The 104,354-nt window shown below is 53.9% G+C and overlaps 3 protein-coding genes and 1 long non-coding RNA gene across 10 annotated transcripts; 2 read left to right on the top strand and 2 right to left on the bottom strand.

Moving 5' to 3' along the window:
• The first annotated feature begins 6,623 nt into the window (after window positions 1-6,623).
• On the top strand, window positions 6,624-44,465 carry ZBED4 (zinc finger BED-type containing 4). Its single transcript, NM_001261128.1, is given in 2 exon segments — window positions 6,624-6,761; window positions 37,726-44,465. A coding segment is annotated over 1 exon segment (3,516 nt). The 5' UTR covers window positions 6,624-6,761; window positions 37,726-38,054; the 3' UTR covers window positions 41,571-44,465.
• Window positions 44,466-59,903: 15,438 nt separating this feature from the next.
• On the bottom strand, window positions 59,904-76,942 carry ALG12 (ALG12 alpha-1,6-mannosyltransferase). 4 transcript variants are annotated; one of them, XM_077949282.1, is made up of 11 exons: window positions 76,781-76,942; window positions 74,079-74,125; window positions 71,809-72,047; window positions 71,590-71,722; window positions 68,638-68,811; window positions 68,078-68,272; window positions 67,432-67,535; window positions 65,611-65,834; window positions 61,026-61,195; window positions 60,869-60,944; window positions 59,904-60,751 (listed from the first exon to the last, which is right to left on the bottom strand). In XM_077949282.1, exons 3-11 carry the CDS (start codon window positions 71,968-71,970, stop codon window positions 60,523-60,525), a joined length of 1,467 nt encoding a protein of 488 aa, XP_077805408.1. In that variant the 5' UTR covers window positions 71,971-72,047; window positions 74,079-74,125; window positions 76,781-76,942; the 3' UTR covers window positions 59,904-60,522. The 4 variants fall into 4 exon arrangements, with proteins under 4 accessions (XP_077805408.1, XP_077805407.1, XP_015006087.2 ...); XM_077949281.1 differs by having other exon boundaries at window positions 74,079-74,122; XM_015150601.3 differs by lacking the exon at window positions 74,079-74,125.
• A 201-nt stretch (window positions 76,943-77,143) lies between these two features.
• On the top strand, window positions 77,144-88,599 carry CRELD2 (cysteine rich with EGF like domains 2). 2 transcript variants are annotated; one of them, XM_077949283.1, is made up of 10 exons: window positions 77,144-77,408; window positions 77,810-77,892; window positions 78,305-78,415; window positions 78,731-78,822; window positions 80,138-80,314; window positions 81,117-81,212; window positions 82,984-83,067; window positions 83,993-84,088; window positions 85,355-85,495; window positions 88,327-88,599. In XM_077949283.1, the coding sequence occupies exons 1-10, from the start codon at window positions 77,280-77,282 to the stop codon at window positions 88,374-88,376; spliced, it is 1,059 nt and encodes a 352-aa protein (XP_077805409.1). In that variant the 5' UTR covers window positions 77,144-77,279; the 3' UTR covers window positions 88,377-88,599. The 2 variants fall into 2 exon arrangements, with proteins under 2 accessions (XP_077805409.1, XP_015006089.1); XM_015150603.3 differs by having other exon boundaries at window positions 88,324-88,599.
• On the bottom strand, window positions 79,811-82,627 carry LOC144331598 (uncharacterized). 3 transcript variants are annotated; one of them, XR_013398875.1, is made up of 4 exons: window positions 81,583-82,627; window positions 81,075-81,204; window positions 80,543-80,661; window positions 79,811-80,384 (listed from the first exon to the last, which is right to left on the bottom strand). It is a non-coding gene; the product is annotated as an uncharacterized LOC144331598 (long non-coding RNA). The 3 variants fall into 3 exon arrangements; XR_013398876.1 differs by having other exon boundaries at window positions 80,543-80,716; window positions 81,094-81,204; window positions 81,583-82,623; XR_013398877.1 differs by having other exon boundaries at window positions 80,543-80,650; window positions 81,094-81,204; window positions 81,583-82,623.
• Window positions 88,600-104,354: the final 15,755 nt, after the last annotated feature.

The raw sequence follows: 104,354 nt of genomic DNA, 5'->3' as shown, positions 1-104,354 counted from the left end.
TACAGGTTTGAGCCACCGCGCCCAGCCTTTTTTTTTTTTTTAGACAGAGATTCGCTTTCATCATCCAGCCTGGATGGCTCAATCTTGACTCACTGCAACCTCCGCCTCCCGGGTTCAAGCGATTCTCCTGCCTCAGCCTCCCGAGTAGCTGGGATTACAGGCGCTCACCACCACACCCCGCTAATTCTGTATTTTTAGTAGAGACGGGGGTTTCACCGTGCTGGTTAGGCTGGTCTGGAACTCCCGACCTCAAGTGATCCGCCCACCTCGGCCTCCCAAAGTGTTGGAATTACAGGCGTGAGCCACCGCGCCCGTCCCGTCCCATGCAATTTTGTATTTTTATCCACGAAATCTGGCAGTCCCAGCTATGATTACAAGCTCCAAATCCCTTTCCACCTGTGGGCGCCCAGACAGAACCAAGGCCACCGCAGCCCGGAGCCGCTGCCGCCCCACCCCTCCCAGCGCGTTCCCTTAGCCCCCTCGCGTTCCGGCTCCCCCGGCTCCAGAACCTTAAGGCCTGACCTGAGCACCGGCGGGCTCCTGGAGCTCACTGTCCAGCACCCGACGCACCTGGCCCCGCCGCGCAGCCCCTTCCCCCCGGTCTGAGTTTCCCTCCCGGCGCGCACTGCCCTTGTGACCCTTTCCCTCCCCGGCCACAGATGCAGATCTCGGCCAGAAGCTCCACTTCCCCGAGGCCGTCGCCCCTGCCAGGCAACTCCCCTGCGGCGTCGCCCACCCTGAGTTCTCCTCTTAGACGCTCCCTCGGTGTCCCCCAGCAGCCCCGCCGGTCTTCTCCCCACCTTCAGCCCCCTCCCCGACCCCGCAGGAAGGGGCCAGACTCCAGCCCAGCGCTTCCTGGTCCTTCCCTTCTGGGCGCCCTCCAGACCGTCCCCTTTAGGGAAGTTGGCCCGCGGCGCGCTCCCACCCCCGGGCCTCCGCCTGGACGGAGGGGCGAAATCCGGAGGGCGCACGCTCCGGCCGGGAGAAGGGGGTGCCGCCGGCGTTCCGATTTCTCAGGAATGGGGAAACAGAGGCACGGTGGGGGCTAGGCCTGGGGCTGGGCGCTGACCTAGGACCCTGCCCCGCCCCGCCTTGCGCCGCGCCCCTCCCGGGCCGGGCTTGCCCGAGCGGCTCCACGCGGGCCCGGGGCTAGTCCACCCGACAGGAGCTGGGGGCTGCAGCCCACGAGCCCACGAGCCCGCAGCGACGCATCCGGAGTGTAACCGCGCAGAGTCACGGAAACACTTTCCCGGTGTGGGCGCCTCGCTGCGCTTCTTCCCCGCGGACTGCGGCCCCCCAGGGCAGGACAGAGCCGAGATGCCCGGTCGGGAGCGATGCCTATGTCGGGGCGATGCAGCGGGGGAGATGCCTGGGGGGAGGGTGAGAGGGTGAAACCTGGTGGGGAACATGGGGGTGGGTAGGCGATTCCTGGGGGAGGTGCCCGGTGGGGGGTGTTTCTGGTTCGCCCGGGGTCAGTGCGCGTCCCCCAGCCCACTGCGCCCGCCCTGCCCGTCCCACCGAGGTCCCCCGGGAGCGTCTGGGTCCACGGCTTCAGGGGGTTTCTCCGAGCCCTGGGCGTTGTTCTGGGGGAGCCGGGGCCCGGACCACCAAGGTTCGTGCGGGCCATGAGGTGTCCCGCGCCCGGGCTCGGGGATCCCAGCTCCCCGCTTCCCTCATGGGCAGCGTGTCCGGGACTGCAGGTGGAGACGGGGACGGGCGCCGCGGGGTCGCGGACAGCTGCAGGGCGGGACAGGGCGGGAGGCGGTGGGGCGGGACAGGGCGGGAGGCGGCGGGGCACAGAGTCCTCGGGCCGCAGGCGCGATCCGGGCAGCTTCCTGGAGGCGGCGGGGGGGCGGTCGCGGCGCCTCCGGGGTGGGGTCCAGGTTGGAGGCTCCGGGGCGCACCGCCCTAGCCCCACCCCGGCCGGGTCCCCGCGCTGCCTCTGTAGAGAGGGTGGAAGGAAGGAAGGAAGGAAGAAAGGAAGGAAGGAAGGAAGGAAGGAAGGAAGGAAGGAAGGAAGGAAGGAAGGAAGGAAGGGAGGGGACGGTCGGCAGGCGTGGGGTCCGCGGCATCCTCAGGGCTCCTTCCTTGCGTCCGCTCCATCCCGCAACCTGTAGCCCGAGCGGGGTCTAGCTGCCCCCTCCCCGATCACAGCCGCCCCTGCGCCCGGCTCCTTTCCTCCCTCCCCAACCCGGAGCGCCTCCCCACCCTAATGCGGGAGTCCACGGAGCTCGGGAAGCCTCTTCCCCTCCCCACCGAGGTTGCCCAACGCCCCTTCCACCCTCCGAACCCCCGCAACCATCCCTCAAATGCCCCAGCGGCCAGCAGGGCTGGGGTGGGCGCAGGAGAGCCAGGGGTCCTGCCGGCATGCAGGGGTTTGGGGTCGGTGTGGCCCAATGAACGCGCGGGTTCAGATGAGCCTCCTGACCCAGCCCCAGAGGACAGTCTGAGAGGCCGGTGGCCGCGGATCCTGGATGCGCCTCCCTCCTGCCTGTGGTTTCCCTTTATTCCCGCAGCGCTGTGAGTCCACCTTTCACTTACCGGAGCCACATCCAGAACCTTCTCCTGGGACCACAGCGTGGGCTTCCGAGACCTGTGTGACCTCAGCTCTGCCCCTTCCAGGCTGCGTGGTGAAGCCCTCAGGACACTCCGCCCGGGTTGGTCGGGTGAGATGGATGAGGGACAACGTGGTGAGGTCCCCATCATGGTGGAGAGTGACCAGTAGGTGCCCAGGACCCGACCCTTGTCTGCACCCAAGAGCAGCCATCCCCTCTGCAGCAGCCCCCGCCTGGTCGCTCTGGAGTCCTCCCCACCTCCCTCCCCAGTGGGGCACACAGCATTCTTGCTGCCCTGAAAGGCAGGCGGGAGGCACAGGAAGGCAGAGGGGTGCCAGGTCTGAGATTCCAGACAGAAGGGACCATGGGGCTCCACTCCACCACCACTGTAGGCAGGGGACTGGCAGGTGTACACCCTCACTCCTGCGGGGCCCAGGGACACAGCTACCCTCCTTTGAGGTCCTGGCCCTCAGGACCCTGCCACAACGAGGTCTGTGCCTCCCCAGTGACCAATGGTCACCGGGCTCGGGGTCACCCAGCTGCTTCCACATGCGACACCATCAGCTCCATGCCTTACCCCCAAGCTGGGCTCATAACCTTAATTCACAGCTAAGAAACTCAACCAAGGTCACATCACATGAGGGCGAACCCCCCAGGGCCACAGTGCTCCAAGTACGGAGGGCTCCCTGCCTTCAGAAGATGCTGTGGGTCCACCTGCAGCCTTAGTGGACAGAGGACCAGGGCACCAGCTGCTCTTCTGTCTCAGTGCTGAGCACCCCTGACTCGCACTGCCCTGTACAGGTAGGGCTCAGAGTCTGTGCACGGAACTCAGATAAAACACCTGGTCCTGGGATGTCACACTTTGGTTCAGATGAATGAAAAAGTAAGATACTGACACTCTGGATGACTGAGAATCGACTTATGTCTTTCCCATAATGGGAAACTGTCCCATGAAAAGCCACTTACATGTTTGGATGGTCCTGTAGAAAATATTTTTTTTCTCCTTATCTCTCTATAAGATGCATAAGAATGCAATTTAAGACAAACAGCAAATAAATACCATCTGTGCATGTACCAAGCACTTGCAGACTTAAAAAAAAAAAAAAGAAAAGAAAAAATAAGATACTGTATCTTGGGCACACAGAAAGTGCCCATCAAAGATTAAATGAATGGACTGCAGCTGGTGGGGGTGTGGGGTCCTGGCTTGCTGGAACAGTCCCAGTTGATGCTGGGTCCTGGTCCCATGACGTGTAGTGTGCCCTTCCGTGCTCCAGGGTGTCCCATGTGGGCACTTAGTCCAAGGACCACCCAACACACAAAACAGTATCTTCCTGTGAGGGGCCAGAGAATAGGCCACACCAGCTGCCCTGCACAAGTTGGAAGGCACTAGGAGGGACCTGTCAACCTGCACTCAGTCACTCACTGGCGGGTCCCTCTGGGAAGAGCTGTTGCTCTTTGGCCCCAGGAATCTTCTAATTCTGCACCTGAGTGCCAGGCAATTGTGGGGCCCCATTAACCTACTCCACAAAGCGTAGGAGGGCTTGCTCTCCGCACTGGCCAGACTCCCTCAGCACATACAACAAAGAAGTCCCCCTTCCCTCTGATTCTAGCAGGAGGCTGTCAGGGGCAGTCATGACACAGGCATATATAGTGTGTCAGAGCCCGGAGAGGGGATGAGGACAGCAAAGTGTTACTTCATAGAGCATGGCCCCGGAGAGCCTCCCACTATGCTGACATATGGGCAGCCGTCTGGGAGTTTGACACTGGCAGACGGGAAGAGCATTCCAGGCAGACAAGACTCAGTGCAAATACCCCAAAGCAAGCACCAAGGAGGCCGGGGGCTGCTGCAGAGCTGATGAGGGGATGGCAGGGGCAGAGCAGGCCTGAGAACACTGGCCTCCACTCTGAATGAAACAGGGATGATCCCCGGGCCAGGCACAGTGGCTCACGCCTGTAATCCCAGCGCTTTGGGGGAGGCCGAGGCAAGCGGATCACGAGGTCAGGAGATGGAGACCATCCTGGCCAACATGGTGAAGCTCCATCTCTACTAAAAATACACAAATTAGTTGGGCGTGGTGGTGCACGCCTGTAGTCCCAGCTACTCGGGAGGCTGAGGCAGGACAATCGCTTGAACCCGGGAGGCGGAGGTTGCAGTGAGCCAAGATTGCCCCATTGCACTCCAACCTGGGGACAGAGCAAGACTCCGTCTCAGAAAAAAAAAAAAAAAGAAAGAAAAAGTAAAAAAAAAAAAAACAAAAAGAAGGCCGGGCGCGGTGGCTCAAGCCTGTAATCCCAGCACTTTGGGAGGCCGAGACGGGCGGATCACGAGGTCAGGAGATCGAGACCATCCTGGCTAACACGGTGAAACCCCGTCTCTACTAAAAATACAAAAAACTAGCCGGGCGAGGTGGCGGGCGCCTGTAGTCCCAGCTACTCGGGAGACTGAGGCAGGAGAATGGCATAAACCTGGGAGGCGGAGCTTGCAGTGAGCTGAGATCCGGCCACTGTACTCCAACCTGGGCGGCAGAGCAAGACTCCGTCTCAAAAAAACAAAAACAAAAACAAAAACAAAAAGAAACAGGGAGCCCCTTTTGGGTGTCAGTGCCCTGTCTCAGTTCCTCAGCTATGGTGGAAGGTAAAAGCAGTTTACCTTTTAACTATATGAACAGGCATGGCGGTGTTCCAATTGAACTCCTTAGGAAGCTGACATTTTATTTTATTTTATTTTTTTGAGACGGAGTCTGGCTGTCACCCAGACTGGAGTGCAATGGCGCAATCTCGGCTCACTGCAACCTCTGCCTCCTGGGTTCAAGTAATTCTTCTGCCTCAGCCTCCCGAGTATCTGCGATTACAGGCGCCCACCACCACGTCTGGCTAATTATTATTATTTTTTTAATTTTCAGTAGAGACAGGGTTTCTCCATGTTGGCCAGGCTGGTCTCGAACTCCTGATCTCAGGTGATACACCCGCATCGGCCTCCCAAAGTGCTGGGATGACAGGCGTAAGCCACTGTGCCCGGCCGATATTTGAATTTCATATACTTTTCATATATCCTGAAATACTGTTTTAATTCTCCCCCAACTTCTTAAAAACGAGAAAAGCATTCTTAGCTCAGGCACCATACAGAACCCGGCTGCAGGCTGGACATGGACTTTGGAACAGTCGGCGTGTGGGTGAAGGGGGACATCCCGGGCAGGGGCAGGCTCCGGGCAGAGGCGGCCGGGCTAACTCCACGCTCCCGCTCTAGCCGGTGACCGCCACGCGGGCTCGTCTCACTCTCACACTCAGGCCGAGAAAACGCCGAAAGCCGTGTCACCAACGGAGGACCTCGGGGCCACATTCAGCCTGCAGAGTTTATTTGGTCGGCTCAGACATTTGTGTTAGGAAATAACACATTAAAAGTACACATTTTCTTCAGACCCTGAGAGCGGACGAGTCCCGCGCGCTCCGCACCGCCAGTCCCGGTCCCGCGCCCGCCCAGAGGGCCGCCCTCCTCCCGCCGACCCGGCTCGGGGCTTAGGCGTTAATCCCGCCCCCGGGGGGCCGCGCCGGGAGCCCGATCGCCTTAGGCTCAAGGGCTTAGGTCTCAGCCCACGGGGCCCAACCGCACCGCACTGAGCGGCCTCCGCGCCAGGTAAGGGGATTCGGGGCGGGACCGGGACCCGCGTTGCCGGCCATCCCGGAAACCCGCGGTGGGCCGTTGAGTGCGCGCCGAGCCGCCGCCAACGGCCAAGCCACGGGAACAAACCGCGGCGGCCGCACCCCGCCCCGCCAAGGCGCCTGGGCCCTGCCCGTCGCCCCCCCGCGCCAGAGCTCGCACTGCGCCTGCGTAGTTTGCCCACCCAGACCCCGAGGCGGAGCCGCAGCGCGCACTGTGTCTGCGTCTTCCGCCCGGCCCCGCCCCAGCGGCAGTGCCCCCAGCCGCTTCGTCCTCCCACCCGGCCAGGGACGAGGCGGGGCGGGTACGCGGACATTGCGCCTGCGCGCGTAGACCCCGCCCCCAAGTCGGCCCCGCCCCCGGCCAGCCCCGCCCCGCGCCGCGCGGGGCCCTGGGAGGGGCGCAGCGTCCGGCGGCGTCGCGGGCGGCGGGCGGCGGGGCCGCGGGAGGGGCGCGGGGGCAGACAAAGCCGCGGTAATGAATGGAGCGTCCGCCCGCGCCGCCGTCGTCCGCAGCCGGCCGGGAGCCGCCCCAGAGGCCGGGCCGAGGTGAGTGCGCGGGCGCCGCCGCCCCGCCGCCCGCCGCGAGCCCCGTCCCCCGCGGACCGCGCCGGGGCCGGGCCGGGCCGCGCCATTGTCTGCGCCGCGCCGGGCCGGGGCCGGGGCCAGGCGGGCGGGGGCGCGGCTCCGTGGCCTCGGGGTCCCCGCCTGGCGCCGCCCCGGACCCGCCCCCGCGCGGACCCCGGCCCTGACAGCTGGCGCGGGGGCGGCGCCGACTGAGCGGCCGAGTGCCCGGGGTCGGCGCCCGGCCTGGCCCACGTGCCCGCGCCGCTGCTTCCGGGCGGACGGGGCGGACGGGACGGGGCTCGGGGCGCCGCCCGGGTCCGCCGGGAGCGCGCTGTGCCGGCCACGTCGAGTTGCCCCGCGAGCCCGGTCCCTGGGACTTCTCTGGATGTGTCATTCCCGTTCCACCTCCAGGAAGGGCCACCCGGGCCCTGCTTCATGTCTCAGCCCAGATGGGTCCTTGCGACGCGCCCCGAGGCAGGTTATTGTACGTGGTTCTGGGGATGACCGTTCACATTGAATGAATAAAAACATAACTTGCCTTGCGAACCATAATTTCAAATGTTTTTCGACTGCAGTGGTTTTCCTACACCCAAATGAGCTCGCAGTCAGTTTTGTTTCTTCTTTTGTCCCGTTGTGTGACCCACACGGTCTTCATTGCTAAGAGAATCGCAGCCCCTCGGGCTCCCTTCTGCGCCTTCGTATTCCGGGTGGCCCTGGCAGACCCGGGCACCGCTGTGGAAACGTCCCGGCCAAGCTGAGCCGTCAGAAGCTTCTGTTGTTCTGGTGTTGGTCAAAAGGGAAGTTATTTGTTTTGAAGTTAGCCCTGATCAGATTATGTGCATAGTTTTTAGAAATCCATTCAGACCTTATAATGAGGCCAGTTTGGTAAAGCAAGGGCACCCTGCGACTTTTTACATAGAAATATTTTTTATTTTTTTCTGTGTATGTCATGGTGACAAAATTGAGACTAGGAAGGATTTGGTTGGGATTTTTTTTTAACTGCCATGAATAAGCCACATTTTGATTATCAATTAATTTCAGTTACTAAACAAAGTTATCTTGGCCGGGTGCGGTGGCTCACGCCTGTAATCCCAGCACTTTGGGAGGCTGAGGCGGGCGGATCACGAGGTCAGGAGATCGAGACCATCCTGGCTAACACGGTGAAACCCCCGTCTCTCCTAAAAATACAAAAAATTAGCCAGGCGTGGTGTCGGGCGCCTGTAGTCCCAGCTACTTGGGAGGCTGAGGCAGGAGAATGGCGTGACCCGGAAGGAGGAGCTTGCAGTGAGCCAAGATCGCGCCACCGCACTCCAGCCTGGGGGACAGAGCGAGACTCCATCTCAAAAACAACAAAAAACAAAACCAAAGTTATCTTGCAAGAGGAAAGTTTACAGGAGTTCGATTCCATAGGGTTTCCAATGGGACGTCCATACAAGGATGCACACTTCCCGTAGTCCTTAAACGGATTATATCTGCTTGTCATGACTGGCTTTTTTTCAAGAAAAGATCTAGCACAGGTTAAGAGAGATTCTGTGAATCTTGACAAAGCTTCACGGGGCCCAGTTTTTGAGGTGAGGACACAGTTAATCTATATGGAAAGAAACCTAAGACTTTTGGTCCACTTGACAGGTGGTTACAGTCTCCCCCAACACACCCTCATCCAGTTAATTCCTGAATAAGGTGGTCGATGTTTCGGGTGTAAAACTGCTGCTCTTTAAGGTCGCCTCCTCCCCCCTCCCCCCCACACAGTGAGTGACTCAGCTGTGCAAAGTATGCCCATAACACCTTGGAGAAAGACTAAGAAAATGACTAGGGGAGCGGACTGACTTCTGTGTGTGCAAAGGAGCTGAGAAGCAGCTTTTTTAGTGAAAGGTGTGTGTGTGTCTCAGATTCCTGGTGAGGATCCCTGGGGAGTGGAACGCTGGGGGCATGACGGGCAGTAAGTGACCATGGTCAGTGCCGCCCTTCGCTTTGTTTTGCATTTTTTTTTTGCCTGGCTTTAGCTTCTGGTCTGGTTCTCTTTGGTGTGGTGGTTGTCTTTTGAGAGGAGGGAGCAGGTGAAACTGCTGGGTGTGGCTCTGCCCAGCCCTGGGGTAGAGGCCAAGCTGACCCTTCCTTACCAACGTTGTTTCCTTCACTGTTTAAAACTCAGGACCTGAGAATGTACCTGTAGGAATCCCTCTTATTTACATTTGGCTGTGTAAGAAAGTCAGTGTGGGTTTAGCTCGTGACACCCCTTAGCGTTTTGGTTTTGTCTTTCCGTTTCAGTGTCTGTGGATACCAGCTGCTCTGTGGCTTCAGCCCCTTTTGGGGGTTCGGCCCTCTCTGTATCCCAGCCTTCCAGGCCCTTCTCCTGCTCCCCACTTTTCAGCATCTAGGTTTGTCCTCCTTCTGCAGTACCTCAGATCGCTTCCTTGCTAATCATTGGATATGTGCTTTTGGTAGTTCAAATTCTGGGAGGTATCGTTGGGAATAAAATAAGCTCTTTGCCGTTTCTGAGGCGGAGGGGAGCAGGAGAGACAGAGGTGCTTGCCTCTCTGCCTGCTGGGGCCATGTGGTTTTAAAAGAAGGCCCTGGCCTCAGGGAACATGGTGGTGGTGAGGAGCAGCATAAACCAGAGAAAAAGGCTCAGTAGGTGCTTCAAGGAGAAACACCGGCAGGTGAGAGCAGGGGTAATCCTGGTTTCTCGGGAAAGTGTGCTCCGGAGACCTCATGGGGAGAGGAGGTTAGAGTCCAGCCCTGAAGGGTCTGGGGGCGATGGCAGAAGCCCCAGGAAAGCATCATCCATGAGGTGCAGAGGCAGCCTTGCAGCATCCCAGTGCGCGCCTCCTGCCTGGCCCACGGGCCTGCTGCTGAAGCCACCTCCCAGCTCCCCCAGGTTGTTTGGGGATTCAGGGGACATGCAGTCTAAATGACCCGCGCTGGAATCCCGGCCAGCTTCCCATCCCTCATTCGAGGTGAAGGCCGCGCTGGAATCCCGGCCAGCTTCCCATCCCTCATTCGAGGTGAAGGCCGCGCTGGAATCCCGGCCAGCTTCCCATCCCTCATTCTGTGAAGGCTGCGCTGGAATGCCGGCCAGCTTCCCATTCCTCATTCTGTGAAGGCCGCGCTGGAATCCCGGCCAGCTTCCCATTCCTCATTCTGTGAGGGCCGCGCTGGAATCCCGGCCAGCTTCCCTCCTCTCATTCTAGGTGAAGGCGGCGCTGGAATCCCGACCAGCTTCCCATCCCTCATTCTAGGTGAAGGCCGCGCTGGAATCCCGACCAGCTTCCCATCCCTCATTCTAGGTGAAGGCCGCGCTGGAATCCCGGCCAGCTTCCCACCTCTCATGAAGCCTTTTCAGCAGCCATGGCCCAGGTCTTTCCCAGCAAAGTCTGTGTGCAATAGAAACAGCTGATGCTGGCCTGGCCCTGGGGGTGGGGCTGTGACTGATGCAGCCCCCTCCCTGATAAGGGTCAGGAGGACCTGGCCCCCAGCCCTTCCTGCCTCACCACCCACCTCGCCACCTCCACAGACAAACCCTGAGGGGCTGAGTTCCTCCAAAGCTGCCCGTCATCGAGGCCCACCTGGTGGTGTCTGCTCTACGTGTTTGCTGCAGAGAGCAGGGTCGGGAGCATGTGCATTTGGGAGAGCTCTGGTTACTCCGTCACAGAAGCCACGCTCCACATCCTGTAAGTGAGAGGCTCCCAAGCAGTGTTCAGCCACAGTTGCGATGTCAGGCCTGTCACTAGTGGGACTGCCCGGACCCCCATGGTACGGGTACACGGCGAGGGTGCTGGTGTTAAATACAGGGGACCCACAAAACTACCAGCAGAACAATCCACATGACCCTGTCGTGTGACCCAGAGCATTTCAGGGACAGAACTCAGACCGGCTGACCTTAGTGTGTTGCTGGCTTGCTTTGGAAGGTGCCCTGTTTCCAAGACGGCCTCGCCTGGGTTCCTGAGCACGTCTGACAGAGCAGCTCTGACTCCGGACTTCTGGAGTCAGACCGCTTGCCACTGTCTTTGACCTTTAGCTTTGGGTTCCCCTTCTCTGTTTGTTTGTTTATTTCTTCTCACTCTGTCGCCCAGGCTGGAGTGCAGTGGTGCAGTCTCGGCTCACTGCAGCCTCTGCCTCCTGGGTTCAAGTGATTCTCCTGCCTCAGCCCCCCGAGTAGCTGGAATTACAGGCGCCAGCCACCGCACACACTCAGCTGATTTTTGTTTGTTTGTGTTTTGAGATGGAATCTTGCTCTGTCACCCAGGCTGGAGTGCAATGGCGCAATCTCAGCTCCCTGCAACCTCTGCCTCCTAGGTTAAAGCAGTTCTGCCTCAGTCTCCTGGGATTACAGGCATGTGCCACCATGCCTGGTTAATTTTTTTTTTTTTTTGTATTTTTAGTAGAGACGGGGTTTTACCATGTTGGCCTGCCCACCTCGGCCTCTCAAAGTGCCAGGACTACAGGCGTGAGCCACCGCGCTCAGCCAGTGTTTGGATTTTTAGTAGTGTCACCATGTTGGCCAGGCTGGTCTCAAACTCCTGACCTTAGGTGACCCACCCGCCTTGGCCTCTCAGAGTGCTGGGATTACAGGCATGAGCCACTGCACCTAGCCCCCTTCTCAGTTTAGCCCAGACCTGGATGTTGGCTTCTGTGTGAGCAGCTGTTGTGAGCCCGTGGCTCCTGCTGGAATCTGTGGCAGTGATGCTGCTGTGCACCCTCAGAATAGGTGAAGGCTACTCTCAGGTGTAGCCCGGATGGTAATTTATGTCCTCAGGAGGAGGAACTGCCATATGCCCGTCTGAACCAGGCCCGGAGTCTGATACGTAGCTCTTTGACTCCCTCGGTGTACTCGACAGCCTGTTGAGAGCGCGTGTGCTCTGAGCTGAAAACGAATATACTTCCGTTGTTTGAAGGTTATTGTAAAGTTTCTAACTTACGGAATTGGCACTCCTGTGTCCCTTGCCCCCAGCTGGAGCTACTGTGACTGCCACCCACTGCCACCTGGCACTTGCTGGACTGTCTGGAAGGAAATTGGAGATATCAGGACACTTCTCTAAGTGTTCTTTCTCCTGAGAAAGGGAAAAGGACATTCTCCTGTCTAACGACAGTCGCGATCGATGGCATCTACGAAACTGTGTCCCTTGGCATCATCCAGTAGCCAGTCCATGGTCCGACTTCCCCAGTTGTCCCCCAGCGTCCTTACTAGCTGTTTTTCGCAACCAGAATCGAGTGCAGGGCCACACGTCACAGTGACTGTGATGTCTGTCTTCGTGTGGAGCCCCCGGAGCACCCCCTGTGATCTGGCAATGGGAGACTTGATTTGATGCAGGGGGCATGTTTGGGGCGCAGGTAATGCTGTGTGCTGCACTGTGGGCGGAGGCTGTCCCATGAGGACGGATGCATCTTTGCTCGCTGGCCCTTTAAATTGTGTGCCCGCCCCCCGCAGTTGGCAAGTTAGATGAGGGGGTATCTCAGGGTGTGTGGACGCCCTCCCCCCATCAGACTTCCACATACTGTTTGCTGGTCTCCCCAGAACCCGTGGGCAGCAACACCTTGACTTTCGTATGCTGTTGTTCCTTTTTTTCTTTATCTTTATCTATGTTTTCCTTCTTTGCTGCCTCTTAGAAAATGCTGAGTTCTTTCCCTTTATTACCAATGTTTAGCGGAAGGTGGTCTAGTAGACACCTCCGTGGGGGCAAATGTTTTTACTTTTCCTTTGTCGTCTTTGAGTATCAAGGTGGACTAGTGGACTTTTATTTATTTATTCACATGTCATAATCTAGTAAAGCCTTTTGTTTTGTGATGCTCAAATGGCTATAAATGTGACCAGTTGGGAGCGCCTTCCAGGCTGGCCCCTGTGTCCTTTTCACTCAGCACATGGTCCTGGGAGTGCATCCTTTCTGGCCCAGCGTCCCAGGCCCACGGTGACGGCTTTCCCTGGCCTGCGTCAGCTGCTTCTCCGGAGTGTCTGGGCTTCTTTTCGTGCAGAAAGGCATCTGGACATCAACGTCCGGGCCGTAGACGTGGTCACTGTGTTTGTTATTGCTTAATGCCCTCTTCATGGACACAGCTAGAAAATACATATTTAAAATGTTGTGAGTTCATTCTGGTATTCTCAATATGAATTACAATTACAATTAATTTTCATTAAAATTGTGTAGTTTTGCTGGGTGTGGTGGCTCACACCTGTAATCCCAGCACTTTGGGAGGTAGTTTTGCTGGGTGTGGTGGCTCACACCTGTAATTCCAGCACTTCAGGAGACTGAAGTGGGGAGACCACTTGAGCTCAGGAGTTCCAGACCAGTCTGGGCAACATGGCAAAACCCCATCTTCACAAAAACATACAGAAATCAGCTGGGCAAGATGACAATGTGCCTGTAGTTCCAGCTGCTCAGGAGGCTGAGGTGGGAGAATCACTTGAGCCTGGGAGGTTGAGGCTGTGTGAAGCCGCAATCATGTCACTGCACTGCAGCCGGGGTGACAGAGTGACACCCTGTCTCAAAAAAAAAAAAAAAATATATATATATATATATATATATATATAGTTTTACATAATTTCTTTGAATCTTAAATTATATATTCTGAAAAATCTTAATACCATTTGTATAATTACTTGTTTTTTGCTAAAATGTACATAAAATAGGTTGTGGAATTACAATACTACTACTACGAAGAAAACTGCTTCGTTAAGTTTGTAGGTTTTTTGTTGAGTTCTTTTTGTCCTTAGTTATCTTCCACTTTGGATGAATAAAGTGCTGTGTTTTAAAGTTCCTTGACAAATACTCTTGTTCTATTTTTTATTTTATTTATTTTTCCCAAGAAAGAAATAAGACAAATATTCTTTTCTCTGGTTATGTTGCCCATTTGTTTCAGATCATTTTTAGATTTAAGATTGTTAAAAAATTTTATGTACAAAATAATTACCTGTTACAAAGGTCAGAGCTGCATAAAAGCTACCTTTCCTATCCCCACCACTCTTGTAAGCAACTTTTTTTTTTTTTTTTTTTTTTTTGAGACGGAGTCTCGCTGTGTCTCCCAGGCTGGAGTGCAGTGGCGTGATCTCGGCTCACTGCAAGCTCCGCCTCCCGGGTTCACGCCATTCTCCCGCCTCAGCCTCCCAAGTAGCTGAGACTACAGGTGCCCGCCACCTCGCCCGGCTAGTTTTTTGTATTTTTAGTAGAGACGGGGTTTCACCATGTTAGCCAGGATAGTCTCGATCTCCTGACCTCGTGATCCACCCGCCTCGGCCTCCCAAAGTGCTGGGATTACAGGCTTGAGCCACCGCGCCCGGCCTTTTTTTGTTTTTAGAGACAAAGTCTTGCTGTGTTGCCCAGGCTGGAGTGCAGTGGCTCAGTCTCGGCTCACTGCAACCTTGGCCTTCCGGGTTCAAACAATTCTCCTGCCTCAGCCTCCCGAGTAGCTGGCACTACAGGCACACACCACCACGCCCAGCTAATTTTTTGTACTTTAGTAGAGATGGGGTTTCACCGTTCGCCCAGGCTGGTCTCGAACTCGAGCTCAGACGTTCCACCTGCCTCGGCCTCCCAAAGTGCTGGGATAACAGGCATGAGCCACCGTGCCCGGCCTAGGCAACCCTTTTTACTTCTGCTACGTCCTGTAAAAATAAGCAAAACGCACCCACAACTCATTTCCCCACCTGTCTTTCACAAAAGTTACCATGGGCTGTTGACACTGTGTGTGTCTGGTTTTTCTTGTTTGTTTTGAGATGGAGTCTCGCACTGGATTCAAGCGATTCTCCTGCCTCAGCCTCCTGAGTAGCTGGGACTACAGGCACCCGCCGCCACGCCTGGCTGATGTTTATATTTTTAGTAGAGATGGGGTTTCACCATGTTGGCCAGGCTGGCGTCGAGCTCTTGGCCGCAAATGATCTGCCAGCCTCAGCCTCCCAAAGTGCTGGGATTACAGGTGTGAGCCACTTGCACCTAACCTGTTTGTTTTGAGACACCGTCTGGCTCTGTTGCCCAGGCTGGCGTGCAGTGGCCTGATCTTGGCTCCCCACAGCCTTGACCTCCGGCCTCAAGTGATTTTCCCACCGCACCCTCCCGAGTAGCTGGGACTACAGGCACATGCCACCATGCTGGCTGATTTTTTCAAATTTTTTGTAGAGATGGGGTCTCACTATGTTGCCCAGGCTGGTCTTGAACTCTTGAGCTCAAAAGATTTACCTGCCTTGGCCTCCCAAAGTGCTGGGATTACAGGCGTGAGCCGCCGTGGCTGGCCCCTGCGTGTCTGGTTTTTCTGCTGAGCACATGTATGAATGTGTGGGTCCTGTTGACGGACTCTGATCCTTTGCCGTCGGATGCTGCTGTGACAGACGTTGCCGTGTGTTGCATTGTGTCTGGTGAGGGCTGTCTTCAGGTCTGTTCCTAGCGTGCGGTTGCTGGGTAGGAGGATACGTGTAATTTTGGTGAGTGCTGCCAGATTCTCCCGCACAGCACTGGGGGAGACGCCAGATTCCCCCGCACAGGCCTGCGCCCCGTCAGCACTGGGGGAGACGGCCTGACCCACAGAGGGCGCTACTAAGCATTTGGATTTTTGCCAGGATGATAGGGTGAGAAGGGGTATCTTGAACTGGTTTTCATTTAATTTGCTTCAATCTGAATGTGAAAAATGAAGAAAATGTGCTTTACTAAATTGGATGTAGCATGGAGCGCTTGAGATCATTGAATGCACGTGGCTCATTTTGTTAGTAAGTCCCTGAGGGCGGTTGGCCCTGTGCGTGGGACCTGTATGCAGCGGCCCGGATGTTTCTGCTGCAAAGTCACTTGGAAGGTGGTTTCTCTTCTTTATTTTTTGTACAGCGGAGGCCTTGCTTTTTTGCTGGGACTGGACTTGAGCTCCTGTGCTCAAGCGATCCTCTCACCGTGGCCTCCAGGTAGCTGGGACTACGGGCGTGAGTCACTGCACCCAGCCTGGTATAGCTTTATAAGTGTGTTTTTAAACCTTTTTTATTTTAAAGTGTGGCACAGATACAGAAACAGAAATGGAATAAAATCAACGTCCAGCGTAATATGATGAGATGAACACAGTTGTAACTGATGCTTGGGTCAAGAGGTGCTTGCCAGCTTCCAGAGCCCCTGTGCGTATCGCCCCAGCCCCTCCCTCCCAGCAGAGGCTGCCTCGATCTTACTGTTACAGCAGCTACTTCCTTATTCTTTGTTGTTTTGACTGAATTGAGTACCTCTAAATATTAGTTAAGTTTTTCCTTTTTTTTTTAGACTGAGTCTCACTCTGTTGCCCAGTCTGGAGTGCAGTGTTGCAATCTTGGCTCAGTGGAACCCCTGCCTCTCGGGGTCAAGCAGTTCTCCTGCCTCAGTCTCCTGCGTAGCTGGGATTACAGGTGCCACCACCATACCTGGCTAATTTTTGTGGTTTTAGTAGAGATGGGGTTTCACCTGCTGCCAGGCTGGTCTCGAACTCCTGACCTCAGGTAATCCACCCGCCTTGACCTCCCAAAATGCTGGGATTACAGGTGTCCACGCCCAGCTGACCTTTCAGTCTGAATCTACAGGTTACATTATCCACCCCACCTCCTGTGGAAGTATTTTCGGAGGTAACTTGGTGGTTGGACTAGATTTTGCTGCATTCTTCTGGAGAAGCCCAGTGTGTTCCTCTATCCTTTGGTTTCCTGTAGATTGTGGTTGGTTTTGAGTCAGGGTCTCGCTTCGTGGCCCAGAATTCGGTGCAGTGGCACTCCAGGGCTCAGGTGGTTTTCCCACCTCAGCCTCCCTGATAACTGGGACCGCAGGCGCACATCACCATCCCCAGCTAAGTTTTAAACAATTTTTTGTAGGCCGGGTGTGGTGGCTTATGCCTGTAATCCCAACACTTTGGGAGGCTGAGGCGGGCAGATCACGAGGTCAAGAGATTGAGACCATCCTGGCCAACATGGTGAAACCACGCCTCTACTAAAAACACAAAAATTAGCTGGGCGTGGTGGTGGGTGCCTGTAATCCCAGCTACTTGGGAGTCTGAGGCAGGAGAATCGCTTGAACCCGGGAGGCGGAGGTTGCAGTAAGCTGAGATCGCGCCACTGCACTCCAGTCTGGGGACAGACCAAGACTCCGTCTCAAAAGAAAAAAAAAAAAAGTGTGATGTTCTGGCTGAGTTATTGCTTCTTTATGTAGTAGATGAACTACTAAAGAGAAACCTTTTCTTATCCATACTCCCTGGTGTTATAGTTCATGGAGAAAACTGAAGATAAATGCCTGATTCTTTTTTTAAATTCATCAGTTTTCACAATGATTAATCATTTTCCTATCAGCCTCCAGAGGTGACCAGTTAGGGATTTGATGTTGATATTGATGAACTAATGAATTTAAACATATTTGGGGTGTTAAATTCTGTCCTCTGGACACTGGGAGCCTTTACAAGCTGGCTCCTGGATCCTTTTGACATCATCCCTGAACTCTGAGGTTTCTGGCTGTCTGGTGTGTTCTACGCTTGTCTTGTAGTTTTCCTGCTCCAGACCCAAAATAAGCCATTTCTTCAGCTTTGGTTTCTTTTAATGGCTTGGAAGTGATGTTTCAAAACCACGGTCTGCATGTGACAGTGTGACAGGTGCTTACTGCTGTTGGATTGGCCGCTGGTTCTAGGCCTCTGCTGGAGTGTGTGGGCTGCTTTCTGACAGCAGGGCGTTCGCTTGGCCGTGCTTTAGTCTTATGTCTCCATCCTCTTTTTCCACTGAGAGTCTTGGTCTCAAGGACAGTGGAGATGAGAGAATTGGAATATTGCATCATGTCTCATCTGTCTTATCTCTTGCTACAAACATCACAGTCTCAACAATGGCAGTACAACTACCACCTATATCCTTACCGAAAACAGTGAAGATGGTTTTTGCCTCAGTCTTCCCATTCTTTTTTTATTTTTTTGAGATGGAGTCTTGCTCTGTCACCCAGGCTGGAGTGCAGTGGCGCAACCTCGGCTCACTGCAAGCTCCGCCCCCTTGGGTTCACGCCGTTCTCCTGCCCCAGCCTCCAGAGTAGCTGGGACTACAGGCACCCGCCTCCGCGCCTGGCTAATTTTTTGTATTTTTAGTAGAGACGGGGTTTCACTGTGGTCTTGATCTCCTGACCGTGTGATCCGCCCGCCTCGGCCTCCCAAAGTGCTGGGATTACAGGCTTGAGCCACCGCACCCGGCCAGTCTTCCCATTCGGTGTAGTTATGCACTGTCTCAGCTGCAGAGCGTGCAGCCATTACGTGCTACGATGCCCCGCAGCTCAGGACACGGCCACGTCTGATAAACCCATCAAAGTCGAAAATGCACTTAATACCTGACTGGAGCCTGGGCATGGTGGCTCACGCCTATAGTCCCAGCACTTTGGGAGGTTGAGGTGGGAGGATCACATGAGCCTGGGAGTTTGAGACCAGCCTCGGCAACAGAGTGAGACCCCCTGTCTACAAAAAATGTTTAAAAATATTAGCCAGGCGTGGTGACACTCAGGTATAGTTCCAACTATTCAGGAGACTGAGGCAGGAGGATCGCTTGGGCCCAGGAGATTGAGGCTACAGTGAGCTGAGATTGTGTGCTGCACTCCAGCCTGCGTGTCAGAGTGAGACCCTGTCTCAAAAAAAAAAAAAAACCCTGATTAAACCGTCGTGGAGCTGAAAAATTGCGAGTCAAACCATCATTAAGTTCAGATGCTCCTTGACTGACCGTGGGGTTCTATCCCAGCAAAGCCCCCGTGAAGTCAGAAACCGCGGAGTCCAGCTATGGTGCTGTGTTTCTCCCCCCAAACCCTTGTTCAGTCCTAGCTCTGCAAGCGACGGCAGCCCCGGTCTCACTAAGGGCAGGGATGTGATCTGAGGAATGTGTTACTCAGCGACGTTGTGTTGTGTGAACCTCATAGAGTGCACGTACGTGCACAAACCCAGATAGTATAGCCTGTCACTCCGAGGCTGCAAATCTGCACAGCAGTTACTGCACTGAACCCTGTAGGCATTTGTAACACCATGGTAAGTATTTGTGTGTCCAAACAGAAAAGGCACAGTAAACAGACGGTGTTCTTACCTTGCGTAGCCACCGTGGGGTGTGCTGCTCTTTGCTGATTGAGGCGTTGCTGTGCAGCGCGTGACTGTGTGTTAAATGCTCACACTGGGGCTGGGCGTGGTGGCTCACACTTCTAATCCCAGCACGGGGGGAGACCAAGGACCAAGGCGAGTGGATCACCCGAGCTCAGGAGTTGGAGACCAGCCTGGCCAATGTGGTGAAACCCCGTCTCTATTAAAATACAAAAAAAAAAAACCAAAAAACTCGTCTATTAAAATATAGGCGTGGTGGCAGGCGCCTGTAGTCCCAGCTACTCAGGAGGCTGAGGCAGGAGAATCTGAACCTGGGAGGTGGAGGCTGCAGTGAGCAGAGATCGTGCCACTCATTCCAGCCTGGGCAACTGAGCGAGACTCTGTCTCCAAAAATAAAAATAAATTCTCACACTGGGTCCTCGTGTTCCTGTTGTCTTTGGTTGAGGTTTGCTCTCCAGTAGATTTCTCAGGGGGGACTCATGGAACAAGATTTCCCGGCTTCCTGCATCTTGAAATCTTTTTTTCTGCATTCATTGTGCTCGAAGGTCAGTTTGGCTTCGTATAAAATCCTTGATTCACATTTTCTTCCACGCACCCCGCCCTTTTTTTTTGTTGTTGTTCTTAAATTTTTGTAGAGCTGTAGGTCTCACTGTATTGCCTAGGCTGGTCTCAAACTCCCAGCTTCAAGCAGCCTTCTTGCCTCTACCTCCCAATGCTGGGATTATAGGCGTGGGCCACTGTGCCTGGCTAGTTCACTTTTTTCTTGAATATCTTTTTTTTTTTTTTGAGATGGAGTTTCACTCTGTTGCCCAGGCTGGAGTACAGTCATGTGATCTTGGCTCATTGCAAGCTGCACCTGCCGGGTTTATGCCATTCTCCTTCCTCAGTCTCCCAAGTAGCTGGGACTACAGGCGCCCACCACCACGCCTGGCTAATTTTTTGTATTTTTTGGTAGAGACGGGGTTTCACTGTGTTAGCCAGGATAGTCTTGATCTCCTGACCTTGTGATCTGCCTGCCTCAGCCTCCCAAAGTGCTGGGATTACAGGCATGAGCCATGGCGCCTGGCCCCTTAAATATCTTAAATATGTTATTCTATGGTCTTCTAGAATAAAGCATTGCTGTCAAAATCATGACAGTTTTTTCTTTCCAAGTGACTTTGTACTTTGCCCGAGAGCCCAAAGGATTTCTTTTAAGTCTAGTAATTTTGTTAGAAAATATATTAGTGTTATTAGTTGAGGATGGATTTTCTCAGTCCCTTTCACTGTGTGGCTTGACAATTTCTAATTCAGGAAAGGTTTTTAAGTGTTTAGTATTCTGTTCTCTGGCCCTATCCCCTCCTGTTTCTGGGGTGGCTGTTCTGATTGTACATATGTTGGATCTTCTTTACCCGTCTTTTAAATTGGTCCGTTTCTCTTGAGTCTTTTTTAATCCCCTCATTTCTGTTTCATTAAAAAAATTGTGATTCGCCTTCATTTGTCTTAGGTTGTCATCTGTGGAGTTTGTTCTCATGTTTCTTCTTTTTTAGGTCTTCATTCTTGAAGTCATATTTTACTTTTATTTTTAATGTTTTTGTGGGACCTATAATCTCACATCAGAATTTTTCTATCTTGATTTATGTTGTTTCTTTATATCATTTTCTTAATTTCTTTTTTTTTTTTTGAGACAGAGTCTCGCTGTGTCTCCCAGGCTGGAGTGCAGTGGCGTGATCTCGGCTCACTGCAAGCTCCGCCTCCCGGGTTCACGCCATTCTCCCGCCTCAGCCTCCCAAGTAGCTGAGACTACAGGCGCCCGCCACCACGCCCAGCTAGTTTTTTGTATTTTTAGTAGAGACGGGGTTTCACCATGTTAGCCAGGATAGTCTCGATCTCCTGACCTCGTGATCCACCCGCCTCGGCCTCCCAAAGTGCTGGGATTACAGGCTTGAGCCACCTCGCCCGGCCTCTTAATTTCTTTAGTGTCTTTGTAATAGGAGGTTACTGTTTTCATTTAATTTGAGGTCACATTTTTCTGTGAGCATATTTCATTATCTGCAGTGATGTTTTTCTGCTCTTTATTTTTCTCATACCCTTCTGTAAGATTTGACAGAATTCTTTTCTGCTGCCTATTATATTAGTTTTCTAGTGCTGCTTTAACAAATTACCACAAACCAAGTAGCTTCACACAAACGGACATTAGGAGTCTGAAATCTGAGCTGGGTCTCACTGGGCTAAATGAAGATGCTGGCCTGCTGCCGAATGCTGCTCTCAGGGCAAATGCACGTTCTTACCTCTTGTGCCTGCAGGAGGTCACCTGTGTTCCTTGGCTTGCATCAGTTTGGGTTGCTGGTTTTTTCTAGTGTTTTGTTTTAGGTGAGTACTTTATTGACTGGAGGTCATCTTTTCTAACAGGTATGTAGAGCTTTCAGTTTCTTGCCAACCACCACTTTAGCTGCATCTCATACATTTGGTGGGTTGTATTTTTATTGTCATTCAGTTGAAAATATTTTCCAGTTTCCCTCACAGTTTCTTTTTTTTTTTTTTTTTTTTTTTTGAGACGGAGTCTCGCTCTGTTGCCCAGGCTGGGGTGCAGTGGCCGGATCTCAGCTCACTGCAAGCTCCGCCTCCCGGGTTTGCGCCATTCTCCTGCCTCAGCCTCCCGAGTAGCTGGGACTACAGGCGCCCGCCACCTCGCCCGGCTAGTTTTTTTGTATTTTTAGTAGAGACGGGGTTTCACCATGTTAGCCAGGATGGTCTCGATCTCCTGACCTCGTGATCCGCCCGTCTCGGCCTCCCAAAGTGCTGGGATTACAGGCTTGAGCCACCGCGCCCGGCCTTCCCTCACAGTTTCTTTTTCACCCATGAGTTATTTAGAATTGTATTTCATTTCCAAATAATTGCTTACTTCCCAGATTTCTTTCTTTTGCTTTATAATTTAACTCCATTGTGTTTAGAGGACTTGTATAGTTTCAGTCCTTTTGAAATGCCCAATGCGTACGTTACGGGCCGGCATGTGGTCTGTACTGGGGGACATTCCCCGGGCCCCTGAAGAAGCGTGTGTGCCGGTGGCTGTGGGGGCGGTGCCCCGCCGGGTCTGCTGGGTCAGCTGGCTGACGGTGTTCTCAAGTCTTCTCTGTTCTTGCTGACTTTCTGTCTAGTTCTGGGTGGCCTGGTAGGCCCAGCAGCTTCTCTTTGTGCGAATTTTTGCCCCGGAAAGAAGTGTCGGCTGTTTTGTTTTGCCCCAGATTGGACCTCGGACCCTGACCCTCCTTTGCTTTGCAGATGTGCGGAAAGTCACCCACTTGAGCAGCTTGGTTCTGTGGGCCGCCCAGTGGTAACTGTCAGCTACTTGGGGATTATCGGTGTATCACACGCTTGGTGACATCTTTCTTTTCCAGCTGAACAGAACCATCTAGGCCTTGGAATACTGATTTTGAGGGCTTCCATCCTGATCTACCCATCATCAATTAAAAATATCCTCAGTTGAAAATGCATTGAACACACCTAATCTGCCAAACATCATAGCTTCGTCTAGCCTCCCTTAAATGTGCTCTGACACTTGTATTAGCCCAGAGTTGGACAGAATCACCTGACATAAAGCATGTTTTGTAATAAAGTGTTGAATATCTCATGCAAGAGTGTCACACCGTATGTTGCTACCCTTAAATATGCTTGGAACACGTACATCAACCCAGATTTGGGCAGAATCACCTGACACAAAGCCTGTTTTGTAATAAAGTGTTGAATATCTCATGTAAGAGTGTCACACCATATGTTGCTAGCCTAGGAAAAGATCAACATTCAGAATTCAAAGTACAGTTTGTGCTGAATGCCAGTAGCTTCCACACCATCGTAAAGTTGCAGATTCATAGGTTGAACCATCATTAAGTCAGGGACCCACTTACCCATATTCATGGTTTGTCCCTTCCACTTACATTTGGTGGTTAACGGAAATACCGTGTCCGTCTTTGTTGTTGTTGATAACATCAGAGGATTGTGGTTTCACTGTTCTAGTTTTCCTTTTATTGAGAAATTTGGAGAAACTAAAAAATAAAATGCAGGTGGTGTTACAAGCAAACAAATGAACTTACTATATTTCAAATGAATAAGTACACTTAAGGAAGAAAGCTGGCCGAGGCAGGTGGATCACCCAAGATGAGGAGTTCAAGACCATTCTGGGCAACGTGGTGAAACCCCATCTCTACAAAAAATGCAAAAAATTAACTGGGTGGTGGCACACACCTGTCGTCCCAGCTACTCAGGAGGCTGAGGTGGGAGGATTACTTGAGTTCATGAGGCAGAGGTTGCAGTGAGCCAAGATTGTGCCACTGCACTCCAGCCTGGGCACCAGAGCGAGACTGTGTCCTCCAACAAAAAAGAAAAATGAAAAGAAAACTGACCCAAGAAACTCCTGGACACGATAAACCTTCAAGTATAAAGATAAAAATTATAAACGAATTGTAATCTCCAGCTAGAAGGCTTGTGTTCTTGGTGGCATGGGTTAATTCTGCAGCGACTTCGTGCGCGTGTTGTAGGGTTAAGCAAATGAGGAAATCTGCTGGGAGAGTGGGAGCCCAGCCTCCCAGAGGTGGACTGAAATGTCACGGATGCAGGCCGGGCGCGGTGACTCACACCTGTAATCCCAGCACTTTGGGAGGCCAAGGCGAGCGGATCACCTGAGGTTAGGAGTTTGAGACCAGCCTGACTGACATGGAGAAACCCTGTCTCTATTAAAAATACAAAAACAAACAAACAAACAAACAAACCCAGGTGTGGTGGTGTATGCCTGTAATCCCAGCTACTCGGGAAGCTGAGGCAGGAGAATCACTTGAACCCAGAAGGTGGAGGTTGGGGTGAGTGAGCCAAGATCGCACCCCTGCACTCCAGCCTGGACAACAAGAGTGAAACTGTCTCAAAAAAGAAAAAAAAAAAAAGAAAAGAGGAAAAATCACGGTTGTGGAAAGAGGGAGGCTCGGTCTCGTGATCTCAGGGCAGAGTTGGCGGCATCAGTGTGAACTTGTGGGTTTGATTCACATACATGTGTGCATGTCGGTGTTTCCGGGTTCTACCGCTTCTACTGGAAGGGCTGAAAGGCAGAGGCACCCGTAACAGTGAGTACACGGCTGCCTGCCTCGGACCCGCGTGGCGGTTATCTGCATCGGGCCTTTTTGGCAGCGCTCTTCCTCCAGACCAGATTATTTCATCTCTGCTGGAGAACACTCTTGTGTGGCCTTTAATGTGGGTCACTTGGAGACACGGTCTGTGTGTGGTTTATCTGACGGTGTTTTTAGTTCCTGTTTATTCCTCAGGGGATATTTGTGCTGCTTACTGAATTCTGGTTTGGTTCTCATTTTTCACAGCTTTGAAGATGTCGTTCCTTTGTTTCCTGGTTTACGTTGTTTCTCTTGAAAAGTAAGCAGTGTATCTAATTGGTTTTTTTCTTAAAATAGCTCTCATGGAAATAATCTGATATACAGAAATGTGGAAGGAGTAGCATAACAAACCCTGTGCACGCATCCCCAGCTTCAGAAGTTACCAGTTCACAGCCATTCCCATTTCATCTGTGTCCTCCACTCCCTTCTTAAAAAAATTTATTTTTAAAAATAATTTCAACTTTGGTTTCAGATTCATCAGGCACATGTGCAGGTTCACGACATGGTGTATTGCGTGACGCTGAGTTTGGGATAAGAATGATCCTATCACCCAGATAGTGAGCGTGGCACTCAATAGGTTGTTTTTCAGCCGTGCCCCTCCTCCCCGCTCCCTCGCTCCTCACTCTCAGTCCCAGCGCCTGTGGTTCTCGTCTTTATGTCCCTGTGTACCATGTGCTTAGCTCCCACTGATGGGTGAGAACATGTGGTATCTGGTTTTCTGTTTCTGTGTTCGTTCACTTAGGACGATGGTCGCCAGCTGCATGCATGTTGCTGCAAGGGACGTTATTTTGTTCTTTTCTGTGGCTGTATAATACTCCATGGCATGGATATACCGCATTTTCCTTATCCAGTCCACCACTGCCAGGCCCGTAGGTTGATTCCATGTCTTTGCTATTGTAAATAGTGCCGTGATGAACCTACATGTGTACGTGGGGTTTTTTTGTAGAATGATTTATTTCTTTGGGTACACACCTGGTAGTGGCATCACTGGGTCAGATGGTAGCTCTGTTCTTAGTTCTTCGAGAAAACTCCACACTGCTCTCCGCAGTGGCTGAACTCATGGGCATCCCTGCCAGCAGTGCTTGAGTTTCCCTTTTCTCTGTAGCCTCTCCAGCATCTGTTATTTTTTTCTCTTTTAAATGAAAGCCATTGTGACAGGTGTGAGATGGTATCTTGTTGTGGTTTTGATTTGCACTTCTCTGATGACTGTTGATGTCGAGCCTTTTTTCACGTCTGTTGGCCACTTTTATGTCTCCTTTTGAGAAGAATCTGTTCATGTCCTTTGCTCGCTTTTTAATGGGGTTATTTTATTTCTTTTTAAGCTTCTTATAGATTGTGAATTTCAGACCTTTGTCAGATGCATAGTTTGCAGATATCTTCTCTTATTCAGTGGGTTTTCTGTTTATTCTGTCCATAGTCTCCTTTGCCGTGATAGGTTCAGCTATGCAGAGGCTCTTTAGTTAGCTCCCGCTTGTCAATTTTGGTTTCTGTTACAATCCACTCAATTATTTGGAAGCAAATACCTGAAATCATAATTCACGTAGCTACATTTCAGTAAGTATTTTTAAAAGATAGATTTTTTTTTTTTTTTTTTTTTTTTTTTTTTGAGACGGAGTCTCACTCTGTCATCCAGGCTGGAGTGCAGTGGTGCAAGCTTGGTTGACTGCAACCTCCACCTCTAGGGTCCAAGCAATTCTCCTGCCTCAGCCTCTCAAGCAGCTGGGATTACAGGTGTGTGCCACGATGCCTGGCGCATATATATATATTTTTTTTAGTAGAGATAGGGTTTCACCATGTTGGCCAGGAGGCTGGTCTCAAGCTCCTGGGCTCAAATAATCCATCTGCCTCAGCCTCCCAAAGTGCTAGGACTACAGGCGTGAGTCACCGTGCCTGGCTTAGAATTCTTTTATATTCATCAGCACTTTGGGAGGCCAAGGCAGGCGGATCATGAGGTCAGGAGATCGGGACCATCCTGGCTAACATGGTGAAACCCCATGTTTACTAAAAATACCAAAAATTAGCTGGGTGTGGTGGCGGGCGCCTGTAGTCCCAGCTACTTGGGAAGCTGAGGCAGGAGAATGGCATGAACCTGGGAGGTGGCGCTTGCAGTGAGGCAAGATTGCACCACTGCACTCCAGCCTGGGCGACAGAGCGAGACTCCATCTCAAAAAAAAAAAAGTATATAGTTGGCTGGGCGTGGTGGCTCACGCCTGTAATCCCAGCACTTTGGGAGGCCGCAGCAGGCGGATCATGAGTTCAGGAGATCAAGACCATCCTGGCTAACACGGTGAAACCCCGTTTCTACTAAAAATACAAAAATTAGCCAGGCATGGTGGCGTGCACCTGTAGTCTCAGCTACTCGGGAGGCTGAGGCAGCAGAATTGCTTGAACGTGGGAGGTGGAGGTTGCAGTAGAGCCAGGCGCGGTGATAGGAGGTGTGCTGCCTCGGGTCTTCCCACCTCCTCACCCCCACCCTGCAGCCCCAAGAAAGGCTCAGAGAGAGTCAAGACCAACCTAGAACGAGATGTCTGTTTTGAAGAGAGAACGGCTGGGTTCTTTTCTTTTCTTTTTTTTTTTTTTTTTTTTTTGAGACGGAGTCTCGCTGTGTCGCCCAGGCTGGAGTGCAGTGGCCGGATCTCAGCTCACTGCAAGCTCCGCCTCCCGGGTTTTTACGCCATTCTCCTGCCTCAGCCTCCCGAGTAGCCGGGACTACAGGCGCCCGCCACCTCGCCCGGCTAGTTTTTCGTATTTTTTAGTAGAGACGGGGTTTCACCGTGTTAGCCAGGATGGTCTCGAACTCCTGACCTCGTGATCCGCCCGTCTCGGCCTCCCAAAGTGCTGGGATTACAGGCTTGAGCCACCGCGCCTGGCCAAGGCTGGGTTCTTTTCGACCCGCAGAGGTGCACGGCCCACCTTGTAGGTTGGAGCAGGGAGCGTGGAGGACAAGGTCATCCTGGAATGAGAAAATAAGGGCTGGTGAACGGGGCAGCGCTGCCGCCAGGGAGGAGAGGTGCCTGAAATTAGAAAGGACATCCCGGGGGAGTTGGCCCGTGCCGAGAGCAAGAATGAGCTTGAGTCCTGTGACCCTCTGAACTCTCTTACTGTTTAGCTCTAGTACTGTTTTGTGGAGGCCTTACAACCTTTAGGACATCGATGGCCCTGTCGTCTGCCCATCAAGGCAGTTGTGATTTTCTGACAGCCGCCTCCTGCCTGGGCAGGCTCCCATCCAGTGCTGGGTAGAATATGCTGAGGGGAAGCACTCACTCTTTCCCTGATGAGGATGATGGGAGCCGCACTGTTTCCTGGATGCCTCTTATAAGGCTGAAGACGTTTCCTTCTATTCCTGGTTTGCTCAGAGTTTTTGCTGTGAATAGAGGTGGAAGTGTTGGCAAATGTTTTTCTATGTCGAATGACATGACCATATGGTTTTCCTCCTTTCGCTAATGTATTGTTTTAATTTTTTTTTTTTTTCCTCTGAGATGGAGTCTTGCTCTGTCTCCCAGGCTGGAGTACAGTGGTGCAATCTCGGCTCACTGTAACCTCTGCCTCCCAGGTTCAAGCGATTCTCCTGCCTCAGCCTCCCAAGTAGCTGGGACTACAGGTGCCCACCACAATTTTTGTATTTTTAGTAGAGACGGGATTTCACCATTCTGGCCAGGATGGTCTCGATCTCCTGACCTCGTGATCCAGCTGCCTCGGCCTCCCAAAGTACTGGGATTACAGGCATGAACCACCACGCCCAGCCTTTTTTTTTTTTTTTTTTTTTTTTTGAGATAGAGTCTCACTCTGTCGCCAGGCTGGAGGGCAATGGCTGGATCTCAGCTCACTGCACCCTCCACCTCCCAGGTTCAAGCGATTCTCCTGCCTCAGCCTCCTGAGTTGCTGGGAAAACAGGCGTGCACCACCATGCCCAGTTCATTTTTGTATTTTTAGTAGAGATGGGGTTTCACCATGTTGGCCAGGCTGGTCTTGAACGCCAGACCTCAGGACATCTGCCCGCCTCGGCCTCCCAAAGTGCTGGGATTACAGGTGTGAGCCACCGCGCCCGGCCTGTTTTAATTTTTTGATTATTAAACCCACCTTTTATTCCTGTGATAAATCATGACATATTATCTTTGATAAACAGTGCTTAATTTAATTTGTTACATTTTTGTTAAGGATTTTTTTTCTATGTTCATGGGGATATCAAGCTGTTTCTTTTATTGTAATGTCTGCTGGTTTTGGTATCAGTAATGCTGCTTATATAAAGAATTGGGAGATGTTTCTTCCTTTATTTTCTGGAAGAATTTGTATGTTTTCTTTCTGTAATGTTTGGTAGAATTCACCACTGAAGCCATCTGGGCCTGGAAGTTTCTCTGTGGGAAGGTTTTTCTTTTCTTTTCTTTTTTTTTTTTTGAGACGGAGTCTCGCTCTGTCGCCCAGGCTGGAGTGCAGTGGCCGGATCTCAGCTCACTGCAAGCTCCGCCTCCCGGGTTCACGCCATTCTCCTGCGTGAGCCTCCCGAGTAGCTGGGACTACAGGCACCCGCCACCTCGCCTGGCTAGTCTTTTGTATTTTTTTTTTTTTTTTTTTGACGCGGAGTCTTGCTCTGTGCCCCAGGCTGGAGTGCAGTGGCGCAATCTCGGCTCACTGCAAGCTCTGCTCCCCCGGATTCACGCCATTCTCCTGCCTCAGCCTCCCGAGTAGCTGGGACTACAGGCGCCCGCCACCTCGCCCGGCTAATTTTCTTGTATTTTTAGTAGAGATGGGGTTTCACCGTGTTAGCCAGGATGGTCTCGATCTCCTGACCTCATGATCCGCCCGTCTCGGCCTCCCAAAGTGCTGGGATTACAGGCTTGAGCCACCACGCCCGGCCATCTTTTGTATTTTTTTTTAGTAGAGACGGGGTTTCACCGGGTTAGCCAGGATGGTCTCGATCTCCTGACCTCATGATCCGCCCGTCTCGGCCTCCCAAAGTGCTGGGATTACAGGCTTGAGCCACTGTGCCCGGCCGAAGGTTTTTCAACTATAAGTTCAATTTGTAAATAAAAGGCTAATCAGCTTATTCTTGAGTTTCTGTGGTTTTTGTCTTTCAAGTAATTTGTCCATTTCATCTGAGTCGCAGAATTTCTTTTCTTTTTTTGTTTTGGGACAGAGTCTTGCTCTCTCACCCAGGCTGGAGTGCAGTGGCGCCATCTAGGCTCACTGCAGCCTCCGCCTCCCAGGTTGCAGGGATTCTCCTGCCTCAGCCTTTCAGGTAGGTGGGATTACAGGTGCACCCCAGCTAATTTTTGTATTTTTAGTATAGACAGGGTTTCACCATGTTGGCCAGGCTGGTCTCAAACTCCTGACCTCAGGTGATCTGCCCACCTCGGCCTCCCAAAGAGCTGGGATTACAGGCGTGAGCCACCACGCCCGGCTTGTCCATTTCATCTGAGTTGCATAATTTATTTTTATAAAATTTTTTATATGTTTCCTTACTATCCTTTTATACCTGTAGGATCTGTAATGATACCCCCTCTCTTATTCCTAGTAGTGGTAAATTCTATCTTCTCCATTTTTTCCCTAATCAATATTTGTAGAAGCTTACCCATTTTATTGCTCTTTCCCAAGAACCAGAGTTTGGTTTCATTGATTTTTTTTCTTTTTTTAAAATTTCATTGATTTCACATCTTTATTATTTTTTTCTTGCTGCTGACTGTGGGATTAAATTTGCTTTACTTTTGTGATTTTTTTTCTTTGATACTGTGCATAATGTGTTATTTATTTGAAAATATTTTGGGTTTTTTCAGATGTTATTCTATTGCTGAGTTTTTATTCAGTTCCCTTGTCAGAAACCGTTCTCTGATTTTGGTTCTTTTAAATGTATTGAGGTTTGCTTTATTGTCCAGAGAAGAGTCTGTCTTGGTGGAGGTTTTGTGTACACTTGTAAATAATGTGTATTCCGTTGTTGTTGGTCTGCTCAATAAACGTCCGTTAGGTTAACTTGGATAATAGTGTTGATTTGAATCTTCCGTGTCTTTACTGATTTTTATGTACTTGTTCAGTTACTTACTGAATAGTTCTGTGGAAATTTCCATCTGTGATGGTGACTTATCTTGTCTCCCTTTAGTTCCGTCAGCTTTGCTTCATGTGTTTTGAAGGTCTCTTTGCAGGTAGATGCCCCTTTGGGAGAATGCGCTCTGAATGAATTGACCCCCTTGTAATTTTGTGATGTTGTTTATTGTATTTAGTATGTTATTCTTGAATCTTTGCCCGGTGTTAATATCGCCACTCCAGCTTTCTCTCGGTTTGTATTAACGTGGTGTACCTTTTCCCATCCATTTGTTTTAAACTCTTCTCCTGTTTGCCCCGAGAACACTCACTGGGAGTGCTTGCAGCTGCAGCGTTTACCCCGAGATAAGTTTGCCACGAAATCTCTCGTTTTCCTGATGACTTCTGCGTTGCTCAAGTATGTCGACTTTGGAAACAAAAGACCTCATTCTATTTACGGCATTCTGTTTTTAGTCGTGGTATTTCCATTTACAAAATATAGGGATTCTCAGTTGCTGAAAGCGTCAAATCCCAGAAGACACAGTGTTCCCACGCATGGTGTTAACATCATTCTCAGTTGCTGGCCAAAGATTCCTTTGATGAATCCAGTTTTTCCAAAATAGATGATTCTGATGATTCAGATGACTCTGATGTTAGTTCTGTTTAGAAATAATTCCAAGAACAGTTTTTATGTTTTATTTTCACATTGAAAATCAGTCAGATTTACTTCAGCCTCAAAGAGTGTGTTTATGTAAAAGTAAATGAGCGCTGGCAGTGAGCTGCAATTTTTTTTCCTAAACGAGAGAAGGATTAAGCTATGTGTCTTTATGTTTAAAGCGTGTTTCTTGTAGGCAGCATATAGGAAGTCTTGCTTTTTTATTCAGTCTGACAATCCCTGTCTCTCTAAAAACACAGCTTTATTATTTATTTATTTATTTATTTTGAAACGGAGTCTTGCTCTGTCGCCCAGGCTGGAGTGCAGTGGCTCGATCTCAGCTCACTGCAACCTCCACCTCCCAGGCTCAAATGATTCTCCTGCCTCAGCCTCCCAGGTAGCTAGTATTACAGATATGTACCACCACGCCTGGCTAATTTTTGTATTTTTAGTAGAGACGGGGTTTCACCATGTTGGCCAGGCTGGTCTTGAACTCCTGACCTCATATGATCCCCACCCCGCCTTGGCCTCCCAAAGTGCTGGGATTACAGGTGTGAGCCACCGCTCCTGGCCTAAAAAACAGCTTTATTTGGATAGAATTGATATACAATAAACCACACATATTTACAGTGCATAATCTGATAAATATATATCCATATCCATATATTATGCATAAACAGCTGCTGTGAACGTTATGCTTGCTCATCCATAAACCCATCCTGCATGCAGCATGGACACACTGACTGTGTCTTGTGCCCCTCGGGGCCCCTCCTCCCCCAATCACAGATTTGCCCGTTCGCTTTCCGCACTTTGCATGATTGTTTCCAGATTCATCCATGTTGCATGTATCCATTCATTCTTTTGTTGTTGCTGCGTAATGATCCATTGTAGGGATATATCACAATTTGTCTTCTAGTTTTTAGATATTACATATAAAGCTGCTGTGAATTTTATATGTAAGTCTTCATACAGAGGCTGGGCGTGTTGGCTCATGCCTGTAATCCCAGCACTTTGGGAGGCCGAGATGGGCAGATCACCTGAGGTCAGGAATTCAAGACCAGCCTGACCAACATGGTGAAACACTGTCTCTACTAAAAATACAAAAATTAGCGGGTGTGGTGACAGGCATCTGTAATTCCAGCTACTCGGGAGGCTGACGCAGGAGAATCATTTGAACCCGGGAGGCGGAGGTTGCAGTGAGCCAACGCACCACTGCAGTCCAGCCTGGGTGACAGAGTGAGCCTCTGTCTCAAAAGAAAAAAAAAATTCTTCATACAGAGATAGGTTTTCATGTCTCTAGGAGTAATAATAACTAGGGGTGGAACAGCTGGATTATGTGGTCAGTATAATCACTGAAGAAGAGATTGGAGGAACGAATAGAGAATCCAGAAATAGATCCATACATATGCAAGCAACCAATTCTTAACAGAGTTACATGGGCACTTAATGGTGAAAGGATTGTTCTTTCAACAAATTGTGTTGGAACAGTTAGACATCCGTGTGCAAAAAAATGAACTTGAATCCCTCAAAGATCTAAATATAAAACTGTAAAACTTCTAAAAGACAACACAGAAGATAATCTTTGAATTAGGCAAAGATTTCTTTGGGTACAAGCGCAACAGCACAATCCATAAAAAAAATGAGTGAAGTGGACTTCATGAAAAGTAAAAACTTGTGCTCTTCAAAATACACTAGTAAGAGAATTAGAAGACGAGGTGGGTGGATCACCTGAGGTCAGGAGTTTGAGACCAGCCTGGCAAACATGCTGAAACCCTATCTCTACTAAAAATACAAAAATGGGCCGGGTGCGGTGGCTCACACCTGTAATCCCAGCACTTTGGGAGGCCGAGATGGGCGGATCACGAGGTCAGGAGATCGAGACCATCTTGGCTAACGCGGTGAAACCCCGTCTCTACTAAAAATACAAAAAATCAGCCAGGCGAGGTGGCGGGCGCCTGTAGTCCCAGCTACTCGGGAGGCTGAGGCAGGAGAATGGCGTGAACCCGGGAGGCGGAGCTTGCAGTGAGCCGAGATCCGGCCACTGCACTCCAGCCTGGGCGACAGAGCGAGACTCTGTCTCAAAACAAAACAAAACAAAAATGAGCCCGGAGTGGGCTGGGCATGGTGGCTCACACCTGTAATCCCAGCACTTTGGGAGGCGGGCAGATCACGAGGTCAAGAGATCGAGACCATCATGGCCAACATTGTAAAACCCCATCTCTACTCATAATACAAAAAAATTAGCTGAGCATGGTGGTGGGTGCCTGTACTCCCAGCTACTTGGAAGGCTGAGGCAGGAGAATCACTTGAACTCGGGAGGTGGAGGTTGCAGTGAGCGGAGATTGTGCCACTGCACTCCAGCCTGGCCACAGAGGGAGACTCCATCTCAAAAAAAAAAAAAAAAAAAAAAAAAAACGGGAGTGCAGTGGAGCGATCTCGGCTCACTGCAGCCTCCACCTTCTGAGTTCAAGTGATTCTCCTGCCTCAGCCTCCCAAGTACCTGGGATTACAGGCACCCACCATCACGCCCAGCTAATTTTTGTATTTTTAGTAGAGACCAGTTTCGCCATATTGGCCAGGCTGGTCTCAAACTCCTGAACTCAGTTGATCCGTCTGCCTCAGCCTCCCAAAGTGCTGGGATTACAGGCGTGAGCCAGCAAACCCAGCCTAATTTTTGTATTTTTTTTTTTTTTGCAGAGACAGTGTTTTGCCATATTGCCCAGGCACATACCACTATATCCACTCTTACAATAGCTGTTTTAATGTCTTATGTCTGGGCCTGTTTCTATTGGTTGGTTTTTCTCCTGGTCAGTGTCTGGGCCTGTTTCTATTGGTTGGTTTTTCTCCTGGTCAGTGTCTGGCCTGTTTCTATTGGTTGGTTTTTCTCTGGCTCAGTGTCTGGGCCTGTTTCTATCGGTTGGTTTTTCTGCGGCACAGTGTCTGGGCCTGTTTCTATTGGTTGGTTTTTCTTCTGGTCAGAGGTTGTGTTTCCCGCTTCATTGCATGTCTAGTTGGTTTTGTTTGTCAGCCATCTTGGATTTTACTTTACTGGATGCAGGATTTTGTTATATCCCTTTAAATGCTGTTGAGACTTGTTTTAGGTTGCAGTAAAGTTGGTCATAGACCATTTCCTCCTCTTGAGGCTGGCGTTTAAGCCGTGTTCGGGTGGCTCCTAAAAAAGAGGGGCCGTTGTTGTGAACCCCTGTTCAGTCCGGACCCTTCTGAGCCTGCTGTCGTCCACTCTCGGTGGTGGAAACGCCGGCTGTTCCCAGCCTCCAGGGAGCCCTGGTGGTTCTTTTTCCCGTTGGTTCTCTGAGGTGGTTTCCTCGAATGCCGATGCAGATCAGTATTGAGCCAAAGACACGAGGATCCTCCGCAGGTCTGCGGGGCTCCCTCCTCCCGGCGCTCGGGACGTGCTCCAGACCGCGGGCTCTGCCGAGCTCCACTCCCCGCCCCGCAGCCTGGAAGCCAGGAGGCCCCGCCGCGGGCCGGCGGCTCCCTCTTCAGCTTTCGCACTTCTGTGATCGCCGTCCTGTGCGTTCTCTTCTCCAGTGTCTGAAAACGTCGCTTCGTGCACGGCGCCTGGCTTATGAGTTGTCTGAGGTAAACCTGGTTTCCTTGTTTTATTCATCATGGCTAGAAGTGGAAGTGACTGTGAGTCCAGCTTTGTTCTTTCTTTCCAAAATAATTTTATTTATTCCCGACTCTTCGTATTTCCGTGTCAATTTTAGACTTCTGTTTATCAGCTACTGCAAAAAGCATTTGGGAATTTTGACTGGGAGCATACTGAATTTATAGGTCAATTTGGGAAAATACTGATATCAACATTGAGTTTTCTAATCCATGAACTTGGTATATTTTCCCATCTATTTAAGCCTTTAATTTCTCTCGGCAGTGTTTTGCAGCTTTCAGTATACAGGTCTTGTACATATTTTTAAAAATTCACCTCTTATTTCATGCTTTCATGCTTTTGGACATTATATGTGGAATTTAAAAATGTTTCATTTTCTGGCCAGGCACAGTGGCTCACGCCTGTAAACCCAACACTTTGGGAGGCTGAAGTGGGTGGATCACTTGAGGTCAGGAGTTCAAGACTAGCCTGGCCAACATGGGGAAACCCCGTCTCTACTAAAAATACAAAAGGAATTAGCCGGGTGTCATGGCACACACATACGTGGGAGGCTGAGGCAGGAGAATCACTCGAACCCAGGAAGCGGAGATCGCGGTGAGCTGAGATTGTGCTGCTGCACACTGCAGCCTGGGCGACAGAGTGATCCATCTCAAACAAATTTTTTTTTGTCATTTTCTAATTAATCTATAGAAATACAGTTGCTGTTGGCTGGGCGCAGTGGCTCACGCCTGTAATCTCAGCACTTTGGGAGGCCGAGGTGGGCAGATCATGAGGTCAGGAGATCGAGACCATCCTGGCTAACACGGTGAAACCCCGTCTCTACTAAAAATACAAAAAATTAGCCGGGCGAGGTGGCGGCGCCTGTAGTCCCAGCTACTCGGGAGGCTGAGGCAGGAGAATGGCGTGAACCTGGGAGGTGGAGCTTGCAGTGAGCCGAGATCGCGCCACTGCACTCCAGCCTGGGGGACACAGCGAGACTCTGTCTCAAAAAAAAAGACAGTTGCTGTTTTTTTTTGAGACAGGATCTCACTGTTGGCCAGGCTGGAGTGCAGTGGCACAATCATAGCTCACCATAGTGTCAAATTTTGGGGTTGAAATCATCATGCCTCCTCAGTTTTCGAAGTAGCTGAGATACAGGCACACACCACTGCACCTGGCTAATTTTGTTTTGTTTGTAAAGACAGAGTTTCACTATTACTCAGGCTAGTCTTCAAACTCCTGCCCTCAAGTGATCCTCCGACCTCAGCCTCCTGAGTTCTGGAGTAGCTTGGGACTACAGGCTCACCATACTCGGCTTTTTTTTTTTTTTTTTTTTGTAGAGAAGAGGGTCTTGTGTTTTTGCCCAGGCGGATCTCAAACTCGTGATTTCAAGCGATCTTCCCACCTCAGCCTCCCAAGTACTAGGGTTACAGGCATGAGCCACCATGCCTGGCCTGTGTTAATCTTTTATTTTTCTTTTCTATCTGGCTATACTTTGTAGAACTTATTATTGGGAATGCTTTTCAGAAAGAACCTGCATTTATTTCTGGTGGAAGCTAGCAGTTTTTATTAACCTTGGAACACTTTTTAGGGCAACCATACATCTTGCTTTGCCACAGATAGGTTTGGCTTAAGCCTGTTTCCCCAGCAGTATTATTATTATTATTATTTTTTGAGACGGAGTCTCGCTCAGTCACCCAGGCTGGAGTGCAGTGGTGCGATCTCCATTCACTGCAAGCTCCGCCTCCCGGGTTCACGCCATTCTCCTGCCTCAGCCTCCTGAGCAGCTGGGACTACAGGTGCCCACCGCCACACCTGGCTAACTTTTTGCATTTTTAGTAGAGACGGGGTTTCACCGTGTTAGCCAGGATGGTCTCAATCTCCTGACCTCATGATCCACCCACCTCGGCCTCCCAAAGTGCTGGGATTACAGGCATGAGCCACCGCGCCCGGCCCCCAGCAGTATTATTAATAGCTCCCTTTCACTCTCAGAAATGCCCTGGTTTAGAAAATACATGATGTGGTGACTTCAGTTCTTGGTTCCTGCATGGTGGAGGAATGTCAGGTTCAGCTCCTCCCTGTGGGGGTGACTCATGCTGGCCAGGCTGGGGATGGCGCACCTCTCCTGCCCATTTGCCACTCCCTTGAAGAATTCTCCCACTTTCTGGCATGCCCAGTAATACCTTATAAAGTAAGTTTGTGGTGGGCGCATTGGCTCACGCCTGTAACTCCAGCACTTTGGGAGGCTGAGTCGGGAGGAGGGCTCATGCCCAGGAAGTCCAACCTGGGTGACAGTGAGACTCCGTCTCTTCAAAAAAAGTTTGTTGGAGGTTTTCTAGAGTCTGGCTTTATTATAGGATATTTATGCTGCCATATTACTGAAAACATGTTTTTGTTGCTACTTGGTTTTAGTTCCTTATTAAACTGGGTTCTCCTACCCCAGGTGACTCCATCGTCCTCTGAGCTTCAGCTCAGTTACACCCTTACAGCTCCTGCCCCTGTTCTCTCCTGTCTTTGTAACACCATGTTCCTTCACTTCCAGCATTTACCATAGCTGGAATCTTGTGGTTCTTGGCTGTCGGGTCCCGTGACTGTCTCCTCTCAGCCGCGGTTTCCAGCACGACGCAGCGTCACTTGGGGACGGGGCATTGAATGGGTGACAGAAGGACAGGCTGGAAGCGGTTTATACCCACAGGACATCTTTCCATTCTTAGATGCAGGAACCACCATAGTCCATTTTATATTCAGCTTTTCGTCCGGGTTGATGATTTCATACGTTAGCTGGAGTTTTTCTAATTCGTATTTCATGTATCAGGTCTTCTAGCAAGGTAGGATGAATTGCTTTCAAGGAATTCAGCTTTGCTGATTGTAACAGCTGTGAGTACCTCTCGTGAACTGTTTGAAGGATGAGGGTATAAATTCTAGATGAAGCAACCTTTTTATACCATTCTAGGTTTTAGTTCATGTTCCCCAATCCTTTATTAATAGGCCACTTGCATTTTTTTTTTTTTTAATTTTTTTGAGACGGAGTCTCGCTGTGTCTCCCAGGCTGGAGTGCAGTGGCCGGATCTCGGCTCACTGCAAGCTCCGCCTCCCGGGTTCACGCCATTCTCCCGCCTCAGCCTCCCAAGTAGCTGAGACTACAGGCGCCCGCCACCACGCCCGGCTAGGTTTTGTATTTTTAGTAGAGACGGGGTTTCACCATGTTATCTAGGATAGTCTCGATCTCCTGACCTCGTGATCCACCCGCCTCGGCCTCCCAAAGTGCTGGGATTACAGGCTTGAGCCACCGCGCCCGGCCGCGTATTTTTCATGTTTCTATTTTTTGCTTATTTTACAATTTGGGAGTATTTTCACTGCGTAAATGGATTGCAGGAAGTCAAGGAACAAGTTTTTCTATTCCAGTTTTCCATTGTACAGTTTTTTTCTACACATATTTAGGCTGATGTAGCCATGATGATAGAGATTAAAATGTGTGATTTAGTTTCGTGCTTAATTTGATTTCATCTCTTACAGGTAATGCACAAGGGTCACGTGTATGCTCTCAAGATGACCAGGCAGATCCTGTCCTCAGGACCAGAAGCCCGTCTCTGCTGCACACATCGTCGTCTACACCATGAGGATTTAGTAGCAGGACTCCTGGAAAGCAGTGATCTATGCTCAAAGACCATGAGTCACAGATTCTTTTTTTCAGTACTATTTATGATTAGCCATATTTATAGGAACATCCTGAAAGATGGAATTATGATGAAAAAGTGAAGATAATCTACATTCGGGGGCACAAATGAGCATTTGGATCAGTTTTTTACGAACCTAAGACACAGCCAGAGTAGTTATGGTCAGTCATGGAGAATAAGTTGAAAACTTGTCCCAAAGAGGACGGTGATTTCGTTTCTGACAAAATAAAGTTTAAAATAGAAGAGGAAGATGATGATGGAATTCCTCCTGATAGTTTGGAAAGAATGGACTTTAAAAGTGAGCAGCAGGACATGAAGCAGACGGACAGCGGTGGGGAGCGAGCGGGCCTCGGCGGGACGGGCTGCAGCTGCAAGCCCCCAGGGAAGTACTTGTCTGCAGAGAGTGAGGACGACTATGGCGCGCTGTTCTCCCAGTACAGCAGCACCCTCTACGACGTGGCCATGGAGGCCGTGACCCAGAGCCTCCTTTCCAGCCGGAACATGAGCTCCAGGAAGAAGTCTCCAGCCTGGAAGCATTTTTTTATCTCTCCCCGAGACAGCACTAAAGCAATATGCATGTACTGCGTGAAAGAGTTCAGCAGAGGCAAAAACGAGAAAGACTTGAGTACCAGTTGTCTCATGAGGCACGTGAGGCGCGCACACCCGACCGTGCTCATTCAGGAAAACGGCAGCGTGTCTGCCGTGTCCTCGTTCCCCTCTCCCTCCCTCCTGCTTCCACCGCAGCCTGCGGACACGGGCGACCTCAGCACCATCCTCTCACCCATCAAACTTGTCCAGAAAGTGACATCTAAGATCCCGTCCCCCGATCGAATAACAGAGGAGTCTGTGTCTGTAGTTTCTTCTGAAGAAATCTCCTCTGACATGTCCGTTTCAGAGAAGTGCGGCAGAGAAGAAGCCCTGGTAGGGGCGTCTCCCCACCTCCCTGCTCTCCATTACGATGAAACTGCAGAGAACTTAGCGGAGAAGAGCCTTCCACTTCCAAAGAGCACCTCCGGGTCTAGGAGAAGGTCCGCTGTCTGGAAGCACTTCTACCTGTCACCACTGGACAACTCCAAAGCTGTCTGCATTCACTGCATGAACGAGTTCAGCCGGGGGAAGAACGGGAAGGACCTGGGCACAAGCTGCCTCATCAGGCACATGTGGAGAGCACACCGCGCCATCGTGCTGCAGGAGAACGGGGGCACGGGCATCCCGCCTCTGTACTCCACACCTCCCACCCTGCTGCCTTCCTTGCTGCCGCCAGAGGGGGAGCTCAGCTCTGTGTCCTCGTCTCCGGTAAAGCTGGTCAGAGAGTCCCCTTCGGCCTCCTCCTCCCCTGACAGGCTGACTGAGGACCTGCAGTCTCACTTGAACCCTGGAGATGGGCTGATGGAAGACGCGGCGGCCCTCTCGTCTTCCGATGACGTGGGGGAGGCCTCGGCGTCCTCTCCCGAGAAGCAGCAGGCTGACGGGCTGAGTCCTAGATTGTTTGAATCTGGCGCCGTCTTCCAGCAGAATAAAAAGGTCATGAAGAGACTGAAGTCGGAGGTCTGGCATCACTTCTCCCTGGCGCCCACGGACAGCCTCAAGGCCGAGTGTCGGTACTGCGGCTGCGCCATCAGCCGGGGGAAGAAGGGTGACGTGGGCACCAGTTGCCTGATGAGACATCTCTACCGACGCCACCCAGAAGTTGTCGGGAGCCAGAAGGGCTTTCTGGGTGCCAGTCTGGCAAACTCTCCATATGCCACTTTGGCCTCTGCAGAAAGTTCCTCTTCCAAACTGACTGACTTGCCAACAGTGGTCACAAAAAACAATCAAGTTATGTTTCCTGTTAATAGTAAAAAGACCTCAAAACTGTGGAATCATTTTTCTATTTGCTCCGCAGACTCCACAAAAGTCGTGTGCTTGCACTGTGGCCGGACCATCAGCCGGGGGAAGAAGCCGACTAACTTGGGCACCAGCTGTCTTCTGAGACATTTACAGCGGTTCCATAGCAACGTGCTGAAAACCGAGGTCTCAGAGACGGCGCGGCCTTCCTCTCCGGACATCCGGGTGCCGCGGGGCACAGAATTATCAGGCGCTTCCTCCTTCGATGACACCAATGAGAAGTTTTATGATTCTCACCCAGTTGCCAAAAAAATCACAAGTCTCATAGCTGAAATGATTGCACTTGACCTCCAGCCATATTCTTTTGTAGACAATGTTGGCTTTAACAGGCTGCTTGAATACTTGAAACCTCAGTACTCCCTCCCTGCCCCTTCCTACTTCTCCAGGACAGCTATCCCAGGTATGTATGATAATGTGAAGCAGATAATTATGTCCCACCTGAAGGAAGCTGAGAGTGGTGTGATCCACTTCACGTCTGGAATATGGATGAGTAACCAGACCCGTGAGTACCTGACCCTCACGGCCCACTGGGTTTCCTTCGAGTCATCGGCCCGGCCGCGCTGCGACGACCACCACTGCTCGGCGCTCTTGGACGTGTCGCAGGTGGACTGTGACTACAGTGGCAACAGCATTCAGAAGCAGCTGGAGTGCTGGTGGGAAGCGTGGGTGACCTCCACTGGCCTTCAGGTGGGCATCACCGTCACCGACAACCCCAGCATCGGGAAGACGCTGAGCGAGGGGGAGCACTCGAGCGTGCAGTGCTTCAGCCACACGGTGAACCTGATCGTCAGCGAGGCCATTAAGAGCCAGCGGATGGTGCAGAACCTGCTGAGCCTCGCCCGGAAGATCTGCGAGCGGGTGCACCGGTCGCCCAAGGCGAAGGAGAAACTGGCCGAGCTGCAGAGGGAGTATGCACTGCCCCAGCACCACCTCATCCAGGACGTCCCGTCCAAGTGGAGCACGTCCTTCCACATGCTCGAGCGGCTCATCGAGCAGAAAAGGGCCATTAACGAGATGTCCGTCGAGTGTAACTTCCGAGAGCTGATCAGCTGTGACCAGTGGGAGGTCATGCAGTCTGTGTGCTGTGCGCTGAAGCCCTTCGAGGCCGCGAGCCGGGAGATGAGCACGCAGATGTCCACCCTCAGCCAGGTCATCCCCATGGTGCACATCCTCAACAGGAAGGTGGAGATGCTCTTCGAGGAGACGATGGGCATTGACACCATGCTGCGCTCTCTGAAAGAGGCCATGGTGAGCCGCCTGTCTGCCACCCTCCACGACCCGCGGTACGTCTTCGCCACGCTGCTGGACCCTCGCTACAAGGCCTCCCTGTTTACGGAGGAGGAGACGGAGCAGTACAAGCAGGATTTAATCAGGGAACTCGAACTCATGAATTCTACCTCAGAGGACGCGGCTGCCTCCCACAGGTGTGATGCTGGCTCCCCGTCGAAAGACTCTGCCGCAGAGGAGAGCCTGTGGTCGCTTGTGGCCAAGGTGAAGAAGAAAGACCCAAGAGAAAAGCTGCCTGAAGACATGGTGCTCGCGTATCTGGAGGAGGAAGTGCTTGAACACAGCTGTGACCCGCTCACCTACTGGAACCTGAAGAAGGCGTCCTGGCCTGGGCTGTCTGCGCTGGCCGTCAGATTTTTGGGCTGCCCCCCAAGCATCGTCCCTTCAGAAAAGCTGTTCAACACGCCCACTGAGAACGGCAGCCTTGGCCAATCCAGGCTCATGATGGAACATTTTGAAAAACTTATCTTTTTGAAAGTGAATCTTCCCTTAATATACTTTCAGTATTGAAACTCACAACGGCACCACCAGGCCAGAGGCGTGGCTGCCCCAGCGTTAGCAGCCTGTACCGGGTCTGTGACCCGCTCCGCCCAGGGCCGTGCACGACATCAGACCAGGCACTCTCAGGGCCGCCCTCCAGCTCACCAGTGTCTCCACGTGCCTTACCCCTTTTCCTTCAGGCCAGGTTTTGCGGGGTGTTCTATTAAGACATCCACTAGAAATAGCTTGTCCTGTCAACTATGAAATATGGTGACTAGATTTTAATTCATAACTGTAAAGTTTTTTAAAATTTTGGGCTAGTAATTTGTTTTACTAGAATGACAAAGAAGATGTAAACAATTTTATTCTGTAGGCTTTTTACTCAATTATGTACAAACCACGAATCAGGTACTGTATTTTAGTTAAGTATTGCTTTAATTGCAACAGAATAGCTTTTGTGGCTATCAAATGAAATCTGTAAATAGGAGGTGGAGGGCAAGCCATCCTGACTGAGCAGTTTTTAACTGCAGGTTCTAAAGTGTCCCGCGGAGTACAGATAATATTCTGGAAGGTAACTGTTTACTACGACAGAGACGTGGCATTTGGAAACGAAACTTAGATGTTTCATGGAGCTTATTTTGAGAACTTTCCCATTTCAGGTTTCTGCATTCAGGCTTTACATGGTCAGTTAACTCAGAGATACCCCAACTGTTTATCATCAGCTCCTCTGAAATGTGATCCGTTTGTAACTGTGCTCATCACTTCGCCAGTGCGTTCGATGACACGCTGACGGCAGGTGGTCCCTGCTGAAACCCCCACGCCTCCGTTTAGCATCTCCACACTCTGAAGCTGTCTTTCGAAATGTGTGCACTGAGCCCCTTGTTTGATCACATTTGTGTAAAGTTTTTTTAGAAGCGATGGCTTATTAACAGGGAAGAAGCTTGTTATATTACAGTTGTAAGAATAGCCTTAGGTGTTTAGATTTTTTTTTTTTACGATAGGGAAGATGCAGCCATCACTGGGATATTTTAGAATCCCAAGGACATCAGAATGAAGTATCAGTTGTCAGATTCTTTTAACAATTATGTCTTCAGAGAAAAAAAGATTCATTTTCTCATTTTAAACCAATTAAATATTCTGGGTGAGACAGATCACTCATTTGCCTACGACCTTTTAGAAAAGTTGTTTTGTTGAAATACTGTACCTACGCTTAATCTAAATTTGCATTGACTATGTTTTAGTGTATTTATAAATGGTGAACTCAGTTTCTGAAATTAAACTTTTTATTTGCAATTTTCTAGTGCTGGCAGACACTGGCTTTTTATTTTTAGGATAAGAAAATAGGCATATTCTTTGTGGTCCATCATCTAGAGCCCATACTTGGGCAGCATTTGAAATTTCACCTTAACCCCAGACAGGGCTCCGGGGAAGTGGAGATGTAATTCTTACAACAGCAGTTCTGATCACGGTCATGGTGATGACTTTCCAGGTCTCCTGTTCAAGTGGTGCCAGAATGCAGGAGCCAGTGGGCACTCCGAGGGGTTGCCTTGGCCGCAGCCTCTGTGCATGCCCTTCCTGGTGCCCTCTCACCTGGTAGCTGTGCACTCGTTCCTATGAGAACAGCCTGCTTCCAGAATGCCCAGGAGTGCTGTTCAGGGACAGTGCCCATGAGGCTGCAGAGGAGGTGGGGTCCATGGCCCACCCATCTCTCCGTAGCCAGCAGCTCTGGACAGTGTCATCCTGGTGTAGAAAGGGTTGTGCAAAGACAGGATAGGAGGGAGCCACAGTTCTTGCTCAGTTGTGCCCACGGCCAGCTTGCAGTCCTGTGTTTCTTAAGATTGTATTTGGAATGGTAATATCCTTAGAATTTTGGGATATTGAGCTTCATGGATTTTCTCTCCAAAATAAGCCAGCACAACTAACTGTAGCAGAATTGTACCCACTCGTTCACTGGAGTGGGACAAAGTGTTCTCCCTTCTCCAGGGGTTGGGCTAGTTCCTGGGATGCAACAGAGATTTCCGTGGACACAGTCTCTGGTCTCATAGAGCATATAGTCTAATCCAGGATTGGCAAGCTGCAGCCACGGACCCAGTCCGGCACTCTGCCCGATTTTCTAAGTGAAACTTTCTTGGAATACAGTCACAGCTGTTTTTTAACATGTTGTCTTGGCTACTTTCAGGCTGCGACAGGATAATTGAGTAGTTGTGATAGAGGCCACAGGCCCACTGAAAGGGCCAAACAGGGCTGAAAACACTCACTGTTTGGCCCTTTCCAGAACAGCAAGTTTGCTGGTCCTTGAGCTAGCCTGCCTTTATGTTTTGTTTTGTTTTAAGCTTTCATCTTCATGCTGCTGTGTTTTTAGTTGAAGTGTTCTGAGTAACAGTGAGTGTATAAAAGGGGATTGCAGGAAAAAATGAGGGCTTGCTTTACTCAACAGAAAATATGGCCCTTCTTGAGTGACACTGGGAGAGTCGTTTTATCTTGTACATTCCCTTTATTTGGTTGGTGGACGTTTGTTGAAACTAGGCACTCAATGGTCAAACCGTCTGTGCCCTCCAGTTGCTGACAGTCCTGCAGGAAGATGGACAAGAGGCCCAGTGCTGACAGTCACACGACTCTCACTGTACTTGAATGAGGGGACTGTGGGTGCAACTAGAAAATATGTTAATTCTTAGCCATTCCCACTTTGCCTCTCCATTCAAAACCCCAGCTGCGAGCTGTTTGTTTCCCTGCCTGGAAATGATGTTTTAGGCAGGTTCTTAATTTCTCAGGTCTGTCTCAGATAATAAAAAGCTCTTCATATGAGCCTCAGAACTGTCTCTTCAGTGAATGAAATTACCAGTCATTATATGAAGGGACTTCAAAAGATTTGTGGAAATATTGAAGTAAAACATAAAAAATAAAAACTTTATTTCTTGGTTGGGCACAGTGGCTTATGTTTGTAATCCCAGTACTTTGGGAGGCTGAAGTGGGAGGACTGCTTGAGACCAGGAGTTCAAGAAATTAGCCAGGTATAGTAGTGCATGCCTGTAGTCCCAGCTACTTGGGAGGCAGAGGCAGGAGGATCACTTGAGCCCAGGAGTTCGAGGTTGCAATGAGCTGTGATCACACCACTGCACTCCAGCCTGGGCAACAGAGCAAGATCCTGTCTCTTAAAACCACCAACAACGACAACAACAACAACAAAGCAACATTTTTATTTCTCAATGTAAGCTCCATCAAGGTCAAGATACTTTTGTAAGTTGTGACACCAGCCATTTAGTCCATCCCTGAAGAACTGAGGGCACTAGGAATTTAAACATGTCAATGCAGCCTGTTTAACATTATTAACTGAAGAAAAAATGAGTGCCTTTAAAGATTTTTTAAAACGAGGAAACAGAGTCAGAAGGAGCGAAATCGGGACTGTAAGGTGGATGCCTCATGATTTCCCAACAAAACTCTTGAAGAATTGCCCTTATTTGATGAGAAGAATAAGCCAGGAGCATTGTCATCGTGGAGAAAGACTCTGGTGACGCTTTCCTGGGTGTTTTTTTGCTAAAGCTTTGGCTAACTTTCTCAAAACACTCTCATAATAAGATGTTACTGTGGCCGAGCGTGGTGGCTCATGCCCGTAATCCCAGCACTTTGGGAGGCCGAGGTGGGCGGATCATGAGGTCAGGAGATCAAGACATCCTGGCTAACATGGTGAAACCCCATCTCCACTAAAAATACAAAAAATTAGCCAGGCGTGGTGGCGAGCGCCTGTAGTCCCAGCTACTCGGGAGGCTGAGGCAGGAGAATGACGTGAACCTGGGAGGCAGAGCTTGCAGTGAGCTGAGATTGCGCCACTGCACTCCAGCCTGGGTAACAGAGCGAGACTCCATCTCAAAAAAAAAAAAGAAAAAAAAAGATGTTACTGTTCTTTGGCCCTCCAGAAAGTCAACAAGCAAAATGCATTGAGCATCCTAAGAAACTGTTGCCATGACCTTACTTTGACTTGTCCACATTTGCCTTGACTGGGCCATTTCTACCTCTTGGTAGCCATTGCTTTGATTGTGGTTTGTCTTCAGGATGGTACTGGTAAAGCCCTGTTCCATCTCCTGTTATAATTCAAGGAAATGCTTCAGGGTCTTGATGCTGCTCGTCTAAAATTTCCATTGAAAGTTCTGCTCTTGTCTGCAGCTGATCTGGGCACAACGGTTTTGGTGCCCATGTAATGGAAAGCTTGCTCGACTTCAATTTTGAACCAGTTGAGATGTCTATGGTCTTGGCTATTGTTTGTTCTGTTCATTATCAGTCCTATTTAATCAGAGCATGAACAAGATGGATTTTTTCCTTGCAAATTGATGTGGATGGTCGCCACTGTGGTCGTCATCTTCAGCGTTATCTTGTCACTTCTTAAAATGAGGTATCTATGTATATACCCTGCTGATTTCTTTAGGGCACTGTCCTCATACACTTTTTGTAAAGCATCAGTGATTTTCACCATTCTTCCACCCAAGGTTCACTATAGATTTGATGCTTCAGTTTTTGCAGAATTCTTGTTGTTCTGATAGGAGCCCTTTTCAAACTGATGTCTTATTCTTACTGCCTCAAACCAGATCTATTCAGGCATGTTATAACATGTTGGTATGAGTTTATTTTGGTGCCAAATAATTTTGAAATCCATGCATAGTTTTGTCATAGTATGCATTTTCCATGAACTTTTTGAAGACCATTCCTGCAATAATAAAACATTGAACTTCATTTAAAGCTAAAATTCCCTTCCCTTCCACTTCTGACTATGAGGCAGCAACTGGTATCAGACCAAACCTTTCCCAAGAACCATCAAGGCCATATAAAATATGTTTTTAAAAAGAGCTTTTTGAAGACATCAGAGAGCAATTAAGACAGCCAGGATTTGAGGAAACAAAATTCTAGCGAGATGAGACTTGCATAAAGGTGAGTCCTGCATTCACAACATTTTTTCCTGTTGAGCCATTTGCTGGTGTCCTGCTCTAAGGCCTGACAGAAGGTGGCAACCAGAGCTGGTGCGGTGTCACTGGGCTGGGAGACGAGCAGCAACACACAAGCTGTCGTGTTGGCCGGGATGCCAGGAGCCTCAGAGAAGTGGTCCAATTTCCTGTGTCCATCTTCCCCTGCAGCAGGTGCCTATTCCTGGTTGTTGCTTGTGCTCAAGGCAAGAGGCTTGGAAACCCAAATACAGCAGCAAAAGCCTGGAAAGCTGAGACATCTTTGGGCAAAGGAGACAAAACTTGGGACTTCAGTGCCTGCCATTGAGAAAACTCAGGTTTCCAGGTGAGACTCCTGAAGGGCAAACTGGAGAGGGACCAGCCCTCACCAAGTCTGGACATGGCTTGAGCCATCTCAGCCTTGATTGCATCCAGTCGATCTGCTTCACCTTTCTGCCAGAGGAAAACTAAATTTTCTTTCAGTGAAAAGATCAGAGCTCCTATAACTTTACAGATAAACAGTTTGACTCTCATAAAAAATTGAGACGCACTGAAAAAATAGACCAAGTGACTGAAAAGTAAGAGAATCATAAGAAAATAGTCTCACACGTGATCCAAATACTGGGTTTTCAGACATGGGCTTTATGATTTATCCATTCAGGAATATGGATGAGAAGGTGGAGAATGGCACCAGAGAGAATCTATAAACATGCTAATGCTGAAAAACACAACAATGAATGAAGAGTTCCCTAGATGTAGTTAATACCAAATTAGACATATAGATGAAGGGATTACTGAATTGGAAGACAAGCTGGTAGAAAACATGCAGATTACAGAGAGATGAAAAGTGCCTGAGAGAGACAGTGCAAGGGAAAGGACTAGCACACAGCTGATGGGAGTCCCACAAGAGGAGAGAGAAAGGGTGGAGCGCCATTTGGATGAGATCACAGCTGAGGACTTTCCAGAACTGTTGGGATATCAGCCATAGATGTCAATATCTTTGAACCCCAATGTGGATACATTGAAAGTAATAACCTGCACCTAGGCACATCATGGCAAAGTACTGAAACCTGGGGAGAAAGAGAATCTTAAGCAGAGGGAGGGAGAAGAGACACTTTTACCTTCAGAGGAGCAATAAAGCTGGCAGCTGACTCTATAAAACAAATAGCTGGAATGGTGGAGTGGCTTTTTTTTTTTTTTTTTTTTTGAGACGGAGTCTCGCTCTGCCGCCCAGGCCAGAGTGCAGTGGCCAGATCTCGGCTCACTGCAAGCTCCGCCTCCTGAGTTCACGCCATTCTCCTGCCTCAGCGTCCCGAGTAGCTGGGACTACAGGCGCCCGCCACCTCGCCCGGCTAGTTTTTTGTATTTTTTTTTTAGTAGAGACGGGGTTTCACCGTATTAGCCAGGATGGTCTCGATCTCCTGACCTCGTGATCCGCCCGCCTCGGCCTCCCAAAGTGCTGAGATTACAGGGTTGAGCCACCGCGCCCGGCTGGAGTGGCTTTTTTTAAATGCTGAGAGGAAATAATTACCAATCTAGATTTATATATTCTGTGAGAAGATTCCTCAAAAGTGAGGGTGATCTTAATTTTTTGGACAAAACAGAAAATTGCAGAAATTTGTCACCAGCCAACCAGCCCTAAAACATATCCTGGAGGGAATTCTCCAGGTGGACACTTGATGTGGGAAGGAATGAGGAATGCTCCTGAAAGGAGCGGAAATGGGAAAGTTAAATAATAGACTCTGCCTAAAACTCTCTTAGAGTTTAAAATACAGGTAGACTTAAGATACATGGACAGTAAGTGCAAAAGGTGGGAGGGAAATAAGGGCTTGCACCATCCTGCAAGGGGTGAAAGTATGGATTTAAAGTAGATTCTGGGCCGGGCACAGTGGCTCGTGCCTGTAATCCCAGCACCTTGGGAGGCCAAGGCAGGTGGATCACCTGAGGCCAGGAATTTGAGACCACCCTGGTCAACATGATGAAACCCCGTCTTTACTAAAAAAAAAAAAAAAAAAAAAGTTAACTGGGCCTGGTGATGCCTGTAATCCCAGCTACTCGGGAGGTTGAGGCATGAGAATTGCTTGAACCCTGGAGGCAGAGGTTGCAGTGAGCTGAGATGGCACCACTGCATTCCAGCCTGGGTGACAGAGCAAGACTTCATCTCAAAAAAATAAAGTAGATTCTGACATCAGACATGATCTTTAGGGTAACCACTAAAAGCAATAAACATGTTGAGGAAATTGGATTAATAACTACTTTCACTAATCCCAAAGAAGATAAGAAAGGAAAAATAACCAGATGGGACACATAGGCAACTGAGAGGCAAATGGTAGCCTTAAACCAAATGTGTCAGCAAGCATGTTAAAGGTAAGTGGATTGCGAACTCTGATTAAGTGTGTGAGATGGGATACAGTGACAAAACCCAGCTGTGTTCATTCACAGGATTCACACATCAAGTCCAAGGATGCGGAGTGAATGGAGAGGCCACAAGCCAGGGCACCATCCACATGTGTGCTACAGCTGTTCACATCAGACAGCACAGCCTCAGGCAGAAGGATTCATTAGAGATGGAGGGACAGCTCAGCGACCAAATGGTGAGGTTAACGGGATGACACAACAATGCTATACATAAAAGCACCAAAGAACACAGCTCCAAAATGCTGCTGGAACAGAAAGAACTAAGAGGAGAAATAGACAGTCACAGTGAGAAATCTGAACACTTGCCTCGGCAGCAAATAAAGCGAGTGTTGTTCCAGAATGTGTCCTGACTGACCACTCCCTCTGGCCCCAGTGACCATCCTGCCAGACGGCCGTCTCCTCCCTGGTGGAGCAGTCTTGAGCAAGGGTAGCAGTGGGCAGAGTGTGGAGGCCAGAGGCCTCTCATGTCCACCCGCCCCAAAGGCACTGCCCTGGGGGACAGCTGAGAGAGGGAGACACCCTTGAGGCAGGGAGGAGAGAGTTGGAGGGAGTCACGTGTGGGAGTGAAACGCAGGAGGAGGAGGAGGGGCAGGAGCATTGCTGCTGGGGGCAGACACAGACAAGACAGGCTGATGGAGGGAGAGGGGAGACTGAGCCCCAGGTGACACCGTGCTGTATACATTGTTTTACAGCCCATCTTTCTATGTTAGTAAAACCACTTCATTATTGTATAGGGCTCTGTGGCTGTATTCAGTATTTTATCACCATAAAAATTCTCATTGGAGCTTTTAAGAGGCAGAGGCATTTGCAGGGGTGAGTCTTCCCATCCTCCTGCTCTGACATCCATTCGCTTCATTCTGGTCCTCGTTTCTCGTTAGGGTCCTTTGTAGGGATTTTGTAATTTTGGTTGAATTTGTGACTGGGAGTTTTATTCTGCTTCATTTTAAAAGTGGGCCAGGTGTGGTGGCTCACGCCTGTAATCCCAGCACTTTGGGAGGCCAAGGTGGGCGGATCATCTGAAGTCAGGAGTTTGAGACTAGCCTGGCCCACAGCGAAACCCCAGTTCTACTAAAAATACAAAAATTAGCCGGGCGTGGTGGCGGGCACCTGTAGTCCCAGCTACTCAGGAGGCTGAGGCGGGAGAATCGCTTGAACCTGGGAGGCAGAGGTTGCAGTGAGCTGAGATCACACCACTACACTCCAGCCTGGACAACAGAGCAAGACTCCATCTCAAAAATAAACAAACAAATAAATAAATAAATAAATAAATAAAGTGGTGTGAGGAGAGTTTGTATCCTTGAGGGAAAACCATTTATGGTTACTTAGGGCTTTACAATTAACATTTAGTTTATTGAGGCTACTAATTAAAATACCAGGTTTTCTTTAAGCATTTAAAGAAATGTCCTCTATTTATAAATGTAGTGGATTTTAATTGAATAGGACCAATCACTCTAAAGGAGTCTTGATTAATATTTGATCAGCTGCAGTTAAATGGGCCATCATTTAACTGCCATCAGTCCACTTGGCAGTCTTGGTTGAGTTCTGGGAAGGGCAAACACTGGGTCTCCTGGGGTCTCCTGTGAGCAGCTCCTCTGCTCGGCATTGTGCCCCAGGGAAGGGCCCGTGTCCCTGCTGGGTCTCCACCCGCCGTCTCTTCCCAGTGAGCTGGTCCTGATGTCCATGTCAGCCTTTCAGTGACTTGCTGCACCTTCCTGCACAGTCTGTTAACAGACCAGAGGAAACCCACTGGTGTGGCTCAACAATTCTTAAATATGCACTTGTCTCTTGCATGAGAGTTCTGGGGCGCTGATGACAGGGCCCTGGGCCTCAGTTGTCACCCAGGCGTCATCCTCATGCTCAGGAACGTCTGTGGCTAAAGCTCTCCCCGTGAGAGGCTCTTTTTCTTCAGGAAATAAAGATTTTTCCAGAAACATCCCAGCAGACCTCGTTTGGCTAGAGCGGGTCCCGGGGGACCTCTCCAGTATCCTCCTAAGGAGGTTGGCGAGGGAGGAGGGGCCACATGGCCACCTACCCCCAGCCTCTGCCAGGTCCATGGTCCCAAGGCCACATGAGCCCTCGTGCAGGCCTGTCCTGGTCCCCTGCTCCTCTCTGGCATGGTCCAGCCCATTGTGTCTCCACCACAGTGCCCTCGGTCTCACAGCATCAGTGAAGTCTTAATATCTTTCCTCTTTTCCTGTCAACATTTACCTGGTACTTTGTCCTCTTAATTTTTATTATTTATTTATTTTGAGACGAAGTCTCGCTTTGTTGACCAGGCTGGAGTACAATGGCATGATCTCAGCTCACTGCAACATCCGCCTCCCGGGTTCAAGCAATTCTCCTGCCTCAGCCTCCCCAGTAGCTGGGATTACAGGTACCTGCCACCACGCCTGTCTAATTTTTGTATTTTTAGTAGAGGCGGGGTTTCGCCATGTTTGCCAGACTGGTCTTGAACTGTTGACCTCAGGTGATCCTCCCTCCTTGGCCTCCCAAAGTGCTGGGATTACAGGCGTGAGCCACCGTGTCCCACCTGTTCTAAATTTCTAAAATCAGGATCCATGAGAAACCCTGACAGTATTTTGATGGAAACGGCACTGAATTTATAGCTCAGTTTGGGGCAGTTTTATGAGCATATGGATGCTTCAGTAATGCACTGTGCAGTTTTAATACCAAGCTCCACAAAGTGGCACTCGCGGGAGCAAGTCATTAGGACCTGTCCCCAGGAGGAGGCAGCTCAAAAGCATCGGAAACCGACCAGACAGCAAGGAGTTCAGAACGGTGCAGCACCAGGAGGGTGAGCGCTGCCGCCAGGACCCCTGATCGCCATCTTTTCATTTTAAAAGAGCCATTGTGTTCAGGCTATTTTAATGGAAATGCCCATCTGCAGCTAGTTTTAATAAAATATATATTCAAACTAGCTTTTAAAAATAATTTTATATTTATCTCTATCTTGTAGGAACGTTGAAAGCACAATACAAATCACCTTTTTCCCTGGAGCCATTGGAAAGTAGCCAACCTGATGCCCACGGCCCGAGTCCTCCGCACCTGCGTCATGCCAGCGGACGCCGGGGCAGAGTTAGGAGGGCGAGAGGAGTTTGGAGAGGAAGGAGGAGGGGTGGGGGAGCCTCAGACGCCCAAGGGGCAGAAACACCCAGGCCCTGGACCCAGGGGGCGCTGCTGCGGGATGTGGGCACTTCTACCTCCCCCAGCAGAGGGCCAGGCCGGCACATCCCGACCGTCCCAGGCCCTGGTCCACAGAGCCTATGGCATGGGCTGCCCTGGCCACAGGCTTCTAGCACAGCCTCAGTTCCGAAGCTTGTGTCTCATTAGTGGACATGTGTCCTTGGTTTCCAGCGCCCCCCTGGTTTCCGTGAGCTTGGCGCTCGTGCTGAGAAGAGGGGAGTCACCTCACAGTTAGACTGGGGCATGCGTGTTGGCAGAACGTCACCAAAGGGACTGCATTCTCCTCTGTGTTATGCCAGGGTTGCCGTCTGCTGTAACCACCGTGTTCCCTTGGTGAAGGCCGCGTCTGCCAGGCTTCTCACTGGGAAGTTATTTTCCACTAAAAACTGTGTGTGGAGGCTCTGAGGCAGTGTACACATTATCCCTCCAGAGACTTCGTATTTACTGATTCCTATCGGTGTGGACTCAGGGCTTCCTGTATTACTTATGAATGAACAGTTCTGTCGTTTTGCCCGGTCCTCCAGATTTGGGCGGGGGAGGCCTCCGTCTGCCTTCCGTGTCATTTCGATAGGTCGTCATCATTCATAACATTTCCTTCTTTTCTGGGGGAAAAGATCCCCCACGCTCATCCTCCGTCTTCTCTGCCCTCGCCCTGGAATTGCAGAATCTTCCTTTCTCCAAGGAGCCCTCCTTCCCTTCCCTGAAGCATGGTGTCCAGAGGCCGAGCTCTGGGTGCTGGTATAACTGTTGCTGCCCCTCAGGACTCTTGGTACACACACACGTGTCTCCGTATTTCTTTTTTTTCTTTTCTTTCTTTTTTTTTTTTTTTTTGAGAGGGAGTCTCGCTCTTGTTGCCTAGGCTGGAGTGCCGTGCTGCAATCTCGGCTCACCACAACCCCTGCCTCCTGGGTTCAAGCGATTCTCCTGCCTCAGCCTCCTGAGTAGCTGGGATTACAGGCATCCACCACCACGCCCAGCTAGTTTTGTATTTTTAGTAGAGACGAGGTTTCTCCATGTTGGTCAGGCTGGACTCAAACTCCCAACTGCAGGTGATCTGCCCACCTTGGCCTCCCAAAGTGCTGGGATTACAGGCATGAGCTACCATGCCCGGCCTATGGTTTTTAACAAATGTTCAATGACATGTATCCACCATTATAGTAATATTATTATTTATTATTATTATTATTTTTTGAGATGGAGTTTGGCTCTTGTTGCCCAGGCTGGAGTGCAGTGGCTTGATCTTGGCTCACTGCAATCTCCGCTTCCTGGGTTCAAGCAATTCTTTTGCCTCAGCCTCCCGAGTAGCTGGGATTACAGACATGCCACCATGCCTGGCTAATTTTTGTATTTTTAGTAGAGACAAGGTCTTGTCATGTTGGCCAGGATAGTCTCAAACTCTTAACCTCAGGTGATCTGCCTGCTTCAGCCTCCTGAAGTGCTGAGATTACAGGTGTGAACCACCGCACCTAGCCCATTAACGGTATCTTGCAGAGGAGTTTCTCTGCTCTTAAAATCCTCTGCCAGGCGCGGTGGCTCACACCTGTAATCCCAGCACTTTGGGAGGCTAAGGCGGGCAGATCACGAGGTCAGGAGATGGAGACCATCCTGGCTAACACGGTGAAACCCCGTCTCTACCAAAAATACAAAAAATTAGCCAGGCGTGGTGGCGGGCGCCTGTAGTCCCAGCTACTCGGGAGGCTGAGGCAGGAGAATGGCGTGAACCTGGGAGGTGGAACTTGCAGTGAGCCGAGATCGCACCACGGCACTCGACTGTGGGTGACAGAGTGAGACTCCGTCACACACACACACACACACACAAATTCCTCAATGCTCCACCTACTCATCCTATCCTCCCTGCCAACCCCAGTCTTTTATGTCTCCGTAATTTTTCCTTTTCCAGGATGTCAAATAGTTGGAATCATATAGTATGTAGCCTTTTCAGACTGGCTTCACTCAGTAATATGCATTTAAGATTCCCTCATGTCTTTCCATGGGCTAGTCATTCACTTCTTTTCAGTACTGAATAACAGATATGCCACGGTTTACCCATTCACCTACTGAAGGGCATCTTGGCTGCTGTCAAGGTTTGGCAATTATGAATACAGCTGCTATAAACATCCCTGTACAAGCTTTTGTGTGGACATAGTTTTCAACTCCTTTGCATAGATACTGAGGAGCTTGATTGCTGGATCACAGGGTAAGACTATGCTTAGTTCTGTACGAAGTTGCTGAACTGTCTTCCAAAGCAGCCACACCGGTTAGCATTCACACCAGCAATGAATGAGTTCCTGTTGCTCCACATCCCCACCAGCACTTGGCATTATCCATTTTGGATTTTGTCTGTCCTAACAAGTGCATAGTGGTGTCTCATTTTTGTTTTAATTTGCAATTCCCTAATGACCATATAATGAGGAGCATTTTTGTATATGCTCAGTTGCCATCTGCGTATCTTTAGTGAGGGGTCTGTTCAGATCTTTTGCCCATGTTTTCTTTTTTTTTCTCTTTTTTTTTGAGACGGAGTCTTGCTCTGTTGCCAAGGCTGGAGTGCCATGGCGCGATCTCAGCTCACTGCAAGCTCTGCTTCCCGGGTTCACACTATTCTCTTGCCTCAGCCTCCCAACTAGCTGAGACGACAGGTGCATGCCACCATGCCCGGATAATTCTTTGTAATTTTTTTAGTGCAGACATGGTTTCACCATGTTAGCCAGGATGGTCTCAATCTCTTGACCTCGTGATCTGCCTGCCTTGGCCTCCCAAAGTGCTGGGATTACAGATGTGAGCCACTGCGCCCAGCCTCAATCACATTGTTTTCTTATTTTTTGAGTTTTAAGAGTCCTTTGTATATATTGGATACCAGTTCTTTCTTTCTTTCTTTTGTGTGACAGGGTCTCACTCTGTTGCCCAGCCTTCACCTCCTGGGCTCAAGCAATCCCTCCTGCCTCTGCCTCCCAAGTAGCCGGGACTACAGGCATGCACCATCCCACCTGAATAAATTTTTTGTTGTTGTTCTTTGTAGAGACGGAGTATCACTATATTGCCCAGGCTGATTTTAGAACTCCTAGGCTCAAGCGATCTTCCTTCCTCAGCCTCCCAAAGTGCTGGGATTGCAGGCGTGAACCACCGCACCTGACCCAGTTCTTTATCAGATATGTCTTTCACAAATATCAAACATCTCCTCCCAGTTTGTGGTTTGTCTTCTTATTCTCTTGAGTCAATTGATTTTTTTTTTTTTTTTTTTTTGAGATGGAGTTTTGCTCTTGTCACCTAGGCTGAAGTGCAATGACACGATCTCGGCTCGCTGCAACCTCCGCCTCCCAGGTTTAAGCGATTCTCTTGCCTCAGACTCCCAAGTACCTGGGATTACAGAGGCCTGCCACCATGCCCAGCTAATTTTTGTATTTTTAGTAGAGATGAGGTTTCACCATATTGGCCAGGCTGGTCTTGAACTCCTGACCTCGTGATCCGCCCAGCTCAGCCTCCCAAAGTGCTGGGATTACAGGCGTGAACTACCGCGCCTGGCCGAGTGAATTGATTTTTGAGAAAAGTGCAAAGGCAATTCAGTGGTGAAAAGATAGTATTTTCTTTCTTTTCTTAAGAGATAGGGGTCTCTCTCTGTAACCCAGGCTGGAGCACAGTGGTGCAATCACAGCTCACTGCAGTCTCAACCTCCTGGGCTCAAGGGATCCTCCTGCCTCAGCCTCTCTAGTAGCTGGAACTACAGGCGTGCACCACTGAGGATAACGTTTTCAACAAATGGGGCCAGAACAACTGGATATCCATAGACAAAAAAAAAAAAAAAATTGATCCATACCTCACATCATATTAAAAAATTAACCCCAGCCAGGCACGGTGGCTCACACCTGTAATCCCAGCACTTTGGAAGGCCAAGGCAGGTGGATTACTTGAGCCCAGGAGTTGGAGACTAGCCTGGGCAACACAGTGAGACCCCATCTCTAAAAAAAAAAAACACCAAAAAATTAGTCTATGAAAAGACATTCAACTTCACTCATAAGAAAAATGATCAAGGCTGGGCGTGGTGGCTCACACCTGTAATCCCAGCACTTTGGGAGGCCGAGGTGGGTGGATCACATGGTCAGGCGTTTGAGACCGCCTGACCAATATGGTAAAATCCTGTCTCTACTAAAAATACAAAAAAATGAGCTGGACGTGGTGGTGCGCCCCTGTAGTCCCAGCTACTTGGGAGGTTAAGGCAGAGGAATCACTTGAGCCTGGGAGGCGGAGGTTGCAGTGAGCCAAGATCGCACTACTGCACTCCAGCCTGGGTGACAAAGCAAGACTCCGTCTCAAACAAAAAGAAAAAAAGAAAAATGATTGAAACGACACTGAACCACCACTCACCCCTCAGACTGGCCAATTAAAAAAACTTGGCCCTGTGGGGTTGTAAAATGGGACCACCCTGTGGAGGGAACGTGGCAATACCCAATGCAACCAACGCACAGTCACCCCGCGGCCCAGCGCTGCCACACGTGGGAATTCACCCTAAAGACACACCTCGAACAATCTGAAAGTACAAAGGCACTCGGTTATTCATGGCAGCATTATCTGAATTTACAAAATATCGGGAATAACCTGACCGACTATAGAGAGGACAGCAGCTGAGGGAACTGCAGCCTGTCACATGGCAGAGCGCCAGCCACGTGGTTCTAAAAGACAGTGAGGGAAATCCTTACGTCGACACCATGGTTTCCAGGAGAGAGTGTTATGTGAAAAAAACAATGTGTGGCTGGAAGCTCACGCCTGTCATCCCAGCACTTTAGGAAGCCAAGGCAGGGGGATTGCTGGAAGCTTAGAGTTCAAGACCATCCTGGGCAACATAGCGAGACCCCATCTCTACAACAAAAACTTTTAAAAAATTAGCTGGGCTTGGTGGCACACACCTGTAGTCCCAGCTACTCGGGAGGCTGAGGTGGGAGGATGGCTTGAGCCCAGGAGATGGAGGCCACAGTGAGCTACGATTGCACCACTGCACTCTAGCCTGGGTAACAGAGCAAGACCCTGTCTCTGAAACCAAACCAAAAAGCCAGAGTGCAGAAGAGCATATAAAGAATGCTCCGTCTGGGCCGGGCGCGGTGGCTCAAGCCTGTAATCCCAGCACTTTGGGAGGCCGAGACAGGCAGATCACAAGGTCAGGAGATCGAGACCATCCTGGCTAACACAGTGAAACACCCGTCTCTACTAAAAAAATACAAAAAAACTAGCTGGGCGAGGTGGCGGGCGCCTGTAGTCCCAGCTACTCGGGAGGCTGAGGCAGGAGAATGGCGTGAACCCGGGGGGCGGAGCTTGCAGTGAGCTGAGATCCGGTCACTGCACTCCAGCCTTGGCGACAGAGCGAGACTCCATCTCAAAAAAAAAAAAAAAAAAAGAATGCTCCATCTAAGAAAGAGGAATACATGTGTATACGTTCATCTTTACAAAATAAAACACACGAGAAAACCAGGAGACAACTATGCTCAATACCAAACAGTGAGGAGGAGGTACGGGAGGGCTCCCTGCATCTGTCTTTAGGGGCAGTTTTGACATCTAGAAGGATGGTCACACTCTACAAACCTAACAGGACAGGTCGTGGGGTGTGGTGGGAGGCACAAGACTGAAAGCAAACGGGAAGAATGAACCCAGCTGTATTTCCAATGAAGGCACCACAACACTGATGGTGGAGAAGCCTATCCAAGGAACTCATGAGCACAGCACTTACGGCACCTGCAGTTGTGGGCAGGGAGTGAACTCCACACAATCCCGACCTCTTCATGGTGGGTTTGTTTTTGCAATCCTGTGGCAAAGCTGCGCTGGAGCTCTCGAGCAGGCGTGCGCTGGACCCCCCAGCAGAGGCCTGAGGACGCCGGACCCCCCAGCAGATGCCTGAGGATGCTGCTGCTGCTGGGAGCCAGGGTCCTCAGGGTGGAGATGGGGGCGGGGGAGAACCGTGCAAGGTGGGACAGAATCCGCGCACGGCTCTGAGCTGTTTCAGATCTGTACACGCATATTACATATGTACGTGTATGTCTGCATGTCAGCACGTCTGTTCTCCCTAGCTGTCCACAGAAAGGGCCTAAAGCTCAGGCACCCTGTGGCATCGAGCACACCTTGTGTCTAGATCCTGGTCTCTAATGCTGTTCCCCACCAAAGGGAGCCAAGCCCCAAAGAGCAATGCCCTGCCATGCCTGGTCATGAGGAGGTGCTTGAAGGAGAGGCGCGGCGCACAGGCAGAGCGTGGTAGGGTTCCCACCAGCAAATCTCGTACACTTTGAACACCAGGATAATTAAAGACAGGAGCAACTCACAGACCACTGAAGTCGGGAGGCAATCCCCATGTGGCCAGTGATAAAAGAGAACGAGCATGGATAACCACTGAATACCTGAGACACAGAGATGAATGGATGGGGGAGGGAGCCCATGTCTGTGGGATGCTGGGGCCGGGAAGCCTGCTCTCCAGTCCTCACCATCTGGCCTCTGTGGGAGTCAGGAAGTGTCTGCATAGATGTTCGCCAGATGCAATGGGAAAACCAGGAGGCATCAGGTGGACAGGCAGCCCTAGGGTACCTGGGCCAACAGCCGCAAGTTCTCAGAGCTCAGGAAGAAATGTCTTTATGCACGTGTGTGTACACACGTGTGGTGTGTGCATGCATGTGTGGTGTGTATGTATGGGGGTGTGCACGTGTGTGGTGTGTATGCATGGTGTGTGCATGTGTGTATGCATGGTACGTGTGCGTGTGTGGTGTATGCATGGTGTGTGCACGTGTGCATTGTGTGTGCATGTGTAGTGTGTATGCATGGTGTGTGAACCTGTGCACTGTGTGCATGTGTGTGTAGTGTGTACGCATGGTGTGTGCACATATGCATTGTGTGTGCATGTGTGGTGTGTATGCATGGTGTGCACCTGTGCACTGTATGTGTGCGTGTGTGTAGTGTGTACACATGGTGTGTGCACATGTGCATTGTGTGTGCATGTGTGGTGTGTACGCATGGTGTGTGCATGTGCACTGTATGTGTGCGAGTGTAGTGTGTACACATGGCGTGCACCTGTGCACTGTATGTGTGCGTGTAGTGTGTACGCATGTTGTGTGCACATGTGCATTGTGTGTGCATGTGGTGTATGCATGGTGTGCACCTGTGCACTGTATGTGTGCGTGTGTGTAGTGTGTACGCATGGTGTGTGCACATGTGCATTGTGTGTGCATGTGTGGTGTGTATGCATGGTGTGTGCACACATGCAGTGTGTGCATGTGTGTAGTGTGTGCACACATGCAGTGTGTGCATGCATGTATAGTATGCATGGTGTGTGCACGTGCATTGTGTGTGCATGTGTTGTGTGTACGCATGGTGTGTGCACGTGTGCATTGTATGTGTGCATGTGTGTGTAGTGTGTATGCATGGTGTGTACATATGTGCAGTGTGTGTGCATGTGTGGTGTGTATGCATGGTGTGCACGTGTGCAGTGTGTGCATGTGTGTGTAGTGTGTATGCAAGGTGTGTGTGCATGTGCATTGTGTGTGTATACGTGTAGTGTGTCTGCATGGTGTGTTCATGTGTGTAGTGTGTATGCATGTTGTGTGCATGAGTGTGTAGTGTGTATGCATGGTGTGTGCACATGTGCATTGTGTGTGGTATGTGTGCATATGTGTGCAGCAGCACCTAGTCCCCTGTCTCCAGTGCCCAGCAGCATCACATGTACTTTGGAGCTTTATAAATGCATGGTCAGTGAAGCTGACAGCACCAAGCTGTCCCTTTACCATAACACCTGGAATAGTCACCTGTGATAAGCTATCACATAGGAAACATTTTTAAAAGTTCATTCTCATTATTTTCTGTAATCTTGAGAGGTTCCAATCAACATTTATTGTCTTACTCTTTTTCTCTCATTCCTTTTTGAATGTGTTTATCTCCTAAAATTTTATCTGTGATGGAGATGGGATGCCTGTGAATAAAAAAGTTGCAGTGGTGGCAGCAGGTCAGGGGGGCGGCAGGGGCCACCATGGTCTCCCCTGAGAGGGGGTGCTGTCTTAGGTGCCCCAAGAGGCCCTCTGGCAGCAGGCGTGGGGTGCTGCCAAACTACTGCTCCCCCCAGGTGGGCACGCCATGACACACGTGGCCTCTGGGCAGACAGGTGCCCAGGTGAGCCCGCTGCTCCTCATTAGTCATGAATGGCACCCGGTCTGGATGACAGATGACTGTCGCCCACCAGCCCTGAGCATGCCACCATCACCCTGGGCAGTGGTTCCCGGGGTGCCAACAAGACCTGGGCCCCTTGTTCTCTGGTGCTGTGAGCCCCAGGTGAGGCTGTGGAGGAGGCCCTGGCCCTGCTCTGGTGTCTGTGAGAGGCAGGTGCACAGTCCTTTGACTTGCTTGTCTGAATTGTCATAATTGTGCTGGAATTGTGCCAGAACACTCAGCTCCTGGAAGGCCTGTGGCTGCTGGGGGCTGCTTGGTCCCCCTCAGGACGGCTGGGGGAGCCTCTCCAGAAGCACCAGTTTTGTATGCAGGTGGACGTTGAAGGGGGGCAGTTGGGTCAGGTTCAGACTCACACCTGTGGTGCCCACGATGCTGGCCAGGACCCAGTGTGTGTCCCTGTAGAGGGCCAGGAGCCCAGGGGCCGCCTCCATGAGGATGTGTGTGTACGCCAGCATGCCCGCCCCCGGCTGCACGTCCTCCCTCTTGTCATACCTGTGGGATGAGAGCCAGTGGTCCTGCCCAGGGCCCCAAATTGCCCCATCCCCCACCCCGGGTGCCAAGGGGCCCTCACATGGCTTCCAGGAGGGTTGTGCTGTGTGTGACTCCTACCTCCAGGCACTGTTGACTTCGAGAAACCGAGACACGCCTGTCTGGGCGGCTGCCACGTCAATGTGCAGAAGGACGTCTAGGAAAACCAGGCCTGCCGTGAGAGCCCAGCCCTGCGGTCGGAGCCACATGGTCCCCAGGCAGCGCCTCCAGTACCCACCTGTCTGGGGGGGCACCAGCTGGTGCAGCCTCTGCATCGCGACGCCACCCGGGTAGTTGAAATGCGACACGTACAGGGCTGTGGCTGAGTAGGCGGCATTCACCACGAGGTGTCCGATCACAAGCAGAGACCCCGCTTTGTACAGCCAAGACTTTTTATAGTTATTCAGCCTGAGAAAAGAATGGTTACAGATCATAGGCAGAACGTGGTGACAATAATCTATCTACAAAACATAGTAGGAGCATAACCTGCTGTTCAACTTCTCCAAGTCATAACAAAGAGTTCACCACCAAATAAACAGATTAACCGGTAAAAGTAGTTAAGATACTGCCTCAAGAATTGTCTGTGAAATTCTACTTAAGATGCCAAATTAAACTTTAGATTAGATTTTTTTTTTCACTTTGTCCCCCAGGCTGGTGTGCATCGGCATAATCTCAGCTCACTGCAAGCTCTGCCTCCAAGGTTCATGCCATTCTCCTGCCTCAGTCTCCAGAGTAGCTGGGACTACAGGCACCCACCACCACGCCCGGCTAATTTTTTGTATTTTTAATAGAGACGGGGTTTCACCGTGTTAGCCAGGATGGTCTCGATCTCCTGATCTCGTGATCTGCCCGTCTCGGCCTCCCAAAGTGCTGGGATTACAGGCGTGAGCCACCACACTCGGCCTAGATGAGATTTTTAAAAATATATTTTCTGTTTTTTTGAGACAGTCTCACTGTGTCACCCAGACTGGAGTGCACTGGCATGATCTCAGCTCACTGCAACCTCCGCCTGCCAGGTTCAAGTGATTCTCCTGCCTCAGCCGCCCGCCACCATGCCCAGCTAATTTTTGTATGTTTAGTAGAGATAGGCTTTCACTATGTTGGCCAGGCTAGTCTTGAACTCCTGACCTCGTGATCTGCCTGCCTCAGCCTTCCAAAGTGCTGGGATGACAGGCATGAGCCACCACGCCCAGCCTAAAAATATATTTTCAAACAATCCCAAGTGACTGTGTAGGTCAGAGTGTCACCCGCGTGGCCAAGCCCACTTCCAGCAGGTGAGTGACCTCTGTGGCACAGGGTGCCGCTAGTTCTCTCACAATCGACTGTGCCAATCTCAGACTCCTACGGCAGAGTTAGCAGCTGCCAGAGACTGCGTGGCCCACGAAGATGAGGTTCCTTATTAGCTGGTCCTTAACGGAAAAGCTTGCCAACCCTGGTCTAAACGCCATGAACCCCTGATCAAGACTCGCTCTCTTCCAAACCCACCAGGCTCCTCGGAGCCCTCTTCTCTGCACGCCCTGCCCTTTGCTATGGTTTGGATCTGCGTCCCCACCAAATCTCATGTCCAGCTGTGATCCCCAATGCTGGAGGTGGGGCCTGGTGGGAGGTGACTGGGCCATGGAGGTAGAGCCTTCAGGAATGGATTAGTGCCATCCCCTCCATGCTGTTCTCCTGATACTGAGTGAGTTCTCGAGATGTCTGCTTGTTTGAAAATGGGTGATGCCTCCCCTGTCCCTCTTCCTCCTGCTCTGGCCACACAAAACGTGCCTGCTTCCCTTTGGCCTTCCTCCATGATGGAAAGTTTCCCCAGGCCTCCCCGGAAGCTGCAGACACCAGTATCACACTTCCTATACGGCCTACGGAACCGCCAGCCAATCCTGTGCGGCCTGCGGAACCGCCAGCCAATCCTGTGCGGCCTGCGGAACCGCCAGCCAATCCTGTGCGGTCTGCGTAACCGCCAGCCAATCCTGTGCGGCCTGCCGAACCGCGAACCAATGAAGCCTCCTCTTTATAAATTATCCGGTCTCCGGTGTTTCTTGACAGCAGTGCGAGAGCAGACTAGTGCACCCGTGAACAAACTCTGGGGCCGTTCCTGAGCTCGAGGCCGCTCCTAGGATGACCCCAGCCTCCTAAGTGCCTGCCCCAAAGAGCTCAGCACTGCCAGGGCGTTCGCCCTTTGTTCCCGCCCAGAGCTGGAGCAGGCAGTCACTGCGGAAAGCTTGCACCCCCAGGACTGTGGCAAGGCCCTGGGCCCTGACGCCGGGGGGGAAGGCCTGCTCTTGCTCCCAGGGTGACCGGGCTGAGGACCTGACTTCGGAGGGGGACTTGCTCTACCCTGCACCCCCTCATTTAGACGCCCCAAGTTTGTCCTCCTCCGGATAAGGCCGACTGGCAGAGCGGGGGCCCTTGCATGGAGCAGCCCTCACGCCCAGCACACCAGGCCTCAGACACTCCTGCCTTTGGTTTCAGCAGAGCTGGGTCCAGTTCACACTGGATCTTCTTCCCTGCTAGAAAAGTCTGTCACCAAATACAATACATCTGCGCCACTCTCCCCGTCTTTCCCACCCTCTTTTCCATGACTCGGGCTGGGGTCTGCTCCCCCTTTAGCCCTGAGCCGACCCCTTGGACGAGGGGGAGCCAAAGGCACAGAAAAGCAGAGGCAGAGCTCCCAGGAGCCCCCACTGAGGCATGGCTACAGCAGCTGGAAAAGCCCCCAACCCAGGCATGGCCATGGCAGCTGGAGGAGCCCCCAAACCAGCACGGCCACGGCAGCCAGAGGAATCCCCAGGGGCCCCATGGAGGCATGGCCACGGCAGCTGGAGGAGCCCCCCAGCCTGGGCACGGCCATGCAGCCAGAGGAACCCCCAGTGAGGAACAGCCATGGCAGCTGGAGGAGCTCCCAGGGGCTCCACGGAGGCACGGCCACGGCAGCTGGAGGAACCCCTAGCGAGGAACAGTCACAGCAGCCAGAGGAGCTCCCAGGCCCAAGGGCAGTGCAGAGCAGTGGGAGCTGAGGGGCACCACCCCGTCCCCTGTAACAGGTGTCACCGGAAAGCACCTGACCGCTGCCTGGGATCAGGGACCGTGCTGTGGGACGTCCTCTCCAGCCAGAGTGGGCACCTCTCAGCACCTCAGGCCCCAGCCCTCCTGGCCCGCAGCCCTTTTACCCCTCAATGTCCAGTGTGGCCTGAGTTGGCCTTCTGTTCCCATCAAGGCAGCAAGCTCTGAATGGGCACAGCTGGCCAGCCTCAGCCCCGGGTCCTTCCCCAGCACCCACAGGGCCAGCAGTGATAGACTCTCCTGGACCTGAGCCCTAGGTCCTTCCCCAGCACCCACAGGGCCCAGCAGTGATGGACTCTCCTGGCTCCCTGAGGCTTGCGACACTGAGTGGCAGCTGCACTCAGACCACCCCACCCTCAGCCCAGGCAGTGCCCTCCCCAGGCCCTGGCAGGCTCCCAGCTCCACCTCCATCACCTGCTACCTTCAGTCCCTCCCCCCAGGAAGCCTGCCCACCCTCCACAGGACCCCGAGCCTGGGCCACACTGGGCCCTCTGTACCCAGCCACAGGCACCTCCCTGACCATCCCCCTCTTCCAGCCAGATGACCTGCCTTGACAAATGCCCTCAACCCTGAGGCCCTGTCAGGATGGCCATGAACGTCCTTCCTCCACCTAACCTGTCGCCCTCAGAGCCTCCCAGGCCTGGCTGCCCCTGCCCTCTGCCGTCGATACCTGTGTGAGTGTCCCTCCCCTGTGACAGAGATGGGGACCGCTGGTGCATCACCATATGTAGACCAGTCACCAAATTAACCCAAGACAGAGACCACCTGAGCAAAGCCCTCTGTCAGCAGGTCGCCAGGCCGGCCCATCCCATGCAGACCTCAGGGAGAAGAGAGGACTGGGGCCACCCTCTTTTGACATAAGCGCCTAATTCAACACGCCCTGTGTTTATCTTAAAAAATAGTTGGTAGGCCGGGCGCGGTGGCTCAAGCCTGTAATCCCAGCACTTTGGGAGGCCGAGACGGGCGGATCACAAGGTCAGGAGATCGAGACCATCCTGGCTAACATGGTGAAACCCCGTCTCTACTAAAAATACAAAAAAACTAGCCGGGCGAGGTGGCGGGCGCCTGTAGTCCCAGCTACTCGGGAGGCTGAGGCAGGAGAATGGCGTAAACCCGGGAGGCGGAGCTTGCAGTGAGCTGAGATCCGGCCACTGCACTCCAGCCTGGGTGACAGAGCGAGACTCCGTCTCAAAAAAAAAAATAAATAAATAAAATAAAATAGTTGGCCGGGCGCAGTGGCTCAAGCCTGTAATCCCAGCACTTTGGGAGGCCGAGACGGGCGGATCACGAGGTCAGGAGATCAAGACCATCCTGGCTAACACAGTGAAACCCCGTCTCTACTAAAAAATACAAAAAACTAGCGGGCGAGGTGGCGGGCATCTGTAGTCACAGCTACTCCGGAGGCTGAGGCAGGAGAATGGTGTGAACCCGGGAGGCGGAGCTTGCAGTGAGCTGAGATCCGGCCACTGCACTCCAGCCTGGGCGACAGAGCAAGACTCCGTCTCAAAAAAAAAAAAAAAAAAAAACCGCCCCGGTGGCTCACACCTGTAATCCCAGCACTTTGAGAGGAGGCAGGAGGATGGCTTGACTCCCTAGGAGTTGAGGGGTGCAGTGAGCCATGATCGCTCTGCTGCACTCCAGCCTGGGTGACAGAGCAAGACCCTGTTTCAAAACTTAAACACACACATACACCCCCCACACAGTAAATCAGTGAACCTGTTTCCAATGAAACTAAAAATGCATGTCACAAAAAGAGTGCTCACAGGTAGGAGCAGCCTCTGGCAGCTGTGATGTTGAGAGCAGGGAAGGCATAGATGATGAAGCGTAGCTCCTTGTGCGGCAGGAGGGAGTAGAGCGCCACGAAACCCAGTGCCAGCACCGTCAGTGCGTGCGTCCTTCTGTCCACCAAGCCCAGGGGGACGAAGAGCAGGCTGCAGCCCAGGCCACGGGGCAGGGCTGAGTAGAAGTACCACAGCAGTGGGGAGGTCTGCGGGCTGGGTTAAGGAGGCCATGCACCTGTCCACACATGAGCCCACGGGCTGGGTGGCGGGGTCAAGGCAGAGAAGATGCCTGAAGACAGTTGTGCTGAGAGATGCAGCCTGGGCCATGGCTCGCGTGCACAGACACCACTCAGACCCCAGGCCCCCTCCTGAAAGATACACCCAGGCCACGGCATGGGTGCACACATACCACTTGGGCTTCGGGCCCCCTCCAGGCAGGACCAAGGCAGAAAGGGCCGCAGGATGTTCGGTCTCTGCACCCTTTTCTTCACTGTTAAAAACAGATGGTCAGCCAGGCGCAGTGGCTCACGTATGTAATCCCAGCACTTTGGGAGGCCAAGGTGGGCGGATCACGAGGTCAAGGAATCGAGACCATCCTGGCCAACATGGTTAAACCCCATCTCCGATACAAATACAAAAATTAGCTAGGCGTGGTGGCAAGTGCCTGTAATCCCAGCTACTCAGGAGGCTGAGGCAGGAGAATCACTTGAACCAGGGAGTTGGAGGTTGCAGTGAGCCGAGATCGTGCCATTGCACTCCAACCTGGCAACAGGGTGAGACTCTGTCTCAAAAAACAAACAAACAAACAAAAACAGATGGTCACGGGTGACACACATGTTGGGGATTTGTTATACTATTCCATCTACGCATGTACATTTGACATACTTCCTAAGAAAGTGCTTTTTAAATGCAGATTGTCCAGGCCAGGTGTGGTGGTTCACACCTGTAATCCCAGCACTTTGGGAGGCCGAGGTGGGCAGATCACTTGAGGTCAGAAGTTCAAGACCAGCCGGCCGGGCGCGGTGGCTCAAGCCTGTAATCCTAGCACTTTGGGAGGCCGAGACGGGCGGATCACGAGGTCAGGAGATCAAGACCATCCTGGCTAACACGGTGAAACCCCGTCTCTACTAAAAATACAAAAAATTAGCCGGGCGAGGTGGCGGGCGCCTGTAGTCCCAGCTACACGGGAGGCTGAGGCAGGAGAATGGCGTAAACCCGGGAGGCGGAGCTTGCAGTGAGCTGAGATCCAGCCACTGCACTCCAGCCCGGGCGACAGAGCGAGACTCCGTCTCAACAAAAAAAAAAAAAAAGAAGTTCAAGACCAGCCTGACCAACATGGTAAAACCCCATCTCTACTAAAAATACAAAAATTAGCCAGGCATGCTGGCGCGCGCCTATAGTCCCAGCTACTCGTGAGGCTGAGGCAAGAGAATTGCTTCAACCAGGGATGCAGAGGCTGCAGTGAGCTGAGATCACACCACTGTACTCCAGCCTGGGCGACAGAGCCAGACTCGGTCTCAAAAAAAAGAAAAAAAAAAAAAAGGGCAGATTGTCCAAGGAGCAGAAGAGAGGCTGGGTTAATCTGGGGCGGGGCTGTTTCCACAGGACTGAGAGAGGGCAGCCGGGACCTCACCGCCCATGGTCAGCATTTCCCAGGAGCAAGTGGGAGGGAGGGGCTCCATCCTGACCCTGCGGCCAGGCTGCACAGAAGGGAGAAGCAGCTGCTTCCACCACCCAAGGAGGCCCAGGAGGTGTGGCTGGGGGTCCCACCCATCGCCCTCCTGCACGGACACTGAAGGATACCCCCCAGTTGGCGCTTTTGTTCAGGACAGTGTTGTACCAAAACACCTTTCCTTCTGGCCACGTGAGCTGCCGCCAAAAATAAGAGTCCACGGCAACCGTCAGTCCTGATAAAATAAAATAGTTTCTTACTTGCAAACACAGCCATCAGTAAACATCCCGCCACAGTGCAGCCCCCATCACTACAGAAACTACAAGCTGCTTTCAAAGCAAAGAGGTTGGGCTGGGTGGGAAGATTGCTGGAGCCTAGGAGTTGGAGGTTGCAATGGACCACGATCACGCCACTGCACTCCATCCTGGGTGACAGAGCAAGCTCTCTCTAAAACAAAGAATAGAAAAAAGACGCCAGCTGTGTTGAGGACACCACTGCCCAGAACCACCGCCTGGCGCAGGGACAAGCCACGCTCTGCTCTTGTGGGCTCCCCCAGCCCAAGGACAAGGCACAGACCAGTGCACGGGGGCTCCCAAGGTGCAGAGTGGGGCCCCCTGGAGACCCCGGGCAGGAGGCTTAGGACTGAAATGTTTTAACACTGCTAAAGTTAGAGTCATTTTATTTCATGGGGATGAAAACGTCCCAAATTTCTCTTGACCTTTGTAAAACAAGGCAAAACAAAATCCAGTTAGAAGCATCCCGCAGCGACTGACTTACCTAAACAGAGGATCCCCGCCGGGATGGCGTGGCGAAGGGCTCTGACTACAGAAATCTTTCGGTTGCTCAAGGCCAGCAGCAGCAGGAGGCCCAGGAACAGGCACAGCTCCGCCCTGAACACGATGATGGTGAAGGCTGACAGCCAGATGAAGCGGGCCCACTCGTGCCGCAGCCAGGCTGCCAGGGCCAGCAGGACTGCAAGACAGCGCGGGAGGGTGCCCATCAGACACAGGGCCCACCTGGCCCAGAAAACACCCTGGGAAGCGAAGGGACCTTGCTCTAACCAGCAGCTGTTCCTTTTCTTATCATAAAAGTCACACAAATATCCCAGAAAACAAACTGCTCAGAGCCGCCCCCTGCACCCACGCTGTTGGCTAGGAAGTGCATCCCAACCCAGCAGGGAAAACAAAGAGCCCGGTTTCAGGTCACGGACCATCCTGAGGAGCCCAGCGGGGAGTGGCCATCACAAGGGAGGCGCTGTCATCAGCCGGGGAGCCCCTGACTCAGGGGAGCCCCTGCCCAGCACCATGGTCGTGCAGGCACAGCCGGCAGCTACGTACCTACGGGCAGGGCCAGCACGTTGGGCAGTGTCCGCGTGCAGTAGAACATCAGGTGGAACTGCACGGCCGTCACCCAGCAGAACATGGTGGCCACCATGGCCCCAAACTGCCGTCTCACTTCCTTTTGTAACGTCCAGAGTCCAAAAATCACGCCGAGTCCGAGCACTCCTCTAACTAAACAAAGACAGTGACAGCACGTGAGCCTGTTGCGGAGGAGCATCCAGTGGGTCCTCCTACGTGAGTCCTCCTATGTGGATCCTTCTACACATATCTTTCTATATTGATTTTTCTATGTTGCTGCAACGCCAGCTGACGGCCATGTCAGGCAAAGCAGCCTTGAGGGCATTGTCTCCATGTCTAAGACAGACGTCTGGCCCCAGGCCCCCTGCGCTCCTGTCGGGAACTGAAACGCCCAAGCCTGGTGCCACGAGGGCTCTTGCGGGGGCTGCTCTCTGAAGCATGAGGGAGGACACGGAACTTGGGGGTGCTACAAGCTGAGCCCCACACTAAACCAGAGACCCCATCGGGCTGTGGCATCTCCAGGGGCAACGTTTGCAAGGGCCGGGCTCAGACCTTGCTCTAACCAGCAGCCGTGAGGAGGTGGGACGTGGCGGGAACACAGGCTCCCAGGCAGGAAGGGGGTCAGGACCCCTCTCCCCATTCAACAGCGGGAGCCACCTCTGGGCTGGTGGTCTGAGGAGGAGGCGGTGAGGGGGCAGGTGTGCCCAGGACAGTACCCAGCCGACCACACATCCTCACCGTGGACTGGCCTGTCAGCCGCTGCCAAGAGAGGCTGAAAACAGGAAGAAAAATGAACTCCTGGGTATCTCTCGCCACCTTTCCGGAAGGCCAGAGGGACTTCGAAGCCCCCATGTGAGAGGCAACTGGGTCCAGGCAGCTGTGGGGGCCAACAGGCAGAGATACGCAGGCATTGCAAGGGGGCCACAGACGTCTGAGCGCTGGACCTGCTGTTCCCAGAACACCCCGTAAGCACACCGGGCATTTTCTTTTCACTGATTGCTGGATTCAGACTGCAAATGTCTTTTTTTTTTTTTTTTCTTTTTTCTTTTTAAGGACAGAGCTTCCCTCTGTTGCTCACGCTGGAGTGCAGTGGCACAATCTCGGCTCACTGCAACCTCTGCCTTCCGGGTTCAAGCAATTCTGCTACTTCAGCCTCCCGAGTAGCTGGGATTACAGGCACACGCTGCCATGCCCAGCTAATTTTTGTATTTTTAGTAGAGACAATGTTTCCCCATGTTGGCCAGGATGGTCTCAAACTCCTGACCTCAGGTGATGCCCCTGCCTCGGCATCCCGAAGTTCTGGGATTACAGGCGTGAGTCACCGCATCTGGCCTGAATGTCTCAACAGGACATTTTTCCCTGATACCCAGGAGTGGGTCTGGCTCCAGCTGCTGCATTTTTGGTGCTGGAATTCCCCCTGGGCTTTTAAACAATTCACAGACCCCGGCAAAGCCCCACTTCCCCTTTTTCCCATCAGGTCCATCCCCTGCGTCTCTTCTCTTGGTTTTCCATCTTCCCAAATGCCCAGCAATCTCAATGCCGTGCCCAACAAGGGCAGCCTCAGCTCCAGGATCAGCCTCGGCCCCAGGATCAGCCTCGGCCCCAGGATGACCTTCAGTCCCAGGATGACGTGATCTTCATCCAGGGAGGAAGGATTTTGGCCTGTGGCAGGGGCTGGCGGGGGCGGGGCACTAGCAATTCCAGGTCATCTTAGTGGGATCAGGAAGGACCCAGGGTGGGCTCTCGTTCACCGGCTGAAGCTGCAGCCCTCCGAGTTTCTGTCCAGCCGGAGTCTGCCCAGCTCTGCCCAACCTCCCGGCCTCTTGCTGCCACCCCTGGAATACGCAGAAGCTTCCAGGGGAATGTGGACTCAGCCCTGGGATTGCCTGTGGACTTCCTTTCCCGGGCTCATGGCCCCCCAACTCCTCCCCATCTGGGGCTCCCTGATGCCTCCACAGGACACGCACGGCTTGTCCAGCTGTCCCCATGCCATGGTGGGTTTCCATTCCCAATCTGCCCTTCAAGAAGCAGAACTGCTGCTTCCCCAGGAATGTGCGGCTTCTTAACGCTCTCCATGCAGGCTGGACAGACTCACTGCAAGCATGTCTGGGTATTAAATCAATAAAAATGTACCGAAATGAAAAAGTGGTGATTGCTGACTTTAAAAACTCAGGTTGTGTGACTGGACATGGTGGCTCACGCCTGTGGGAGGCTGAGGTGGGACGATCACTTGAGCCCAGGAGTTCAAAGCTGCAGTGAGCTATGATTGCACCACTGCACTCCAGCCTGGGTGACACAGCAAGGCCCTGTCTCAAAAAAAAAAAAAAAAAAAAAAATCGGTTTTCAGAACAATATGTAATATGTACAAAATGTCCTAAAATTGTTTTTTTTTTTAGTCCTCATGTGGGCACAGACAAAGACCCAGGATTTGCACATGGGCCCTGCAGTGGCGGCCTCTGGGAATGCGAGGTTTCTGTTTGTAACGTTCCCCAAGGCAAATGGTGCTGTTTCTGCAGGAATAAAGGCTGTTGACCCCATTGGGGTTCGCCAGGTGAGGCGGGAGCAGCAGGCTCAGGTGGTGAGAGCTGCGTCACAGACAGACGGCACTTCTCTTGTACCTGCCCTGGGGAGTGAGTGCCGTCATCCCTCATTTCCCAGTCAAGAGTGTGGAGGCACAGAGGGGCTGGCTCAGATGTCCCAGCCTGACCTGAGTGCCTGCTCTGAGCCGCCATGCCACGGTGATCGAGGGCAGGCAAGACTGTAACAGACAGCGTTCCTGGGCGGGGGGACCGCGGCCTCGCTGAGGTCACCTGATGACACCATGATCCCTCACTCCCTCCTCCTTTGTTGAAGACTCTCTTACCTACTAGCTGAGAGTAAAACCTGCACCATGGTCTTCACTCCCTCCTCCTTTGTTGAAGACCCCCTTACCTATTAGCTGAGAGTAAAACTTGGACATTTCTAACAGCGAAAGCACGTAAACCGCGGGGCTGGAGAATGCCGCGATCACCACTGGCCCGAGGAACGTCCTGGGGACGACTCCGGGGAACTCGAGATGGTCGTACTGTGAGGAGAAGGGCAGGTCAGTGCACCGGGGCCCTGCCAGCTGGTAACATGAGGTTTTCCCCAAGGACAGCAGGGGCCCCTCACCTGTTCCAGGTCTCGCCAGTGGTACAGCAGGTCATGTGTGGCCTGCAGGTTGAAGCTCTCCTCCACTTTGGTGTAGGGACAGGTGACCAGGTGGACAGTGGCTACGGCCACCAGCAACCCCAGCAGCAGGGGACGCCTGCCTGATGACCCCTTTCCAGCCATTCCAGGCTTTCAGTTTCACGTACCTTCACAGGGCAGGGTGCGAGACACCAGCCGTTAGTACTGCCACTCCATGCATGCTGGAAAAGTGAAAACAGATTCCTGAGTTTTGAAAGTCATGCTTGTGCTCGTTTGTGAGATCTGGGTAAAGAGTTAGCAGGAATTCTCTGAACTACTGTCTTAGTTGCATTACCACAAATCTGAAAACGCATAAAGATGGAAAGTTCGGGGAAAAACATCACACTTGAGAAGCTTTCATATTGCAACCAGTGATCTGACACTTTCAGCTCTGTGCATGTTTTTTGGGGGAGAAGGACCTCAGCAGCAGAACCTTGAGTCCGAGCAGGCCTGGGCCACCAGGGCAACGGAGGTTGGTAAATGGCCCCTGCCCTCCGGTCTAAATGAGGCAGGAGAGTCAGCAAAACCCAGGCTCGGCCCCGAGGGAACTGGCTGAGGAAGACGGAATGGGAGGCTGACGGGGGCTGGTTAGCTGAGTGGGAGGCACAAAGCTGGAGGGTGGCAGACGGGGGCCCCAGGGGGGTGGGAGGCTGAACGCAGTACAGCTGCCGGGACACAGGGCTCAAGTGGTCAGCAAAGCCCCTACTCCCAGGAATGGCGGGATGCGGCTGTGGATGCCGGGATGCGGCTGTGGATGCCGAGATGCGGCTGTGGATGCCTGCGCCGAACCCCACCCTAGGGGCTGGGAGAAGCCATGGCAGGCTTTCCCAAAGGTGGCACCACACCGGCCATGAGCCTGTGTGTGAGCCTGGGGAGACTGGCAATGGGTCCCCCAAATACTAACAGGACAACTGCAGGGGCCCGTGGCACACAGCTTCCTGAGAGGCCAGCAACACGTCCAGCTGCTACACGTGAAAGGCCGAGGGAGGGAAGCGGGCAAATTCTTCACGTTTCTGGATTCTTTTAAAACACGTTTGATTTTATTCAGTCCAAACCAGAAGAGCCAGAAGCAAAGGGAGAGAGAGCCCCAGCGCTTATCGTTTGTTAAAACTACTTAAAAAAAAATTTTTTTTTTTTTAAGAGACAGCGTCTCACTCTGTCTCCCAAGCTGGAGTGCAGTGGCGTGATCGTGGCTCACTGTAGCCTCAGACTCCTGGGATCCTTTTGCCCCAGCCTCCTGAGTAGTTGCAGCTACAGGTGTGGGTCACCACACTCAGCTAAATTTTCTTATTTTTTATAAAGACAGGGTCTTGCTTTGTAGCCCAGGCTGGTATGGAATTCCTGGCTTCAAGCAATCTTCCCACCTTGGCCTCCTGAAGCGTTGGGATTACAGGCATGGGCCACCGTGCCCAGCCAAAACTACCTTTTGATCAAATGGAGACTTAAGAAGTCTACAACGATGGCAACCAAAAGAAAATCTGTAGATTAGAAGGAAGAGGAACCCTATTTGGTATAGTGGGCAGGGAGTGGACAGAAAGAGAAAAGAAAGTTTTAATAATTTTACAATGACTAAAATGGTATGCAGTTCTTTCCTTTGCCAAATATAAAAACCTGGGGCCAGGTGTGGTGGCTCATTCCTGTAATCCCAGCACTTTGGGAGGCTGAGGTGGGCAGATCACGAGGTCAGGAGATCAAGACCATCCTGGCCAACATGGTGAAACTCTGTCTCTACTAAAAATACGAAAATTAGCTGGGCGTGGTAGCGCGTGCCTATAATCCCAGCTACTCTGGAGGCTGAGGCAGGAGAATCGCTTGAGTCCGGGAGGCAGAGGCTGCAGTGAGCCAAGATTGTGCCACTGAAATCCAGTCTGGGCCACAGAGCAGGACTCTGCCTCAGAAATAAAAAAGAAAATAAATAAATAATAAAAAACTTAAAAAAATAAACTTGGTATCAAACAAAGAGAAAGGCTGAAGAACTAGGTTAGGAGTCACTATCCACCAGATGAGGGAGCACCACTCAGCTGTCTCCCACTTGCTAAGACACAAGCTTTATGACGGTGGGGGGTTTTTGATGCTGGATTATTTTTCCCACCAGTGCAGCCTCAGCACTGCACTGGTGGGAAAGAGGCCAGCCTCTGTGGCCTGAAGGCTGCCTCTCTGCCACCTCTCCTGCTAGACTCATCCTGTGGGCAGGGCTTGTTTGGTGGACTCACCGCTGAATCAGCAGAGCCTGCCGCACAGTAGGCACTCAACAAGGCTGCTGAAGAAGAAATAGGTAAAAACTCTTACACAGGGATCTCATCACACCAGCCCACGTGCTTATTACAAATATGTTCCAGCGGCCGGGAGTGGTGGCTCATTCCTGTAATCCCAGCACTTTGGGAGGCCGAGGCAGGCAGATCACAAGGTCAGGAGATCGAGACCATCCTGGCTAACATGGTGAAACCCCGTCTCTACTAAAAATACAAAAAATTAGCCAGGCGTGGTGGCGGGCGCCTGTGGTCCCAGCTACTTGGGAGGCTGAGGCAGGAGTATTGCTTGAACCTGGGAGGCAGAGGTTGTAGTGAGCGGAGATTGCGCCACTGCACTCCAGCCTGGCGACTGAGTGAGACTCCATCTCCAACAAAAAATATGTTCGTGCTTTGATTTCAACTTTCGAAGGCATGAGAAGACCAAGGGTGAGTCTAGATTCTCTGCCAGAAACATGGAAAGACCAAGTCGACACTGGCAAGCGTGAAAACCATGACCAACCCCCCCACTGGGCGAGGGTGAGTGGACGCTGTCCTGCACTAGTCCACTCTGCTCGGCAGCTGGTCAGCAGCTGTGGCTAATCTAAGTGACAGGTGCCTCGGGAGCACCTACAGGTTAAAACAGGCCCAGGCCATGACATTTTATTTTTTATTTATTTTTCTACTTTTTGTGAGACGGAGTCTCGCTCTATCGCCCAGGCTGGAGTGCAGTGGCGCGATTTCAGCTCACTGCAAGCTCCGCTTCCCGGATTCACGTCATTCTCCTGCCTCAGCCTCCTGAGTAGCTGGGACTACAGGCGCCCACTACCATGCCTGGCTAATTTTTTTGTATTTTTTAGTAGAGACAGGGTTTCACCGTGTTAGACAGGATGGTCACGATCTCCTGACCTAGTGATCCGCCCACCTTGGCCTCCCAAAGTGCTGGGATTACAGGTGTGAGCCACCACGCCCAGCTGGCTATGACACTTTAAAATGGTGGTTTACAGAACAATGGCATTTCAGATTAGGGAATGACCTGCAATGGCTCTCTTGCCCCATCAATCCAGATTTTAAGGCCTCTACTGAAGTTGATCAAATCAGGCCAGGCATGGTGGCTCACACCTGTAATCCTAGCACTTTGGGAGGCTGAGGCAGGCGGATTGCTTGAGGTCAGGAGTTCGAGACCAGCCTGGCCAACATGGTGAAACCCTGTCTCTACTAAAAACACAAAAATTAGCCGGGCCTGGTGGTGGGTGCCTGTAATCCCAGCTACTTAGGAGGCTGAGGCAGGAGAATCACTGGAACCTGGGAAGCAGAGGTTGCAGCGAGCCGAGATTGCACCACTGCACTCCAGCCTGGGTGGCAGAGTGAGGCTCCGTCTCAAAGAAAAAAAAAAAAGAAGAAAGAAAAGAAAAGAAATTGGTCAAATCAGATGTTACCTTTTTTTTTTTTTTTTTTTGAGACGGAGTTTCACTCTTGTTGCCCAGGCTGGAGTGCAGTGTCATGATCTCGTTCAATGCAACCTCCAATTTCTGGCTTCAAGTGATTCTCCTGGCTCAGCCTCCAGAGTAGCTGGGATTACAGGCATGTGCCACCACGCCTGGCTAATTTTTGTATTTTTTTAGTAGAGACAGGGTTTCACCACATTGGCCAGGCTGGTCTCGAACTCCTAACCTCAGGTGATCCGGCCACCTTAGCCTCCCAAATTGCTGGGATTACAGGCATGAGCCACTGCGCCTGGCCCAGATGTTACTATTACTAATAATAATCATTAGCCTCTCAGCAGGAAACACAAATGATCTGATGCAAATCACAGCTGCTGCCCATCAAAGACCAGAAAAAGCCATGTTATCTGCACTCCTTCCTTCCAGACAGAAGTTCTGTGAAATCCAGACACTGCACATTTCCCCTAATTTAAACCAGGGGTTCCTGAACATTAGCGAGTGTTCATCACCTCAAGCGCCTGTAGAAATGCAGATCCCCAGCCCCCAAAGACACTGAGTGGACCCCAGCCCCAGGTGGAAAGTCCAGCCCCCAGGTGAAAAACCCATCCCCCAGGTGGGAGGTCCAGCCCCAGGTGAGAGGTCCAGCCTCCGGGTGAGAGGTCCAGCCCCAGGTGGGGAGCCCGACCCCAGGTGAGGGGTCCAGCCCCAGGTGAGAGGTCCAGCCTCCGGGTGAGAGGTCCGACCCCCGGGTGAGAGGTCCAGCCCCAGGTGGGGAGCCCGACCCCAGGTGAGGGGTCCAGCCTCAGGTGAGAGGTCCAGCCTCCGGGTGAGAGGTCCAGCCCCAGGTGGGGAGCCCGACCCCAGGTGAGGGGTCCAGCCCCAGGTGAGAGGTCCGGCCCCAGGTGGGGAGCCCAGTCCCAGGTGAGGGGTCCAGCCCCCAGGTGACAAGTCCAGCTCCAGGTGAGAGGCCCGGCCCCCAGGTAACAGGTCCAGCCCCAGGTGAGGAGCCCGGCCTCAGGTGAGGGGTCCAGCCCCCGGGTGACAGGTCCGGCCCCAGGTGAGGAGCCCGGCCCCAAGTGAGGGGTGCAGCCCCAGGAGCACCGGGCTGTGACGCGTGGACATACGCGGTGAGGTCTCAGGAATCCAACGCCAGCGCCAGCTCGGGTCGCGCCCCCGCCCGCCTCCTCCCTGGTCTCGCCGCGCGCCCGCCTGAGGGCCCCGGTCGCGGCAGCGCGCACTGACCTCCGCAGCTCCCGGCGGCGTCCTTCGGAACGCGGCTGCCTAGGCCGGCCTCGGCAGGAAGCGGGACGGCGGAAACAGAACAGAGCGAAGCCTTTGCCCGAATCTAAAGCGGCCACCGCAACCCTGGCAGCTGCGGCCGCGAGGACCCTCTGTGCCCTGAGTAAACATGGCCGCCGCGGGCTGCGCGCAAGGGGCGGGGCGCGGGAGGCGGGGTTGGACATGCACGCCCCGCCCCCGGCTTCCCCGCGGACGCTGACCCGGGGCCTTCCCATTGGTTGCCTCTCGTGGCGAGCTCGGATTGGTCCACATCAGGCCGGGGCGGGTCCCATCGACCAATAGCGGCTCGGGGCTGGCGAGCGGGGCGGGGCCTCGCCGGCACCGTCAAGTAGCCAGGGGGACCGGCCGGCGCGGCTGGGAGCGGGTGGGCGGCCGAGAGGCCGGAGCCGCGCGGCCGCAGGACCTGGAGCTCCGGCTGCGTCTGCCCGCAGTGCTACCCGCCATGCGCCTGCCTCGCCGGGCCGCGCTGGGGCTCTTGTCGCTTCTGCTGCTGCTGCTGCCCGCGCCGGAGGCCGCCAAGAAGCCGACGCCCTGCCAGCGGTGCCGGGGGCTGGTGGACAAGTTTAACCAGGTGGGCAGGGGCCGGGCGGGGTCGTCCACCGTGGGCCCGGGGTCCACCTCACCCTGGATCCGGGGTTGCCCCACCTTGGGCCCGGGGTCCCCCTCACCCTGGAGCCAGGGTCGCCCTCACCCTGGATTCGAAGTCCCCCTCACCCTAGACCTGGGGCCCCCCTCACCCTGGATCCGGGGTCGCCCCCACCGTGGGCCTGGGGTCCCCCCACCGTCGATCCAGAGTCGCCACTCCGTAGTCCTGGAGTCCCCCTCACCCTCGACCCAGGATCCACCCCCGCCGTGGACCCAGGGTTGACCCCACCGTGGGCCTGGGGTCCCCTCACCCTCGACCTGGGGTCGCCCTCACCCTGGGCGGGGGGTCAGGTGGTACCAAGCCCTATGGGCACTGTCTCCTCGCAGGGGTTGGTGGACACCGCAAAGAAGAACTTTGGCGGCGGGAACACGGCTTGGGAGGAAAAGACGCTGTCCAAGTATGAGTCCAGGTGGGCGCTCTGGAGCAGCCCTGTGGGTCTTGGCCTGACCCTGTCCTGGGAAGCCGTGTCCTGCCTTTGGTGCCTGTGTTAATAACAGGGAGACAGAACAGCCCCCGAGGCACCAGTCACCTCTCTGAGTTGCCTTGGCTTCTGCCTGAGGACTAATGGCTGGATCCTCTCTGGCCTTCCAGCTTCTGCTCTGGTCCCTACCCCCTCAACAGACAGTGGCTTTTTAAAACGTAAACTGGAACACCAGCCCCACTTGTGTGAACCGCTCCTGGCCCCCTGACAGTGGGGTCCCCTTACTCTCTCTGCCTGGAATCCCGGCCCCCTCCCCTGCACCCGGGCTGGTGTGTTGGTTCGGATTTTTCTTCACTGGCTTGTGGCGCTGACCGTGGGCCCGCGTGGGCCTGTGTTTCAGCGAGATTCGCCTGCTGGAGATTCTGGAGGGGCTGTGCGAGAGCAGCGACTTCGAATGCAACCAGATGCTGGAGGCACAGGAGGAACACCTGGAGGCCTGGTGGCTGCAGCTGTGAGTGCCTTAAAACCTCTTAGAAGATACTTTTTATTTTCCAACTTAGAATTTGAAATAACCTCAGACTTAGAAAGATACGGGAACAGTATGGAGCTCCCACCTGCCTCGCACCCACCTTACCCCTGCATTACTGTTTTTTATCACCAGGGTCAGTGATCAAAACCGGGAAATTAACGAGAAGACTCTGTCCACACCTAGACTCTTGTTTCCTGGATCTTGGAATACTCTAGAGCCTATGTTATGTTCAGCTGCATGTTTGTTTTAAAGAGCTGTGTCTGGTGGGATTCAGTGAATGTTTTCCTCCATCCTCAGGAAGAACGAGTATCCTGACTTATTCGAGTGGTTTTGTGTGAAGACGCTGAAACTGTGCTGCTCTCCAGGAACCTACGGTCCTGACTGTCTCGGTGCGTTTCTGCTTAGGGAAATCCCATCTCCTACGTCACTTCCCCTCTTCGTCTCACAATTCTTGGGGGATGAAAGCACAGAGGGGACCTGGGGGACCTCAGCTTTCTGTAGGGTCTGGGACCCTGCCGGACGGCTGCCTCCCCCATCCCCAACCCAACTTGGAGCACTTCGCACCCTCCCGCTGCAGCCTCACCACTCACCTCACGCTTTAGTGTAAAACTGAGTATGTCATCCCAGCTGTGCTGTTAACTCGGGTTCACTGACTCAGGTTGTTCACAGCTGAGTCCACTCACCTGAGAGTCTGTCCTGACTGACCTGTCCAGGGGCTTCTCCCTGTGTGCACAGAGGGGACCACACCACGGCTTCTGTGGCTGCCATTGCAGAGAGCCCAGGGCAGTAGGTGTCTATCAGGCTGGGTGCACGGCCTTGAGCCTTAATGGGTGCTGCAGGACAGGGCTCTTCTGTGAAGAAGTGTGCAGAAACTGAAGCCACGGTTTAACGTTTATAAAAGGCAATCACGTGGTCAAGCAGGATCAGGTAGCAGAAGTTTCAGGTTTAGACCCCCGACCTGCCCCCCCTCAGCCTCCTGCCAGCCTCTGCGTCTATCCCTGGCGAACACTGGAGGCTGCAGCTGATGTTCCCACTCTCCCTGCAGTCTCCGCCCCTGATGCATCGGTGTCCCCATCACCATGTTTCAGCTGAGGCTGCCCAAAGCCATACAAAGTGCAGTCATGCATAACGACCAGGCATGTTCTGAGAAATGCACCATTAGGCGACTTTGTCATGGTGCCATCATGGCAGAGTGCACTCCACACGCCTAGGTGGTGCAGCCGCTCCGCACCTAGGCTGCCTGGCAGGGCCTACTGCTCCCAGGCCGTACACCCGCGTGGCACGTGAGGGTGCTGAGTACTGTGGGCCATTGCGACATGTGGTAAGAATGTGTCACCTGAATACATCTAAACATAGAACAGGTAATAAGGCGTATCGTGATGTCACTAGGCAATAGGAGCTGCTCAGCTTTATTATCATCTTAGGGGACAGCTGTGCCATGCAGGGTCCCTTGTTGACCTAAACGTCATCATGCAGCACGTGGCCGTAGTGAAGTCCAGGAGCCTGTGGCTTGCTCCACTCAGGCCATCCACCGCCAGCCCTGCAGACCCCAGGAAATCAGTTTCCCCCAACACCCACTCCAAGCCTGCAGGCTCATGTATGTCCTCAGAATCGTACAGGGTTTGGGTGCAGTGTGTTCTGTGTGAGAATACCCCACCAGTCACCACCAGGTGTACTCTGAGCATGGTTTTGTGTCCCCCAAAGCGTGCCAGGGTGGGTCCCAGAGGCCCTGCAGCGGGAATGGCCACTGCAGCGGAGACGGCAGCAGACAGGGTGACGGGTCCTGCCGGTGCCACGTGGGGTACCAGGGCCCACTGTGCACTGACTGCATGGACGGCTACTTCAGCTCGCTCCGGAACGAGACCCACAGCGTCTGCACAGGTACGGGCTACGCCTGGGCCGGCCCCGGGGTGAGGCAGGATGACAACAGCCGCTTGCTGGAGCTGCCTGCCTAGATGGGAACAGGGGCCTGCTGATATCCTAACCCCGGATGTCCAGGGAAGCTTCGGGGGCCCAGAAGGATGAATTAAAACGTCAGGAGATAGAGGCAGGGGTTGTTAGGGGCGCTTCCTGTCCCATAACAGCCCCCAGAAGGGAGAAGCTACTCACCTTCCTCTCTAGTTCGAGGTCTGCCCCGACCTTGAGTTGTGATGGGCCACACAGTGCACAGGTCCTGGAGGTACCATGTGGGCCGTGCACCGGCCCGGAGAGCAGCACCTGTCAAATCCCTGCAGGCCATTATGAGTGGCATCTTTCCAAAGGACGTTTTCTCCCTGGTTGTCACTGATACGTAGGAAAACTCTGGGTGTGTTGACATCTTGGACATGAGTGCATGGTTGGCCGGTAACCCCCTAGGCTATTCTGGGCAGACAGACCTGTGGATCGCCAGTCAGGACCGGCCTCTCTGGTTCTTACACCCCTTGCCGTCTGTCTCTTGGATGTTGGCATGGCATGGGGCACGTGTGGATCCGGAACACGCACACCCAGCCAGGCTACAGCTCCAGAGTACGGATAGCTGCCTTCTCCAGGTTATTAAAAATTCCTTGGAGTCCTGATTTGCTGAGAATTTTAAATTCATGGGCACTGAAAACCCCATGTTGCTTTTTCCCCTTAAATTCCTCACTTTTAAACAAGCTGGTACCTGAGAGGGGGGTTCGTACCCAGGCCCGCCTTTGCCTTCCAGCCTGCGACGAGTCCTGCAAGACGTGCTCGGGCCCGACCAACAGAGACTGCGGCGAGTGCGAAGTGGGCTGGGTGCTGGACGAGGGCGCCTGCGTGGGTGAGGAGGGGTCCGGGGGTGGACGAGGGCGCCTGCGTGGGTGAGGAGGGGTCCGGGGGTGGAGGACGGCACCCGCGTGGGTGAGGAGCGGCCCGGGGGTGGAGGAGGGCGCCCGCGTGGGTGAGGAGGGGTCCGGGGGTGGAGGAGGGCGCCTGCGTGGATGAGGAGGGGTCCGGGGGTGGGGGCTCCCCAAGGTCCGCTTCTGCCCAGCCTCTGTGTCCCCGTCCCGCCAGCTGCTCCTGGTTCACGGCCCTCCCTATCTCTGCTCATTCTGGGTCATGGAGGGGGATCGTTGAGGGGACTCCTAGGCTCCCACACCTGTGATCCCACCATGCACGGGTCAGGAAGGATCATGGGACTTCCTTTGTACCTTCTGGACTGGGCAGGCATCAGGGCCACAGTGTCCTTGCTGTCAGGTGGCCCTGGGGCTGTGGACCTGTGGTGCCAGCTGCCCCGAGTCGGCCGACAGCTCCAGGGAACTCATCCGAGTGTGTTCCTGGGTGGGAGGCCGCCGGCAGGGGCCAGCTGTATCCCTCTGTGCGGGTTTCAGAAGACACACGGATGGGGCATATCAGGGTGGTCCTGGCTGCACCCATGGTGGCAGAGGCTGGTGGGTCCCGGGGGATGTGGGAAAGGGCAGGGCACAGTGGCACAGCCAGGTCTGGGAGCAGGCAGAAGGGCAGGGCCGTGCTGCTGGCATGTGCAATGGAAACTGCCTTTTCCCGCAGACGGCAAGCTCAGGGTGGCAGGGGGCTGCCCACGAGCTCCTGCTGTCCAAGGGGTACGGCCCCCTACTCACACCAGTGTGACAAGCCAGCTCCGTGCCTGGCAGTGCTCAGCCAGGAGGGGGACGTCACCTCCTAACACAGGCCTCCAGGTTTTAAGTGGTGCCAGGTCTGGACGTCTCCAGCATTGTGCTATGCTCACCCCACCCTGTCCCCCACATGGTGGGCATCACCTGCTTCAGCTGTGTCTCTTCCCGCCAGCCTGGCTATGGGCACAGCACTTACAAAGCCAGCCCTGCAGCGCCTCTGAGCTCTGGAGAAGCCAAAGGCTCTGGCTTCATGGGGAGGGTCTGGGACTAGCTGTGGCTTTCCCGCAGTCCAGGTGCCCAGTGGGTGTGGTGGCTCACGCTTGTAATCCCAGCACTTTGGGAGGCTGAGGCAGGTGGATCACGAGGTCAGGAGATCGAGACACTCCTGGCTAACACAGTGAAACCCCATCTCTACTAAAAATACAAAAACTTAGCCGGGCGTGGTGGCGGGCACCTGTAGTCCCAGCCACTCGGGAGGCTGGGGCAGGAGAATGGCGTGAACCTGGGAGGCAGAGCTTGCAGTGAGCCAAGGTCGCACCACTGAACTCCAGCCTGGTCAAAAGAGCGAGACTCTGTCTCAAAAAAAAAAAAAAAAAAAAATTGGAGCTCAGCCCCTGGCAGGTTCCACAGCTCTGGGGAGAAGGGAGAGGGATGTGGGGGCGTGAGGTGTGGAGGCTCTCACTGTCTCACCCTCACGCGATGCGTCACCATCCTCACGGGGCCCCTGCCACAGTTGGCACTGACTCTGTAAGGACAGGGCCTGGCCATCGCTTTATCCCCTCCCCTGCCACGTGGGACCTCCGAGGAGGACATTTGAGATGATCCCCCCAGGGGCTGCCCTCCTCCCTGCCCTTCCCCAGCCAGTCCTGGCCGTGGGCTGTATCAGGCCATGATCATTCCTCCTGCTCCCTGGCCAGGCCGTCCTGGGCCGCTCACAGCTGTGCCATTCTGTTCCAGACGTGGACGAGTGTGCGGCCGAGACGCCCCCCTGCAGCGCTGCACAGTTCTGTAAGAATGCCAACGGCTCCTACACGTGCGAAGGTGGGTCCAGCAGGTGGGCCTGCACTCCGGGTCCCTCCTGGGTTTCATTGCTGTCTTTGTAAACATTCATTTATGACTTCTTAGCATCACTTATATACCTCCTGCCTGCTCTGAGAACACTTAGTGTGGCAAAATAAGTCATAGGTATTTGCTGTAGGAAAATCAGAAAATTCAAGTAAGTTAAAGAAAATTAAAAACCCACGAGTTCCCTGGAGAGCGCACCCTGCTCGTGCCCCCCAGCGCCCCCACAACGTGCCCTGTGTGATTTTCCACAGCACCTGTCGGTGTTTTCCACCCAGCAGCTTGTCCTGTGTCCTGTGGTTTCTCCATCATGTTCATGATTTTGGAGCATGCCATTGTTTCATACGTTTAAAACAATGTCTATTGCTGGACATTTACGTCATAACAATTTTTCAACTGTTATCAACTGTGAATACTCTTGAAGGTAAAACTTTTCACATTCCTTATGATTTTCTTTGGATTAATTTCCAAATCGCTCAGTCAAGGAAATGTGTCTTTTAGGGCCATAGTGCCCCAGAAGAGTTGTGCCGATCCCCAGTCCCAGCAGTAGGAAGGAGCCTCTGTGACAGCCCCGGGCAGTTTTCACTGTTGGGAGTGCAGACAGCAGGACCCTCAGTGAGCCACTACACTGGAAGCCATGCTAGAGGCTCCCCGGCGTGTGGGGGTCCCATGCTAGAGGCTCCCCGGCGTGTGGGGGTCCCATGCTAGAGGCTCCCCAGCATGTGGGGGTCCGACACCGGCTCCCCGGCGTGTGGGGGTCCGATGCCGGCTCCCCGGCATGTGGGGGTCCCATGCTAGAGGCTCACCAGCGTGTAGGGGTCCCATGCTAGAGGTTCCCCGGCATGTGGGGGTCCGACGCCAGCTCCCCGGCGTGTGGGGGTCTGACGCTGGCTCCCTATTGCAGAGTGTGACTCCAGCTGTGTGGGCTGCACAGGGGAAGGCCCAGAAAACTGTAAAGAGTGTATCCCCGGCTACGCGAGGGAGCATGGACAGTGTGCAGGTCAGTGACGGGGTCTGTGCTGGACGCAGGTGGACCCTTCCCAAGGGACCATGATGTGAATGGCCCCAGGAGGTACTGCCAGGGATGGGAAGCAGCTGAGACCCGTCCTGCAGACGCAGCTCCCCAGGGTCACTGCGCACTCACCCTGAGGTCCACAAGATGCAGAAGCAGTGGGGGTGGGGGATGAGCTCTGCATGGCCGACCCTGGTGTAGATGGCACTGCTGCACCAGCCTCTCCCCAGTGGCCTCGTTCCCCAGGTCCAGAGCCTCTGCTTTCTCTCCAGCTCCTGGGTGGTGCTTGCCTCGAGGCTTAAGGCCAGGCCTGCCATGGTTGTGGGCTGCCTGGGTGAGCCTGGGCGTGGCTGGAATCCAGGTGGAGAAACTGGGCTTCCTGACCAGGCGCGGTGGCTCATGCCTGTAATCCCAGCACTTTGGGAGGCCAAGGCGGGTGGATCACGAGGTCAGGAGATCGAGACCATCCTGGCTAACACGGTGAAACCCCGTCTCTACTAAAAATACAAAAACTTAGCCAGGCGTGGTGGCGGGCACCCGTAGTCCCAGCTACTTGGGAGGCTGAGGCAGGAGAATGGCGTGAACCCGGGAGGCGGAGCTTGCAGTGAGCTGAGACCACGCCACTGCACTCCAGCCTGGGCGAGAGTGAGACTCCGTCTCCAAAAAAAAAGAAAAGAGGCCGGGCGCGGTGGCTCAAGCCTGTAATCCCAGCACTTTGGGAGGCCGAGACGGGCGGATCACGAGGTCAGGAGATCGAGACCATCCTGGCTAACACGGTGAAACCCCGTCTCTACTAAAAAATACAAAAAAACTAGCCGGGTGAGGTGGCTCAAGCCTGTAATCCCAGCTACTCAGGAGGCTGAGGCAGGAGAATGGTGTGAACCCGGGAGGCGGAGCTTGCAGTGAGCCGAGATCCGGCCACAGCACTCCAGCCTGGGTGACAGAGCGAGACTCTGTCTCAAAAAAAAAAAAAAAAAAAAAAAAAGAAAAGAAAGTGGGCTTCTTGGGCACATGCCAGCCTTCTGCCCTCACCTGGAGGTCTCTTCTCTGCATTTTCTACCAGTTGAGGGCCCAACTTTGAGACATGAAATTCTGCCCTCTTGAAGCCTTTCCTGACCTTTGCTCCTTTCTGTAACATGACGTTTGTCATCGTTGTGCTTTCTTTATGTGAGTGAATCTGAATGAATGAGTTTCACAGTCTGCTGCACATCTGCTAAGTGGAGTAATTATTAAAACGGAGTCTTTTAATTTTAGATGTAGATGAGTGCTCACTAGCAGAAAAAGCCTGTGTGAGGAAAAACGAAAACTGCTACAATACTCCAGGGAGCTACGTCTGCGTGTGTCCTGACGGCTTCGAAGAAACTGAAGATGCCTGTGTGCCGCCGGCAGAGGCTGGTGAGTGGCGCGGCTCCCTCCACACGGGCTCCCCACACACGGGCCCCCTCCACACGGCCTCCTCCACACGGCCCCCTCCACACGGCCCCCTCCACACGGGCTCCCTCCACACGGGCTCCCCACACACGGGCTCCCCACACACGGGCCCCCTCCACACGGCCCCCTCCACACGGGCCCCCCTCCACACGGGCTCCCCCCGCACGGCCCCCCCCCACACGGCCCCCTCCACACGGGCCCCCTCCACACGGGCTCCCCACACACGGGCTCCCCCCGCACGGCCCCCCCCCACACGGCCCCCTCCACACGGGCCCCCTCCACACGGGCTCCCCACACACGGGCTCCCCCCGCACGGGCCCCCCACCACACGGCCCCCCCCCATGGGCTCTCCCACCACGGGCTCCCCCAACACGGGCCCCCCCCACACGGGCCCCCCCCACACGGGCTCCCCCTACACGGGCCCCCTCCACATGGGCCCCCTCCACACGGGCTCCCCCCACACGGGCTCCCCCCACACGGGCCCCCTCCACAGGGCTCCCCCCGCACGGGCCCCCCACCACATGGCCCCCCCATGGGCTCCCCCCACACGGGCTCCCCCCACACGGGCCCCCTCCACACGGGCTCCCCCTACACGGGCCCCCTCCACACGGGCCCCCTCCGCACGGGCCCCCTCCACACGGGCTCCCTCCACACAGACTACCCCCCACACGGGCCCCCTCCACACGGGCTCCCCCTACACAGGCCCCCTCCGCATGGGCCCCCTCCACACGGGCCCCCTCCACACGGGCTCCCTCCACACAGACTACCCTCCACACGGGCCCCCTCCACACGGGCTCCCCCGACACGGGCCGCCTCCACACGAGCTCCCTCCACACGGGCTCCCTCCACACAGACTACCCTCCACACGGGTTCCCCCCACACGGGCCCCCCCCGCACGGGCCCCCTCCGCACGGGCCCCCTCCACACGGGCTCCCCCGACACAGACTACCCTCCACACGGGCCCCCTCCACACGGGCTCCCCCGACACAGACTACCCTCCACACGGGCCCCCTCCACACGGGCTCCCCCGACACAGACTACCCTCCACACGGGCCCCCTCCACACGGGCTCCCCCCACACGGGCTCCCCCGACACGGGCCGCCTCCACACGGGCTCCCCCCACACAGGCTCCCTCCACACAGACTGCCCCCCACACAGGCACCCCCTACACAGACTGACCCCTACACAGGCTCCCTCCACACAGGCTCTCTCCACACGAGCTCCCCCAACATGGGCTGCCTCACCTGGACCTCAGGGCTTGCAGGTAGACTGGCTGCTTGGTCTGAAATCCACACAGACAGTGGCCTTGGGATAGTGAGAGGGGGGTTCCCGGAAGACAGGTGCATAACACCTCTGTGTGGGCACACTTGCACAGAGAGGTACCGGCTTCCTGAGGATGAAGCCCCAGGTTCACAGCTCACACGGAAGTTAAGGCGATGAAAAGGGAAGTCTTTGAACCTCCAACCTCAGCAGGCAAGGAGGAGCAGACAGAAGAGGCAGCTGAGGATCTGGAAAAGTCATCTGGGGAAGCTGCCCAGGGTGCCACAGAGACAGGGACTGGCAGGAAGTGGTGAAGGGCAAGCAGGTCCCCCATGCCTGTTTCCTGGAGCTGCCTTACCAAGAACCAGGGACTCCGTCTCCAGCAACAGAAATGTGCCTCTCACAGATCTGCAGCCAGAAGTCAGAGGCCCAGATGCAAGCAGGCTGCTTCCTTGGGAGGCTGGGCAGGCACATCTGTTCCGGGCCTCTGTCCCTGCCTGGGGACGCCACCTGCTCCCCGTGTCTTCACATAGTCCCATGCGGTGTCTACAAACCTCCCCTCTTCGTAAGAACACCGGTCACTAATGCCCTCGTGTTAACTTAGCCATCTCTAAAGACCCTATTTCCAAACAAGGTCACAATCCCAGGTGCTGGGAGTAAAGACTTCAGCATCTTTTGGGGGGCACAGCTCTGCCCACAACAGTCCTCACAGAAGTCTAGAATACAGAGTGTGGGAAAGAAGCAGCATTCAAGGAGATGTTGGCTAAGGGTTTTTCAGAATGAATAAGGCAGGATTCAGATTCCAGAAGCTGTTTCCTGAGCAGGACAAATAAAAGCAATTCCACCTCTAGAAGCATCGTAGTAAACAGCAACAGCAAGACAGGAGAACTGAGGGGTCGGCAGAGACAGACAGGCAAGAGGACAAGGCTGTCTGCCACCCCTTCAGTCCCCTCTTGCCCCTCCCTCCCCTCACCCTCGGTCCCCTCTTGCCCCTCCCTCCCCCCCCACCCTCGGTCCCCTCTTGCCCCTCCCTCCCCCCCACCCTCGGTCCCCTCTTGCCCCTCCCTCCCCCCCACCCTCCGTCCCTTCTTGCCCCTCCCTCCCCCCCACCCTCCGTCCCCTCTTGCCCCTCCTTCCCCTCACCCTTGGTCCCCTCTTGCTCCTCCCTCCCCCCCACCCTCCGCCCCCTCTTGCCCCTCCCTCCTACCACCACCCTGGGTCCCCTCTTTCTCCTCCCCCCACCACCATTGCTCAGGCTCCCATTCTACCGGGCTGCAAGGAACCCCTTGCCGCTCCCATCTCCGCATCCTCCACACCCAAGGCATTGCGGCGGCTTTGAAATCCCTTCTGCCTCATCTCTCATCTGCTGTGGGGGGAACCGGGGGTCTCCGAGCTGCCCTTGGACCACTGCGTCTGGGGCCTTGAGCCAGGACTGGACAGGCAGTCCCTGCACCTGCTGCTGTCCCGGGAAAGGCCTCGTCCCCAGGGCCCTTCGTGCCGAGCTTTGACGACCTGTGCTTGTTTTCTGACAGAAGCCACAGAAGAAGAAAGCCCGACACAGCTGCCCGCCCACGAAGACCTGTAACGTGCTAGACTTGCCCTTTAAATTATTCAGAAGGACGTCCTGTGGAAAATGTGGCCCCGAGGATGTGTCCCCTGCAGTGGACAGCGGGAGGGAGAAGCTGCCTGGTCTCTAATGGTTGATTCTCATTTGGCCCTTAAACAGCTGCATTTCTTGGTGGTTCTTAAACAGACTTGTATATTTTGATACAGTTCTTTGTAATAAAATTGACCATTGAAGGTAATCAGGAGAACGGGTATGGGTTTGTCTCATTAATCAGGACAGACCTTTACCACTGAGTTTGCACCTGTCCTGCCAGAGCCGGGAGGTGACCAGGGCTGCCGAGGTCTGCAGAGGCAGCAGGTCTGGTCCTGGGCTGGTGGCTCTGCTGTCCCTGAACAGGACTCACGTGCCGCTTGGGGGAGAAGAGGAGGAGGGAAGGAGGGGAGGAGAGGAGTAGGGGAGGGCCCTCCCCCTCCCCCTCCCCCAACCCCTCCCCCTCCCTCGGGCGAGAACCTAAAGACGTGACCAGGTGGGTTTCAGGGGTCCCACCTATGGGCCCCTCTTCAGTGATTCAAAGGATGTACAAGCAGGGACCCTCGGGCAGAGGAAAGGCATCTTTGGGGGCTTCGCTGGAAGAAACCCAATCACAAACCCCAGGGCCCGCCTGTTCCTCACCTGGGAATGAAGACACTCCAAGAAGAAAGCTGGCTGCAGGTGAGAGGTTGCAGACTCTGGGAGCTCCCTCTGAGGGGCCACGGCTTCCTCCCTGGGCCTCCCACTTGGCCTGGTCCCCCTCACCCACTCCTCAGTCACGCCGTCCCTCCTGTCCGTGCCAATGTCCCCCAGGGGTAGGTGGCTGGCTGGCCTGCTCCTGCCCTGGCCCCCCTTCCCAGGCTGTGCACTGTCCTGGCACTACTGACCCCCATGTCCACACTGTTCTGTGCCCATGAACCCCACCTCAGTGCACCTGTGCTCACTGGGCTCCAGGTGGTCATGCTCACCTGGGTATTGGAAGAGCCCTGCTGTAGGACTCTGCCCTGTGGGTCCCTGACAGGCAGAGGCGGCCACAGCCCACTTGGCAGGCTGAGTGGTGAGTGGTGCCTGGCCCTGCATCTCGCCTCTGGTTCTTCCTGAGTCAGTTGCACTCAGCAGCCTCACTGCCTCTCCTCTTCTCCCTCTAACCCTAGGCCAGGGCGCCCCAAATCCCTGGAGGGGGCACAGCTCAGCTTGGGCAAGATGGGGGCTGCTCTTGTCCACTTCAGTCCTTTCAGGCAGTGTCCGCTTCACGTGCCAATGGAACCACCTAGAGATGGCGTCCCGGCCGTGCAGACCAAGGGCAGAGGCCAGAGGGGCGGGGGCTGTGTGGGCCCTTGGGGGACTCAGAAAGTGGGGTCAGAGCATGGCAGAGAGTCCACAGGGATGGCCATGGAAAGAAGTAGGGGAACACCAGCTGAGGCCCTGGGGGGCCAAGCACCTGAGTCTCCTGTGGGAGGGTGGAGCTACCCATGGGTGGGCGGGAACTAGGCGACCCCAGCGGGAAGCCCTGAAGGCAGGCCCGGTCCCTGGGAGGTACCTGGGGGAGGAGTAGAGGGCACAGCCAGGGAGGAGGACCCAGGCAGGGGCTGGCCCAGGGCCACCTTGTGCACCCCCACGTGCGCAGACAGGCGTCTCCCATGTCCCTCACGTCCCTGCCCCGCTCAGCCCTGTGGACCCGCCATCAATCAGGTAGGACTGCAGCCGGGTCTGGGACCCCCGCCCTACCTTTCAGCCGATACCTCTGTCCTGCTCCTGCCCTAGTTCCCCTCCCCTGACCATGCACCGTCCTGGTACTACTGACCCCCATGTCCAGGCTGGGGGCGTCAAGGACAGGAGGTGTACAGGCCAGGGGCCCCGGTTCCGGACCCTGGGAGCAGGATCCCGGGCGCGCAGCAGAGACGACCCCAGTTTCCACCTTGTCGCCAGTGAACTCTAGGGAGTCCTCAGCGGGCATCGGGGCCATCCAGGAGGGGTCCCCGTAGGACACGGGGGACGGGGGCTGGCGGGGGCGGTTGAGCAGGAATGGGGGACGACCCCGCGGGCAGAGCCGGGGCCGGGGCAGGGGCGAGAGCGTAGGCAGGGTCCTTGGGACCGTGGGGCTGGGGTCCACCTGCCCAGGTGCTCGAGGGGCGCCTGCGGGGCTGGGGTTGGAGCTGGGACCGGGAGCGCCGCCTCCTGGGGGGGACTCTGGCCCGCCCCTCCCCACGCGGTGCCGCCCGCGCCCCGCCAGCTCCCACCCGACGCAGCGGACCCAGCCTCAGACTGCGACCCCTGCCCGGGCCCAGCTGGCGGACCGCGGGGCCGCACACGCGCTCCCGCCCCTCGGAGTCGCCCGGCCCGGGCGGAGGACCTGGGCGCGCGCGGCCGACAGGTGGCGCTGTGGGACCGCCCTGCCCGGCTCGGATCCCGGGACTTGGCCGGCTCCTGTCCACTGCACCTGCCCCGTCGCACCTCTGCGCTGCCAGGGCCTCTTTCTAAAAGGGGAACTTGGAAGAGTGAGGTTGGGGTGAACTGTGGACCTCCGCTGTCCTTCTGGGCCCAGGCAGAGACTCTGCCATAGCCCTGGGGGAGCCCCACCCTGTGGGAGCCGGGACTGGGGACTGCAGGGCCTAGAGGGCCTCCACTTTGGTTCCCAGACCCCAGCATCTTGCTTTGGCGCATACACAGGTCCTGGGGGTGGCTTCCATCCCCACAGGGCATGCCTTGTCAGGCTAGAAGCTTCTAGAAATGCCCTCGGTCAAGCCCACCCCTGAGTTTGCTGTAAACACGTCCCTTGGTCAAATGCAACAGACACTGGGCGGGATCCGCAGGATGAGATGTTCTGTGAGCCAGCGGTTCTCAATAGGCAGCTGTCATGTCCCCCAGGGGACAGGGGACCACCTCTGGAGGTGCTGTGGGTTGTCACGACCTGGTGAGGAGTGCTCCCACCAGGGCACAGGACACCTTGCCACAGAGGACGGCCCCCACCAGAGGACGAGCCAGCTCCCGCTGACACCAAGGCGGACAGACGCTCAGGGCAGTCCCTGGACAGTGGCCTGGACCTCAGCCAAGCTGTGTTAGACAGGGAGGCGGCAATGGTATGAATGTGGGTCTGCTCTGGGAACACGAATCATGGGGTGGGGTCCGCACAGGCCAGGACAACCTATGTGTGCCGCCTCCTGCTGTCCTGGATGTACCACATCCCCCTGAAGACAACCGCTGCCTGCTCAGCCTCATGATGGGGCAGGTCTAAGAGCCAGTGACAGCGAGCAAGGCAGAGACACACCCATGGGGCATCCCATGGCCAGACCGTGCATCTCCGCAGGGGCCCAGAACCACGGCAAGAGTCCTCGATGCAGGCACGCAACACCCACTGCGGATAGCACGGCCCTCCTCTGCACTTGCCTGTGGTTAGGGTCTTCCATGGGCACTTGACTTTAAACCCCCACCCCTTACCACCCGTGCCTTTGGTCTGCAGGGTCAGATTGTTAAGTAGCAACCAGGACACGGGAGCTGGGCTTGGACGGCAGTAGAGCTGGTTCTGCTCTGTGCCTATTCAGAGTTGTCCTTTCATGTCCCCCAGTATTGGGTTGGAACAGAGTCCCCAAATGTGGAATATGCTCTTCAAGCTCCCAGAAGCCTTCCAGGTGCTGTGTGTCTTGGCAGGGGCTGCGAGAGGCAGTCACTTATCTGTCCTCTACTTTGGAGGGGATTCTCTCACTCAGGAGGGCCCAGTGTGCTCACCACGTCTTGCTCATCTGGTCTCATTAGCACAGGGCCATCGATAGAGGGGGCCAGTGTGACGTCCTGGGGACATTCATTCAGCTGGTGCCGGTCTCTGGATTCTTGGGAGGCAGGAATGTTACCATAGCCCATAGCTCTGGGGAGGAACTGGCTGTTTCCTGTTTTGAGTTCCAAGGCAGTGTGACTGATCTTCCTGCCAGGCAGCAGATGGAGAAGAATGCGCACCCAGCAGCGGCCTCACCGCACACCTGGACAGGCTGGGGAACCCTCTCTAGCAAAGGCACCGCATCTAGCTGGGTTATTTTTGCAACAGTCCAAAATAACTGGTGTTGCACATCTTCCTCTGAGGGACTCAGCCTTCACTTCAGTGACTGTTCTCTGGGTCAGAAACCCACTCAGGTCTAGAAACTGGGCAGCGTCATGACATATATATATATGTGTGTGTATATATACACGTATATATATGTGTGTGTGTGTATATATATATATATATACACAGAGAGAGAGAGACAGAGTCTGGCTCTGTTGCCCAGGCTGGAGTGCAGTGGCATGATCTTGGCTCACTGCAAGCTCCACCTCCCAGGTTCACGCCATTCTCCTGTCTCAGCCTCCCAAGTAGCTGGGACCACAGGCGCCCACCACCATGCCCCACTAATTTTTTGCATTTTTAGTAGATACGGGGTTTCACCTTGTTGGCCAGGATGGTCTCGATCTCCTGACCTCGTGCTCTGCTCGCCTCTGCCTCCCAAAGTGCTGGGATTACAGGCGTGAGCCACTGCGCCCGACCCTATTTATTTTTGAGACAGAGTCTCACTCTGTCACCCAGGCTGGAGTGCAGTGGCACAATCTCGGCTCACTGCAGCCTCCACCTCCTGGGTTCAAGCAATTCTCCTGCCTCAGCCTCCCAAGTAGCTGGAATTACAGGCATGCACCACCACGCCCAGCTAATTTTTGTATTTTTTGTAGACATGGGGTTTCACCATGTTGGTCAGGCTGATCTTGAACTCCTGACCTCGTGATCTGCCCACTCCAGCCTCCTAAAGTGCTAGGATTACAAGTGTGAGCCACCACGCCCAGCCTTATTTACTTATTTTTGAGACAGTCTCTCTGTGTTGCCCAGGCTAGAGTGCAGTGGCGCAATCTCAGCTCACTGCAACACCTCCCAGATTCAAGCAATTCTCCTGCCTCAGCTTCCTGAGTAGCTGAGATTACAGGCACCTGCCACCATGCCCAGCTAACTGTTGTATTTTTAGTAGAGATGGGGTTTCACTATGTTGAGCAGGCTGGTCTTGAACTCCCGATCTCAAGGTGATCCACCTGCCTCGGCCTTGCAAAATGCTGCGATTTCCGGCTTGAGCCACCGCTACTGGCCATGACTTTTTATTGGAGAGAGTGCCCTTGGCCTCCCCATCACACAACCCTGATTTCTTCTGCTCCAACAAGCTGAGCAGTCTCTTGTGGGCTGCCTGTCCCTCTCCTAGGAACATGGTGTTCTACCAGTTACCTCCACAACCCCACGCGGCTCTGGCCCTTGGCCCCGCTCCAGCCCTGCAACTCTAATTAAAGCTGCTTCCACAGCCACTGATGGTCAAACGCTGCCGCCTGGCTGCCACCCCTGTCCCTGTCGGCCAGTCCAGTGCTGTGACCGTCCCCTGCTCTCAGTTCCAGAGGACGGCGGGCTCCGTGGTGTCACAGGCCTTTCAGCCCCCGTCTGCAGTGGCTGCTCTGACATTCACCCCTCTTCACGTGTGTCCCACGCTCCAGGAGCCTCTGAACCTGAAACAGAGCAGCAGAGGACACCGCCTCCTGGGGTCCTCGTCCTCAGAAAAGGATCCACAACCCACAAGCTCTCCACCATCCACCCCACGCAGCTTATCTGGCTGGGCACAGCTGCGGGTCCTGGGTTCCTTCAGGCTGTGGCCCCTTTGTCACTGGGCCAGCACGTCCCCACCAGGATACACTGCAACTTAATCCCAGGAGGGTCTCGGGCAGGTCCTGGGGAGCTGGGAGAGGGGGCCGGCCTCTCCCACGGAGAAGGCACGGTTTGGAGACGTCCTGTTTCTTCCCAGCCAGCACCGTGGCCCGAGCACAGCAGACCCCAGGGGTAGGGTCACCTATTGGGAGCCGGCCCCTTTGGCCACCGAGTCTGTGCGTGTTCTCCGGGCCTCTCCATGCAGTCTTCTGTTGCTTTTCCAGAACTTCAGGGGCGGGCACCAGCAGCCCACCGAGGACACTGTTCTCAAGGTTGTGCCCCCCGGACTCTCACCCCAGGCTCACTCACCACAAGAGTGCAGGCCCCTCCCCGTCGCCGTCCACTGCCAGTGGTGCCCGCTGGACAGAGCGAGAGCCTTTGCCTGCACACCTCCCTGGCGCTGCCTGTCTGTGGCTGGCTCCAGAGCGGCAGGCGGCCGCAGCACCTCAGCCATGTCCTCAGCTGACCCAGGGGCTGGGTGAGGTGAGGCAGCCTGAGACTGCTCCAGCGTGCTGAGCTGTGAGGAGGGGGCTGGGCCTTTGGCCCCCAGAGTGTTACTCAGAGGGTATGACCTTCAGCGGGGTGCCCTCCTCAGCCTGCTCCCCACTGCTTCCTCAGCCCCCCTGCTCCGGCTCTGTCCCTTTTCAGATTCCCAGGCCCCTGCAGGCCTGGGGTGGGGAAGCTGCCTGCCACCTGGGACAGGTGGTCATCACTGGCGCGACTCAGGGTGGGGGGCCCTGGCCCAGTGGCCCTGCCGTCCTCCCCATGTGCCCATGGCCAGCACGTGGGTGTGGACTGAGCCTGTGCCAGGTGGGCCCTGGGGGTTGGGGGGTTGGAAGGGACCAGGTACTGCAGGGGAATGGGGGACGGCGTCGGGGGCCAGAAAGGGTTGCTGTGATGTGGCTGGTGGGGCCGCCTGCTCTCAAGCCACACACACCCCCTCCAGGCCCAGTGCCCCTCCCCGCCTCCCTGGGGCTGGGGTCTTCCCAAACCCCAAGCCGGCTGCTCTGCACCAGTGAGGAGCCAGGCCTGGCCTGAGGGGGCTGTAGGGCACCCACCTCTCCAGAGACCACCTCCACCCACTCCCGGGGGATCCTTCCGGAGAGACCTTTCCCAGCCACGAGCAGGGTCCGCTCTCCCCACAGTCTGGACTTTGGGAGGATCCCCCCAGAGCCAGGGAGGGGTACCTGGTCCCTTACCCCTCAAACAGCAGTCCAGGGCCAGCGTCCTTCTGCGCTCACCCACCCGCCTGCGACCGGGCTCTCTGGGCCACAGGGCAGCCACCACTCGAGAGTCAACCGCAAGCCTCCGGGTCCCGCCTGGGAGCGGTGACTGGTGGCCGCGGTGGGGGTGGGGAGTGGACAGCCACCGGGGATTCCCCCCACCTAGGCCCCCCTCCAGCCTCTGTCCGGCGCCCCGGTCCACGGTCTGCCCGCTGCAGAGGAAGAACCCCGCCCTGCGCAGAGCGGGCTTGGGAGACCCCGGCGGGCGGCGGGGCGAGGGGTGGGGCGCGGGGGCGGTGTTGCTCCCGCGGGCGGGAAGCTCGGGGCGCGGCCCTGCCGGGAAAGGGGCGGTGCCGGAAGCGTCAGCTGGCCTTTCCCCGGCTAGAGGAGGCGGGGAGCAGATGGGGGTGCCACGAGGAGGTGGGGGGAGGGGACGCAATGGAGGCGCCGGGGTGCAGTGAAGAGCGAGACTGGGGCAGAGACGGGCTCAGGGACTGGGACAGGGGGATAAAGGTCTGGGAAGGAGCAGGTGTTGGGGGCGGAGGGCGCGGGGGGAAGTGGGGGAGCGGAGAGGAGCAGGGTGGGAGCGGAGTGGAGGGTGGGGGTCCGGGAGGAGTAAGGGCAGAGGGGAGGGGTGGGGGTCCGGGAGGAGCAGGAGTGAGGGCGGATGGGAGGGTGGGGATCTGCGAGGAGCAGGGGTGGGGCAAAGGGGAGAGTGAGGGGGGGTTCAGAAGGAGCAGGGGTTGGGGCGGAGGGGAGGGTGGGGGTCTGGGAGGAGCAGGGGTGGGGGCGGAGGGGAGGGTGGGGGGTCTGTGAGGAGCAGGGATTGGGGAGGAGGGGAGGCTGCGGGTCCAGGAGAAGCAGGGGTGGGGGGTGTGGGGCCTGGGGTGAGCAGGGGTGGGGGCGGAGGGGAGGGTGGGGGTCCGAGAGAAGCAGGAGTGGAGGGGGTGGGGCCTGGGGTTAGCAGGGGTGGAGGGTGTGGGGCCTGGGGTGAGCAGGGTTGGGGACCTGCAGCCCGTGCCCAGCCCCACAGGGACCCGCCCGCGCTCCTCCCCCGCCTCTCCGCCCCCGCGCTCCTCGTCGCTGGGAAACCCCTGCGGGCGCAATGACGATGCGCAGGACGATGGCCGTGAGGGCACAGCCCGAGTTCTGGGGCGTGGGCCGGAGCGCGGTTGGCCTTGACCTTCTTGGAAAGCCCTTGGCGGCAGGTGACTTCGCTTAGTCACGGCCCCGCGGGCGGGGACTCCCCGAGGGAAAGGAGGCCCCGCGGAAGGAGGCGCTGAATGAGACGCATGAGCGCCACCGCCGCCGCCGAACATCCCCAGGGGTGGAAGCCAGGACCTGCGTGCCCAGATCCCCCAGGCCCGGCAGTGGGCTCTGGACACAGCCGGCCCACAGGACGCCTGGCCGGGCCTCCGAGCTTTCCTGTTCTTTTCTGCAGCCTGGCTGGGCTTAGGGAGAGGTGGGGGGGTGCGCCCCTTGATGCTGGGGACGCGTGTGGCACAGGGAGCCGGGTGCAGCCAAGGCCTGGAGGGGTGCCTCCGGCCCGCCCAGGTCACGCTTCACCCTTCGTGAGGTCGGGATCTTTGTACAAGCTGGGCGCCACCTGTTTTTTTTTTTTTTTTTTTTTTTCCAAAAATGATCAGAGGGAACGAGCCTCAGCCAGGACAGGGGGCTATGAGGCTACCTGTTGCCAGGCCCACCCACCAGCCTGAATTCCGGCAGGGCTCTCCTCCTCCACCCACAGCCCTCCACCCACACCACTCCATCCACACCTCTCCAGTGGCTCCAAGGCCTATCTGATTTGGCCTCAGTTCACCTGTTTACTTCAGGGACACCTGGTTATCCTGCCAGAGGCAGGTTGGGGGGCCTGCAGGGCCAGCCTCTCTCAAATCCACTTCTGGCTGTGGCTGTATGGTCCCCACAGCGCTTCCTTACCCCTTCCCCACGCTGGAATCTGAGAACCAGATATGGGGGTCCTGGTCTCAGCGTCCCTCTCCATCCCGGGTGCCCTGCTGCTGCCAGCTTACACGCCCACCATCCCATCCTCAGGGTCAGTGTGGCTGCAGAATGGCCTCTGGGGAGAGTGGGGTGGGGGCTCTAGCCTGGTGTACCCCCAGCCTGCTGTCCCAGGTGAATGCAGACCCCTGGCTCAGCTGCTGACCAGATAACAGTGGCCCTTGTGCCGCAGCCTGGGTGGGGGCTGGGGTACCAGCCCCGGGTGTCTCCAGGCGCAGAATGGCACCCACCCCCACCCCACCCACAGGCAGCGGCCAGCAGGAGACATTGTCCGTCCCCCTCAACCCTGGCTATTAATAGCTCCCTGGGCTAGAAGCGGCTATAAATAGCCCCAGCCCCTCACACAGGCCCATTCAGGCCCCGCTGCCTGGGTGAGCACAGCAGCCACACTTGCACTCACTCAGAGCCGTGCACGCAGGAACTGTGCCACTCCTGCCCCTCCACGCCATCTGCACTGAACAGATCCAGGCTGTCCCTGCAGCCCTCACAGGGTCTCCTGCGGCAGGGGAGGGCTCCGAATGGCTCTGGAGGCTTTTTCTTTGCTCCTCCCGCCACTGCCCAGAGTCCCCTGGGGGCTTCTAGCTACTCCTGGGTCCTACTCTGAGGCTTCTGGAAGTCAAACGCATTTGCCCAAAGCCAGCCTGGGGGGAGGTCCACCTGGAGGGAGGCCCAGCCCCTGCAGAGAACCAAGCCTGGCCTCTGCCCCAAGCACTGCCGCCTCGGGCCATGAGGCTCACAGGGTCCCCCAGCCCAAGGCTGGTCCAGCCTCCCACCTGCCCTGTGGGGCAGACGTCACTGCATTCCTACTCCTTGCCCTGGAGGCCTCATTGCTGTCAACAAGGCTGTGACCCCCACTGTGACTCCCACTCCCAGGGTGACAGGATGGGCAACTGGTCCAGGAGAGCCTGCTCTGTGGACCCCCTACCCGTCCACAATGTCCAGGCTCCGTGGCTGGTGGTGACAGGAGACAGGATGGGGGGCATGGGGGCTGCTGTTATTGTGTCCAGAGGAGAAAAGGAAAACAATCCTGTTTACGGAAAAGGAATGTCTGTCCACTGCCGCCAGCCCGTGGCCTTCCTGGGGGGACAGAGGCCCTTTGTTGGGAAAACAGGAAGCGAGGATTTCCAGGATCTGCCAGGCCGCCCGCCGGCCAACCGCCCCACTTCCGCCAATTCTCGGCAGCCTGCGCTGGCCACCAGCTGCCGGTCTGTCCATCCACGTTTCTGTCTATCCGTCTGACTGTGGGGCCCAGGCGTACAGCCTCAGCACATCCTGCTGTATGTGGTGCCCCAGTCAGACAGGGACAAACACCCACGGGGTGTCCTCAGAGGGCCTGGGAGGGCAGCCTGGGAGCTGAGACCCAAGGAGTGGGTCTTCCCACAGGGAAGGGCAGTGCCAGACATGGAGCAGGCGCCTGGGGCAGGGGCCATGGGGCAGGAACCAGGGAGGCGGGAACAGCCAAAGGGAAGCTGTGCCAGCCTCTCCCCTCCCCACCCAAGAGCCAGGGACGGTTTTGGGGTTAGGGGTCACTGTGTCCCTACTACCCAAACCCACATCCAGTCCATGGCCCACACGATGCTTGCCTGTCACTGACCTGGGACAGCATGGGCATGAGCTCACCCGCACATGAACACCAGACGTGTGCACGCTCAGCTGACACTCTCACCTGCGCACACACGCACACACCAACACCACAAGCACAGACGCCGGCACCATCACGAGAGTGGAGACCACCCAGGACACCAGCAGCTGCACCCCCGGTGGGGCTCTGTTGGCCAATGGTGCCCAGGGGACTGCTCCCAGCCCCTGTTGGGGGCTTCTCTGATTCTGTGTGGGTTCCCGTGTGCCCTGTTTGGGCTCTCACTGGTCAGAAGGGGCTGGCACAATGCCTGTGACCACAGTCCTGGGCAGGGGCAGGAGGTGCCATGATCAGGCAGGCCTGGGGCAGGACTGCCCAGCTGGAGGACCCTCTGCCCCCACCTCCACATCCCAAGTCGGCAGCTTCCTCCCACTGTGGTGGTGATACAGGAGATAGAAAGAAATTATTTAGGCAGATGGTGAGGGCAAAAGAGTCCTCAGCAGAACTTCCCTTCTAACAAAAAGCAGGCCGTGCAGGGTGGCTCACACCTGTAATCACAGCACTTTGGGAGGCCAAGGTGGGCAGATTGGCCCTGAGGTCAGGAGTTACAGACCATCCTGGCCAACATGGTGAAACCCCATCTCTACTAAAAATACAAAAGTTAGCCAGAGATGATGGTGTGCGCCTGTAATCCCAGCTACTCAGGAGGCAGAGGCAGGAGAAGCACTTGAACCTGGGAGGCGGAGGTTGCAGTGAGCTGAGATCTCGCCACTGCACTCCAACTTGGGTGATAGAGTGAGCGTTAGTCTCAGTAAATAAATAAATAAATAAATAAATAAATAAATAAATAAATATTAGCCAGGTGTGGTGGCAGATGCCTGTAATCGCAGCTACTTGGGAGGCTGAGGCAGGAGAATCCCTTAAACTTGGGAGGCAGAGGCTGCAGTGAGCTGAGATCACACCACTGCACTCTCAGTGTGGGCAACAGAGAGAGACTCCGTCTCAACACAAAACAAAGAAAAGCAAAACGCAGTCCAAGAAATCACTTCTTTTCTAATGAAGAGCAGCCTGGAAGATTAGGCTGCAAGCATAGATCAGGCTGGAAGCTTGCACAGGAGATGGAGGCAGCTGCACAGATAGAAAGGGCTCCCTGGGGCCAGGAATGTCCACCCTGGGGCTCCATGTCCCTCTTAGTTAGCACATGCACAGTAAGAAAAAAATGAGTGGCGGCCGGGCGCGGTGGCTCAAGCCTGTAATCCCAGCACTTTGGGAGGCCGAGACGGGCAGATCACGAGGTCGGGAGATCGAGACCATCCTGGCTAACACAGTGAAACCCCGTCTCTACTAAAAAGTACAAAAAACTAGCCGGGCGAGGTGGCAGGCGCCTGTAGTCCCAGCTACTGGGGAGGCTGAGGCAGGAGAATGGCGTGAACCCGGGAGGCGGAGCTTGCAGTGAGCTGAGATCTGGCCACTGCACTCCAGCCTGGGCAACAGAGTGAGACTCCGTCTCAAAAAAAAAAAAAAAGAAAAAAATGAGTGGCATGGAGTAGCTGCCCACCTGCATAATAAAAGATTGGGGTGCTGGCTGGGCGCGGTGGCTCACGCCTGTTATTCCAGCACTTTGGGAGGCTGAGAAGGGCAGATTACCTGAGGTCAGAAGTTCGAGACCAGCCTGGCCAACATGGTGAAACTCTGTCTCTACCAAAAATACAAAAATTAGCAGGGCATGGGGGCGCATGCCTGTAATCCCAGCTACTCAGGAAGCTGAGGCAGGAGAATTGCTTGAACCCGGGAGGCAGAGGTTGTGGTGGGCCCAGATCGTGCCATTGCACTCCAGCCTGGGCAACAGAAGTGAAACTCTGTCTCCAAAAAAAAAAAAAAAAAAAAAAAAAAAAAAAAAAAAGATTGGGGTGTTACACTATGCAGATGGCATGCCTGGTCCCAACCAGTTTGTCATACTCTATGTAGATCAGACACCGCCTCCCCGCTAGCTCATCTATAAAAACCTCTGCATTTCATCTTGGATGGGCAACACATTTTTCTAGGACCCCTATCTGTAGCAGAGAGCTGTTCTCTCTCTCCTTTTTATTTTTACTTTTTCTTGAGACAGAGGCTCAGTCTGTCATCCAGGCTGGAGTGCAGTGGTGTGATCTCAGCTCACTGCAATCTCCACCTCCCAGGTTCAACCAGGTTCAAGCAATTATCCTGCCTCAGCCTCCTGAGTAGCTGTGATTACAGGTGTGCACCCCACTCCTGGCTAATTTTTGTATTTTCAGTAGAGACGAAGTTTCACCATATTGGTCAGGCTGGTCTCAAACTCCCAACCTCAGGTGATCCGCCTGTCTCAGCATCCCAAAGTGCTGGGATTACAGGCATGAGCCACCATGCCCAGCCTGGACAATCTGCATTTAAAAAGTTTTTTCTTAGGAAGTATGTCAAACGTACATGGCTTGAGCCACAATACCCAGCCTATTCCCTCCCTCCCTCCCTTCCTTCCTTCCTTCCTTCTTTCCTTCCTTCCTTCCTTCCTTCCTGTCTTTCTTTTTTGAAATGGAGTTTTGCTCTTGTTGCCCAGGCTGGAGTGCAATGGCACAATCTTGGCTCACTGCAACCTCTACCTCCCGGGTTCAAGTGATTCTCCTACCTCAGCCTTCTGAGTAGCTGGGATTATAGGCATGCACCACCACACCTAGTTAATTTTGTATTTTTAGTAGAGATGGGGTTTCTTCATGTTGGTCAGGCTGGTCTTGAACTCCTGACCTCAGGTGATCCACCTGCCTCAGCCTCCCAAAATGCTGAGATTATAGGCTTGAGCCACCATGCCCAGCCTATTCTCTTTCTTTTGCTGATTAAATGTCTGCTTTAACCTCACCCTTCCTGTGTCCTCGTCCTTGATCTCCTGGCTGCGAGACCAAGAACCTCGGGTGTCACCCCAGAAATGAGGCTGCTTCAGTGAGTCTGTCTTCGGACCCAGGAGACACCTGCCCTGGTGTAGGTGAGGGAGGCCCATGTGGATCTATGATGCCAGGTGGGGAGGGCAGAGGACAGGTGTGAGGGGACAGCTGGAGCAAGACCCCTGGTCAGGCATGCCTCAGTTCAGAGGCCCAGACAGCGCAAGCAGAAGAAGGAGAGGGTGCTGGGAGGATCTGTGGCGGGGACCAATCCAGGGCCTGTGGGTCCTGTGAGGGCTTGAGGTTCACTCCCATCAGGTGGGGCTGCACCAGGAGGCTGTGGCTGAGGCTCAGGGGGTCTCTGCTGCTGAGCACAGGTGGGGACTGGGAGCAGCAGGCTGTGAAAGTCCCAGCCCATTAGGAGGATGAGCAGTGGCCTGGCTGGATTCCAGGTCTGTTCTAATGTGGAGTTGATGGAACTTTCGGAAGCTGGGGTGAACGGTGAGATGCAGACAATTCCAAGAGTGGACATGGCTTGGGGGACCAGAGCCTCAGCTCACAGCTTGACCCGCCTTTGCAAGAGCCGCTCCCAGGTTCATCTAATGGTGAATGAATGAATGAGCCCACTGTTTATCCAGGCACCACTGCATCATGGCACAAGTGGGCTCTCAGGAAAAACTACTTATTGAATGGTGAATGAATGAATGTGTGAGAGACAGAGTGAGTGAGTGATTGAGTGAATGAGCAAGTGAGTGAATGAGTGATTGAGTGAATGAGTGAGTGAATGAGTAAGTGAATGAGTGATTGAGTGAATGAATGAATGAGTGATTGAGTGGATTAGTGATTGAGTAAATGAGTGAGTGAGTGAATGAGTGATTGAGTGAATGAGTAAGTGATTGAGTGAATGAATGAGTGAGCGAACGAGTAAGCAAATGAGTGACTGAGTGAACAAGTGAGTGAATGAATGAGTGATTGAGTGAATTAGTGATTGAGTGAATGAGTGAATGAGTGATTGAGTGAACAAGTGAGTGAATGAGTGATTGAATGAGTAAGTGAATGAGTGGTTGAGTGAATGAGTGAGTGAATAAGTGATTGAATGAGTGAATGAGTGAGTGAATTAATGAGTGAATGAGTGAGTGAGTGAATAGATGAGTGAATGAGTGAATGAGTGATTGAGTGAATGAGTAGTTGAATGAATGAGTGAATGAGTGAGTGAATGAGTGAGGGAGTGAATCAGTGAGTGAATGAATGAGTGAGTGAACGAGTGATTGAGTGAACGAGTGAGTGAATGAATGAGTGAGTGAGTAAGTGAATGAGTGATTGAGTGAGTGAGTGAGTGAATGAGTGAGTGAGTGAATGAGTGAGTGAATTAATGAGTGAGTGAACGAGTAAGTGAATAGATGAGTGAATGACTGAGTGAATGAGTGAGTGAGTGAACAGAGGAGTGAAGGAGTGATTGAGTGAATGAGTGAGTGAACGAGTGAGTGAATAGAGGAGTGAATGAGTGATGGAGTGAATGAGTGATTGAGTGAATGAGTGAACGAGTGAGTGAGTGAACAGAGGAGTGAATGAGTGATTGAGTGAATGAGTGATTGATTGAGTGAATGAGTGAGTGAGTGAATAGATGAGTGAATGAGTGAGGGAGGGAGTGAGGGAGGGAGGGGGTGAGTGAGTGGGGGAGGGAGTGAACTGGCCTCCCAACCCCCCAGCTGCTCTCTGCTGACCCCAGATCTGGAGGTGCCCAGCTCCCGTCCTGCCCTCCTGGGCTAGTGGTGGCCGCATGTGGGAGGGAGGAGTGGTCCGAATGCTGTACTGTGACTTCTGAAGCCACAGGCAGCGCCGGAGTGTCTGGGGAGGACACAAAGCCACGCTGTTCCCTGCGCAGGGGCTGGGCCTGCCTGGAGGTGAGCCGGGGCCAGGCAGGCTGGGGCCCGGGAGAAGGAGGGCCGGCCTTGCAGACAGGATGTGCTGTGGTGGGCGCTGGAGCCTTCAGACCCGGGGTCGGCCTCACCCATGTCCAGCCGGCTGGTGTGGAACCCCAGCCGCCTCAGGTGGGGTGCGGTGGCCCCTGGATGGGGGAGTTTCTGCTGCCCACCCAGCTGCATGCCAAGAGGGGCCCAGGGAGACTGGAACGCCAGCTCCTCGTGGAATGGCCATGGTGGCTCTGAGCACTTTGCCTGAAAATCACTCTTTCCTAAAAATCACTCTGAGGAATTTGCTCCCCAAGCCTCCAAACCCAGAGCAGAGCCCCCGAAGCTGCTGGGGGGGCTGGTGAGTGGGTGGGGTTGTGTGGTAAAGATCGTCTCCTCTGAACAGCCCCCGCAGGAGGCCCTGGGTCGGCCTGGCCCCTGGTCGTTGAGGAGTATCCAGCTCTCCAGGCCCCTGCAGGTCCCCCCAGCGCCCGACACCAGCCCTCCAGGGTGCGCCTGGCTGTTGTCTCACTTCCAACCAGGCCAGCTCTGGGTGCCATGCAGCCCATCGTGAGCTGAGAGTGGAACTCGGGATCCTCGAGGCACCCCCTGCCCAGGCCTTTAGGGGAGGACCCAGCCACCAGGC

The sequence above is a fragment of the Macaca mulatta genome, chromosome 10 (assembly GCF_049350105.2).
Source record: "Macaca mulatta isolate MMU2019108-1 chromosome 10, T2T-MMU8v2.0, whole genome shotgun sequence".
NCBI lineage: Eukaryota > Metazoa > Chordata > Mammalia > Primates > Cercopithecidae > Macaca > Macaca mulatta.
This window is presented reverse-complemented; position numbering and strand designations above follow the sequence as displayed.

What these genes read in the sequence shown, in the direction of transcription:
- ALG12 (XM_077949282.1), bottom strand. Translation starts at nt 71,970, where the DNA reads ATGGCTGGAAAGGGGTCATCAGGCAGGCGTCCCCTGCTGCTGGGGTTG. An exon ending in GGCGGGGATCCTCTGTTTAG is followed by an intron (nt 67,536 to 68,077) that starts GTAAGTCAGTCG and finishes TTATTTTATCAG; the next exon opens with GACTGACGGTTGCCGTGGAC. An exon ending in GCCAGAGGCTGCTCCTACCT is followed by an intron (nt 61,196 to 65,610) that starts GTGAGCACTCTT and finishes TTCTTTTCTCAG; the next exon opens with GCTGAATAACTATAAAAAGT.
- CRELD2 (XM_015150603.3), top strand. Translation starts at nt 77,280, where the DNA reads ATGCGCCTGCCTCGCCGGGCCGCGCTGGGGCTCTTGTCGCTTCTGCTG. An exon ending in CTGTCCAAGTATGAGTCCAG is followed by an intron (nt 77,893 to 78,304) that starts GTGGGCGCTCTG and finishes CCTGTGTTTCAG; the next exon opens with CGAGATTCGCCTGCTGGAGA. An exon ending in GGAGCATGGACAGTGTGCAG is followed by an intron (nt 84,089 to 85,354) that starts GTCAGTGACGGG and finishes TTTTAATTTTAG; the next exon opens with ATGTAGATGAGTGCTCACTA.